Below are 142,367 nucleotides of genomic sequence, written 5' to 3'. Positions count from 1 at the left end.
TGGCAAATTGCTGCAGGGGACTTTTTACTCTTTCCTCACCTGGATGGAGCCTTTGGGAAAATCCAAGGAGAAAGCTGATATAAGCATTGAGGAGTTCTTGGGACCTCCAGGTATGGTGGCATTAAGGAGTTACTTTCACTGGTATTTGGAAGCAGATCAGACAGGTTTCGGTAGGATGTGAGGAGCTGCATTCTCAGCAGGCTGGCACAAATCCATCCCAAAAACCTTGCTCCCTCCAGGGCTGTGAAGGTGACTCTGAATTCCAGGAAGAGGCTGCCTTCCTGACAGAGTCATTTGGGTAGAATTTTCATTTAGGTATAATCATTCCTGCAAACAATATCACCACATCCTTGGGAATGTGCTGGCAGCTAGTAACACTACAGACAGTGTGGATTCCTCATGGCTTATGCTCAGTAATACTGAAATGCTGCAAATCCACTCAGGAAATGTCTGGCTTTGCCTCTCAGAGTGTCTGGAGCTTTGATACAGAACACTGGCCACAAACAGTCCTCTCATTTATTAGCTGCCTTTGGCATCTGGCAATTTGAAAAGATGAAGGAAGGGATTCACAGCAATATTTTGAACAAATACAGCTGTTATTGGTACATGGAGACAGAAGGGTCTTGTGTTTGTTCTAGTGCCAACCTTGAGAGGCTAATTACTGACTGTTACATATGAATAGCATTCTCAGCCTTGTTCCAGCACATTTAGTTGTGCTCTGTATCATACCTGCCCAGTGAGCAAAGTTGTCCACTGGGTTACTCAGCCATAAAAGTGGAAATATGGAGGAACTGGAATTCAGAACGTCATGTTTACTGAATCCAACTTTAATTTTTACCAAGCAGCTCTGGGGCCACACCTTTGTCTGTGTCTGTAAGGAAACGTCAGGAGTTACAGCTGAACAAGATGCTATTTGCTTCTGGGCATGTTTCTATTGACCCAGCAAGATTTTCAGCTGATAAGTTGTTTGAGATTGTATTTTGAAGCCCATATAAAAATCAGCTTAGTCACAGGAAATGGTAGATACTGCCACAAATTTCCTGAGTTTCTTGGCATTTATTTGACTACCTGTTAGCATTTAATTGACTACCTGCTCTCCTCCTTTTCATTTGTTTGGCTACAGCTGTGACATCAAATTCTTGAACAAGAGAAAGGCACCTCTGTTTTCTGAAAGATCTATGAGAAGCACGATCTTGTAAAGTTTAGCCTCTTCCCTGGAAGGGCATCCAACTCTCACCTGACTTCTAAGAGAGCCAAAGTCAGTATGCCAGCATGTCCAGGCTGTGTCCTTGTCCTGTATCTTGGTTGTCCTGTATCCTAGAATTCTCTTATGAGAGAATACTGCCAAAGATAATGTATTTCTTATGTTCTTATGTACCTCTTCTGGTACTCCCTCTACAGACCACTGGAGGCTGTGTGGCCTCCCTGAGAAAATACATATTTAGCATCTTACAGGTTTGTTATTTCTAGCACTTCCCCCAACATTTTATTTCTTAAACTGATACTGGGATTTTCATGGAATAAAGTCATACACACCAGAGAAAGGAACACCTGGGGTAGCCTAAGCTACTGATTTACTGCCTTCTTTTGTTGTGACCACAAATGGAAGTGTCTTCCCCTTCATATGAGCAACTGATACTTGTGCCATGTCTTGGTGTGGTGGTCCTTGGCTCCTTTGCTTTGAGTTCCCCAGCAAAGCACCAGTGCCACTCAGATCCATTCAGCTGCTGTGAGTGCCTCAGGCACTTGTCACTGAAAGCAAGATGTGACACACATTTGCCTTACAGCAGCCTTCATTCAGGCATGTGCAGGCATCTGCTCAACTTTTTCAAGGAAATTCAAAATTAAGTGTAAGAGATGCAATTTGAGGTTAATGTGATGGTGCCTGGGCTTTTTGAAAGTGGGGTGCTGAGTGAAAATACAACCTCCCTTTGTGCAAGTTACTGATATTTGAGGTTAAGTCTTCATGGCAGCTTCTTACTGGAATTCCTGCTGCGTTTGGCAGATGATGGATGAAGCAGGAGATACCATAAAGGATGAAACAAGGCCTTAACTTGTTTCTGTGATTGTACAGCTTTTGTTTGCTTCAGAACAGGTATTAGTGACTGTCAGCTGAACAAATTGTATCTGTGTTCTAAAGACACTTGCTTGGAGTTTGTTTTCTTTCCCAGTCTCCATAAAGACACAAACAGATCTGTCTCTATTTTAGCACTTCCTCGGGGAGTCAGATGGACCCTGCTAGCCTACATCTGACAGAATCCCTTAGCCACGCTCTGCACATCGAGTGACACAGGTTTACTCACTTGCAAGTGTCTAGTTACACACAAAATCTGCAATTACTGCTGCTGGAGTTAATAAGTGCTTCATGGTGTCCTTGCAAACCAACCTTACATTATTAATATGTCCAAATAAAATCTCATGGAAGGTTTTACTGCATTTTGCCAGCCAACGCAGCCTTGACCAATTCACTCAGCACAACCAGGTGAGTTAATTTTGTGTACCTGTTTCCCAGTGCTCTGAGCTCTCTCCTGGGAACTCAGAGCGGTGCCTTTGGCCTCTGCTTTGCTAGGAGAGGATCTGCAGTCCCCAGAAACAGCCCTTCACAGTTGTAAGCAGCTGTTTTGAATACTCAGAGGGATTTGAACTGGCAGAAACCAGGAATCTGGCAGCTGATAAAACACCTTCCTCTGAGGTCACACCTGATAAAACACACCTTCCTCCTGGAGATGCCCTGGTTGAGGATCAGCCATCCAGCCCCTGACCCCTGGGCTGGCAGTGAGTGGTGAAGGGAGAGGGCAACTCTTCCTCTAACTTTTCACACAGAAAATGTTTTCCCTCCTGCCAACAGGGTTTGGGTTTGGGGTTTTTTTCCCTAACCCTGCCATTGCTTTGCCATGTGCAGGTGCCAGTGGTAGGGGAGCACCCAAGGCAGGCAGAGGATACTGTGAGGGTGGTGAGGCCCTGGCAGAGAATGCCCAGAGAAGCTGTGGCTGCCCCATCCCTGGAAGTGCCCAAGGCCAGGTTGGACAGGGCTCTCAGAAACCTGTCCTAGTGGAAGATGTTCCTGCCCATGGCAGGAGGCTGGAAATAGGTGATTTTTATGGTCTCTTCCAACACAAATCATTTTATGATTCTAAGTCCTAAAACTAATCTCCTATGTTTAATTCTTGCCCTGTTGTGTGACATTGCAAAGTCAATTTCCTCCTTTTCTTTCACAGATTTCATAATCACAAAACCAGGGGCAGGCAGCTGTACTACACATGCCAAGGTGAGCCAGCACTGAGTTACACATGGACAAAGTGCTTTTGTCACATTTCTTCCTTGTCACATGATTTGGCACTGATGGACTTTCCTTCCCAGCAGAAGGTGGAAGCTGCTCAGCATCTGAAACGAAACTGTTGTTTCATTCTCAGTACAGTATTTCATTCTGCAGTGAGAACTCTTTAGCAATCTGGCAAATTATTCCTGTTTATCTACCAAGCAGAAGAAGACATATAAATAACTGTTCAAAGTAGTTTGAAAGCATGTCCCAAGAATACCACAGGTTCCTACATTTTTTTACAGGCAAGCAATAAAAGGTTTGGGTTTCGGTAGGGTTACTTTTTCCTGTTGTGACCATACTTATATTTCACATTCAAACGTCTCAAAATATTATAATTTCTGCCGTATTTTAAAGCTCAATGACTGTTGATGTCTTGGCAGAATGCATTTATTACTGCACACTGTATGTCATATTCTTTTGTACCACAGATATATGTAAATTCTCAATGTGTGGTTTTAGCTGACAAAGAGAGTTATGGAGTCGTGCACAAGAAATGCACGTGTGATCAAGAGATCACACACAAAACATATAAAGAGCATTCTTCCAGAGATGCCTGACCTGTAACTCCCTCTCAAGTCTGTGCAGGTGGTTCTGACCACAGCACAGAATTTTTTTACTCATTCCTCCACACCTTTCTCAAGTGCTCCCTTTAAAACAGCAACATATACAATAATTCAGTTTTTCACAGTTTGTTGCTACTCGCTGTGTATTTTTATCTGGTTAACACACATTGCCTGTGGTTTTCTCTTTCTTTGCCCAGTGGAAAATGACACATTCCCATAGAGATCAAAAGCCATATCACTTTCTTTATAGAACTGGATACTCAGTTATTTCTATGTTTCTTCACGTGGAAATGGCTTTTGTAATACAGATCCTGTTCTGTGGCTTGAGTCACTCAACTGAGCAAATAGACTTTATATAGGAGCATGTAGTGATAGGACAAGGGGGAATGGCTTCAAAGGGAAGGAAAGTTGGTTTAGATTGGATATTAGGAAGAAATTCTTCCCTGTGAGGGTGGTGAGTCCCTGCCACAGGTTTCCCAGAGAAGCTGTGGATGCCTCATCCCTGGAAGTATTCAAGATGAGGTTGGAGGGGGCTCTGACCAATCTGGGATAGTGGAAGGTGTCCCAGCCCATGGCAGGGAGTTGGAACAAAATGATCTTTAAGGTCCCTTCCAACCAAACCATTCTATGATTCCATGAAATAACTCATCTCTAATTGCAGCCAGTGGCATGATCTGAGAATTCGTGGTCAGATGGGTTGAACTCAAAGAGGAAATGCAGCCCTCTGTAACTCACAGGATGACCTCTGGTAGCAGTGAAGGCCCAAAGCTTGGAGAGAAAGGGTAGTGCAAGTCTTCCTTCCTGTAGCTTTTTCTCTGCTGTGCACTTGAATCTACTCTCAGGAATATACCTGAGTACACTCTCAGGAGACATTCCTGCTCATCTGTCCATGACCTCTCTGGAATGCATCCCATGGCCTAACAAGGATTTGAGACCTGATGCATGTGGGCAATATTTTAGCTCTTCCAACTACTGCATTCACAGAGGTGCATGAGCTTGCACTTTGTACTTTCCCTTATTTATATGCAATGATGAATTTATTTGTAACTGATCCTTAGAGATGACGTAATTACTCTTTTTATAGTTCCAGTTTCTGTTGATAACCATCTGGTGAAGCTGTTGGCTCTCTCCTCACATTGCTGCAGGGAATTTCCCCAGGTTGGCGGGACAAGTCAAGGACAGGCATAAATGAGGTGTGTCATTATTTCTGTCCTTCCCCTCCGCATTTTTTACCCAGTTTTGACCAGCTAGAAGGGCAACAGAAACTTTCTTAATTAGAACTGCATTATAGGTGTGCCTTTTTGAGGTATCTTACTGTGCGATTGCATCACTACTGAAAACTGCTTTTTCATTTCTGCTCATTCAAAACTCTTCCTGTTCACCTCTTTCCCCCTTTCACCTGGGGTAGACTCCTCTCCCTCTTCAGCCAACAATTGTTTGGCTGAAAATACTTCGAAAAACTGTAATACTGGGTTGTCACAAGGCTGAAGTGTAGCTGGTAAATTCACTATCCCAGCAAGATGAACCCACTCATGGTGTCAAGAAGCCAGAGTTTGGGTGGTAAATTTAAACAAAACCAGAACTCTCCTTGGTTTTATTATTTTATATACAGAAAATCAAAGGTATTCTTTACTTGGAGAAAGGAGGAAAAGCTTTGGGATTTTAAGGGAGTTTGAAGAGCCAGCCACGAAGAGCCAGATCTCAGCCTTCATGGGATAAGAGTGAGTCCTTTCTGGAATCCTGCAAGAATATCTTTGCATCAATTGCTTAGTGGAGAGAAGACCAGCCTAGGATAGAAAATATGTTTTTCCAGTCAGATAATGAACCCCTAACTGCTTCTCCCTCCACCCCCTCTATTTCTGTATTGGCAGCAATAACAATAACTATTAATTTCAAGTGTCATGAGTTTGGGAAAGTGTTGCTTTCCAGTGCTATTATGCAGGAAACAAGCAAAACCACAAGCCTGTCTATAGACAGATAATGAGACTCTTTTTCCAGCCTGACCTCATGGAGACCTGCTGTGCTGTGTACTTTAGCCTGGAGATTGTTTTGTCCTGCTTACGAAGAGATCTGCCACTCCTGGCAGCTGATCTGGTTACCTGTCCCCAGGTGACCCAAAACACAGCATCTTGCCTGCATATGAAGCAGTGAGGTGAGGGGTTTTACAAAACCACATTTGGGACAGGGAGAAAAAAGCTTTTAAGTGTCTGCACATCACAGTACAAACCCAAGTGCTTATAAAGTGACTAGAGCAAAGACAAATTTTAGCACATCACCTGGACATGCCAGTGGGACGTGCTCTGTTTCTAGCTGGGATCGACCTTCTGGTGTTTGGAGAGTTGGGCTGTGACTGAGCCATGGTTTCTTTCCAAACCTTCTCTCAGGCAGTGCAGTCCTGGTCCCCTCCTTCATCCCTCACGTTTACCTTACAGTCAGCCACAACGTGCCACCACAGTAATGGACAACGGGAAAAGCCCTTAACAATCCTGCTCTCAAGCTGGGCCATGAGGCACTTACACCCAGGAGCAAGGAGAAAAGAATGTGCTGAAGAAAAAGCAAACACAGATCTGCAGTGATAAGATCAGAAATGGCAACGGCGGTTTTTGTTCTCAAATGAATGGAGGTTCTGACCTTTGTGGGTTAATTTTGGAGACTTGACATTGAATTCCAGGTAGTGTTGCTTGTTTGGAGAGCACCTGTAGTGAAAATTGGTGTCAGGTTTATGAAAATACTTTCACTTCAGCCAACAAATCCCACAGTTGAATAAGAAATCTATAGGGAAATATACTTGAAGAGTATTTGAATAATTGCTTTTCATTAAATATCCAGGGTGTGCCCTTTTCTTTTACATGTGTATGCAAATCTGTCCCCATAAATGTTTTTTTCACCTGCTGTTTGAGGCACTCAGGTTAGAAGGTAGTTCTCACCTGACTATTAACATTGCAAAGTGATGTGTGGATTCAGGATTGCACTATAAAGGAGGGGCTCCTTCCTTGGCTTATCTCCCCCTTCCCTTTCACCTCACCCACCAGTGTAATTTCCCCCATCCCTGTTACATAGCAGAGCAGAGCAGAAAGTTGTCATGGAATCAGAGAATCACTGGATGGTTTGGGTTGGAAGGGACCTTAAAGATCATCTCGTTCCAACGCCTGCCATGGGCAGGGATACCTTCCACTATTCCAGGTTGCTCAGAACCTCATCCTACCTGGCCTTGGACACATCCAGGGATGGGGTAGCCCCACCTTCTCTGGGAAACCTGTGCCAGAGCCTCACCACCCTCAAAATAAAGAATTTCTTTTAAATATCTAATTTAAACCTACCCTCTTCCACTCTGAAGCCATTTCCCCTTGCCCCATCACCACCTGCCCTCACAAAGTCTCTCTCCATCTTTCTTGTAAGCTGAATTGTCAGCAGCTTCTTACAAGACTAATTTAGAATTTGTAGCCAGTTTTCACTTCTTGAGACTGAGTTTATGGCTGCTTTTGTGTCTTCAACAGTAACTGGAAGACAAAGGCAGTAGAAATGCCAAGCAAGTGGGTTTAATCATTTGTGTCACAGTAGAGCAGGGGAGGCAGATTGGCAGTGGAGTCACTGTGCTTGGTGCTGACACTTTGTAGGACATGACTGTCCCTTCTCCAAGGAGACCACAGTGCAGTAAGTGACAGTGGAAGAAATAAGCTGTATGCAAAACACCCAGCTACTGATCTAAGAAATATTTATGGGGCTTTTTATGCCATGCAGCAACACGTCTCCCATGCAGTGATATACGTGGCATCACAGAAAAGGAAATTACTTACCAACAGCTAGAGGACTTGGTGGTTTATATTTCACATGTGCATATATTTATGTCTTTTCTCTATGCTATACCTGTAAGGACACACATGTCACGAAGACCTCAGCACTGAGGCTTTTTCATTTCAGAGACTTCTGGACCCACCTCCCCTTATGTTCCACACAAAAGGGCCCTTACCACCCTCCACACCCAATCTATTTTGCACACTGGTTTTCATTCCCCTTCAGAAACCTGTTGATCAGACAGACACGTGGTGGAGAATGAGCAATAAATGTGCACATGGACAATGTATCTCAAAGTACTCTAGTTAGCAGCAGATAACCATTTCTTCCCTCCTTGAGGAAATACATTTACATCTTCTCTATTTCTGTCCACCTACATCTCTCCACAACTTACCTTGCTATCATAAAAGTAAATAAATAAAATACATATCCTCACATTGTTTAGTCACTTAAATTTATTTGGATTTTAAGCTTTCTTCAGGGAAATAGAAAGTTTTCCAAGTGCTTGCAATTTCAACACACCAGTTCTTCACCTCTTGTGGTACCAACTGATCTGCTGCACTAATTCATGTGAAAGCTTTCCGTGCCAGATGTGGGCAGATTTTTAGTCTCTGAGGAGTGGTATCCGTAGTCTGCAGGAAATCTTTGTGGAAGTACTTGAGCCAGCTACTAACCACTAAATTTCTCTGTTAATAAAACCAGGGAAATCCATCTCAGAGAAACCCTTGGGGAAGATGAATTATGAAGTGTAGCCAGATCATGTTTCCAGAAGATTCTGAACATCTCAAATGGCAGCTGCTGTAGAGATGCAAACTTTAAGGTTGTTTCATAATCCTTTGGCCTTGAAATAAAATGACTGCCAATGTCAACACAAGCTTGGAGGACTTGAGTGGATATTTTAAATTATTTTAATATTGTTTTATTTGCTAGTGATCATAGATCCTCTCATTACCCTATGCACTCTGTACTTGAGATACAGAATCACAGAATATCCTAAGGTGAAAAGGACCCACAGGGATCATCCAGTCCAACTCCTGGCCCTGCACGGACACCCCAACAATCCCACCCTGTGCCTGAGAGTGTTGTCCAAACTCCTGGAGCTATGGCAGCCTTTGGGCCGTAACCATTCTCTGGGGAGCCTCTTCAGTGCTCAATCACCCTCTGGAGGAAGAACTTTTTTCTAATATCCAGCCCAAACCTCTCCTGACACCACTTCATGCCATTCCCTCAAGCCCTGTCACTGATCAGAGAGAGCAGAGATTGGTGCTGCCCCTCCACTGCCGTGGTTTGCACTTTGTCACATTTATTTTCTTTGCAGGGCTCATACAGGAATTTGAAGATTTGTTTTGTGGTGATTCATTTAAAGAACTGGTGCTTTAGAGAAAGATCATTAGTTTAATTGCTTGGGATAAGATCCCTTTGTTTCTGGGTATATTCTTGCTAGATGAATGTGCCAGTTTATCATATGTTTATTTTGAAAGCTATGGACAGATCAGGCTGGTGGAGGAGAAAGTCTCCAAAGTCAGAGTCTAGGCTAGAAAATTATTGAATTAATATCCCTCTGGAAAGCAAACCAGACCAAATTATGGCAAGGAAAGAAAAGAGCATTCTAAGGAACTGAGACAGAAAAAAATAACAGCAGAGGACAAGTCTTAGTCATTGATCTCCAGCTGGAGACCTCAAAGGAAGACAGCAACAGGGAAACAGAGCCTTCCATTATATTCAGTCCTGAAATGAAACAAAACAAGAATATGGGTCCCACCCTCCTCCCATGAATGCTGGCAGGCCCCAGAAGAATAATTTGCATTCCAGCTAAGGCCTTGTTCTCATGTCTGACTTGCAAAATGGTTTCTCACAAATAATGCTGGAACAGGCACAGAGAGCTGAGCCCACCTGGCACTTGGATTGACTCAGAAAGGAGCTTGATGTCTTTGAGATGCCCCAGAGCTGCCCCAAATCACAGGCAAATCCAAAGTCATCTTAAGCTAAAACACCTTTCACAAACTTATGGGGTGGTTGCAAACAAGGCTGTTTAAACTCTCTGTACCCTTTTCACAAATGTCACCAACTTCTTGTTCCCAAAACTGTGTTGTGTAGGGACAATTTTGTGAGGCTTTGGAGCACAAAAAGGGATTGTGCTGCCATGCCAGGTATTCTGAGCGCTCATTACAGGTAATTAGTTTTTTTTTTTAAGCACACAGAGGTTGGGACTGTTTTTCATCGGGAGAAAAAAGCAGCTAGAAGCATTTGATAATCCACATATTCATGGAATTAACTTTGTCACTAATTGTAGTAATTGGCACTGACATTCTGTTGTGATGCTGAGGATAGGCAGAGAGTGGGAGAGTCATGCTGTGTATTTTTAGAGATGGAAATTTCTGTAACTCTATATCCAGGTTGGATGGGGCTCTGAGCAACCTGGTCTAGTGGAAGGTGTCCCTGCCCATGCTAGGGAGTTGGAATGAGATGATCTTTAAGGTCCTTCCCAGCCCAAATCATTCCATGATTCTATGTTGTGCACACCTTCAGGGTAATGTGTGTTATAATGCATGCAATATTCATATTTTTATAATTATATGAGTCACCTATTATCTCATTTTTGTATTTGCTCACTGCTTTGAAATGTTCATTGTGTTGTCATTTACCTGATCCACACCATTTATTTACTGTTTTTAAGGACAAATACCAAGATTTAAAGATATTTGAGTGTTTAAGGATAAATCCCAGGTTTTCCCTGGGACAATTCTACGTAAGGGATACGTGCCTAGAAAAACAGGTTGCAACTGCCTTGCTGCTAGTGAGCAAAAGTCATAATTCTTTGTCTCGGTTTTGAAAGACAGGTGTCTGCTAAGGAAGGCAGAGGCCCCCCTTGAAGTGGCAGATATAACCCCTTTTCCCTCCAAGTTATTATATTTTGAAATCAAGAGCCTTTAGGCGAAGATGTGGGAAATAGGAATAACAGTTCTTTACTATATATATATATGTATATAACCAGTCAAACAAAACAACAACAACTATGGCAGTAACAGCAATCACAAACCCAGTCCCAGCCTTCTCGGCTGTCGGGCCCTTTCCCCTCGGGTGCAGTTCCGCTCGCAGCCGGCAGGGGCGCTGGCGGCTCCCGGTGAGCAGGGCAGGTGCAATGGTTCCCCCGCGGCTGCAGGGGGCGCTCCGGAGCGAGCTCGGGAAACCCGCGGCACCGGTGCCCCGGGATCCCGGGAAGGATGGAACAAAGGCTTCACAAACCCCTGGGCAGCCGATCCCGGACTCTCAGGAACAGCAGGCTGGAATGGCAGGGACGAACGCAAATCCCGGGTGGCAGACGAGATGTATCCAGATGGGAAAAAAACCACGGAGGCCCAGGCAGGCAGGGTGAGCAGGGCTACAGCGTAGCGAAAGCTCGAAGCAGCAGCGGAGCAGGACAGCCACAGCTCGGTCTCCAGCAGGGCAGGGAAAAGCGGCTTTTGGGGTCCCGGCGTTGCTTCCAGCAGGAAGAAAGAACGGCCAAAAAGAAAGCAGCAGCAGCTCCTTTCTCTGCAGCTTCTCTCTCCGGACGCTCAGAGCGAACTGTCCCCACACCCAGGTGTAGACAAAAGAGTAGCCAGGCCCGCCCCACTCCCCTTTTTGTCTTTCTTAAGTACAGCTATTTGTCCCCTAGCAACATGCATATGGGAGAAAATTCCTTTAACAGGAAAACCTAAGACTAAACTAAAACCCCAACATTATCCACCCCGAATTTTTTCCCATACTAACATGTTACATGAAACTTAACTTTTTTTAACCATATAAATCTATGCATTACCCAAATTATATACAAATATACATGCTGATATTGATACAAGTGCAGAGCCATGGGTAGTTCACCCTAAAACAAGGTCCTCTTGAGGTAAGCATCGGGTCTCTCCATCCTTTTGCATCACCCACCAGGTGCAACCTGGTCCCTGAGCAAAAACAACCCCACGGATGGGTTTGTCTTTGCTCAAGGCAGACTTTACCCAAACAGTTTTTCCAAGCATACCTCTCATGTGCACCACTGGAACCTTATCTCCATCTGTTGTTTGTAGGGGTTCGGATTGGGCAGGGCCTGCTCGGCTGGTGGAACCTCGAGTGTTAACTAACCAGGTGGCTCTTGCTAAATGCATCTCCCAGTTTTTGAAAGTCCCCCCACCCAGTGCCTTCAAGGTGGTTTTAAGCAGTCCATTACACCGCTCAACCTTCCCAGCTGCTGGTGCATGGTAAGGGATGTGGTACACCCACTCTATGCCATGTTCTCTAGCCCAGGTGTTTATAAGGCTGTTCTTGAAATGAGTCCCATTGTCAGACTCGATTCTCTCAGGGGTGCCATGCCTCCAAAGGACTTGCTTTTCCAGGCCCAGGATGGTGTTCCGGGCAGTAGCATGAGGCACAGGGTAGGTCTCCAGCCACCCAGTGGTGGCTTCTACCATTGTGAGCACATAGCGCTTGCCTTGGCGGGTTTGAGGCAGTGTGATGTAATCAATCTGCCAGGCCTCCCCATACTTGTATTTGGACCATCGCCCGCCATACCACAGAGGCTTCACCCGCTTGGCCTGCTTGATCGCAGCGCATGTCTCACAGTCATGGATAACCTGGGAGATACTGTCCATGGTTAGATCCACCCCTCGGTCTCGTGCCCACTTATAGGTGGCATCTCTGCCCTGATGACCTGAGGCATCATGGGCCCATCGAGCTAGGAACAGTTCTCCTTTATGTTGCCAATCCAAGTCTATCTGGGACACCTCTATTTTCGCAGCCTGATCTACCTGTTTGTTGTTACGATGTTCTTCATTAGCCCGGCTTTTGGGGATGTGAGCATCTACATGACGGACCTTCACGGATAGCTTCTCTACCCGAGTGGCAATGTCTTTCCACTCTTCAGCAGCCCAGATTGGTTTTCCTCTGCGCTGCCAGTTTGCCTTCTTCCACCTTTCCAGCCAACCCCACAGAGCATTGGCTACCATCCATGAATCGGTGTAGAGGTAGAGCTTTGGCCACTTCTCTCTTTCAGCTATGTCCAGAGCTAATTGGACAGCTTTGAGCTCAGCAAATTGGCTCGATCCACCTTCTCCTTCAGTGGCCTGTGCAACTTGTCGTGTGGGGCTCCATACAGCGGCTTTCCATTTCCGGCTAGCGCCTACAATTCGGCAGGAACCATCAGTGAAGAGGGCGTATTGTCTTTCACTCTCTGGTAGCTCGTTATATGGTGGGGCTTCTTCGGCACGTGTCACCTGCTCCTCTTCTTCTTCAGAAGATAACCCAAAAGTCTCACCTTCTGGCCAGTTTGTAATTATTTCCAAGATCCCAGGGCGACTTGGGTTTCCAATTCGGGCGCGCTGCGTGATGAGGGCAATCCATTTGCTCCAAGTAGCGTCGGTGGCGTGATGCGTGGAGGGAACCTTTCCTTTGAACATCCACCCCAGCACCGGTAGTCGGGGTGCCAGGAGGAGTTGTGCCTCAGTGCCGATTACTTCTGAGGCAGCCTGGACTCCTTCATAAGCTGCCAGGATTTCCTTCTCGGTGGGAGTGTAGTTGGCTTCAGATCCTCTGTAGCTTCGGCTCCAGAATCCCAGTGGTCGGCCCCGAGTCTCACCAGGCACCTTCTGCCAGAGGCTCCAGGACAGACCATTGTTCCCGGCTGCAGAGTAGAGCACGTTCTTCACCTCTGGTCCTGTCCTGACTGGGCCAAGGGCTACGGCGTGAGCAATTTCCTGTTTGATCTGGGCGAAGGCTTGCTGCTGTTCAGGGCCCCAGTGGAAATCATTCTTCTTGCGGGTAACCAGGTAGAGAGGACTCACGATCTGGCTGTACTCGGGAATGTGCATCCTCCAGAAACCTATAGCACCTAGGAAAGCTTGTGTTTCCTTCTTGTTGGTCGGCGGAGACATTGCTGTGATCTTATTGATGACCTCAGTGGGAATCTGACGTCGTCCATCTTGCCACTTTACTCCCAGGAACTGGATCTCTCGGGCAGGTCCCTTGACCTTGCTCTTCTTGATGGCAAAACCAGCTTGCAGGAGAATTTGAATTATTCTCTCTCCTTTCTCAAACACTTCGGTTGCAGTGTTCCCCCACACAATGATGTCATCAATGTACTGCAGATGTTCTGGAGCCTCACTCTTTTCTAGTGCAGTCTGGATCAGTCCATGACAGATGGTGGGACTGTGCTTCCACCCCTGGGGCAGTCGGTTCCAGGTGTACTGCACGCCCCTCCAGGTGAAGGCAAACTGAGGCCTGCACTCTGCTGCCAGAGGAATGGAGAAGAATGCATTGGCAATGTCAATAGTGGCGTACCACTTTGCTGCTTTGGACTCCAGCTCGTACTGGAGCTCCAACATGTCTGGCACGGCAGCGCTCAGCGGTGGAGTCACTTCATTCAGGGCACGATAGTCCACAGTCAATCTCCATTCCCCGTCAGACTTGCGCACAGGCCAGATGGGGCTGTTGAAGGGTGAGTGGGTCTTGCTGACCACCCCTTGACTCTCCAGCTCGCGGATCATCTTGTGGATGGGGATCACAGCATCTCGATTTGTCCGATACTGCCGGCGGTGCACTGTCGAGGTGGCAATTGGCACTCGTTGCTCTTCCACTTTCAGGAGCCCAACTGCAGAAGGATTCTCAGATAGTCCAGGCAGGGTGTTCAATTGCCTAATGCCCTCTGCCTCCACAGCAGCAATCCCAAATGCCCACCTGAGTCCTTTTGGGTCTTTGTAGTAGCCATTCCGGAGGAAGTCTATGCCCAGAATACACGGGGCCTCTGGGCCGGTCACAATCGGATGCTTTTGCCACTCCTTCCCAGTCAGGCTCACCTCAGCTTCCAAAAGGGTCAACTGCTGTGATCCCCCGGTCACCCCAGCGATGGATACAGGTTCTGCCCCCACATGTCCCGATGGCATTAAAGTACACTGTGCCCCAGTATCAACCAACGCATCATATTTTTGTGGCTCTGATGTGCCAGGCCATCGGACCCACACCGTCCAGAAAACTCGGTTCTCCCGTGCCTCTTCCTGGCTAGAGGCAGGGCCCCTCTAGCCCTGGTTATCATTCTTTCCCTGGGCGTACATGCTCGAGGTACCTTCAAGGGGATCCGACATATCATCCTCCCTTCTGTAATACCTGGCAGCTCGGTCACGGGAGGCTGAGGCTACCTTCACCTTAGCGGAACCCCCTCGGTTAGTGCCTCCCTCCTTGAGTTCACGCACCCGCGCTGCCAGGGCAGAGGTGGGTTTCCCATCCCACCTTCTCATGTCTTCCCCATGCTCACACAGGAAAAACCACAGCTCAGCTCGTGGGGTGTACCCTCTCTCTCTAGCAGGGGGACGACGGGCTCTGACTTGGGGGCCTGTGACTCGCACTGGTGCCACACTGACCCTCCTCATCTCCTCCCTCATCTCCTCCATCTTCTCCTTCATCTCCTCTTTGAGGTCCTGGACCACAGCGAGACATGAGCTTTCAGCGGGCCATTGATCATGCTGTCATAATGCCTGAGCCTGTTGGCAACAGAGCCCACTGTTTCTCGGGTATTGTCAGCATCAATCGTTGCAATGAAGGTGGTGTATTGCGATGGCCCTAGCCTTGCCAGGTTCCACATCATCTGTCCTGTGCACCTGACCTTATCGGGGTCATTATCATGCTGTCCATCCTTCCCAAAGAGTACCTCTAATATTGCCACCTCTCTTAGCTGTTGGATCCCTTGCTCGAGTGTCTTCCACTGCATTCTATGATGATACTCCCGCATTCTTTCTTTGTGAATGAACCTTTCTCTCACACTCATTAAGAGCCGCTCCCAAAGAGAGAGAGGCCCTGGCTCCCTCACAAATATCTGGTCCACACCTGGGTCCTGGGTCAACGATCCCAGATACCTTGCCTCACCACTATCCAGTTGCACACTTGTGCCCATAAGGTCCCAAACGCGAAGCAGCCAGGTGGTATAAGGCTCACGCCCCCTTCGCACAATGTCGTTTCGCATAGCACGGAGACTGTCGTGCGACAGGGACTCAGTAATGATTTCTGGCTCTGGCTCTCCTGCTGGTTGTGAGGGCCCTGGTTGCCCATCATCATTAACTGGTCGTACTGATTTGGTCTTATACTTCCTCCTTTGCACAGGGGCGACTGCTGCTGGCTGTGGTTGTCCTTGTGGTTCAGCTGAAGCCTGGACGGTTGTAACATCCGTGGGTTCCACTGCTGCACCATCGGACTCACCCTCTTTGGGGCAGGGAGAGGGTTTTTCACTAGCTGAGGAGGTGTATTCCCTTAGCAATTGGCATATCTCCTGGCGCACCTGGCCCATCTCCTGGCACATCTCCTTGCGCACCTGGCCCATCTCCTGGCATATCTCCTGGCGCACCTGACCCATCTCCTGGCACATCTCCTTGCGCACCTGGCCCATCTCCTGGCATATCTCCTGGCGCACCTGGCCCATCTCCTGGCACATCTCCTTGCGCACCTGGCCCATCTCCTGGCATATCCCCTGGCGCACCTGACCCATCTCCTGGCATATCCCCTGGCGCACCTGACCCATCTCTTGGCACATCTCCTGCATCCCTTTTGCCAGTACCCCCACCCAGTTTGGGTAGTCCATTTCTGAGGTGGACTGTTGGGCAGTATCAGTCTGTGGGGCGGGATCTCTAGTGTCTGGGGCTGTGGCAGGCTCTGGCTCTGGGGTAGGATCTCTAGTGTCTGGGGCCGTGTCAGGTTCTGGGGTAGGATCTCTAGTGTCTGGGGCCGTGTCAGGCTCTGGAGCAGGATCAGGCTCTGGGGTAGGAACTCTACTCTCTGGGGCCATGTCACGTTCTGGGGCAGGATCTCTAGTCTCTGGGGCTGGTGTCCGGGTAGATATCCAAGCCAATCTCAACTTATCCTTGAATGCTAAATAGAGTAGGCCTATCAGCAGCAGATGGTTAGTATTCAGAGGGAATTTAAACCCTTCGAAAATTGATGGGGTGGGCCCAAAGAACTGGTTGAGGGGTTGGGAGAAAACTTCCCCTGGTGTCATTTCCTCACAGAAGGTACCATTGTTAACATAACCCCAAAAACATGTGCTCAGTGTGTGATAGCTGTTTATCCATGAGCCCACATTCCGGAGGAAGTTAAAAACCCATGAATTCCTCACCTTCTCGACCCATAACGCAAGCTGGATAACAGCAATGGTAGCCTTAGTCAGAGGACCCATATTCAAGTAAGGAGCTGCAAAGGGGAAGAATATAGCCACGGCCACATGCCACCCGAACCAGGGTAAACTAGACCACATAGTGCTGCCTAACAAGGTTCCAATATCCAGCACACAAAATAAAGTTATCGAGGAACTGTTATTCCTTTTTCACCTCTATCTCTTAATGCCCTCAGGCCCCCACGTTGGGCGCCAAGATCTGTCTCGGTTTTGAAAGACAGGTGTCTGCTAAGGAAGGCAGAGGCCCCCCTTGAAGTGGCAGATATAACCCCTTTTCCCTCCAAGTTATTATATTTTGAAATCAAGAGCCTTTAGGCGAAGATGTGGGAAATAGGAATAACAGTTCTTTACTATATATATATATGTATATAACCAGTCAAACAAAACAACAACAACTATGGCAGTAACAGCAATCACAAACCCAGTGCCAGCCTTCTCGGCTGTCAGGCCCTTTCCCCTCGGGTGCAGTTCCGCTCGCAGCCGGCAGGGGCGCTGGCGGCTCCCGGTGAGCAGGGCAGGTGCGATGGTTCCCCCGCGGCTGCAGGGGGCGCTCCGGAGCGAGCTCGGGAAACCCGCGGCTCTGGTGCCCTGGGATCCCGGGAAGGATGGAACAAAGGCTTCACAAACCGCTGGGCAGCCGATCCCGGGCTCTCAGGAACAGCAGGCTGGAATGGCAGGGACGAACGCAAATCCCGGGTGGCAGACGAGATGTATCCAGATGGGAAAAAAACCACGGAGGCCCAGGCAGGCAGGGTGAGCAGGGCTACAGCGTAGCGAAAGCTCGAAGCAGCAGCGGAGCAGGACAGCCACAGCTCGGTCTCCAGCAGGGCAGGGAAAAGCGGCTTTTGGGGTCCCGGCGTTGCTTCCAGCAGGAAGAAAGAACGGCCAAAAAGAAAGCAGCAGCAGCTCCTTTCTCTGCAGCTTCTCTCTCCGGACGCTCAGAGCGAACTGTCCCCACACCCAGGTGTAGACAAAAGAGTAGCCAGGCCCGCCCCACTCCCCTTTTTGTCTTTCTTAAGTACAGCTATTTGTCCCCTAGCAACATGCATATGGGAGAAAATTCCTTTAACAGGAAAACCTAAGACTAAACTAAAACCCCAACATTATTTGTGAAAGAAAAACTGAACTAGTGGAAGAAAATTTAAAGTAACTCCCAGTGTGTTCTTCTGCAGGCTGGGCTAGTGAGTGTCAGTCCCTCTGCCAGCTCCATTGCCCTTGTGCTATTTGTGCAGAGGGATTCAACCCAGACTGGATTCCAAGGCTGTTCAAACAGGGAATATTTGGCTACTACACACAGTTGGTTAACTCAAATGTACAGAGTGAATTCTTGGAAGGAAATCACTTATTTAGCACAGCAGTTATGATCAGCATTCAGTCCTCATCCAAAAGAGATCCCCACATACCCTTAGCACAAATACATTTTATTCATGGTGGTCTCACCTCCTAATTCTGATCCTGAACCTTTTAGATCTTGCACCGGTCAGTGAGACAATGGAAAATTTGTGACTGGAGCCTTTCCTTGCAAAAAAACCAGAGAAAAGCTTCCACAAATGTCTTTTCTGAGCAAAAAGAGATAACACATTCTCCCCAGTGACATCTGTTCTTCTAAAAAAACACGGGCCAGGGAGCGAGTTGATGCACAGAACCTCTGATCTCTCACAGTGCTTAACTCTAAGCTCACTCCCTGGTTCTCCCCAAGATAAACCTGCTTTAGAAGCATGAGCTCTAAGAAGTGTAACTTTAGCCAGTTTTTGTCTCTGGCCTGGGGGCCCAGGAGCAGTCCAGAGCTTCTGTTTGGTGATGTTCATGCTGAGAGCGATCTTTTGGCACCTCCTTTCCTTCTTCACTTCCCATTTCTAGAAAAAAACACTTTGTTGTTTTTTTTTTTTAAAACCTCAACCCTTTGAAAAAGGTGGTGGAAGTCTGGAATCCTGATCCTGGCTGTGGAGGTATTTGTTGTGCTGTAGCAAAACCAATGATTTACAATGAAAAGGGTTCAGGGATGAAAAAGGCAACATGAGATGGAGCAAATTTTCTTGCACAGTCATTGCCTAAATCACATCAAAGAAAATGGTCAGCACAGAGGAGTCACTGGCAAAAAATTGCTCCATTGAAAGGTCTTTAATTACTTTTTTTTTTCCTGAGAGAACAGACTATTGAAAAAACAAAACCTGTTTACACGAAAAGAAAATCTCCTTCAGAAGTAGACTGATTTCACTGGAATTATCACGGAAAACTTATCACAACACTTTATCCCAAAATACTGTCAAATAAGTTTTACTTTGCCCTTATAATTGGGTATTTTAGATAAAATTGCCATTTTACATGATTGGGAAATCAAAGTGTTTAAATTAAAGACTTTGGCTGTTTAAACCAAACTGTTCAGCCTTAATGCAACCAGAACTTTCCTTCTGACTGAATTTTTTTTTCAGAACACTTCATTTCAGTGGCTCTTTGGAGAGCAGTGACATTTTGAGTCTTGAGGTTAAGGTTCAGAGTTTTGAAACAACACAGTGATTCCCGTGGCTCTCACACCTACTACTACTTTTGTTAACGCTGAGCCCAAATAATTTTCAAAATTTTGTGGCTCACTTCTGTGGACTAAGGCTGGGAAGAAGAAAAAGTGAATTATAACATACCCTTCATAAAAACATACCGAAACACCCATAGCAAAAAGGTGCTTATTGAATGAATTCCAATATCTATAGGTGAAATATAAAAACTGACCACAAGGGTTGATACAGAGCATCAGAGTTGTGGTTATTGAAGTTACACTGTTACTGTTGGCAACAATCCCTGGCTCGGTGCTCTTGAATTCTACCCTGGAACCCACAGCTAATTTCTTTTTTTTCATCTGTGGTCTATGATTAACATGGGTATTTGTTCTCTGCCAGTGGGGTATTTTAATATGTTCCTGCAGCAGATGTTGTGTCAGTGATGCTGCTTCATGGAGAGCTGGAATTCCTTCTCTGGAGAAGAATTGTCTCTTCATTTTCCTGTCCAGACTTAGGGGGACTACACAGCTTTATTCCCTGATAGAGCAAACTACTGCAAATGCACAGGACAAATGCACAGAAGAAAGTTGTAGCGGGTTGAGTTCGAAACCAGGCAGAAACACCAATTGAATGTAGTGGTTTTGGTTCAAAATATTCATTACTTACTTATTTTCCTTCTGTGAGATAAGAATTAGGAGAAAAGCAAAGCAGGCACAAACCTTAAACAGTTGCAGTACAATGAAAGAGTTTTATTACTAATAGAATTAAAAGTAAAGAGAAAATAACAAAACAAAAATAAAGCAAATCCCCCCCCTCCAGCACTTCTCTCCTTTTACCCAGCTCACACAAGGGATAACAGAACATGGGATGTTAGTCAGTGTTTCAGTTCTTGAAAAGTCTCTCTCTTATGCTTAAGGAAAAGGTTTTCCTTCAGTTGCACGTGGTTCCCAAACTGCCACCAATAGCAGACCCGCCCGGGAACAAACAGTCTGCTGTGTGTAGAACATCTCTCCCATGAAAAATCTCACAGTTCCTTCACACTACAAAACATGGGCCATCACATGGCGTTATTCATCTTTTTAAGGATAAGTTATTTTGGCCTGCACACAAGGGCTTTTCTTCGCCACAAGTCTCTAACAGCCTCTTACTACTTCTATATAGCCTGGCACAGGCATTCTTCACAATCTTCACAGGCACACGAAGATACTCCATCCCCCCATGTTCTTCAAATGGATTAAAGAGACAAACAGTTTGCGGTATTACAGTTCCTTACCACGGCATGCAAGAAGGTTTCTTTTAAGCTGCGCGCCAGAATCGCGGCACCGCCCTCTTTTCTCCCGTCGCCATGCTCAGCTCCGTCCCACGGGACTCACTTCTCTTTCTCTCTGACTCTGAAGCCGCCATGTTGAAGAGTGTTCTTGTTCAGGCTTTACGGTGGGGAACGCCTCGCTCCCTCTGTGCTGCTGGCTGCGTGGTGTCCTCTTCAGTTCAGCACGAAGTGTGCTGGCTGCAGACAGGAGGCTCTGCCGGCTCCCGTTGACTCCGCCGGCTCTGCATGGAGAGGAGAGGGACCCGCCTGTCCCCAGAAGCCGCGCTGGATGGGTTTAGCTGTGAGCAGTCCATGGCTGGTTTTAGCTGCCTGCGGCTCTGGGACAGTCCCCCTCAGTGACCCAGGGTCCGTGCCGCAGCGATGGGAAAGGGGGAAAGGGGCAGTGGCCCCGGCCCGGCAGGGCCGGGAGGCTCGGAGCCCCCCCACCTTCCAGCAGGCGAGCTCCGACAAAAAGGGGCAGCCCCGCCTTTCTGTGCGGTTTAAATATGTAAATTGTGAGAAGCGTAATTGGTCTTAAAGACTGTCCATCAACTCAGGGTCAACCCAATACAAAAGTAAAGAAAAGTGGCTAATGAAGTCACAGAAACAGCATGGTGTAATTAGTATAGATCAGGATTACCAGGGTAATTTCTATTCTGGTTCTAGGGCCACCTTGGCTGCTCTTACCTGAGTTATCTCTCTGTGCAGTGCTGCTGGGTGAGGTAGCAACATCCTCTGATGATGTTGTGCTTTTGGTTTGGTGCCCTGCCCAAATGCTGAACACACCTCCCCTCTTCAAAACTCCTCTCCTGCACAGAAAGCTTCTCCCTATTTTTGCTACCCTTATTTCCAGAGCATTCTTACAAATCCATGAGATGCTTGTTTGGAAGCCTCAGGGATTCCAAGCTAGACTGTGACCTGTGGGCATTGATTTATTTCAGCTGCATCTCTGATTCTTTACCTGTTCTGTTTGTCCTGGTATTTTGTACTTGATTCCTCTTCCATTTGCTCTTTTCAGGATAATCCAGTGCAAGGCTGGGAAGGAAAATGTGGGTTTTGTTTAATCAGAGCTCGTTAGAGCCCGCTCATCACCTTTGTGGCTCAGCACCATGACTCGTCAGTCCTCCACAAAGGGAACTATGCTTTGCCAACTGTAAACAGCAATGGTTTCTAGGAAACCCACTGTGCCAGCCTGGAGCTTCTTGTTTGATGACACATCGAAGACTTAAACGTATTTAAATCTTTAAGCTCCTGTCTTCAGCATTCCCTGTTCTTCTCTCCAAATTTTCAAGCGATACAACACATCAAAAGGTTTCTCGACATGAACTTCCAGTTCACTAAATCTAGGAGGCAAATAGAGATACCTTTGGACCTTGTTTCTTTCCTTTTTATTTCTCCTTCCCCCCCCCCATGAAAAAATAATGACTTTTCTAGCCTGGTTGGGCTGAGCTTTGGATCTTCTTTTAACCAGATCTTCAGTATGGATGATACGGGAGCAGGGACACTGCTGGAACATGATGTGCTGTTTAGGTCTCCAGTCAAGAAAATTTATACTCTTTGAACACCCAGTGCCAATACCATCTGATTTCCTTATATCTGATTAAATTTGAATCAGAAGTACTTTTGTTTCCTCTGAAACATTTTAAACCCTCATGACCAATAAGTTTTGAGTGCACATTTAAAGCCAAACACTTTGTATGTTTCGGGGCTTCTGGGATTTATCATATCTGTGCTGTTTGAAATCACACCAAATTAGAAATGCATGAATTGGTTGAAAATAGGAGAGTTGTTGGGAAAAAACCCCACATTCTCTCTGGCACTGAAATTACAAAAGGTAGCTCTTCTGGAAGCAGTTTTGGACAAGGGATAATCTTGTGATTTCTTTTGATTTATTTTGATTATTAATTTATTTATTTATATATAATATTATTTAATATGATTGATGAGAGAGCAAACATAAAAACCTAAGAGACAGTCCTGAGTTACTATATAATAGGCTGATACAGAAACAAACCCAGTGATTTCTGCTGAATAATGCAGCTGTGCATTGCTCAGGGGGGCTGAGCCCTCTGAAATCAGGATCACACAATGAGGAACTGAAGGGAAAATTCAGTGGCAGGGCACTACTTACACAAGTGTGGTTGTAAATAATGCAGAATGGCAGCTGGAAATGTCACTGACTCACAGCTAGTATTAAAATTATGACAACAATAATAGTAGTACTACTAATAATAGTAATGAAAATAGAGAAAATAACAACAACAACAATAATCTTGAGCAATTTTAGAAGGCAGGAGGGTTTGAGTGTCTGAAATCCATATTGTGACCACACTTTGTGACAGTGCAGGTACATCCTGCTTCTAAGTGAGGCTGTTTCATTCACCAGCATTTCCTTATGGGACCAGGTTGGTTACAGAACCCTTTTGGGTTATTCTGAGATGAAACACATTTTGATTTTTACCAATGACAGTTGTGTGAATTTACAGACATCCTTACACACATGGGAAACACAGTTCCTACCTAAAAACCCCTTTTTCTTTCACTCCCAGCGTCCACAGAACAATGAGCATCCTCACTGACAACACTGACACACTTTTGGAAGTTCTTGGATATTGAAGTTTGGTACTACAGCATGATAAAAGAAGTTAAAACCAGCATTATTCTCTTCCCCCAAACTGTGATTTTTCCAAGAAATTCCATCTCTGACTTACAAAAGGACAAGTGAGAATCTGGAAGTGTTTGGGGATGGCTGGCAGGAGGGAAAATAAGAAAACTGAGTACCTCAGAATGGGTTGTTTATTTTTCAGCTGTCACTAGCTTATCTCCCCAACATTTGATGCTTCTGATTCAAGTTGGCAGAGCGGCTTAGAAGGCCAGAAGAATTTTGTTTTTCTCCACATTGTATTCTTTGATTTAATAAAAGATACTGCCTTCACCAATTCACCTGACCTCTGTATTTCTTTTAGCTTCATCTTTTTTTTTTTTTTTGGTTTGTTTCAGGAAGTTAAACAGAGGCTTTTAAAAATGTATTCTTAAGCAGATGGAAATTAGTATCTAAAGAGTGGTTTTTTTTTAAAGTCCTGAGTCTTTGATCCTCCCAAAAGAATGCCAAGGTTTTTGCAAATGAACTTTATGTCATTTAATCTGGTTATTTCCTTGTGTACCTTCACCTTCTAACTCCAGGTGAAATCCGAATTTCTTCAGCATCTTTCAAAAATAAATGTAAGAAGTAAGTGATCACTTAAATCTTGAGTTTATAGATTGGTGAGGTGAGTCACAAGGCACTTAAAATATTTGAGAAGGGTCACCAGTTTCATACTGGGACGTTTCCTAGCTGTAAGGCATGTGGCAAAACTTGTTCTGTGTTTACCAGAAAGCAAGTTTTACTGTGAAGTATATGACAAGCTGAATTAAAAGTTAGTTTGGTTTTGGGGCATTGTCAAGGTGAAAGAGGAAAAACTGTAGAATTGAGGCTGCTTAACAGAGGAGCTTATCTGAACCTCAGCCCTGGTGACAGGCTCTAATGCAACATCCAGCCCCTCTGCTGTATCTATTTCCTGAAAAAAAAAGAAGAATTTGGGGTTTTTTCTAATGCTATATGTCATTTGCTGTATGTTAGTAAAAATGGGTTTATACTGCTAAATTTAAACTTGATTTCTTCTTTTGCTTCCTAAGAGACTTCTCCCTTTACACAAGTTAAGTGTCATTGCACATTAAAAACCAGTGGTGCTTCTAAGATACTAAAAATTTGACTTAATAGACCTTGCAGACAATTTTCCATGGCTGTCATTTCATAGAAAATCCTGGTTAAGAAAGTAGGGAGTGGCATATCCCACCCTGTCCTCCATAGTTTGCAAGAGCATCAAAGGTTATTTGCACGTGAGTAGGACCTGCAGAGGTCAGGGAAGGGGTTTAGGGTCAAAAACTACTCTGGTATGTGGAATTATACCACCACAATTCCCAGCTGAGTATGAATTAGAAACTGGTTTTGGTCTTATGGCAGTCCAAGACAGAAAACTCTGAAGACACTGGCCTCCTAAGTAGAAGGAAAACATGATTTCCAATTATTTATGCGAGAAGAAATAGCTTGTGGTTATTCTTTAAGAATTCCAGTTAGATCTGTAAACAAGTGATTGCTAAGAAAAGATCTGACTGCATCAGGAGTTTCTACATCAAACAAGGCACAAAGCTGAAATTGCTGCCTCACACCAAATAACAATACCCTTAAGTTCATTTCAAGGAATATTTTTCTTTGTCTTACTTCCCTGTCAGAGTAAAACTGAAATGAAACAAATTTTACAGAACAACTGCTGAAGCAAAATCTGGAATTTATGTAGTTATAAATGGGCCAGGTCTTGCAGATCTATAAAAAAATTGAAAAAGAATTAGGTAAATAATGATCTTCCTTCTTCAGGCTTTACTCTGCCCCACTCCATCCTGCCCTACTCCAGACAACATTCCTCTCACACAGTATGACTGGAAAAAAAAACCTCACTGAAAATGAGTTAATGAAGACTTTTACCAGTATAAGCCTCAGGCAGGGCAGGGTATGAAAAAATATGACAAAATGTAAGTTGAAGTCATTGATGAGCCCCAGGCACACAGAGGCAGGTTTGACATCACTGAGTTAAAGTTGTGACCCAAATTTGGTGACCAGCAGGGACTGTTCATGGCAGCTGCCTACAGTTAGGAGGAGTTTACCTGCTATAGAAAATGGGGATAAACTCAGCTAAAAATGACAGGCCTGGTCACCCAGTATTTTCCACGTGCTTCAAAGAGGTGAAATAATGGAGGTTTACAACCACTCCAGTATCTTTACAGTATTGCAGAACCAATGACTGGCATCTGTTTGGGGCATTTCTAGCAATTTGTTGTTCCAATACAATAAAAATGCAAGTTAGGACTGAATACTTAAACATTTGCTCCTAAATAATTAATAATACAGGAAAATAAGGAGGAAAAAAAAGTGTATCTACTGATAAGGGCAAGGTTTTTGACCCAAGGCTCCTCAGTTCTGCATCTTAGTCACGCATTGCCCAGACCCAAGGTTGTTAAAATATTTCACTTATTGAATACCCTGAATAAAAGGGTGTTCAGATGTGTTGCACTGCTCACTAAATTCTTCCTGTCTTTGCCTCACCTTTGGATCACACTCAGACCTTGCTCCATTAAAGAAAAGCAAGCATGCTCCACCAGGAAACTTTGGAATTTATTAGGGGACGGGTCAGGTGTGAGATTTTCATTGCATTGGCTGCGCTCCCAGTGTGCAGGAGGGACTTGCAGGGGCTGGGACATAACACTTGCAGCCTCGCCCCTGTTTAAATTAGCAAAGTGTTCCATTCAAAATGTTACTCTCACGCACGGGAGGAGCACTGCGAGGAGGAGAAGACTCAACATGGGCACTGGGAATTACCTCTGGCATTTCATCCTCTCTGTTTTTCTCTGTAAGTAAAAATTTATTTGGTTATTCACCGTTGCTATACGTTTAGAGGATGTCCTTGAGAAACATTCGAAATTGTAATCAGGGCAGGGGGGCTGCTAAAAATAAATATAAAATCCAATAACATGAAATATTTACAGGGTTCTGGGTTTTTTCTTCATTTAGCCTGAATGCATAGGATTTCAGCAGGTATTTTAGTAGGGATATAAAGCTGTAAGTAGGTAAAAGAATGAGAGCAAAGTGTTTAGAAAACTCATCTAAAAGATTAAATATGCAGTGTCAGACCAAATTATATGACTTTTTTTACCCCTAAGCTTAGTTATGAATGATGCATTTTGCCAATTTTTCTCCTCTGAAAGACTGTTTAGGAAAAAACACATAAAACCCATGGATTAGGTTGTATTGATTGTGCTGTGTTCTCACTGCACCTCAAGAGTTTTTTAAAACAACATGTAGAAATTCAGAGGGCTGCTTTATTTTATTCTTAATGTCTGGTTTCATGCTGTTCAGTGCAGATGAACACAAGTTTCTTGACTGATCAATACCTGCTGTTAAAAAGCTGAGAGATACAAGTACAGGGTCTTAAAATTTAAGCTGTCTTTGGAAGAAAAAAGATATCAGTATGTGAGAAAAATTTTGCAAAATATGTATTGTTACATTACAAGTTTTTATGTAGACACCAAACGATACGAAAATACCACCTTCATTTTACAGATGAGTAGAGTCAAAAGTAGTTAATAAATGTGGTTCTTAAGAATTTGATAGAGCTACTCCAGTACACCTTGTCTGAGAATCCTCTAAATTTCCTACAGTAAAACCCAAAGATCCAGGATAATAATTAAGAGTTGTTAAGGAGTAAAACTGACATAAGACAGAAGCATATGTCTGTGTTTTTAGCAGGTACAAAGCCACTTCTCAAAATCAAAGTTGAATTACCTGATCAAGTGTATTAAATAAGCCCAAATTAGCCTGACTATTTAATCACAATGGAAAATGGGTTTGATTTTCCTTTTAAAGAAACTTTGGGAGTGTTAGAAATGTTGTCACCTTCACACTTGGGAACTTGTACAGGAGTTACAATTTATTTGTAGTTAGAAATAGAGGTAAACATGGAAGGCAATGAATTTTCGCCCACGATTATTATGATTTAGAATATCAACAGAAAGATATCCCCAGAAAAATTGTTCTCTCCTGCTTGACAGAAAGTAATTAGGAAAGGAATAAATGCCTTGCTAAATAAAGAAACTGAAACAATTAAATATATGCAAACAGGTAAGGAGAAAATTATGCTGAAAAATGCATTCTGTTAATCTTTAATTTTCCTGTTAATTCTCTAGGAATTTTAGTTTAGAGCAATCATAGGATCATAGAATCATTTAGGACGGAAAAGACCTTTAGGATGATGTAGTCCAACCTTAAACCTAACACTGCTGAGTTCACAACTAAACCCTTTCCTAACTGTAAATGAAATAATATTTACAAGAAGAAAAGAACATAAAAAGTTGAAAAAATATGTAGACTAGGAATAGAAAGGTAAATCTCTACATTTATACAGAAAAGAAGTATCACCAGGAAATCAGTAAGATCTGCTCAAATTTATGCAAATGAAAAAGGAAGTATCAGGGATTCAATGGTAGTTAAGGAATAGCTACAAAAGCGTGAAACTGGAAATGAGGAAGGAAAGGAAAAACAATGAAGATGAGAACATTAAGTGAATGTTTCACACAAGAACCAAGTTACACTTGGTAGACAATTAAAGTACTTCACAGAATTACAGGGCAGCAATCCATAATCCACATTTCTGAAATTCTGACAGGTACCAGGACTGGAATGGCATTAGAGGGAAGAGGCACAACGACTACCACCCCTGAGAGCCACATAAATGTCTTGAGGAGCACAGACAACAGAGAACAGAGAACTGGCCCAGATGCAAACAGCTCAGATGCCTCTATGGCAGAGCCCAACACTCAGACAACCTATTCCCTCCTGGGCACAAGCTCGCGGTCTCCCCTCACGATGAGGATGGTGGGTGGAGATGAGAGGATGAACACTACACCCATGACACCAGCACGGAAGGAGGGCTCATCAGGGATGTCTGCCAGGAGCCCAGCACTTACAGCAGGGCCTGGCACCACTGCCTCCAGCCTGGGCACAGAGAGTGGCACTGCTTCCTCCCTGCCTCTCAGCTCAGCAGTGACGAGCCACTCCTCCTCCTCCTCCTCTTCTCCCGAGGGCTCCTCAGCTGTGACTCCCAGCCCCCAGCAAAGCAGCACCAGTGGCACCACTGAGACGCCCTTGGCCGCCACATCCCACCCACCCACAGCACTGGTGTTCTCCTCTCTGTCCTCCACTGCTGGCTCTGCTGTGACAGCAGAGCCCACCATGACACAGGGACCAACTACCCCCAGGCCTGTGGCTTCTACCTCCAGCACCTCTCCTGCCTCAGGTACCATCGAGGACAGGCTTTCATCCACTCTGGGCAGAAGCACAGAGACATGGACAGCTGAGCTCACCTCCACACCCCTCACACATGGACAAGCCATGGTGGAGGTGACGGCCACTTCATCTCCCATGGGGAGCCCCTTACCTTCTGTGAATACAGCCCCTGTAGGCAGCAGTGCCACGATTCCTCCTGGAGAAGGGGAAAGTTCCACCATGAATCAGGGGAGCGGAACGACAACTGACCCCAATGTCCAGACCTCCCATTCCCTCCCAGCCACATCCCTGGTGTCCCCTTCCACGATGAGGACGGTGAGTGAAGAAGGGAGGACGGACACTGCACTCACCACACCAGCACGGGAAGGGAGCTCACTCAGGACATCGCCTGGGAGTGGTGCAGTGAGCCCAGCGCTCCCAACAGCAGGGCCTGGCACCACTGCCTCCAGCCTGGGCACAGAGAGTGGCACTGCTTCCTCCCTGCCTCTCAGCTCAACAGTGACGAGCCACTCCTCCTCCTCCTCCTCTTCTCCCGAGGGCTCCTCAGCTGTGACTCCCAGCCCCCAGCAAAGCAGCACCAGTGGCACCACTGAGACGCCCTTGGCCGCCACATCCCACCCACCCACAGCACTGGTGTTCTCCTCTGTGTCCTCCACTGCTGGCTCTGCTGTGACAGCAGAGCCCACCATGACACAGGGACCAACTACCCCCAGGCCTGTGGCTTCTACCTCCAGCACCTCTCCTGCCTCAGGTACCATCGAGGACAGGCTTTCATCCACGCTGGGCGGAAGCACAGAGACATGGACAGCTGAGCTCACCTCCACACCCCTCACACATGGACAAGCCATGGTGGAGGTGACGGCCACTTCATCTCCCATGGGGAGCCCCTTACCTTCTGTGAACACAGCCCCTGTAGGCAGCAGTGCCACGATTCCTCCTGGAGAAGGGGAAAGTTCCACCATGAATCAGGGGAGCGGAACGACAACTGACCCCAATGTCCAGACCTCCCATTCCCTCCCCGCCACATCCCTGGTGTCCCCTTCCACAATGAGGACGGTGAGTGAAGAAGGGAGGACGGACACTGCACTCACCACACCAGCACGGGAAGGGAGCTCACTCAGGACATCGCCTGGGAGTGGTGCAGTGAGCCCAGCGCTCCCAACAGCAGGGCCTGGCACCACTGCCTCCAGCCTGGGCACAGAGAGTGGCACTGCTTCCTCCCTGCCTCTCAGCTCAACAGTGACGAGCCACTCCTCCTCCTCCTCCTCTTCTCCCGAGGGCTCCTCAGCTGTGACTCCCAGCCCCCAGCAAAGCAGCACCAGTGGCACCACTGAGACGCCCTTGGCCGCCACATCCCACCCACCCACAGCACTGGTGTTCTCCTCTGTGTCCTCCCCTGCTGGCATTACAGGCACTGAGTCGGATACCGTGACAGCAGAGCCCATCATGAGCAGCCCAGCTCCCAGCACACCCAGCACCAACCCAGTGGCTTCCACCTCTGGCACCCCTTCTGAGGGCTCCTCAGCTGTGACTCCCAGCCCACAGCAAAGCAGCACCAGTGGCACCACTGAGACCCCCTTGGCTGCCTCATCCCACCCACCCACAGCATTTGTGTTCTCCAGTGCTGGTGTTACAGGCGTGGAGTCAGGTGCTGTGACAGCAGAGGAGGTGACACCCAGCCCCGCTCTCAGCACAGCCAGCACTAATCCAGTGGCTTCTGCCCCCATCACCTCTCCTGCCTCAGGTATCACTGAGTCCATCCATTCACCCACGCTGAGCAGCAGCACAGAGACACCGGCACCTCGACACACCTCCACGCTCCTCACACAGGGACACACCACAGTGGAGGTGACGGCCACTTCATCTCCCATGGGGAGCCCTTTGTCTTCCATAACCACAGCCCCTGGAGGCAGCAGTGCCACGACTCCTCCTGGAGAAGGGGAAAGTTCCACCATGAACCAGGGGAACAGAACAACAGCTGAGCCCACTGCCAAGACCTCCCATTCCCTCTCTTCCACGACCTTGGGAAGCCCATCCACAACAAACCACAGTATATCAACATCTGTTAATCCTTCTTTCACTGGAACTTGCTGTGAGTATTTTAACATGTTATACTAAATTTATTTTGCTCTATGTTTGGAAGAATTGAGTATAATTTTCTTTTATTATTGTTATATTTGGTTGGAATTTGAGCTTTTTACAATGTCTTTTTTAAGATGGGAATTTAATCTAGGAATATGAATCCCTGCATCTACATACTTTTCTCAAAAGCTGCAGCTCCTGTCTGCAGTTCTTTTTGAAATGACACACCTTGTCTTAGGCAGTGCCACAGGGGCAAAATGCTATGTAGTTATGCTGCATAGGCCAAGTTATGCCAGTGGAAAGTTTAACTGATTTTTATTTAAGTCTTGAAATTTCCTTTTATGAAATAGTAGAGGCAGTTCCTTCATTGGGACAATCGGGTTGAATTTATTTTTGCTAACTCGATTCTTATTTGTTTCAATACTAATTATTTTCTAGCGTATATTTAAGTTTTTGCCAAAGGGCTGTCTGCCCATATTCAAAGAATATGCAGTAATGAATCTTTCATCATTTTCTAATGGATAAAAAGGTAAAGCAAAGATGGAAAAGAGGAGAATGCAGTCTTTTTGTACTCTGCACCCAAAAAAAAAAGGCAGCATGACTTCCATTTTTAGTGCATAATAGTATTCTTCAAGATCTACAAGTCCAAGGGATTAATCCTTTCCCTGATCTGGAGTCACAGTGTTCATGGAATGCAGTAGGAGATGTGCCCATGCACAATAAGGTGCAACTCGGTCTTTGACAATGGCTCAATGGCCAAGGACAGCCTGGTGACGAGTGGTTCCTCAGGGGTCACTACTGGGACCGGCGCTGTTTAATGTCTTTGTGGGTGACATGGACAGCGGGATTGAGGGTGCCCTCAGCAAATTGGCTGATGGCACCACACTGTGTGGTGCAGTTGGCATTCTGGAGGGAAGGGATGGCATCCAGAGGGACCTGGACAGGCTTCAGAGGCGGCCCTGTGTGAACCTCATGGAGTCCAACGAGGCCAAGTGCACGGTCCTGCACATGGATCAGGGCAGTGCCAAGCACAAACACAGGCTGGGCACGAATGGACTGAGAGCAGCTCTGAGGAGAAAGACTTGGGGGTGTTGGTGGGTGAGAAGGGGCATCACTTGGCCATGTGCCCTCACAGCCCAGAAAGCCAAAAGCACCGTGGTCAGCAGGGAAGGGGGCATTCTGCCTCTCTGCCCCACTCAGGTGAGGCCCCACCTGGAGAGCTGCCTCCAGCCCTGGGGTCCCCAACATGAGAAGGATGTGGAGCTGCTGGAGGAGGTCCAGAGGAGGTCACAAAGGTGCTTTCACCTCTGCAGTGGAGACAGGCTGAAAGTTGGTGTTGTTCAGCCTGGAAAAGGCTCTGGGGAGACCTTAGAACCCCTTCCAGTACCTAGAGAGAACCTACAAGAGGGACTTTGTACAAGGACACGTAGTGACAGGACAAAGGAGAATGGCTTCCAATTGAAAGAGTGTAGGGTTAGAGTAAATAGTAGGAAGAAGTTCTTCCCTGTGAGGGTGGGGAGGCCCTGGCACAGGTTGCCCAGAGAGGCTGTGGATGCCCCATCTCTGGAAGTGATCAAGGCCAGGTAGGATGAGGCTCTGAGCAACCTGAAGGTGTCCCTCCCATGGCAAGGGTTGGAACTGGATGATTTTTTATGTTCCTTCCAACCTCTTCTGTGACTCACTGATATGGTTCTGTGTTGCATATCTTTAAAAAACATTGCAGAGACTTAATTCTTCCTTAGGCAGTCACTTTTTCATTAATACTTTATTCCTTAAAGACACAGACTGTAACTACATGTTTCACAAGAATTTCCTTTTTGCTTTTCAGCTCCTATCACTTTGTCCATCCAGCTGCAGGAAGTGACCAGTACAATGATACAGTTCAGCTGGGAACCTCAAGGTGGCACAGGAGACAGTCCTTACACAGTGCGACTGCTGGGAAAATCGGGAGAGATGAAGAAGAAAATCCTAAATGGAACAAGTACTGTATTTGAAAATCTGCTTTCTGGTCATCAATACCAAATATCCGTGGATGTTTCAACTTGCTCTAAGAATGTCAGCACCTCCTTGACAGTTCAGACAGGTATTTCCTCTGGAATTTTTTCTTTTTCTGTTAGCAAACTAACACATTCATGGCCTGAACATGAAGCCCTTTTACACTGAGCACCTACCTGGACATGAATAAGCCATATACTGAAATGAGTAAGCAAAAGGAGGCCAAACTTTCAGAAATTTAAAGACAGCCTGCAAATTTTCATGGGGCTAAGGTCCAGAGCCCCGCTAGTCCTCCTGCCAAATTCAAAGCTTTACTGAGCTAGAACCACAGCAGTTCAATGTTCTAGCCTCTCCCAGCTCCATACACTTTATTTCCCAAGCCTTACTTAGCTGAAATATAATTTTTAAACAATAACTTCGTTTTTTCTGGTTATTCTATCTTTCATATCTCCACAGCTGCTGAAGTCTACAGTGGAACCACCAGGATTACCAGTGAAGATTTCAAGCCTGCATATCAGAACAAATCAAGTAGAGAATTTATGGAGTTTGAAAATAAGTTCATTACGGAGGTACTTTGCTTAGAAATTCTAAACTAAAATTTTATTTTGTGCTGAGCTCTTCCTAGTGTAAATAATCATGAGGATCTGGATATGAATAGCTTAAATGTGGGTGGGAAAGATTGTGTGATGGTTAGAAATGAAGAAGTGCTTACTTTTCATTTATGTTGCTGTCCTCTGAGGCCCTGATTTAAAGGAAATTCTGTCTGGAAGTTATACATATTCCCCTATTATGAGAGTGGCTTTTAATTGAATTATGGCCAGCATGTTGCTATATATTAAAGAAAAAAAAAAGATAATAACTTAAACCTTTTACTTTGCAGATAACAAAACATCTGCCACAGAAGCTACAAGAATTAAAAAATGGAACAAAAATGCGTATTGTAATTAACAGCATCACGGAAGGAAGTGTGATTGTGCTCTTTGACATTGTGTTGGATGTTGAACAAAATATAACAAAACCAGAGGTTTCAGATGCTTTTACAGAGGCCCTTAACAGGAGTACAGAATTTGAAGTTGATCTTAGAAAGACTGTTGTAGAAGGTATGAATTTGTTCATCCCTGTGAATTCAAGTGTGTTTTTCACTGATGGTAACATCCAGTGAAATGAGATTTGGTTGGGAAAGGCAAATGGTATTTGGTTTATCTCTTTTTCCGATACTGACTTAAATCTTTGTTCTCCTCCTGTTTTGTTTAACTCCACTGTAGCAAGGAATAGCTGTCAGCCAGGTTTAAATGACTGTGACCAAAATGCAACCTGCACTGCTGAAGGAGCCACTTACTCCTGTGGATGCAACAAAGGATTCACTGATAAGAGTCCCCAGGTTCCAGGGAGAGTTTGTCAGCAGGATCTACCTTCACGTAATTGCTTTATATAAGTTTAAAAACCCAATCCAAACCCAAGCCCAAGCTGAATCTTAAAAAATTTGCATGTTCGGTCTTTTCCCTCCCCTGGCCCTCTTTAGGTAATATCTAATTATGATTATGTACACTGGGCTTGGAGGGATTTGATGTCATGTGGTACCACAGTTAAATATTTCAGCAAACAATAGAAGAATGTTTCCTGGGCTTGTTTTTTGAAAGTTGTTTACAAAAATAAAAAGCATAAACTTGGTGAACTTTCAAATAAATTCTACTCACTGCCTCCAAATTTCTGTTTCACAGAACAGACAACTCCAGTCCCTCCAGACACCAACACCACCAAGACAACTGGATTTACAGGATCTACATCTAATTCCATTTTCACTACCACATTTACGTCAGCACCTTGCAGTAAGTAAATATTTGATACTGAATAGTAGAATGAAAATTATCCAATCAGACACAGTATTCTTCTTCATTGGTCATATCAGCTGTGAGGTAAAATCCCTCAGCATAATTTCAGAAAGGGAAGACTGATAAAATCACTGGAAATACATAATTATGTAAATATCAATCGAGGCAGTTTCTACACCTTGGTAAAGCTCTCCTGGACCCAGTAAATGTTCACTGGGTGCCTGCCTGCAGGCATAAACCACTGTGATAGGTGATTTTTCTTAACCCTATTATGAAGCACATTTAATAAATGCCTCTCTACTGCTCTGAATTTAGGATTTCCTGGTGGTATTTTAATAATACATCCTCCTGAGGATATCAGGATGAGTCAAATCTCAGTCCACCTCAGAATGCTCATGTTTTTCTCAACCAGCCACATCAATTCTCCATTGTCTTAAAGCAACATTGTACAATTCTGACCATTTACCACACCTTGCCTGCAATTAGAAAGGCTAGAAGCAAGTAGAATGTCACCCATTTGTGTTTTGGAGCCATCAAACAAATGGCTCCAAACCATTAATGTATGGTTTCTGTCTATAGAGCAAAGGGTTCACCTCTGCTCTGGTGGGAGAATGAGGTGAAAAACTGAAATCAGCTCCAACAAAACACACAAGAGTTTATATTGCTTTCATTTGTATTTTTTCTTCAGTATTAAATGTGTAGAATTGCAGAAGTGAAATGAACTGCTCTTAGCTGTATGAAACTTTCTCATTTTGCAGTGCCAGTGTCCGTCGAAGTTCAGAACGTCACTGCAGAAGAAATACAACTCAGCTGGACCAGTGGCAGCAAAGGCAGCCTTTACAACATCTCTGTCAGGGATGGAAGCCAGGAAATATACAAAACAACTACAGAAGAGACAAAAGCTGTGTTTAAGCACCTGCTTCCTGGCCATGTGTACATCATTTCTGTGGCAGTGTCATCTTGTGCTGAGAAGAATCAGACTTCAGTCACTGTCCAAACAGGTACCTCCTCCATCACCCTGGCATTTCTTTTCAATTACTATAAACTCACAGAGTCTTGTTGCAATATGATCTGGATTGGATCTCACAGACTCTTATTCCTGCAAGTCATTTTTATTTATTTGACTCATCCCCTTACTTGGATAGGACTGCGTGGATTAAAGAGGAGTTTGCAAGAGTAAGAACTCACTCTGTAAAGTTTCTGATCATGTTTTATTATTGAGCCAGATAATTCTGTACAGAAGTCAGGATATTTTGGTTGTAAATTTACCAGAAAATATTCTGGTAGTGTGAAGTTTAGGTTCTACGTGCTCTTGTGATTGCAAGCAGTCCTTAATTGTCATTGTTGCCTTTTTAATTTCATCCTAGGTTACAGACATTAAAACAAATTGTTTAATTGTGTGTCTGTACTAAAACTGATTCTCAAGGGACATGACACATAATATCCCTCTACAGCAAAGTTTCTCCTTTAAAGCTCCCCATTGGCATCTCCCCCTTAGCCAATTCCTTTAGACAAAACTTTTTCCACTAAAAGAATTGCCACTTGGCACAGTATAATATTGCTTTTCTATCATTGGAAGAGATCAAACATCAGCCTGTCAAAGGAAACCACTGGGTTATTTTGGCCTGATCCACGTTTCATAAAACTGTGCTGCACTTTATCGTTCTTTCCCAGTGGCTGAGAAAGTGTTCACGATTTCTTTTTATATAACTTAAAAGATCTAACTTGACTTTTGGCAATTGTAACTTTCTTCCAGCATTTCTTGACCTCTAAAACATTTGCAATCCTTTCTTGAGTTCTCTAGTGGATTGTCTGATTATTCTCAAAACCCTTCTAGGGCAATTATTCTGGCAGTTGACTGTGGGGGTTCCTTCTAATGGACTTATCCTCTGTCTTAGTCTTTAGGACCACAAAGCCAAGGAATTCTCATCATAATTTCCATTGAAATCTTTTAATTCTTCAGTCCACTGGCTTTCATTTATTAGTTTCTCTATTTAAAAAAAAAAAAAAAAAAGGTTTCCTTTTGTAACCTGGAGCCATCTGCCCTACCAGAAAAGTGTTTGTAATCTAATTAAAAAGAGCAATAAAGACCAAGTCATCCATATTTCATGTGAAGTTAAAGATTATGTTCAATTCTATGAGGAGAACTGGAGACATAACCACATAAAACCTGCTATACCACCCTTTAATGGGTTTTGACCCATTATAAATAATTCAGATTAGCCAGTCCAGGCAAGCATACTGAGGTTTTGAGACTCCAGGATGCATATTTTTTCCAAAAGAAATTGCAGGTGACTTTTACTTCTGAAAGCTCCATCTATCTTACCTGAGTTGTACGAGCATGTAGCAGCACAACCTATATCTTTAGCTCTCATAAGAAATCAGAGTTCTCAATGCTACTTCAGTGAGTTCTCACATACCACCTACCCACCCACCACCTGCCTCTCTTTTGATATGCTCCAATTTTATAACTTGCAGTTCTAAGTTCTCACTGGGCCAAAGGAACTTCTGCTTAGGTGACTCCTTGGCCATAATTAAAGACTTCCACTTATTCCATAATTTTCTTATTAGCAGCAATAATGCATGCACAGAAGTGATTATCTTGACTTTTAAATTTATTTTACAGATTCTGCTTCCTGTTTCGAAATGACTGAGTTTTGTTTAGCAGAAAGTACTGGCTGCTCTGAGTTAAAAGGCATGGCATGCTCCAGTAAGTTTATAGAACCTTAACATTTGTTTATCCATAACTACGGGGTATTATTTCACAATATAGTATCTTCCATGAGTATTTTGCCATCTGCTTTATGATGTCAGTTCACACAGCATCTGAAGTTCACACTGCTTTGGTGAAGAAGCTGCCTCCATCAAACTTCAGTGTCAGCTTCCAGCTCTATTTTAGTCTGGACTTTTCTATGTAAAGCCTTCTTCTTTTGGCTCAGGGCTCATCCACCTACTCGGGAGGATTTAAACACACTCAGAGCCTTGCAGATTCTAACAGACTGATGTTGCTCCTGCTGGAATCAATGGGAGAGTGGCTGTTGAATTAGTGGAGTGGGATGCACCTTGAATAATACAGGAATGGTGAGCAAGTTGTGAGCATTGTGATGGCTGACAAACTTGGAGAGATTCAGCTCTGAAGGTTCCAAAGCCAGGGCATTAGACACATATGACACACTCTATTATCATTATTTGATTAGTTTCTGGTTTTATCAATTCTTATTATAAATACATGAGATAACAAAGTCCAAAGACCAATTATGGAGTGACATCCTGGGAACCATCTCATTGTTTCTTCTTTTTAAATTTTTTTCTAGAAAACCAAGCATTTGCCTGCAGCGTTGTTTTAAAAAGCCAGATATTTAATAATACACTTTACAACTCTGAGAGTGAACACTACAAAACATTGTCTGGAAAGATCACAACAGATGTAAGTTGATGCAATCTTCTTTGTCAACTTGAATGAACCACAGAAAGGCTTGTGATTAGCAGCCTCAGACTCCTACATTCATTGTTAAATCAAGACTGGGACAGGTGAAAAAGAAAAGACAATATAGGGAGCACAAAATCTGCCAAGGACAGACAGTTTGTTGTTCAATGAGGAGGGTTATATTCCCTAAGCCATCCTCAAATATAAGTTATGTAGTGAAAGGCACTTTAAAATTCTATTTTTGTAAGTTCAAGGAACATCCTGTTCTGCTTACTTTCTCCCACTTCGCTAAACTGATGCCTGTGGAGGCAAAAAAAGAATATTCCTCAAAAACAGCATTTCAACACAGACTTGGAAACATGAAAACTTTGCAAGTGTGTACTGTGAGTCCAGATCATTGGCAATTCACTTCATGGAAGTGGCTGCAGGACTGGACAAAGTATCAAGGGGGTCATCTCAGGGGGAAAATGAGGAGAGAAAGTGGAAGCTTTGAGCTAGCAAAGCTGACAGGCAGAAGCAGCAGTCTGGCACTTCTTTAACAGCATGTTCAAGAAAAGCACTAATAATTTCAACACCTCTCAGGAATCCTGATGTATATAAGTCTGTTGGAAAGGTAAAATTACTGGGAGATTGGGGTAGACTGCTTTAAATAACTAACACAGCTATTTTTAGTGTGATGATCATACCCTTTAGCTAAGAAACCACAGATTTCAAAAGCAGTAATTAATTTGTTCTCACCACGCCAACTCGGAGGTAACCTTGTCTTATGACTGCTAACGTCTCCACTTCATGGATAAAAAATTTACTTTAGTAAATTTAGAAGGTTTCATCCAACCTGACTGAATGCAACAGGAATCCCTTTACTGGCTTTTAAGAAGCTTTTACCTCGTGCAAAGTGTCACCTTTTCTTCAAAAAATGACAAAATCAAAGAGAGGCTGTACTAAAATGATTGGAAATATAGACAATTTATGTACTGGATTTATTTTTTCAATCTGAATGTTGAACTACTTCTTTTATATTCCACAGTACTACCACTTTGTAGTAGTAGCTTTGAAATTTTACAGTTTTACCTGCATAAGTCAGGTTTCCTATCCAGACTACTCATCAAGGTGAGGAAAAGAAAAGCATTTTTGAAGTCTCTGGCCAAAGAGCTTAATGTGATGTAAAGTCTGACATGGGGATATATCTCACAGAAAAGATGGAGGCAGAAAACTGAGCAGTGACTCAGAACAAGGTCTGTTATCATCTATGAAAAATAGCAATCTTTCAGACTTTTCAGGTAAAATACCATATTTATCCACAGTGAGAAGATAACTTCTCTTAGTGGGTTGAATCAAACACTTAATTTTCTGAAAAGAACAGTCCTGACAAAAACATATCAACCAGTCTTATCTAAAAAAGGGGACTGCTTGTTCTTGCTCTATATCCTTATGGAAACACTAAGCAAGACTCTACTTTTGGAGATATCAGTGCAATTGATTTGATTTTGATTGGTGTCATGGGATTACACTCGGTTTATGCCAGAATGATTGAGAGGCAAATCACACCCCTGTTTCTCTTTGCATAGGTATTCTCTAGGCACATGACTTTGAAAATCTGGTGGCAAAAAAAACTTTTAGACCTCTAACATCAAGTTCTGTGCAGTTAGTGTGTGCTGGTAGTTCAAGGACCATGCTTGAAGTTTAGTTGCACATGTTAAAAAAAGTTAGGGGACACTGAACATAACTTTAGAAATATTGGGTGCTCTTTGTAGATTCCAGGTTTCGTACAGTCGGGGTCCCATATGGGTTTGTGGAGGAGGACAACTTGTTTTAATGCATTATTCATTGATAACTAGCTAAACAGATTGGAGCTTTGGAAGTCAAACTTAGATTTCACATTTTCAACCACCGACAATGCGTTGCTCCGGAATCCTCTTTCAATAAGTTTTTTATTTGTTGTTTCAAACCAATTACCTTGGAAGAATAGTAAGTGAAGAAAATTAATATCCTGATGTGTGCAGGATGTGTGCATTCCTGCTCTGCCTCAGCTGAGTGACAAGTGGAATAAATATCAATTTCACCTTGCACAGGTTGTTAGAGACATGCGCGCTGAACTGAACAATGACCGCTTCAATATCGTCGTGCTTGGGTTCAGACCTGGCAGTGTGGTTGTTGATTTTCTCTCCCTGTTGCCAAAAGAAGAGCCTGTGGATGTTTATTTTATATGGACCAGCCTGACTAAAATTATAAGGAACGAGTTTGGGAACCAAACTAAAGTAATGGTGCAACGTAAGTGATGCTGAAACAGCTTCTCTGTAATGGTGTGGGGACTAAAGGGTCAGATCTACTGCTTTTAAGATGATAAATTAACTTCTTTCTTTTAAGAAGTTCAAATAGTTCAAGTAACCTACTTAAACATTCACTGAACACACAGTGATTTCATACAGATTATGGATCTATTTTAAAGAGTGATTACGTATACCCAATTCCAGATTCAAAGGATGGGTCCTCTTCACACTAAAGGATCTAAAGACTCTCAGATTCCATCAAGAAAATCCTCAGAGCAGCTGTTATGGGTGTCACCAAGAGATCACAAGAACCCTCAGAAAAGATTTCTAGTTAACAAATCTTCACTACATACAAAAACATTTTCAATATTATTCAAAAGTTTCAAAGCTGCCAAGCAGTAAAACACAGCTGTCACTTAGGGCTCCAGGATTTCTTACACCCACTTTTTACTGTTTCTAGCTAACATTTCTAAAATGTGTTTTGAATTTTCAGCTCTGTCTGTTCAGCCATCAACTGACAACTATTCCTCCTGGAGAGTAGCAGTGATTGTCCTTGGAGTTTTACTTGGAGTTGCATTAGTGCTGATTCTCTTGGCAATACTGTTTTACATCTATGTGAGGAGAAGATCAGGTAAATACTTGGTTGAACCCTCAGGACTCATGGGAATGTTTGTCTACAAGCACTTCTAGGACAAGCCATCAGTTTCACTTAAGTATTTTGGGTAAGGCAGAAGATTAATATATTTGTCTTAAAATTCAATGTTAATTGTTTATATTAACTTAGGATAGTTCTACCCTCTCCTTCACAATGTCCATCATCAAACTCCTCAGCTTCTAACAACACCTAATGGATCTTCCTTTAAACAGGTACGGAATTTTTCACATTGTACACGTGGTAGAGTGAGAAACAGAGAAACTTCTCTTCAGCCTATCCCCTATAGGTACTGCAATGCCTCCTAACACTGGAAATCTAAGAGAGACACGATCCAAACTACTCAATACTGTCTTGTATTTAGGTGACACTGAAAACAGGGTGGCTGAGCCTGGTAGCTGTGTCAGGTCACCTGAATGCCCAGCTGAGCCCAGAGTCATCCTGTTGGGCTTTGTGTACTTGGCCAAGGGTGATTCACCTCCCCTGAGACTTTTAGCACCAAATAAAGATGCCTCTTTCTCTCCTGTGACTGCAGAATGGGCCCAGGATAACTAGTGTTCTAGCATATACATCTTGGTTAGGAGCTTGGAGAAAAATGGGATACATCTCAGTTATGTGGGCTAGCTATAGAAGTCCAGTGGACCAGAAATATGATTTGGAGGCTTCTGAATTTGGAGTTTCCTTTAATTGTTGGGCTATGAAGAAATAACTGCTTATAGGTCAAAAGCATAGCATGCTAAACACAGATGTGGCTTCACAGCATAGCCTTAATGTATTATGGGATGGGGGAAGGGAAACAATAGGTTAATTTGAGCCAAAAGTATTTTTCTCACCTGTTTTTGCCTGTTAAAAATGGTTGGCTGAGCAAGGACGTGCCATATAGTGCAATTTTGTCCTGCCCTTGGTAATTCTAAAGTAGAGTCCAGTAGAAGCAGCTCCTGTGGCATTGGAGCAGACCTTGCTTTAGATATCTTAAGCAATTAGAAGAAACGACCTTTACCTTTTCCCACCACTCTTAGCTGCAGTCCTGGTGAAGTTGCAGTCTGTTTCTCCTAGGGTGTAGTTTTTCCTGCTTGGAATGTGCTGAACAGATGACAAAGGGCAGTTTACTGCTGTACATACTTGCAGCAGGATTTATGGGTTTCATTTCAAACCAGCTCTCCCTGTATCTGTGTATTTTGTCAGTCTGCCTGCACTCGGAGTTCCTGTTGAGACACTGAGTACCCCATGATGCTGAGGCCCTGGCTCATGCCCCCTGAGCAGCCCTGGGTTTTGGGGATTATGTTATGGTTATTTGGCACAGGTTAGAGTAAGATGGTGCCAGAACTGCAGCACAGGGTGGGAGCTCAGCAGAGTGGTGGTGCACAAGCAGCTCTGCTCTGCTCCGTGTGCAGCCAGTGTTCATTCTTTTTATCCCTCCTTCCTTGTGCTATAGCACAGCTCCCTGCCAAGGACCCTGTCTGGAGTATTAATTTTAGTAGCAGGGACCTATGAAACAGGGTCTTGCATGCCTTGCTCTCCCTTTGCTTCCATGTAGTGTCAATTTGTCTGTCCTGCTTAGGTCTGAGGTGGGGAGTCACGGCCACCTCACTGATGGAAAGAGAGCGTGATTAGTATTTGGTAAACATATATTATGTGGCTTTTAAATATAGCTAGCTCTGGTGTTCCATTCACTGAGTAGTCACTCAACAATGTATTCTGTCAGTCAATACAAGTTCCCCAGGGAGCTCTGTTGAAAATACAAATGAGTGCTCTTGCTTATGTTAATACTCTTTTATTTGTTCTTTGAGGGATCTACTTTGAATAGCAAATCCTCATTGCCAGTAAAGCTTTCTGATGTCCTTGTAAATAGTGTTAAATAAAGACCATGTACAGCAGGCTTGTACTATAGAATCCTGGGATTGTTCATGCAAAATGTACTTAACATACCTGGAAAAAAAAAAAAGTGGTATTTTAAACTATTTTCTCAAAGATGCTTTCCAAATAAAATCTTTATTTTTACAATTGTGCATTCTGAAGGAATCTGCTGTTCTTGTTTTGTCATGTAAATTGGAGCCTCTTCTACCTGTGGGGGGGGAGGGTGGCCAGTGCAGTCCACAACAGAGCTAACCTTGGTATGATTAAACAGAGGATGATGTCTTTGAGCTAGATTAAACAAGAGAGAAGATCTACTGAATCTAGTTTTTTTACCTTCTACTTCATTAAAAATCCCCCCTACCACCAGAGTGTGGAGTCTAGACTCTGCCAACTCCCTGAAAATGAGAGCAAGAGAAGCCAGATCTGCCCTTTCCACAGAGGATCCCTTCCTCCCTTCCAAACAGCATTGATGGGCTCCTCATGCATATTCCCTTCTCAGAGAGAGGCAGCAAGTGGGACAGAGAAATATATGGCTGAGGATAAGACACTCAAAAGTATCTAGTTATCCCACTCTGAATCTTGATATCAGTGGGATTTAAGCAATTCCTCCATTTTTGTGTGTCAGGATGTCTGTGACTGAGAAAGGGCATTTTGCCTGTATCAAACTCACTTTTTTCCCCCTGGAACTGACTGACACTATGATCCAGAAAAACTTGAGCTACCTACCAATCCCTCCATGCACACTGTGATCAAGGCCAAGGTCTTAGGAAACAGTGTTCTGTTCCTATTGGAACTGAGGAGATGAGACCCAAGTCTTCAGCTGATTTTTTTTAACAATTGCACCTTTCCACAGTTTATTATTCCAGCTTCTGTCAATAACCAAAAGCTTTTGCTTCATGAGTATGAGAAAATCGTGGTGCTCTGGAGCCAGAACCACACACAGCTGTTGAATGCATTCCCAAGGGCACAGGCAGTTTAAGACTGGATAAAGCCAAGCCTTGGTTGTGCAGTTGCCATCTCCTATCTAATTGGGATTATTTAGGTTATGCTAGGGATTTCCCTTAGTGCCCTAGTCATTGGAGATTTGTGATGGAACAACACCTGGAAAGGAAGGAGAAAGCAATAGGACATGATCTCAGTCTTAACAAAACAGGCCTGGGAAACACTGGGAATGCCATGTCTGCCCTGCTGTCCCCCAGCCTGTGACAAGCCAGGTGCCAAAGGAACAGAAGGAACTGGGGATGAATACAGGAGCAGAAGTTCCCTCTGCAGGGAGCTGGCTCTGCCATGTGCTGGAATAAAGACTGGAGTGAGAGACTAAAGGGTCTAGAGACACTCAAGTTACACAAATCAGCAACAAGAGGGGTCAGAGTCACAAATAACATAGCAATGTGCCTTCCCCAAACTTAGCTGCTTGCTTTCCTCTTCTCAAACAGCAAGAAAATGCTGTAGGACTTCAGGTCATCCTAAGTTACACGTTGCCCTATAGCCTAAGGAGTGCATGGGTGCCCTCAGCATGGCCTGGAAAAAGGAACTGTGGGATTTGGGTCAGGCAGCTGGTGCCAGGAAATGGGCACGAGCTGCTGAGACATCAGCCAGCCCCCTCCCCAGGCCCACATTCCCTGCACAGGATATTGCAGGGCTCTACCACTGGCTGTGGTTAGTCCTCATCATTGACTTGGTAATAAAAAACCTGCTGGCATCAGCTTCCAAGTGTCCTAATGTGGAAAAAATCCAGGAATAGAAATATTACTGTTGGTAATCCAACAATTTTGGACACTTTTATGGGAGCTGAGCTGTCCAATGACATCACATTCTGGGGACCCAAATCAATAACATCCCTGTTTAGCTACCATCAAATGCATCAAGCTGGTGTAGCTGCCTGCTGCAAACCCAGTTTCTCCTTTCTGAGCAGATGCAGGCTGTGCTGCTGCTGAAAAGGAGTAGGATTTAAACATTTTTGGTGTATAAACACACCAATCAGCCATTTGTTTCCAGAGTTAACTGGTTCTTTTAAGGACTCAGTTTCCAAAGAGTCAAAAAATGTAGGGCTGTGTGCAACTTCTGGTCAGAAAGCTTGCAGTGAAAAACTGGGATCTGTCCAGCTCACATCCACTTTGCTGTCACATGGCCCCAGTTAAGAGTCTGCCCTGAGGAAATGAAGTTCTTTTTGTGCTGTAGGTCACATCTCTCTCCAGTTGTCTTGATGTGGGGGACACCTGAACTTTGCATGGTCAAATATATGTGAAATTGGGCTAGAAACTGTAGCAATAATTGATGTTTTAATTCAGGGAAATAGAAGCTGTTGTTGCTGGTGTTGTACACGCCCTGTTCTAAGCCCACCACTAAGATCCTGTACTGGCAGCAACACAACACAGGTTAGGCAGGATTAGAAACGACTCAAAATGATTTTAGGATGGCTTGGTCCTGTCCGGTGTTTGAGGCATTTCCTATACCACCATTTGACTCACAGAAGACAAGTTCAGCTTCTTTTTCTGCACTTCAGGGCTCTCCCGGTTTGGGTGAGTTGTTGCACAGTCAGCACAGCTGTGGGGTCCCACAGCAGATGTGCACAGTCAACCAAAAAATATTTAATGGATTAATTAGAAAAGGGGATGCATGTGTGTGGGCTGACTTCAAAGCCACTTCACTGCCTATTATTCCTTCTTCTCAGCTTCCAGCTTCATAAGCAAACCTTTTTTTCTTTGAAATTATTTTTAAATGTGAGGCTGAATGAATATAACACTACATCTGAGCCTCCATAAATCTTGCCAACACCTTGATTAGACATGGAAAACTCTCCATCCAGGAAGGTGTGGGGTCAGAAAGTCCTGCACTGTGCAGCTGGAGCCACCAGATAGCGCTCCCTGTACCGGCATCAGCTGCTCCAAGACCTGTTTGAACCAAAATCTTCAGTCATTCCCGAATTTTTAGCTCAGAACAGGGCAGCCTGGAAACTCACTTCCTTCCAATGGATTTTACAATGCTTACGTGCACTTCAGTTCTCTCTTCAAGCCGTGCATTCTTTCCCAGCACATAAGATAGCCTGAGAGTTGGGAAATCATTAAGTTTTACTTCTCTGGAGAGGTGACACGGAGCAAGGAGAGGCTGGGCAGACAAGGGGAGCTGCACATCCTGCAGGTCACCTTGGCTGTGCCCTGGCAGCAGCTCTGGGGCCGTGCTGTCACAGGCATGAGGAGCCATGCAGCTCTCTAGTTACACATGCACTTAAGCTCCTGGGGGAATCACAGCCAAAAAAGGCAGGGATAAAGATGTCTGTGGGAATGATCCTACCTGTCTCTCTGAGCACCTAAATACCAGCCCAAAGCAGAGCCCTGAACCCTCCGAAAATACTCAAAAAAAGGGTTTTTTTTGCTCCACAAACTTCTCTTCCACTTGCTTTTTTACATTCTGTGTTGGTACACGGTGAAATGAGGACATCACAACTCAGGGAGTCAGGGAGCCAGGAGCAGTCACCTGCCTGCCCCTGAGGCTCTGATGTGTTTGTTGGACACTGCCAAAGCCACCTCGTTGTCACTGTGGTCAGGTATTGACAGCATTTCCTAAACTTTTATTTGTCTCATTGCTACAATAAACTACTCAACTCAGTAAAAGGCTAATTGTCTATCAAATACATTTGAAATCTTTATTTGATTTCTCTTCTCATAATCAGAAAGCTTAAGCAGCCTACAGAGTCTTTACTTTTTCAGTTGTTCCTTGTGAAGATTTTCACATTGGATTCAGGGAATCAGAAATTTAAGTAAATTAATATTTTTTTAAAAATATAATTTCATGAGCCAAATGGCCAAATTATCTGTGTAAAAAACACCCAATGAATCAAAAGCATAATTAAATGTTAGCTTTTGGCTAATTAAAAAATGTGATATTCCAGCTGTCACTTTCCTTCTCTGTCAGTAAGGTAATTTCCCATGTCTAATCATTCCCCTTGTCTAAGGACAGGCATAGCTGCAGAGAGAAGCTATCAGTGAGCTTCCTCTTGAGTATCACATACAAGAGACTGATTATTGTGCCATTAGTTATTAAATCCTAATTTACGGAAAAGATCCTTTTTTTCTTCACTTCTGCTGGACAGTGCCTAAATCCGTGCCTGGTACTTGCTGAATTCATGCCTGGAACAAGGAAATAAGAAGATGGGTTGGCAACAGATGGCAACGGGAGGTCATCAAGAACTGCTGTGCTGCTCAGCTTATAGGGCAAGTGATGTGCCATAACCCTACAGCCATGGGCTAGTGAACAGCCCTAAAGTGCCAAAGGGATGAGCAGAATAATCTCTCATCTTTCTTTTCTGTCTTTCCAGAAGAAATGGACTTGGGAATAGCAGCTCATCCTTGGCCTGGGGACTGCCACCAGCAGGGCTGCCCGGGAGGAAGGAACTCCTTCTTGCAGGAATCAGAGCTTTGTCCCTTCCAGGGATGCAGCTGTGTTTGCTGTGTGATGCTGTGACAGGGGTGAGGCATCTGTCTCGCCTCGGGCTGGCCTCTGCTGTCAATAGAGAAAAATGAGCACCACCAGGACATGATTCATGTGCTCTGTGCTGTGTGTCTACTTCAGATGAGATGAAATCACCCAGAAATGGCTGTTTCTCTCCCCTGACTCTGAAGGGAACATAGAGCAACACGAATTCATAGACACCTCCATTATAACACAGGTGTAGGGACTCAGGAAAAGACCGCCCTTCCCAAATTCCATCAGTTGGAAGAAGGTACCAGCCTTGTCTGTCATGCCAACACCTGATGAGGTGGGTCCTCAAATCTGTGGCATTACAGGCCTGGGCAGGGCATTATTTTGGGTCATGAAGAAAGAGCAGGAGTGTAGCAAGCGTGAGGAGTTGAGCAGCAGCAGCAGTACCTGGCAGGGACAAAGCTGGCACTAGAATCTTTCTCTGTTTTCCAGGATTTTGCCATAAGAGTCTATTTACCACAGCTCCTTTTATGAGTGGTGTTTCTCCTCTCCTCTTTGCTTTGAGTATCACAGAATCATAGAACCATTTAGGTTGGAAAAGACTTCTAAGGTCATTGAGTCCAATCTGTGCCCAATCCCCACCTTGTCACCCAGCCCAGAACACTGAGTGCCATGTCCAGTTGTTCCTTGAACACTTCCAGGGATGTTGACTCAACCACCTCCCTGGGCAGCTCATTCCAGTGCTTAACAATCCTTTCCATGAACAAATTGTGAGCAGCCTGAACCTCCCTTGCTACAGCTTGAGGCAATGTCCTCTAGTTCTGAATAACTGCATAAATGAGATGCTAACAAGATTTTGGTCCTGTGTGGGATAGGACATAGATCCTTCATGTCTTTCCATCCCATATCCCTCTAACCATGCCTATTGAATTCATCTTTACCTCAAGACACACACATATTACAGAAAATGCACGCCTGCACGTGCCCTTGTCCCCCCTGCACACAGAGCTGCAGCCCGATCCTGTGTTTTGGCAAAGACTGGGCAACCCAGGAGCTAACAAAGGGAAAGGTGTGTGCAGATTATGCAGGAGAAGAGGGGAAGACAGAAAAAAAGGATTAAAGCAAGGATAAGCTGAAAAATTCTTTAATGCTAAATTAGTGCATGCTGGTCGAGCTAAGAAAACTGAGGAGAGTTGTGAGGGCTTCCATCTTCATGGCAGGTCACTGCCCAGGCTCCTGCACGGAACCCTCGGAGCAGAGAGGAAGCAGGGGTGTGTTCTGAGTGTGAAAGCCTGACAGGAGACACCTGCTCTGGTTCCCACTGCCAGCAACCTGCCTGCCTCAGACAAGCAGCTGGCAGCAGCAGGTGGCTCAGCTGATACTGAGATGGAAACCAGATAAACCCCTCCTCCTCCTCCTTTTTTTTTTTTTTTTTTTTTTTAATATATTTTGTCTAGGTACAAAGGTTTGTGGTTGGCCTGTTGGTTACGATGAGCGTGCTCATACTGCTCTGTGAAAAATTTCCTCACTTCTAGCAAAAAGTGCTGAAAAACCTAGTTAGAAAAGAGAATGAATTTGCAGGTTTATGCCATGCTTGAAAATTCCCTTTTCTTTGAGTTGTTCAGTCTCATGCTAGGAACTGGTTCCTCCTTTGCTGTAACACCTCTGTACTCGGGTTGTCCTTAATGCCTTTTGCAACACGAGGGTGCAAAGGCATGTGAGGTATTTACAGTTCTCTCAAAGGAAAATATGGTCTAGGCTGTCACTGCCAAAACAAAAACCCTAGCAAAGGAAGCTCTTGGGTCACTGTAAAGAGGAATCTGATTTTGTTCAGCTTGTGCAATGGTCAGAAGTGACTGATATGCTAAATATGAGGAAACAGCGTTTTCTGCTTTGTCCTACAGCTTGTATTGCAATTGTCTCTGTCTCCTTCTCTTTTATTAAAAGACCTTTCCAAGGGTAGCCAGGAACAGTCGCCCTTTTCATTCTCTACATTGCACAATGCAGTCTGTAATTATTTCATTATGACTTTAATTAGTCTTTCTTTCATTAAAGTTACAATCACCACATATCATGATTGACTTATTTATTTAGTTGACTACTCAGCTCTTAAAAGAGCTGAGAGATTTGAGGGGCTTAAAAGAGAGTGAAATGGCTATTCAGTTTTGGAATTACCTCTGACACAGACTCAAGAGTACAAAACTAGTTCTCATTTTTTTTCAGGCCAAAAACTTTACATTGGAAAACTGCCAAATTCAAAGGGCCCTGTAGGATCCTGCTTGATTTCCTGTCAGTTCAGACTGGCCAGGGAGGCTGCAGGTGCCAGCCTTCAATCTGCTCCAAATAGGCTGGTGGGGAGCTCGACAGTGAAAACTTCCAGCCATGACTTCCCTGAAGGCTCCTTCCTTCCCTATCCACCTTCTCTTCTTCCCCTTCGCTTCCCAACAAAAGGCTCTGCAAAAGTGGAAGAGTAACTTGAATAAAATGAAGATGTTTCCATCAGTCAGTGGGGTTGTCATAGTCATCTGGCCTGTCCTCTTCTACTCAAAAAAGTTATCTCAGCCAAGTCTGAGGAATTGCTGTGTAAGGTTGGGATGCTCAGTGTGTGCTCCTGCCCTTAACAACACACCCTGCTGTCATGGAGCATTTGTTACACCATGAGCACGTACATGACTGGTTGCAAGGAGCTTCTCACCACGGGTGCTACATCTGGAAACTCCAGATGTCCACAGAGCATGCACAGGTGAGGTGGAAAGTCGATCTAAATGGCTCAAAACAGAAAAGGGAAACAGCAGGATGCTTACTGTCCATGTGCTACACAGAGTGCACCTTGGTGGAAATAAAAGTAGAGAGATTTTAGCTGTATTCTGCAGCTGTCAGTGCTGAACCAGTGCTGGAATCTTTAAGAACTATTGACTTGGTAACTTGTAAAAACATTGTGATCAACACAGGGTAGCTGTGTATTTTCTGTCTCACTGGACCAGAAGCCAGTGGCTGCTGAGGGACCACTGATGCTAGTTCTGTTCAGGAAAGAATAGAATAGAATTCTATTTAAATTTATATTCTATTTATTTTATAATTCTCTTCTATATAGATGGAATGGAATGGAATAGAATAGAATAGAATAGAATAGGAATAGGAATAGAATAGAGTAGGTTGAAAGGGGCCTTAAAAATCATCCAGTTCCAACCCCTTGCCATGGGCAGAGATACTTTCCTGTAGACCAGGTTGCTCAGAGCCCCATCGAACCTGGCCTTGATCTCTTCCAGGGACGGGGCTTGCACAACTCAACACATGATACAGCTACATTCTTGTGAGGTTTGACTTAGTATCCTATCCTAATCTGTCCAACACTGTACAGTATCACAAAATAACATAAATAGTTTAGCAGCAGGTAAACTAACATCCCTCAAGGCATTTATCACTGGGAAAGCTGCTAATGGGCATGTTTTGATTAAGATTGCACTGGAAGTGGTGTTAGGCCTGAAGAGATTAAATATTTGAATCAGTGATTTGGAAGTAAATATAACTCCTCTGCTGATTAAGGTGTGTGACTTAAGCAGAATGGTAAACAAAGAGGCAAGAATGGCTGCAATGCAACGATCTTGACTTCTTGATAAGCTTGACTCACTTAAGGGAAAAGTATTAAAGCAGCTGACTGCCCAAATGCACTTTTAGGAATAAGGAATGAAGCCTCCAGAACAGGAGGCTGTATCCCAGCAGGAATGGATTCAGCAAAGGATTTGGCAGTGGAAGGATAAGCAGGTCAGCCTGAGCTCCCACAGTTACACCGTGGCCAAAAAAGGTTAATGGGATGCTTGGATTAACAGTGCACAAGCAGGGCAGGAGCAGGGTGATGTTAACTCCGAACATGGCATTAGTGGGATCAACACTGAAATGCTACATCAGGTTTTGGCATCAACTGCTCTAAAGAAAGGCTGGGAAGGTGCAAAAAAGGAGCCACAAATGATTGGATGGCAGCAGAAACTGCCACAAAGGGAGCCCTAAAGGGTTCAGTGCATTTAGTTTATACAAAAAAAAAAAGATTGGACAGAACTTTATTATGTCTTTGCTGTTGTTTTGAGGTATTTACCTTCTTGGGACTGGGAGAGGGAAAAGTACCAAGCTGCAAAGGGCTTTTACACCTGGTTAAATACACATGTAAACAAATGGTTGAAAATTGGGGTAGATATACAAATAATTTTACAGCAAATGACAAACTGGTGGGGAAAAACTATCAAAGGTAACCTTGCTCTCCTCTGATTTGATACCTTCAAATAAAGCCAGGAGAGCTGCCCAGAAGTGAGCTGACTCCCACAGAGAGGAACTGCTTGGCTGAAGGACTGGTGGGATTCCAGGGACCAGATTAGCAGATATGACCAGATATGATAGTGACATGTGCCAGCCTATCAGTGGTCAAACGTGCATGAATTAGGAACGGTTCATCATGAAAGGTTTTCATGTCAGGCCTGTGGACCGACTGAGGAAGTCAGACACTACTGAATTCTGGCTGTGAGGTTTGTAATGGTACCAAATAATTGGCAGGATTCCAAGCTCACCACTCTCAAGCCTGTTTGAGCTGTGCCAGGGACTCCAAGGAGCTCATCTCTCCAAACTGACAGACTGTCACTCTAATAACCATGACAAATCTGAGTGTAGTGCAGGGCCTGCAGTTTGGCTCCCTCGTGGGTAATGACAGCTCTGCCTCCTTGAGAACCTCCCTGGTGACCAAGCACCTTTTGCAGAGTGCATCACAGTCTAAAATCCCAAATTTTCTGTGCATCTGCTGCCAGTCATGTCCAAACCCACCTGGGGCAGACAGCTTGGGAAAAGGACTCTTTTTCCTCCTGACGTGGATGGTCAGAGTGCCCATCTGCCAGGCACAGTCACTGCTCCACCCAACCTGCAGCAGGTGGGGTTTTTCAGTGTCTCCTGCCCTTTGTAGAAGAGCTGAATATCCTGAGGTGAAACTGTGGATTTCACGAAGCTGTTCTGCTTCATACAGGAAAAAAGAGGAAGGTGGTATTCACATCCCTTCCCCAGCTGGCATCTAGTTGCATTTTCAAAGCAGAAAAACTGTGAGGGGAAAGACACACAAAACTTTCCCCACAGAATACTTAACAGCAGTGACTCAGGCCTTGTCCTGTCCCATCAGGCATGTTCAAAACCTTTCTCGAAACAGAGCAGTGACTGAATTTGAAATTTACTTTTTTCAGCTCTGGGATGAGTGCTCAGGGGCAGGGCTGTTGGGTGCTGTGGGATAGGTGCTGTGGGATAGGTGCTGCTTGCAGCTTTCAGTGAGAAAAACATGAGTTTGGGTCATGGCTGAATCATGTTTGGGTCATGTTTCCCTTTGGAAACAGCTTTCAGGTACTAAGTCCAAGCCAAATCCTCCAGGCATGAATCTTTCCCTGGCATTTGCTTCTGCCTAACTTTTCCTGGTGATGCCTGTGTCCCCCTTTCCCAGGTGCTTGACTCTATCCCTTGGCACTGCACAGGGAAGCTGAGCTAAAGAATTTCAGGAGATCGGTGCCATGGCTTATTTTCACGTTGCCCTGCGAATTGAGACCGCAGCCTTTTCATCAGACTGCGAGAATATTTTCTTCACCTCATCTGCTCACAACAGGTTTGCTGAAGGTTTTCCCCTTGGCTATCACTGCATGAGTGCTATCACTTGCTTTCCTGTGCCCAGACCCTGAGGCTACACTCTGGGAAGGTGCAGTTTAGGGAGATATGATGCCTAAAACCCATCTGTAGTTTCCAGTCATTAGTCTGAGCAATGCATACATGTCTGGTTATAACCAGGGCAGTATGATTTGAGGGGGACTGCACTGGAGGAATGCAGAAATATGCCCAAAATAGCCTCTGTGCTGAGCACCTTTTCCCTAAAGCCCTTGTCTTCTTCCAGCATGAAGAAAAAATTGCTCTTTCTTCCTTCATGGTAACTGAGGGAAGGTAAATTCGGTGCGAGCGTGCTCTGTTTACACCAACTGGAAGCAGTGAGTTCATATAAATTATGCCAAATCTCTGACAAAATAACTCTATTTGCTCGAGCAGGAAGCCTGGCAATGTTGTTTTCTTGCTCTCTCCTAGCACACCTTGGGATCAGCTGGCTACTGAGTGCTACTTAGATCCAGACTAATGAACCTCTGCTCTTGCAGAGCTGAGCTAAGCCATTGCACCTATGATTTGTTCTTCCCGGTGCTACACCTCTTCAGTTTGCTTGATCCAAAAAAAATATAACCCCCTGTACACCTACTGATTGCCATGAGTGCCACAGGGAGCAGCCACAGAAATGAACTGCAGCTAAACTGGTCAGAAAAAGGTTGATGTTGTGCCCTTGAATTTCTTGCCTGTGCATCTCGGGAGAGGGACATTCCAGTACCCAGATGTAAAAATACAGATAAAATCTGGTGAGAAATGAGCATGTGAAACCTCTTGTGTTATTCCTGGAAATGGCAGTTGAAGACAAATGTGGTTTAAGACACAGCTCAGATGGCATCCATCTCTGTAGCACTGGCCATGGCTGTTCCAAGTGAAGTGTCTGGAGCCCTCCCCACCTGACAGAGATGCTGAGATGGACCCAGAATCCCTCCCAAATCAAGGTCAATATTTAAGAAGGAAAGCCTGAATTTTCTTTCGTGGGTGCCCATTTCTCTCCAATTTCTCCAAGATTCTCACTCTTTTGAAAGAGAATCCACATGACTAGCTCAGATACCAATTTTCCAGGCAGCTAAAATTAGACATGAATCCCACCCATTACACAGAGTATACCTAACCTGAAAGGAATGACTGATTATGTTCTTCAATATTAAATAGATCTGAAGGCAGATCTGTTTAAACTGACTGATCGCATTCTTCTCAAATAGAATTATGTGAATGTTTCCAATATGGATAGGGAAGTATTAATGTCATGTACAGAAAGACATGACAAAATTCAGAGGGGTTATGACTGTTGTTCCAATAAATAGGGAAGGGAAGCAACAGGAAGGACCACAGCTGTGAAATCAAACCTTCTGGGGAGGGTAACTTTGAAGTCAGAACCGAAGCATTCTCAGGGTAGACAGTGTCTTTGAGCCATTAGAAGATTTTATGAAAAATATGTGAAATTATACTTTCCCCTCCCTTTTTTTTTATACCCTAAAAATCTATAATTTGGCCAAACTGCGTTATTTGGCAAGAGCTGCAAGAGCCACACCCCAGATTATGCCTTAGACAGTTACTCAAATGATGGTTATAAAATATGGGGGGGAAAAATTACGGCTCTCCTTATATTTTGGTCTCCAATATGATTTTACCTTTTTTGCACATTCTTTCCCTGCAAAACCCGAGAGAGAAAACTTCAGGTCTAGTGGCTGAAGTCGAGCAGGATCCAGGGAGTTTGGATCAGATACAACACAAACCCTGAGCTTCCATGGGGTCCTGTCTGGATGCCAGGCACCCACCAAAGCCACTCTGTCACTGCCCTCCACAGCAGACAGAGGAGAGAAAATACAATGTTCATGAGTTAAGGGCAGAGAGAAACCACTCACTAAATATCATATCCGTAAAACAGACTCATCTTGGGAATATTAATTGAATTTATTACCAACAAGATCAGAGCAGGATAACGAGAAGTAAAAACAGATCTTAAAAACCCATCCTCCCACCCCTCCCTCCTTCCCAGCTCTGCCTCCTCCCCCAGCGCTGCGGGGAGAGGGGAATGGGGGTTATGGTCAGTCCATCACACGCTGTTCCTGCCCCTCCTCAGGCAGGGGAGTCCTTCCCACGGGACAGGGTTCTCCACGAACTTCTCCAATACGAGTCCCTCCCACGGGAGACAGTTCTCCAGGAATTCCTCCAGCCCGAGTCCATCCCACGGGCAACAGTTCTCCACAAACTGCTGCAGTGTGGGTCACTCTTCCGCGGGGTGCAGTCTCTCAAGGCCAGGCTGCTCCAACCCCGGTCCCCCACGGGGTCACAAGTCCCACCAGGAAACCTGCTCCAGCCTGGGCTCCTCTCTCCACGGGTCCTCTCGGAGCTGCCTGGGGGCCGTGCCACGGCAGCGACCTCCATCTGATGCCTTTTCCTGGTCTTAAAATCAAGAGTCATACACGGTTAGAAGGGGAAAAGGGATTTTACCTTGGGATTTATTTTAAGGATCCTTAGGTGCACACGTCCAGGTCATGTGCATCGAGATGCACCCCGCCGAGTCTATCTCCCCAACATCGGGTATAACATTATGGGTTTTACTAATTAGCAGATCTATCAAAGATTCCCCAGTGAGAGGCTCGAGTGAGCCCCCCTCCCCAAGGAACCTTCCCCTGGATGGTTCTCTCTTGGTTTACAGAATGTGTTCTGGAGAGGACCTTGGGCTCTGGGGCACACTGATCCCTGGCTACCAAGCTTCTAAAATGTTGAGTCTCTCAGCTTGACAAACAAGTCCAAGAATGTAGGGGAAAAGCACTAGGAGTACAGAAGTTGTAAAAAGGTACAACAGGGGTATAAAAGAAAAGGCGAAAAATCTCCATGGCATCACATCGCACACTTCCTTCGTCCCACAGGTGAAGCCGGGCACGGCTGCCCCGCCCGGAGAGCTGGCGGGACACCGGGGAACATCACACGAACGCACGAATCACGGCAGAGACAGCACACTGGGACACATCCCCCAAACGCAGGGCCGCCGGGAGAGGCGGGGCCGCGGGAATCACCACGCGAACGCAGCGCAGAGAAGCGGAGCAGAACGTTTGGCTCAGCGCGTTAGAGCGCTGTGCTGGCAGCGGCTGCAGCGCGGGTTCGATCCCCGCCACCCGCGGCTTCACCGGCCGGTTCATCTCAGCAGCTCGGCCCTGCGGCCTCGCCGGGCAGCAGCGGCAGTGCTGGCCCGTGGCAGGGCGCGGTGCGGCTCCGGTCCGGGGTGCCCAGCCTCGGGGAGCGCACGAGCGCGGACCGGACCCTCCGTCGTGTCGTGCAGCTGCCGTGGTGCTCCTTGCTCCGTCCCGCCCAGCGCAAGACTCCGCGTACGGAGCTCCCCAAGCGGCGAACCCGCGGCCCCCCCCGGCACGGGGGCTCAGTAGAAGTAGTAGGATTAGAAGTAGTTAGTGAGCAAGGCAAGACTGCGAAGGAAAAATGAGTTTCTGCCGGAGGTGGAGGAAGAGAAGGAAAAAAAAGCCGATCATCTCCTGCTTCGGAAGCACACCTAACTGCGATACTGGGAGAAAAAAAATCTCCCTTTTCGTGAAAATTAATTATTCTCTTCCACTAAAGCGCTGAATTGTTTTCCCCTTCCCTGTTCTCTCCTTTCCTCTTGTCCCTTTTTCTCCAGTGGAGACTCACAGCTGCCAGAAAGCCAGGGGCTCAGAATCAAACCGTATTTTTTTTCTCAGTCTCACCTTTCAGCTGTTCAAACTTGTATTCTTTCCACTTTTATTTCCCTAAACCTACAGAAATAACTGGGGCAGGGACTAAGAAGACAGGAAACATACTCCAGAAGCGATCCAAACCAGTATGTGTTTTCAAATGGCAAAATGATGCTCTGTCCACAGCAAACTGTTGTTGGGGTTTAATTCCAGCAAATAATTGCATGAGCGTTTCACAGTGGGCAGTTTGGTTTTGCTCTCAGCTTGACTCTTTAGGAAGATTTATCCTGAAATATTTTCCAGAAAACTCCTTAAACTCTGCCCTGAGCAGCTTAAATTAACGGCAAACTGCAAATTACTAAAGCTGAGGTATGGTTTTAATGACAATTCCATCTAAAATATTTTGCCTTTTCCCGTTCTAACTTTCCCTTTCTCATCTATCTCCTCCACACTTCTCGCTGGGCTTTTCCCACATGTTGTATCCCAGCAGTGAAGTCCACAGTGGCCTTTGCATTTCCCGAGGCTGCAGCACTTCTGTAGAGGAACTCGTTCTCGCAGAGACACCAGAGCTGCCAGTGCTGCACTGAAATGCCTCCCGTGCCTCTGCTGTTCCTCTGCCCTCTCTTGCCGTTGGTGCATTTCCACTTTTCCCTGCCTTTCCCAGTGCATTTCTGCTTGCAGTGTTCTTTTTCCTTCCTGTGGGCTGCACCAGTCTACTGTCTGTAATGCTTATCCTGCTGTAAAGCCTGGAAGCTACTACTATTTCCTCATCTATTTTAGGAGTCAGATTTTTGTCCCTGCCTGCCTGTCCTCACCTTCACTTGTAACTTCCCTTTTTTTTTTTTGTCCTCGATTTTTTTTTAACACGGTTTTATATCTCTTTTTTTTTTTTTTTTTTTCCCTTCACACACAGTTGTGTTCTTGATCTCTTTTGTCTGCAGGGACCAGGGGATCACCTGTAAAGTTAATGGAAGAGTTAATGAGGGAATGTAGGAATGCAGGAGACGGCTATTTTTAGCGTGCTTCATCTTATGTAATCTTTTTTTTTTCTCCCCTGTGTGGTATCAAAATAGATACCAAAATACCAAATAGAACTCGGTTTCTGATAAACCTGTTTTATGTCTCAGTGTTTTACAAGAAGCCCCTGTAGATACTGATACTGCAGCCACCATGATAAAAATAAATGCTGTGGATCTGGTCATGTACACTTGCTCAGGAAAAACTCTCGTGGAAGGCAGCACCTTGGTACCACAAACTTGTTACGGACAGAGCTGAAACTTTGGTTTGTGCAGCAGATTTCAGTTTTTGTACATTTCAGTTTCGCTCCAGCCTTTATGTTGCTTTCCTTGCTTCTCTCTGAGCCTTTAGGAAGTTAAAACAGAGGATAGCAAACATCGTGCTGGGTCTGTGTCACACATTCACTAGGATCAGGGTATGGCTTCCTCTCTCTCTGTGTCTAGTTCCCCTTCAGAGTTAAAATAATGATGTTTTTAAGTATTTTGGTTTACGCTGTAAGTGCCTTAAACATATACATCAGTATTTCACAGCCCTTTTCATGTCCTGTATGGAGATGATGCAGCTTTCACAATGTTCTAAGTGTAAATACAAGAGACAAGCTTGAATAAATTTTGGGTGCTACAGACACATGCTCCAAATCAAGTTAGCTAAAACCCTGGGATCCTCACTGGAAGAATGTGTCATAATTTCTCTTTATTCCTAATATTACGAGGTAATTGTCTTTAAAATGTCTACTCAAACACAGTTTTAGCCTTCAGTGAGGACTTCTGGATGGGCCCATCCAAGTTTGGTGTGGTATTCTCCAGCAGGTAGCTATTTCTTCCCCAATAAATGAGTTATGAGTAAATAACTTCCTGCAACATCTAAGGACTGAATCCAAGACTGAGCTTAGAGAGTCTCCACACTATTCCTTGACAATGGGTTGCAGTGCATGATAAATTTTGCATGTTTCCAAGGGGGAATCTTTCCTCATGGAAGAGATTCCTACTGAGGGTTGTTATTAGCACATTCAGGAGAGACAATCACATGAGGAAATCCTTGAGCCAAGAACAGCTGTGGGCTGGGAGAGCATCGGGCAGACATTTGGTAGAAGCCAACCCTGTGCTTAAGCGCTTGTTTGCACATGTAGCATGCATCTCCCTCTTGTCAGGAGGGAGGATACTGCAGGGCAGGGACCCCATCTGACCTGGCACAGATGTTCTGTGCAGCAGTTCCCTCCCTGCAGCGCTGCGCTGCCTGTGGTAAACACCCCTCCACAGCTCTGCAGGGATAAAATACTTACTTGCCTCCCAGGGGCTTTGTGAAGCTTATCCCGTGTCTGTACAATGCTACATGAGTTCCAGCCACGGTGGGAAGCTCCCTGATTAGAAGATTCCGCTCAGATTATGAACTCCTGTATAAATGTTTGGTAGTTGCTTTGAATCCAGTTCTCAGATTCCTGCTATATTTTATCCCCTCTTTCTGCTGCTTCCAGAGGAATTGAGAGGGAGCCTCAGCACACACCTAAAACAGTCCCAGCAGGTATGGGAACGCTCAGATGGCTGGTGGGTTTTTCAGCATCTGGCTTCTTGGCAAACTGGTCAGGCAGAGCTTTCTGTCCCTAGGTAGCACAGGGAATAAATCTAACTCAAAGGCTAGACATGGATCAAGATTGAAGCCAGCAGTGCAGCACAGCCCCAATGCCATGTGAACACCACCCACTGCCTTTCATGTGCAGGACCTCAGTGTCAGCAGGGAGGTGTCAGAGGATGAACCAAGCTCTGCTCCATGGCGCCCAGCAACAGGACAAGAGGAATGGGCAGAAGCTGATGCCCAGGAAGTTCCACCTGAACATGAGGAAGAGCTTCTGTCCTGTGCAGTGACCGAGCACTGAACAGATTGTCCAGAGAGGCTGTGGAGTCTCCCTCACTGGAGATATTCCAGAACCATCTGGACACAATCCTGTGCCGTGTGCTCTGGGATGGCCCTGCTGGAGCAGGGAGGTGGGACCAGGTGATCCACTGTGGTCTCTTCCAGCCTGACCATTCCGCGATTTAGTGATTGTGTGACCTCGCTGAAATTCAGGTCTTTGCTGTGAGGAGTAAATGAATGGAGAATGTAACTCAGTGACAAGTTTTCTTTCTCTCCATTCCTGACTACAATGGCTTGCTCATAAATCGGTGGGTAGCAGTCCCAGGGCCAGAAGAGCCGTCTCGTCCTCGTGAAGGCGGGATGGCAAGAGGCGAGATTAGATGGTGCTTCTACTCTCCGTTTCCTCAGGGAATGCCTCCGGAAGCCCATCAGGAAGCCCATCCCTGCCCGGAGCGTGGGGACAGTGCTGGCAGCCCCTCTCATGATGTCCCGGCGAGCGACCTTCGGTGCCCCAGTCCCCGGGACAAGCATCTGCCGCGTGTTTCGGCAGAGCCACAGCCACGGCCACCGGCGGGTTGGGGACACGCTGCCCACCTTCCCCAGTGCCGAGGGGTGCCCCAACCCCGCCGCTCCCCCTATCCCCGGAGGGGTGGGCCGGGGCGGGGGCGGCCCCAGCTGCATCCCTGCCCGCCCGCCTCCCGCAGCCAGTCGGGGCGGAGAGGCGGCACTCGAGGGCTTCTCCGCCAGCAGCCGGGCGGGCAGCGGTGCACATGGCATGTCTGATGGCGGCTTTCTCCCTGGGCAGCGCTTTGGTAAGGAGCGCCCTGCCTTCCCTCCCTGGGGCCGCGGCGAGCGCCGGGCGGGGGGCGAGGTGCGGGGCTGGGGGATGGAGATGGAGATGGAGCGAGGGCTCCGCGGGGAGCTCCCGAGACGCTTCCCGAGGGAAAAGCAGGGTCGGAGGGTGCGTCCGGGGCTACGTCCCGCCGCGGGGTGCAGGATGGAGGATGAGGGATGCGAGATGCGGGGTGCAGGATGCGGGGTGAAGGATGCGAGTGTGCGAGCGGCCGGCGGCGCACGGCGGGACTTGACCGCTAGTTACCTCTGTCTGTAGCTAAGGCGGGGGGATTATCGCCGAGCATGCTCCCTGCGCCGCTGCGCCCCGCCGGCTTCCCAGCGGATTTGCGGAGGGACCGTAACCTTTGCATAACACCCGGGGCCGGCGGGGGACGGAGCGGGCAGAGCCCGCAGGACCCTCCTGCTGCTGCGACCGCGCGGGCGCTGCCGTCCCCGCCGGGCGCCGGGAGCGGCCCGGCTCCTCAGCGGCTCCATCAAACTACATGGGAAATACCCCAAACTGTCCAAAAGCAGCCGAGAGGTGAGCGCGGTGCTGCGGAGCGGCCGCTCGCGGTGCCCGGCGCGCAGGGCTCGGTGCGGGCACAGCTCGGCGTGCGGGGCTGGGCATCACTGCGGGGCGGCAGCGGAGAAGAGAGGGGGCCGCGGGTGTTGGGGCCTACGGAGGGGGTTCAGGTGTGTCTGTGCCTTACGCACGGCTTGGGTAAGTCCGTGGCTGTCGTAGCCACGTGGTTGCCCGGCTTTTTCCAAGCGAAGGTGATCCCAAGACCGGGAGGCGTTTGGAGCGTGCCAGGTGCTCCGGGGGGATCCTCACCCGTAGCAGGTGGTCCCTGGAGGAGGCAGGTGTGTGAACAGGCAGCTCGGTGCACAGAGTGACTGAAATTGTTTAATGTCCCGATAACAAAAGTCGTTGGCTTCATGCTTTCAGATAATTGAGTAGTCAGAGGCAAGGATCTTGTCCAAAGGGTATTTCTTTTTGAATCGATCTAAACTGGAGAAGCTCTGACTGTCACCTGAATAATCAAGGTGACCTGCTCATTGAGAGTTAGAGTTTGGATATTCCCTCCGATGTGTGAAGGTGCTCAGTGGTTCCTCGGAACAAAACAGATTATGAGTGCCATAGTAAGCCTTGGAAACATTCAGGGAAGAATATTGTTAACTCACCTTCTCTTAGGTTTTAGGGAAGTTCCCCTGCCTTAATTGTTGAGTTCTAAGATGTTTCACATTACTCTTGTTATGTTCAAATTACATACCATGGCAGTCAACTATTTAAGAATTTGACAGTAAGTGTTACTGGATACCAGACCTCTAAGTAAGTTGAGAGCACGATTAAAATCTCTTCCCTGAGAAAATGTGGTGAGCAGAGCTGCTTTTTTTCCCAGAACTTGGGGCTTGTGCACGAAGAATGTGAAGACACCAGCTATGGAGTGGTTATGCAGGAGTACTTTTTTTTCATCAGTGATTATGTAGGACTGTGGTTTTCTTTAATGTTTTTGCCAGCATTCATGACAAATGACTGATCTGAGCTGTGCTGCTGTTACAGCAAAGATAGGAAGACCAGGAACCATGAGAGAGAGGATGGAAGTGGCACAGGGAAGAGGGGGCAATGTCACTTCTTATCTGAATTGGACAAATGGAGGGAAACAGTGGCAGGACCCGCAGCTCTGTTTGCATTCATGCATTGAAAAGTAGTGCAGCACATCTGCTTTCCAAGAGATAACTTTGTATATCCTTGGGCAGATGTGTTAGCATGGAAAGCCTGGCACTTAAGCCATCTACAGAAGTCCTTTCCTATACGAATCTGCATTAAAAATACAAAATTTCCTAATAGACAACTGTGCAGATGTTCAGCTCTGCTTATGACATCTACCAAACAGATGACAGCCAACAGCCTCTGAACTGTTCAAAATTCTGTTTAGCTGAAGAAAATTCATTACTGTTTTTTCTTTTGAGCTTACACACATCCTGTTCATATTGGTGCAAGGCACTTGTGCTGGTAAAAGGAGTGGAAAAAAATCCAGATTTTGTATGCATAATTTAAAAAAAGAAGAGGAAGGCTGTTGTCATGGTCAGGGGAGAAGGGGAAGGAGATGTAGTCCAAAAAGTGCCAAGTGGAATTGCACCGAATGCTGTGATAGGCAAATATAGCAAGAGGTATGGCTGTGAGCACAGAACTTTGACCTTACAGTGTCAGTGGTGCAAGAACTGGAGCAGGGTTTGTATGTTTATGTAGCTGATAAGATTGCCATTAGTTACCACTATTGAGCATGGAAAGAACTCAAGAATTTTGGGTGCAAAGCATTGTGCTTTCCTAAAAGACCTCCAGAAAAACCTTTTTTTTACTTTTACTGTTGTCCCAGGTTGCAAAGTCTCCAGAACAGTCAGTGCAAAAGAAAGGGAGGCAGGAAACAGTATATTTCAAAATTCTCAGAAATATCATTTCACCTTTACAGAAGCATAGGCTGATCCAGAGGAACGAGAGCTTTTGGACATTTTGAGTGGCTGTCTTTTGAAATGTCTGCACAAGTAATTGTTCAGCCAGCTCCCTTCCCCCTTCAGCTCTGTCCCCAGCTCTGGAATCAGAGTAACGAGAACCAAATTCCTTAAGTGCATGAGAAACCAAATACAATGGGGACTAAACTTATAAATGTATTAATCTGGTGCAAGATCTGAAAGGAAAACTAGTGCTAAAGGGACTGTATGTGCTGCAAGAGCTCTTTAACCTCTTCTGTCAAGGCAGAATGAACAGAAGATTGCTTTATTTTACTCCTCTTCCACCTTTCAGCACATTACGGTGCCAGATTCTTGCATTGTCTACAGAATAATTCCTCTGATGCAGAAGGCTTTGCAACATGTTCCTAAACAAAAGTCTGTGAACTTTTCTGCACTTCCCCTGCAGGGTGGCAGCAGTTCTGGTTGCACCATGGCCGAGCCAAAGTCCGTGTGTGTTTCAGTGGACGAGGTGGTCTCCAATGGCACAGACACCCAGGACATTCGACTCATGAATGGACACCTAAAAAAAGTGGACAATGCTCTGACAGAAGCTCACAGGTTCTCCTACCTGCCCCGTAGGCCAGCTGTGAACATCGAGTTTAAAGAACTGTCCTACTCTATCCAGGAAGGGCCGTGGTGGAGAAAGAAAGGTGAGGAAAACAAGGTTTCATCCACGAGAAGCTGTAGATGCAGTAGTTCATACAACTGCTTATTTCTGCCTCCCAATTCTTAAGTATTTGATGTAAATATAGTATTGCTGTGCTGCCAAATATCTGTCCTGTGATCCTGCCTGTCTACAATTTATTGTTGAGGGTGGGTAGAGCATGCAGGAGTTTAAAGATGGGGGTGGGGGAAATGAGGAGGCTTTGTTTTTTACTCCTGCAGTTGGCTGTTTTGTGAAATGGTTGTTTTTTCAGTACTCTTTCAGAACAGCGAGTATCTCAGAATTTCAGAAGGCATTAGACACCAGGATAAAAAATTCTTTTCTTTAAAGGCTATGTTTGGAAAGAAGTGCTGTGAGCTACAGGTCTCTCTGCAGCTTGGATGGGTCTCTCTAAGCTTCTAATTTCTTTGATGAAATTACTGGCTCTTGCCAGTGGTGTGGTTTAGTCATCCTGTGGTTTAGTCAAGGACCAGGATGCTCTTTGGGTAGCTCCTTTGCTGATACACACTGCAAAGAGTTTGCAGCCTGCAACACAGGCCATACCAAAAGGTATTGGGCACTTCTTAAGGAAAGAGAAGTGTTGGGAGTAAGAACTCTCAACTCTCTTTTTTATATATTCTTGGCTGATTCCAGTTCTGAAAGGTGGCTCTGTCCTTTCTCCTCTGCTTGGCAACCATTCCTTTAATACCTTCATTTGCTTTGTGTAACCGTGTGTTTCCTAGAGAGTTTTGGGGGGTTTTTTGGGTGTGTGTGACTAGTCCTCTCTGAAAGGAAAACTAGGTCGTGCAGTAAATTCCTGCCAGCGAAAAGAAGTATGCCCAAGGGAAAATATTGAAATCTTCAGGAGGATTCTGTGTACTAAATGATATAATTGCTCTTCCTTGAGGAATTCTCTCTCAGTAATGTAAATTTGTATGGTTGTGTGCTTTAGATCTTTTATGAGATAAGGCCCTGCCAGTGCAGCGCTCACCTGAGCCGTACTTGATACCTGCACTGGCTCTGAAACTGTAAGTCCACTGGCTTAAAGGTTCCACTTGAAATTGTTTCACCAAGTAGTTGGCTGCTGTCTGTAAATTGTGTTATTATCACAACACCAAGGCTTCAGTAGTCTAAAAATGTGTGGTATGAAAAGAACTGGAGCTGTTGCCATGAAAGTGCTACTGTATGTGGACAGGCTGTGCATACAATTGAAAGATCTGCAGATTTCATGCTTTAATGGGCTTTTCAACATCACAACTGAATGTGGACACACTGGCCTTCTTTTAATTATTTGCTAGAATTGCATGGAGCCACATTGTCCATAGGAGAACAACTTGGTTTGGCAGCAACTTTGGTACATTCAAAATTATTCTTTATCTTACCAGAACAAACACAAAACATTGAAGGTTTTTTGTCCTCCAAGAAATGGAGCTATGCCAAAATGTCTCATTTAAGATTTAGAAGCTTGAGATTTCTAACTGGATCTCTTTCTCACTGGCCAGAAGTGATTGAGGGGTTCTATACCAAAAACCTCTGTTCACATTTACTGACGTGCTTGGGTGACTTGGCTTGAACAAAACAATGTCCTGGCAAAAATGTCCTGCAGCTGAAAATGACCTGTGGAGGGATTTAGCTCTGGGGTATGGCTATGACTGGCTGTGACATTTGGATTTGAACGAGGAGATTGAACTTTCCTGGCTGCCTGTTTGCAGGGGTTCAGATCCTCCTCACCTGGTCCCACACCTTGTGTCATTCCTGGGACCACCAAGGACAGCCTTGGAGTGGCTGAGCTGCTGTCTGCCAGCAGCACTTGGCTCTCTTCTGCTTGCCAAGGACCTAAAACAGACCTGGGAGGTCTGCACTCAGTGCCAAGTGAGTGTGAGCCAAAGAGTGCTCTCACAGTCAGGAAGGTGAATCACACCCTGTGATTGAGGCCATGGCCAGCTGGAGGCAAGTCATTATCCTTCTCTTCATCACTAAGAGCACAGCTGGAATATTAGATCAGTTTTGGGTGCCTCATACCAACAGAGATACTAGGAAGCTGGAAAGGGTCTGACAAAGGGATAAAAAATTGTTCAAGGGACCTACAAAGAGCAGCTGAGGAGTCTGGGCTCGTTCAGTGTAGTGAGGGGGAAGCTGGGGGATGGTCTCACTCTGGCATACAGCTGCCTAGAGGGTAGTTACCCTCTAGTAGAGGAGCCGAACTCCTGCCAGTGGTGCCAGATGATACCTAACGAGAGCCCATGGCCACACACTGCAGTTTGGGTGGCTTATGGTGGACCCCAGGAAATAAATACCTGTTCCCCAGGTGCAGCTCTGGGATGTGTCACCCAGGGACAGTGGGGCTTTCTGCATGACCAGGGAGTGTGGGAGATCTGGCTGAGCAGCTGATCTGATCTGGAGTTGGTGATTGTCTTGCTTTGAGTGGAAGGCTGGCCCAGGTGACCTCTGAAGGTCTTTTGCTTCAGTGTTTCAGTGAGTTGCTGGTCAGATTACGGAAACCAAACTTTCCTCACAGCCACATTCCCTGCCCCAGAGACTGGCTCAATATATTGGTTTTAACAGAAAAGATTTTCCATTAGAGAAATGAAAAACCAAATAGCCTGAATAGTCTCCAATGAAGGCAGGAACCAAACAGTTCAGATTCTTTGAATGTTTTAGCGGTTCTGCAAGTAGAATTTCATTTTGTGTGTAATTTGGGGTATCTCTGTTTAAACCTGATGGATTTGTAGCTGAGTGCATTACATGTAAAACTATTCTGACTGCCTTATACTGGTTTCTGCTCCAGTGGGAAACTGGGACTTTGCAGTGCCCAAGAGAAGGGCAATGTTGTGCCTCCAAACACTGGTGGTGGCTGCAGTTCAGCACTCCTTGTGGATACCCTGTGCTAAAAGTCTCTTTCATTGCTGTAATATGAAATATTTGAATTCACTTTTTATGAGAAGAGTAGCAGAAAACATGCTGGGGAAAAAAAAGAAAGGAGATGTCTCTCAGTTCACGTTGTTCTTGGGTGCTGGTTGTGGTAAGAAGCGATAAGGGATGCTGTTTCAAAAATATGCCTTTTAAATTAATGGTGTTTCTATTCTGAAATGGAGCTTGAAAAAGAAAATCTACTATTTCTACATCATTCTCTACGACTGTAATGAATTAGTTAAAACCTTTCAAGACTGTTGGATCACAAAGGCAGAAAGTATAGTTTCCTTGCAAAGACAATTTGTGCCAGCATGTTGGAGAGGAATTCAACTGAAGAGCAATTCCCTTCAGTTAAAATGGCATTGCAAAGTAATGTTAAGGTTAGGTTGTAAATTAGCAGAAGGAGGAATAATTAGTAGTGCTGCCATTGTGTTCTGTACTTAGCTTGATTGTTCAGACAATGCAACTCATGGTATGTCATGTCTTTTACTTTTCATTAAAAGCCCAAAGAAAGGTGAATTTGTATTGCTTGTCAACAACAAAGAAGCTAAATAAGACATAGTAGACTTCAAATTGGAATTTTTCATTGATTTTTGTCTCAGCCTTGAACTGCCTAATTAAACTATTAAATATAATTTTCTCTTTAAATATAAGGAGGGGCATTTTGATTCTAAGTTTTATATGATAAATGCTTCTCTCCTTATGAGGCTTTATCAAATTTGTAGCAGAGATTGGTGTGACTCTGGATCTGATTAATTCCTGGTGTAATTTCCCCTGAGGTCAGTGGGATTAACAGGGAATGAATATGGCAGGTCAGTCCTTGATCAAAGCAGCTGTATCTGACCCATTCCATTCCGTGGGAGTTGTTGCCAAAATGGGAATTTTGAAGAGGTTAAAGAGATACAAGTTTCAGAAGGTCTCAGTCGACTTTGGCCTTTTCCCCATAAAGCTTCTAGGGAATTGGTCAACAGGTAGAAACAACTGTTCCTTCAGTTTTGAAGTAAGGAGATTTTTGAGTGACTTGTGAGGTTAAGGATCTTCCAGAACTGAAAATGTGTCTCGGTCTTTGAATCCAGTCTATGTTTGAGCATGGCCTGGGGGTTTTCTGTGGGTCAGCGAGGTTCAAGATTTCAGAAAGCCCCGGGACTCCTGGAGGAACTGTTGTGAGGTTAACATGGACTGGCAAAGCTGGAAAAAGGGAACTTCAGCACGCATAGAAATAATAGGGCTGCTTAGCCCCAGGATAGTTCCCCTTTCTTTTAGGATGAAGGACCCAGCTAGCTTGGAGGGAAAGAGAAAGAGGAGAGTCCTGTGTTAGATCCAGCGTGGATCCTTAAATGTAAAAAAGCAAGATCTGCAGAGCTTAGAACAGAGCGTGGCCGAAGTTTCACTGCCTTGTTACAAAGCCATTTATCTAAGGTTAGAGAAAGAGATGAAAGTGGGTCTTATCTTGGCTTCTGAGCTGTGTGTTTAAACTGCAGTTTGAAATGTAAATCACAGAAACACAGAGATTGGTTTTACCAGTTCATAGAAAGATTATAGATGTGTAGGTTTTCGTACTAGGACTGCCTGAAAACTGTTTGCAAGAGGATTTGTTAGAAAAGTCAGTGCCTCAGGATTCTGCCATTTCTGTTAAAAGCACCATGAAATAATCTGAATTGTGGTTTGGGGATGAATTATGTATAGTCTCCTATACAAAGGGGGCATGAAAAGTGCTTTGGAGCTTTCTGTCTAGGTCAAAGTCATTCAGCTTTACTTTATAAAGATATATATACATTCTATATATCCATGAAAAGACATTAGCTCTATTCTTTCTAGGTGGCTTTGCTATAATATAGGATGGAAATAGAAATATTCTGCCTATTTGATGGAGTGCATCCAGCAAGAAAGCAGTGATAAATTTGCTTTCAAAACACAACAACTCAGGGATTGCTTTTGCTTTTTTTTTTTTCTTTCCTCTCACACTTCTCAGTATTCATGGTTAATTAGGCAGCGTTTTAGTTGGAAATTTCTCCGTTGTTATTTTTAGGACTGTAATGAGTCATTTGTGCTGCGTTCGAGTGTGAGTTCTGGTAGGATTTGGTCTCTAGTAACCTCTGAGGGAACGTGCTCCGGCCGGGCAGAATGCAGCCGGGGATTTTCGTGGAGTGGCTTAGGAGCAGTACAGAAATTCATGCTCAGCAGAAAACGCGGTATTTCTTGCTATTTTGGGTTTGTTCTGATGGCTCAGACATTTGGAAACAAACCGGAGAGGTGCTGTCTTTGCTGTCAAGGTTGTTGCTCCGCAGCTTTGAGCGGCAGCAGCGGGAGGAGAGGAAGGACCGGGCTCATTCCGGGGGGCTCCGAGGTGTCCGATGGGGAACATGGAGTCTTTGGCAGGTTCTTTGGTATTCATGAAAGGCGAAAAGTGGCCGTCACAGCCCGAGATAGTGTCATCAGAACAGCGCGATCTCTGCCTTCCAGCTCCGAGGGCTGTATATTATGTTAATACCGTTCTCTGCATAAGATGGAAACTTCAGCCGCTGTCAAACCATCAGCAGAGATTTAAACAGGCTGGGCTTTGCTCATTTGCCTCGGTGCTGTCTTAGGAATTAGTTCTGGTACACACGCTCGCACCGACCCGTTTCCTTTATTTAGTTGGGCGCCCTTTCTTTCTTCCTTTTTTTTTTTTTTGCAGCATCCTTTCTATGACTTCATTTAAAAGATCCCCCCCCTCCCCCTTCTCCCATCCCTTCCAGAGACATCCAGATGAAACAGAGGAGGGGAGGATTTGGCCTGAACGCTGTGCTGATCCGTGCTGGGAGCCGGGGCAGGTGCAGTGCGGTGGAGGTGCCGCATGCCCGCCCGGCGCGGTTACTCGCGGCCGATGCACTGCAGTAACCCGGCGGGATGCGCTCCTGCCTGGTTGGCTGCTCCAGGCTCTGTTGCTAAGATGGGAAGGAGGGAGGGAAAGATGCCGAGCAGGAATGAGCAAAACCCACTTTCCGAGAGTTTGCTTTTTTTTTTTTTTTTTTTTTTTTTTCCCCCCCCCCCTTCGCCTCTCTCTGACAGATGGGTTGTATTGTTCTCGACCATTTTTTGCCTGCTTTGTCTGAGAGCGTGTTTTCATCTCGGAGAGGAGGATGTGTGCAAATTAAGATCCATATGTTAGGAAGAATAAACAAGTTAGGCCGGTTGCAACCAACTGCGATGCTGGTAAAAGGTTCTTTTTAGGCAAATATGGTAAAAGGTTCTTTTTAGGCAAATACTGTGTAGATTCGTTGGCAGCAGCTTAAGATGTTGGCAAAATCAATAAAAATGAGACATGATTTTTTAGCAGAGGGCTTCTGAGCACATGTTTTAACCTTGATAAAATCCGTGCAGTTTTTCTTTCAACACTTCGGCTGTGTCAAGATGGTAAAAATATACTGAGTAGTCACTGTTTCTGGAATAGTTCACAGTGTTTCATTAAGTGATAAATAACTCCCAGTGTCCTTTTGCATGTGTTCCATAAAACAGAGGTTATTGGGTACAGGTCTTGGTCAGCCCCTTTGTCTGATCCTTCTACTGTTTTCCAGCTGAGTATGACCTTGCTTCAGCATTACTTGTTTTTCTTCAAGCAGATCCCATTGTTACTGTGGGTTTGGTTTTGTTGGGGTTTGATTTTTGTTTGCTTGTTTGTTTGTTTGGGGGGTTTTTTTGACCTGGAGCTTTTTTAGAAATGAGCCTTGAGTTTGACTCAGTGAGTTTTGGTCACTGAGTCTTTGTGTGAGCAGAACATCATCTTCTTCTTTCTCTTTGCTGTATTGTTTATTAAACCTAAACATTATGATCTCCTCACTATTTTTCATGCTAGCTAATGTTTTGATACAATACATTTTATTAACTGCTGCTGTGAAAACTTGTGACTGAGGAAGGAAGTTTTAGAGAGATACCAATTAAAACATTTTTGAATTTATGTGCCAAGAAGTGGTCACAGTGAGTTGTTGGGAGTCTGAGCTCTGGTCTGTGTTGTTCCATCTCTCAGAGAACGTGTTGGGGTCTGGCTGCAATTCACCCTGACACCCTTCACTAGAACTTTCTGTATGCTGAGTGGGATTTGATGAAATGATTTATCCTCTGCACATACATGGTCATGTCCTGCTTGAGGTGTTGAAGACGTAGAGACAACGTGCACCATCATCTGGGTGTACTTCTGTCACATTTCAAAGTAGCTTTGGTTTCAGTGGTCTGAAGATCTGTCTGAAGGCTGAGGGAAGATGAAGCAAGAGGCATTTTGCAACTGGAGGCTTCAGACATCACATGGTTGGTCAGGGTTTTCCACAACTTCACTAAAAGGAAAGAGAAATCACAAGAGCAGCCAAAAGTAGAAGCTAACTCGAGTAAAAGTGCTGTTAAAGTTCATTTTTTTTTTTGTGCACTTACATGCCACTTTGGAGAGTGCCTTCTGGAATTCCATGGGGTCTGAGCTTACCAGCTCACTCGGGCAGATTTTTGTTATCAGGGGTTTTAGTATCTCAGAGTTCGGCTTTGTATTCTCTAAAAAATTATTTGCTTCACTCTTCCCTTTAGCATTGTTCTTGTAGGTAAACTGGGGAGACAGAACATGGTACTACTGAGAATGTGGCAGGCCCTGCCTCAATTGCTTTATAATTCACATCTGCACTGCTTTATGATTTACATCTGCACCCTTTTAACTTTTGTCTTCTTCTAGAAAACAGTGTTCGGTCTTATTATTAAAATTAACATGTCAAGACTTACAAGAAACAACATGCAAGGAGAACCCCAGCAAGATTTACATGGTAGCTTAGCACGTGGGAATGAACTGATTTGAATTTAAAATTAAAGCGATGCAAACTGAAAGGTGGGTGTTCATTCTCAAAGTGAATGTCCTTGAGGCAAAACCTAAATGCAGCAGCCATGCTTTACCCCTAGAACCTCTGTGACTTGCAGAAGGATATGTGTCTTACATAAGACTGAGTTTTTGTCAGAAGTAAATTGGGAGTTTGGGTCACTGTGCCCAGAGTCCCTTCCTTTGCAGCAGGCAGCTGAGAGAACTGGCCACCTACCTTCTTGTGGGATTATTTTATTTTGGAACTTCAATAAAAGACCCTGCTGAAACATGACATCCATGCCAGATGACAAAATGCCCCTCTTTTCTTTTAGGTATTCCTTCCAAAAGACATCACATACAATTAATGTTGCCAAATCTTTTATCAGAAACTTCTGGACAAGATCTTATCTCTCTTACCAAAAGCCTTGGGACAGTAAGAAGCTGAGGTGTTGGTGGTTCAGATTGCCTGACCACTGTGCCAGCTTTGAACCCAGCAGCCACCAATTTTTGGTTAACACCACTGGTACAGGGGACAACAAATCCACAAGCTCTTACTTACCATGTAGAAAATTTAGTTTTCTTCTGTGAAAGAAATTTATAGTCAGAACTTCAGTCCCTAGGACTGGCAGAGTGTTCCTTCTCAAGCCCAGGACCAAGCTTTAACAGCAGTCTTCTTCCTGATATCAAAGCCTATGTTAATCAGGAGATAGAAAGACTGAGGGTCCCCAGATTGTCCAAATGTAGTCACTTTTTCACCAACTTCGTGAGAAGAACACATAATAAAATATGTATGGGAGAATTACTGCCCTCTTCAACCAGTTCTTGAAATTGTTCATCCCCAAGTGTGATGGAAAAGGGCAACAGCACAGACAGAGAAGGCCAAACAGTTTTGGTTGTTTTCAGTAACTTTGAACCTCAGTAGCTTCCTACAAGTAACTAAGGAGGCCTGCTGAAATATCCCCATGAATGATTGTTTTGAAAGTGTCTCCCTTGTGAATTCTGTGCTTTAGTGCAGACGTTTTGAGTTTAATTTGGCCTTTGGACACTTTGTCTCTTAGAAAAGTAGACTTTGGAGTGAATATTTGATCAGATGTGAGTGGTGGCATAAAATACAGCAGGACTGGTCCTGTGTAGGTGTCTCTGGAACGAGGACAAAGCAATTCTGTCTAGGAAGTGGTGTGGCTGGGGATGTGTGCTGCAGTATGGCTCGAGTCATGCCGTGGGAACCCGTGGGACTGCGTTTCCTTATTGGACCTTCTTGTCACTGCTGGGCTTCTATTCCCATTTACAGCTCATTTAGACTTTGCTGATTTGTGAGGGAAACAGGTGCATTCTGAGGACTTAATTTTCTTCAGAAGGTACAGGGATAAAGCCATCCAGATTCTCACCAGGCAGAACTATGTGGAATTACATAATAGCCAAAGAGATGACCGCTTGTTTGTTCAGGTTGTTTTGTTATGTATCTGTTCCAGATAAAAATAAATGGCAGAGACCTTGGCTTTACAAGCTAATTTCACATCCACCTCTCATCTGGTACGTACAGCCTGCATCTTTTGTGTAAGAATCATATTTCTTCCAGCTTCACATGTTTAGGGTAATGACAAATGTTTATAATTGCAGCTCTTCTGCTGCAAAAGAGAGGAGAAGATAGAATATACAGTGATCAGGTTCCTGGGTGAATGAGAATGGACCCATGCTCTGTCTCTTGCTGAGCTTTAGAGGGTAAGCTTTTATGCCAGACAGAACAGAGAAGTTTCAAATGAAGTGGTGCACCTGGTTAATATGAAATTTAAAGGAAAAGAACCCCAGAAACTGAAGCTTTTAATACTCTTGTTAAGCGATGGAGTTAAATTCTGCCCTGTTGCATCTGTTCTGTGCTTTTGAAGCAGTCAAGTGGATGGGGCTGCACCAGCAGAGCATGGCCACTGTAATTTTTTTTAGTCATGATGTTATTACCTCAAGTGCTTTGAATATTAAGCACTCTAATAACACCAGCATGGCAGGGCTAGAATGGGTAAATGAGTACCCAATTAAAAGAAAGGGGATTGAAGCTAAATATTTGCAATTAGAGGAAGAGCATCTTCTTTTTCTGGGTCAAAAAGCCACAAACTGCAGCCAGCTTATTGCATATGAATATCAAGGCCTGACTGCCTAAAATGCTGTTTGAGTCTCATAAAGCTGAAGCCTGTGAGTGGCTGTCTGGGACTGAGTTCCTCTTCCTTCTCCACTTGGAGAGGTGACGGTCTTATGCTGTCACCAGAGAAACGTGAGTCAGAAAGGCGAGGACAGTGCAGAGGGGCACATCTGTGCACAGCTGGCAGTGAAAAGTTACTCCCCTGGGTTTTCATTTTGACCCTGAGTCTTGAAGAATTACTTGAAGAAGAATTTGCCCCAGAGGAACAAATTGACAGTACATAGATACAAAGATGATTGATGGGAGACTTTTTGGAAAACGAGTTGGGTCAGTCTGTTTTGTAACCAGAACTGCTGTGTCCTTCACAAGGAGTGTGCAAGAGTGTCCAATGATAATGATTGTAAAAATCACACTGTTAGTAGCGGCTGGAGCTGGTGGGGCTTTGAGACATAAGGGGATTCCTCCTGCCCTGGTGTGTGGCAGCCTCGCTTCTGTAACTCCAAGCCCAGTTAGTGGTGAGGCAGGGCACCCAGCCAGCTCTATGGACCAGCAGGAGGACAGAGGGCTTTTCCAGCACCCTCCTAAACACAGATGGGCAAACCTGAGCAGCCCTGGTGTCTCGCTGACATTCCTCCTGGCTGGGTGATTGTGGATTCCACACACAAGCACACACAAAAGGTCTCTGCCCCAGTGGGTTTTGGACACTGTCCATCCAATCAGGTCCTCAGACTCTGGTCTCCTTCAGTTGTTGTTGGCACCTGGACCTACAACCCCTCAGATTTGCAGCCTCTTGCTCCAGCAGCTGAAAAACTTCTGCTGCTCATGCTGAGACCATCTCTGCACATGAACTCACAGTGGTGAGGGCATTCCCACGTGAGAAATCTGGGAACAGTGCTTATCAGGAGTCCCATTAGGATCCCTGTCAGACAGCTGTAGTTGCCTCCTTACATGCTTCTGGCCCCTTTAATCCCCATTTCCATCTACTTTCTCAGGCCTGTTCCTCCTCAGTCCTTGATCCATTCCTTTCCCTGCCTTTTGCAATTCTCCTAAATGTCCTGTGATGGGTAGTTCTCACTCTATAATTCCCATAGCCACCCCTTTGGCTGGTTTTACACCATCCCAAATTTCTGTTCCCCCTGCATGACATGGTAAAGTACAGCATTCCAGGGAGAGAATTTCCCTGTGGACACATCTTGGTGGGCTTTCCTCCAGGAACAGTAGTCCTGGCCCTTTCATCTTAACATCTTCAGAGTGGCCAATTCAGGGAGGGGGCTGCGTCCTCTGAGCCTCAGCTCAGTCTCTGTGCTCACTCTGACTGGCCTTTTATCACATAACTGAGCACAGACCATTTTTAGACCTTCTTGGCTGGTTTGATTTTTCTAAGCTTTGTATTTAAAAATAAATGAAATAATATGGCTGGCCAGTTGTTTGTTTAAGCCCATGGAAAGTTTCCCTGTGGTGTAAATCATCACTGAAGTGGAACTCACATTAGGCACATTTTTACCCTCTCATGTGAAAGTTTCAGGAAAGTTGTGACTGCAGATAGGGAATGGAGTGATTATAATAAATTGTGCACTTGTGATTATAATAAATCAGGTTCTGCTGTCTTAAAGGCTGAGTTATGACAATATGTGTGAGCTGCTATATCACAAACAGTCAGAGGAGCTTGACAGACATCCCTGAAGGAGGTTGACTATTTGATTTCTTGCCTGGGAGAATGATGATGTAAACCTGAAGGAGAAATACATAACCTGAAGTACTCACAAGTCCATAAACCCTGGGGTTACTGTAAGACTTGGTGTTCATGGAGCATGATTGTGTCTTGTGCAGTAGTGTGACATCTGGGGACACCAAAAGAAAGATGAAACTTCAGAATATGCATGATAATACTTAACAGATTTACTCTTTAGTCTCCAAGCAGAGGTATGGGCATCAGTCTCCTGAGTCCCATATATTCTATTCACATTATAAAATCAACCAAATACATAAAAATAAAGCAGGCTTTTCCATATAGGGCATGGCTGTGACATTTCAGCACTCATCTTTTGATTCTTATTGACAGGAAGTAAAAATAAACTCCCCAAGCAAACTGAATTGGGACAAAAGGTGGCACATATTTTACAGTAAACAAAAATAACTTCAAAGTCAACCTACAATTCTTCTCAGATGTTCATACTGTTCTGCTCTAAAAGTACAGGCCCAAATGAACCTTGGAATCACTGCAATGACAAATTGGACAGAGTTTAGCCAAGAACAGGTATCAGCATTCTGCCAGGGCTGCTGTCTTAGGATAGAACGTTCTGGACCAAATTAACAGAAATTAATAAAGTCTGATGAAGGAAGGGTATGGCCTAATACCCAGAAGAAACTTTTCAACTTATTTGTATGTTTCACTGCTAAAACTGCATTCTAAAAAATACAGGAGCCCATGTAATTAATTTTAAATGTCAGTGTTGAATGTCACCAATATTCAAGGCCTGTTTGTATGGTGGTGGAATGTGTCAGCAGACACCATGCAATATAGGTGTGTCTGAAAGCATCAGAGGATCTCCTTTCAGAGTGCTAAGAGAAATGTGTTACAAGTATATTGTATGTGCATTGTCTTTTTATATATAAATATGTTCAATATATATCCATTTAATATATCTATATAGATACCTGTAAATATTAGTGAGTATATATATACCCAGGCTATATATATATATATAGGTTATATGTAGATATTTATAGGTTATCTCTGTTTCCTTATTTAGATGTATGTATGCACATACACTCAGGTATATTTATTTATGTACAAAAACTGCCTGTGTATCACTGCAACAAACACTTTGAAGATAACATTTTTATCGAGGTGTATATTCCTCCTCCTCCTTTGTAGTGACAAGATGATGTAATTATGGGAAAGCAGCAGCAGCCTGATTTTTTTTTTTTTAAATGAAAAGCAAGAGAGTATCAGTTGCTTAGAAGTGGTTCAGGTCTGTTGCTATTGGATTAACTGCATAACAGGCTAAAATAGCAGGAAAAATGAGTGTAAAATGGAAGCTGTTTTATCTGAGTGCCAGTGGTGTAAAGAATAGCAGGAAGAAAAGGCAGCATTTTGCAGATGCTTTTCAATAGGGACTTATTACTTTGCATAAGTTGAGTAATTTTCTGCTCCCAGTCATTTCTCTTGTAATCAGATTGTTTGTGCTTTGTTCTTGTTTCCTTTAGAAGTTGTAAGAATTGGTTGGAGCTCTCATGTGTAGCAGTGGTGGGTCCAATTCAGACCTGTTTGGGCAATTTTGCTGTTTACAGCTGCCGACGTCATTGTCTGAATTTCCTCATTAGCTGAACATTTTTGCAGCTTGTTTTCCTGCTGGGTGTAAAGGAGAGTATGTTTACGTGCCAGATAAATGTCTGCTACTTCTGTTTGTTTGAACAGTGGTTTGCTGGTGAAAACTGGGGGGAATTGTGTATCTTGGAGTGCAGAAGGAAAATACGGAGGTTTTAAGTAGAATAATGTGCTTCGATTTGCAAGAGCCACTGAGAGAGGGGTGCAGAGAACAGGGATATGGTAGAGATGTTCTTCTGACTGATTTTTTTGGGGACTAGAAACGTTCCTTAACTGCACCAGGAAGGCAAATAAGAGCACTGCAGGTCCACAGCTGGAGGGCACTTCCCAGGAAGAGCTCTCTGCACATGGTGGGTGTCCACGTTCCCTTGTGGCTGCATTTGCCTTCCCTGAGCACCTCCGATGTGGGAAAGGGAGTGGGCTAGGGAGGCTATTGCCTGCTTGTGGTCAGCCTGGAGGGGATCCACACTGTGTACCCCTTACACATCTCCGAGCTGTGAGCAGGAGTGCTCGGTGGTCTCTTCATCACAGGGGTGAGGCAAGTGAGATAAAGGTGACAAGAGCTGTACTGAGTTGTCTTTTCTGCTGGCCACCTTGGCACTCCCACAGCTCAGGATTTGTGTGAATTGCCCAGTGTCTTTTAAAAGACGGTCCCACCTATCTCCCCTCCTCCAGCTCCCCCATCCCCAGTGGCAGCCATTCTGTGCGGGTGCTGACACTAAAACCAGAGGAAGAAGTGGCTCCGAATGCTTCCAGGGTGTTTACAACTGTACACGAGGAAAGGAGATTGGGGATATAGTCAAGATTAACCCCTCCTTTTGTATTGCAGTATTATTATCTAATGAGATCAGAAGCAAAGCCCAGCAGCTTAGTCAGTATTAGAGCGTAGGCACCCATTTCAGGAAGAAGCCTTTGAGAAGAGCAATCTTGAGCCGTCCACCTACACCATTTTCTTTGCGGCTTTGCAAGATGGAAAAAGTGACAGATGTAAACCTCCCCAAAGGCAGTGGCATGTTCTCCTTATGCTCATTGCCTCCAGACACTCCTGCCCCCCCCTGCACCCCCGGCTCATGGGCGATCTCCGTGGGTGACTCCTGCCTTTGCTGTCCCTGGACTGCTGGGACAGAAAGCAACAGCTCTGTTGGATTCATGAGGAGACTGGTTTTGAGTCATCCATCAGCTATTTCCACCAGACCAGGTCCCATTCTTGGGGTTTAAGTACTTTGGGAGTCAAGCCCTATTCTCTGCCCTTGCTTCTTCCTCAGTTCTAAAAGCACTTTCTGGTTTAAGTTCAGCAAACACCCCTCCACAAGAGCATGCCTTGTGCAGTTTGCCCAGGCATTATTCTAACATAACAGACAGTGGGATTTTTGTGGGAAAAGCCCGATTTTAATTTTTATTATGTTTTGAATAAACCACTCTGTGTGAAACTAATCCTGGTGTGACCTTCGCTTTACTGACATATGAGGGTCTTAAGAGCAGTGCTGTAGGAACTGTAGCAAACCCTTCAGTTGTATAAGGACAATTTATCAACAGCAAACAAATGGAGAGTGTGGGAGACAGGAATTGAGTGGGTAAGATGCTGTCCCTGCTCCAAGATCTTGAGCTTAATATTTGATGTCAGTAGACTAAGAATATGGGACCAGGGCATGTGGAGGCTGCTGTGCTAACAGTAATACCAGCTGTAAATACACAAGAACTGTTACAAATATTACAAGTACAGAAGTAGAAACTCATCCGCTGGGGGCAGATAGCAGAGCTTAAAAGCAGCGTGTTGGGTTTCACTCAGGTCGTCCTTGGAAGTGGAGCAGTGACTCAGTTTTAACACATACACACAGGAATTTAAAAACATGGCAATATTTTGAAAATGTTGTGATCTGGTAACAGAGCAATGTTCTGTACTTGTGCCATTACCCAGATTGCTGCAGCCCCTGTCAGAATAAGGTAATCTCACCTGTTGGCACAAGGACAAAAAAAGACACAGGTGGTGCATTCATCACTTGCACATAATGATCAAAAGCATTTAGCCAGCACTGAAATGAAAACCAACAATATTAGAGGTGCTTATTTTTCCATTTGCACACAGGCTACGGCTGCTATTACTGTGCCTTGTTCTGTCACATACACTTAGAAAAAATTGCTTCAAAACTTTGAACTTGTGCATTGCCCATATGGCACTGAACACGCTGCCCTGAGAACTGTCTGTAGCCTGGCAGACCACAATTGTTTTATCACTGTGTGTAATTCATGTCACAATGAGATTTTAAAATGTTTTAAGATACTACTTATTTTTATGGTATTTTTAAAAACATGGATTGCATGAGCTGTTGTACCTAATAGGCAGTAGACCAAATTTTTCCTCAGGTGTTTCACAGCAGTGAGAAACAGGGCTGGACACATTCCTAGAATCATAGAATGGTTTGGGTTGGAAGGGAACTGAGAGATCATCTTGCTCCAATCCCCTGCCATGGGCAGGGACACCTTCCACCAGACCAGGCTGCTCCAAACCCCATCCAGCCTGGCCTTGGACACTTCCAGGGATCCAGGGGCAGCCACAGTTTTTCTGGGCAACCTGTGCCAGGGCCTCCCCACCCTCACAGGGAAGAATTTCTTTCTGGTATCTAATCTGAATCTACTCAGTTTGAAGCCATTCCCCCTTGTCCTGTCACTCCATCCCTTGTAAATAGTCCCTCTCCATCTTTCTTGTCAGCTCCCTTCAGGCACTGGAAGGCCACAGTTAGGTGGCTAAAAGCTTCTCCTTTCCAGGCTGAATAATCCCAATTCTCCAGTCCTTTCCTCATAGCAGAGGTGCTACTCCTTTGAATCCATGTAGGTTCCTACTGTGTAAGAGCATGTGTACAAATTAGTCAGCAACCTCGGCTCCCTTTATTGACAGAAGATTTCACTGATGGTCAGTGGACTGTAAGTTACTATGAATTTCATCAAAAGATGCCAGAAAAGTGCATCTCCACATTCCCACGGGGAAATAGCTGTGGTGGGGTGGCCCTGGCCAGTGGCTGAGCATCCACACAGCCACTCCCTCAGTGTCTCCTCCACGCCCCCAGAACAGGAGAGAGAAGAGCAAAAGCTGAAAACTCATGGATGAAGATCAGGGCAGTTTAATTAGTGAAGCCAAGCTGCCTGTGCCCCCTCCCAGCTTCTGGCACACCCAGGGCTACTCTAAAAAAAGCAAACCTTGACTTTGTGCAAGCCCTGCCCAGCGTGTTATCAATAGTGCCCCAGAGCTGCTCCATGGGGGCTGCTCGGCAGGAAAATCCTCTCTGTCCCTGCCAGGCCCAGTAGAACAGCTCACATTTAATGTTTACATTATAGATGTTGGCAGCTGGTTAAAATAAGCCCCATATTGAGATTCTGAGTTCCCGATACATCGGTGTTCCGACGTGGAAGGTTTCTGTCTTCCACTCTTTGGCGTCCTGCAGTATTGCCTTGTGTCTAGGCTGTCATGAATCCCTGCTTTTGATCCCTGAGTCTATGGCAGCTTCTGAACCAACACAAGCCTGTGCCACTGTATTGATTTTAGTGGTGCTGCGTTGTTTGGCGGGAGCTGGGTGTGTTGAGTGCCTGTGAATTTTAGGATCAAAGCATGGTTTGAGGTGACATGGATATTCTTCTAACTGTGTCCCTTCATTATTTCATTTAAAGTGACAGTATTTATGGAGAAAACAGTGTGTAACACCCTGGACTCTTTATCTCCTCTTTATTTCCTGTGTGTACTGGTGTGTTAATAGGTAGCAGAGATAAATGACTTACAGAAGTAATAAAGTTTAGGTAGACCAGTGATATAAAGTCCTATAATAAGGGAATAAAGAAACCTCACGTGACAGGTCAAGTTGAATTTTCGGGTAATGTATCCAAACAACTTGTTTTTGAAATGTTCTTGTCAGTTTAGTTGGTGGACAAGAAGAAATGGAAACGTGTTGTCTTGACTTTGGGAGAAAAGATGTGTTGTGGAATATGGTTTACAGAGACATCTAATTAGAAAGTTATGAGAAGACCAACATTTTTTATGTGTGTCTCTCTTACTAATGATATACATGAGTCTTCAGGCCATTAAAATAGCTCATTTCTTTTGATGGACTTCCAGTTTGTGGAGGAAGCAGCTGCTTTTACTACCAAATTTCTCCTGTCTAATTAGACCAGTTGAACCAGCCAGCTTAAATCAGTCCATAGCTTACCCTTTGCCTTTTCATTGAAGAGCTGAATAACCTAATTGTAAAGAAGGACAGAAAACGTCAAAAGAAGTTACAGTTGTTACTGGGAAATGAACCAATGCAGAGTAAAAAATACAAGGGAAAAGGCTGTTAGCACAGAGGGCCTCCTGAAGAGCCTGTAACAAAAATCCCTCTGAAAATCCTTAATATCCTCTCTTTGTTGAAAAATGACAGTGCATCAGAGTAGAAACATGTTGTTTCTTCACTATATTTTCTTCTGACTATATTTTAATGCAGGAGATTTGTTAGGTCGAGGACTTTATAGTTAGGAAGAGGAAAAACCCAGCCAAGTGGATGACCAGGGCTCTTGAAACTCTAAGAGACCCAAGCTGGAGTTCTTGATCTGACTCAAGGACTTAAGACTTGGATCATCCTCACCTCAGGAGTTCCACTGGCCTCTGGAGCGACTTGCTGCTGGTTTGCCAAGAACATAACCAAGCAAAAAAATCCACCTCCAAAACTCAAAGTTGAATTTTCTCTCAGAATAAAGTGGAAAACCTGTAGTGGAAGTCATGCTTTTGTGATACGAGTTACTGCTTCCCACCTTGCTTCAAAAATAATTCTGCAGATAATTCCAAAAAGACAGGATTTCCAAAATGCAGAGTGACTCTGATGCCTTATTTTAGTATGTCCTGAAAATGTGAATCAAGGTTCATCCTTTTTTTAAAACTTCAAATCATTTTAATGTGTACATTTGAATTTTTTTAGTCTGTGAAATCAAAATTAATCAAATTGATGATATTTATACTGCAATTAAAATGCGTATATCAAATGATTTTTTTTCTGTTTTGTGTGCGAAATGTTGAAGAGTTTTGCTCTTGAAAACTTGATTTTTACGTGGGACGTATTATTGATGAAACGTTTAATTGCTTAGGATATGTGGTTAGCAGCAAGACTCCTGCTTTGCTGATGCTACTCTATAAGCTTCAACTAATCCATAACATAAAATGTAGGTCAGCTGGAGCTTTCAAAAACAGATGGAAATTTAGGAATTTACGGTAGTGCAATGGATATATGTCCCTGTGAGGCTGCCAACTTCTCCAAATGCAAAAAAAAAGCAGAAATCAGAGTCCTGAAAGGTGCTTGTTCTACCTCATTTCCATTCCAGAAGCAGCAATGCCCTGTGCAGTGGCTTTTGTTTGTAACATATTCAGCACTGACATGCTGCAGAAGATGATAATTATTTCAGTGGTGTTTAGAGGATTGTGTATTTAGTTTGCTGACAAGGAAAAGTATTTTAATTTGGGCAACTTCATTAGTGTAAATATTCTAGAAGGGAGAGATAAAAACACAGTTGTTCTAAGTAAAATGAGAGAAGTGGAGGTACTGGAGGGTTTATTTCTGCACACGCTTCAGGTTTTCCTTTAATTTTGCATTCAGGATCATAGGTTGTATCTTTTACTCGATTACTGCTGAAATAAATACATTATCCCATGTTTCTACTTCATTAAAGTCTTGACAGTTTGGAGGAGAAGTGATCAGAATCAGCGTGGCTATTTCTGAAAATAGAAGTCTCCCAGGACACGTGCTCCAGCTGTCCATATGGCAGGGAGCAGGGATGTCCTGCTGCCATCGGAGCTGCTTCAGCCCCAGCAGCTCTCCTGAACACAACTCCTGTTCCCTCTGACAGCTTTTCCAGGTTTGAAGGCCCATCAGGAAGTTTCTGTCCATGTCTCTGCTCCTGGGTGTGTATAGTAGGGTTAAAGACTCAGTGCATGAGCTTAAAATTGACTTTTTAAAACACCTATTTGCCTCCGAGCGTGTTTCAAAGGGTCCTCCGGGCTCCAAGGGTTCTTCACCTTCTTGTGGGAGAGAATGGGGCAGGAGCAGTGGGAATGTGAGGGGATGGAAGTGTGTCTTGCAGTTTGCAGTGCAGAATTGCTTTGAGAGGGTGGGCACAGACAGGGCAGGGATGTGCAGGAGTTGTTCAGAGGGTCGGATGGCCGAGATTGCCTGTTCCTCAGGGAAACTTCCTGTCATCACTAATGCGGCTGAGTTAGACTGATGTGAAGAAATGGAATTTGTTTGGAGTCAAATGTAACATTTGGAGTTTCCAAAGCTGACTAATGAGCTGTGATTTTTCTTCTTGACATCAGACACCCTGGCAGCTTTTAAATTGCAGTGGCCACGACTGGAAACATTTTTCAAAATCCAAGAAATGTCTCTCCTCATGTCTGTAAGGGCTGGGGACAAAGTGTTGTCTTGTGAGCATGTGAACCATGGCAGAAGTCTGTTTTAGACAAAACTCTGTTTCTAGGAGTCTGAGAAAAGGGTTTTTTCCAATGCAGTTTACAGGAGACATGTCATCACATTCCAGTTTAACCTGGAGTTTGGGATGAAGATCACAGAAGGCTTTTCTTTGTGCACCAAGCTCTTCGGACCAGATATTGCCACGAGGCCAAATTTGGAGTAAAGAGATGCTAAATAACTTCAGCTGCTTCTGCTGTAACTCTAGAAAGCCCCAGGGCTCCCTTCTAACCCTCACACAGCTGGGTAGGAGGAAAGAGCCAAAGTTTTACTTTTGCTTTTTTCCCTGCCCACCTTCTTGCTCTGGGTGCGCGTGAGTGGGGAGGCTGGGAGGAGGGAGGGGGAGATTCACAGTGAAGGGGGACTCTGAACATCAGCACAGGAGAGCCAGAGCAGTGTTCTCTGAGGGAGGAAGGCTTTTTCTTTCACTCTGCTGCAGAATGACCCAGCTGGATCCATGCTTGGCAGGGAAGGCAGATGGGGCAGTTCAGTTCAGAACAGCTGCTGGGATATTTCAGAGTATCTCCTACTTGAAGGGTTTTTTTTGTTTTTTTTGGTTTTTTTTTGTTTTTTTTTTTTTTGAAAGAAAGGGGCTGTTGGGAAGGGTTCTGGTTTTATTTGTTTGGAAGACTGTGAATTACACTATTTGTACCTTGATGTATGAAGGTACTGCAATTATAAGAAATTGCTTTCTGCCTGATTGTCACACGTAAACAGCTTTCATCTCACAGTGTATCAGGCTCGTGACTTCGGTTTGTCATTCGAGGGAATGTGTCAGCCTTTCATTTCGAATTGGGCTGGCTCTTCTTTTGTCAGGAAAGACCTTTCCTGTGGGCTTAAGTAACAGAAACAAAAGCAATTAAAAAAAAAAAAAAGGCAGCAAAAGCAATTATCAAACAAAGATGAGGCTATGGATATTACTTGGAAAGGACAATTCTACTAGATTCGGAAGAAGGATGAAGCTGTGCGTCATTCATATTTTTTTTCCTCCTTTCATATTTCCTAAGGGTTGAAGATAAATTAGGGTAGCTATTTTCTGTGCAGGCAAAGTACAAGCTATGCCCCAGATCTCCAAAATGCTTCAACATGTAAATACTGCTTCTGGAGGCATCAGGTCCTGCTGCAAGTAGAGATTTATTTGCATTCATGTTTGAAGGTTACTTTCGTTCATTGACCTATTTAATTGTCGTTCTCTATCCCCGGCTGCAGGCATATGGCTCCATGTGCCTGTGGAAGGAAGAGGAGCAGCAGCTTTAACTCTCTCAGGCAGAAACATTCAACAGAAAAAACAACAAGAACTGAATCTTAACATGGATGGAACATGATAATAATAAAATAATAGCAATAATAAAAATAATAACAAGAATGACAACAACAAGAATAAAAATAATACCCCTGGACCCCCATGTAATGGTAATCACGCTGTAAACCCCAGCGGAAGGCTGGAACTGTGCTGCAGGACCAAATAAAGGGAGACACAAAAGGTGAATACAAGGAAACACAGGTTACTTAGATGCTTCTGCTCTGGTCATAACCATAAAAACCACAGAATTAAATGGGGCTGGCACAAACCCAGCATGGCTGGGAGGTGTGACCAGTAGTAGCAGGAGCACGGAGGTTTGCCACAGTATTGGTGACACTCTGTTCCTCTCTTCTGTTGGAGGAACATGTCTCAAGAAAATCTGTGAATTCTGTGTCCACCTGCAGACACTTCAGTTTTCTGTCCCTTGGAGGTGTGGGTTCTCCAAACAAGGGGAGCGGGGTTGTGTAGTCTGTTAAACCTTCAAACTCAAAATCAGGGGGTTGCAGAGCTTGCAAGCCTAACAGGGTGTCGCATCTAATTAGTTATTCTGAGGAAGAGCAGCATTCAGATACTAAAATAATGTGATGAGCAGCCAGGATAATAGAGAAAGAGCAAGGTGCACATAACTCTTATTGCAGAGTTTCAAAGGAGTGGAATCTCTACTTAGTCAGGGCTTTTTTTGTTTGACTGCACAATGTGAACTGTCACATCCAGTGTCTTGCATAAGTTTAATATCTAGTCCAGGGATCTGAGGGAACAATGAAATTAAAGGACTTTTCAGATTCTGTATAACCTACAGCTTGGTGTAAGATTCTCCCTGTGCTAGAACTCAGTATCTTGCCTGGTGTGCCATCTTCTCATCCTTCTCTTTTATTATACAACATGACCTACAGTTGCTGGGGATTTTGTGTCATGAATCTTGGCTTGGGGGTTTACAGTTGCCCTTTAGGCTCCAATTTGCTGTGTCTTTTTCTGACTTGCCACAGAAGGAAGTTACTGCTCAGCACAAATGAAGTATACTGGTGTCAAACGTTAGGCATTCACACAAACAAAATTCAAAATCTGCTTTTAAGTTTGTCCTCAAACGTTTAGTTTTGATTAACATCTCATCTTCCAAAGCACATTTGGATTTTTCAGGCTCTGAGATGGGTTAAGTTTGAACCCAGTGCTACCAGTACTGCACTGTGTACTGGAGCTAGTGGATAGCTTGAAGAAAAAATGTGTGAACTGTCCCCAGTTATCAGAGTGCAAAGTAAGGCATTAAAGACAGAGTTAAAACACAGTATCTGATACCTTTGAACAGCCTGAACATGGCCAGGCTGCTCTTCTTGATGAGTTCCCAGGGAGCATCTGAAGGTGTGGAGTTCCAACCCAGCCTGAAGATTGGGAGTGTGCAGTTGCTGTGCTTAGTTGCTGCAATTGTGCAAGCAAATGAGGGACCATGATCAAACTGACATTTAAACCCACAGAAAAGATCCTAAAGTCAGCCATCATTTCTTTGGCAGTGGATGGGATTTCTCACAGCATCGAGAGGCTGGGTGTCTCAACTAAGCTAATTGTCCTAAACTCCCACTGTAGTTAAGAGAGAGGCTCTTCCAGAGGGTTTTTTATCCCTTCCCAGAACAGGAATTCCAAATGAATGGAATTAATCACCAGTTTGGTGTGCCAGTTCCTATCCACTGATAATTTATGGGCCCTAGAAATGAATTTAGGTTAAGCATCAAACATTTAGATGTGTCAAATTAGGTAGATTGAACACTCCAAGCCTTGCTGTGAGCACGGGCTAAGCCCTGCATCTGAGTTACGACTAATCCACCCCATGACCACTAAGTGGGAAATCGGCTGTGGATCAAGAGCAAAATGTTTAAGAAGGCCTGCCTGTGGGCTATATTAAGAAATGCCATTTAGTCCACTACAAAGAAAGAGCTTTGCTGCCCACAGGGGGTTTTCTTTTTGGTTTTTTTTTTCATAAATCTTGAAACACTTATTATTTTAGGTTGTGAGGAATGAATTCCTCATTTCTGAATTGGATTGAACTGTGAGGCAGAGGAACTCGATTTGGTTATTTCAAGTACTCACTTGGCTTTTCTGCCCTTTCTGTCCTGATGTTTTGGTGCCTGGCATGCTGTTTTATAGACATTTACATAACGAAGGTCGTTTCTCTGAGGCAAGGTACAAGAATACATTACAATTGCAAATTCCCTTAATTGTCCTAAAGCAGGGCTCAGAGCTTAAACAATGGAAAATCCTATTGTTCAGTGTCCCTGAGAGACTGTGAACAGAACAGAAATATGTGGATGTGTTGATTCTAAAACTAGAGTGAGAAAATGACTGGTAAAAAGGCTTATTCACTTGTGATGCACAAGGGATGGCAGAAGTCATGAGCCAATGACATATGAGTTCACATGTAGGTTTTATTTGGTAGGCTTAAACATGTTTATTATTTCTCGTGTGAGTTTGCCCCTCCAGGCTTTACAGAGGTACAGTTCAAGCCAGTATAAAATTAGGAAGGTGCCTGTTATTAAAGCAATATATTTTTTCACTCTGTTTGTCAGGAAGGCTGTTTCTGTCCCCCAGATTTTCTGGGAATTAAAAGATGCCATTTTTCTTCCCAAGTACCTGTACCTGTAATTCACTTTAACTAAAGCTTGTTTGAACTCAGTGTGGAGCTTGGGAAAGAAACCTCCATTTAAATAATCCCCATCAAGAGGGTTTTTAAAATTCAAATTATTTAAATAATCATCAGCTGATACAGATAATCCCTTTCACCTGAGAATTTACAAACTGAAACATCTACAAACCCTGTTGATAGCAGGGAGAGGAAAGTGTTCTGTACTCAAGTAGTGGGTGGGGAACAGGGTGCTCTGGTTGGTTAAAGCAGAATTAGAAATATATGGGAAACATCTCCCATACTGAGATATCTCTGACTGTATTCCAGTTTAAGGAAACACCCTGCCTTTGATCCAACACTGGTTTAGGTGAAAAGCCCCAAATTATTTCATTTTATCATGGGATGAAGCAGATTGGTGTAGTCCGTTCTAGTAAACACGAATATGCTTTTCTGTGAAAATGGCTTCATAGGAGTGAAAAAAGGGCTGAGATGCAGAAAGTGAGTAATAGATTGAGAAGGAGCAGGCAAGAGAATTTTTTTCTGGCGTATTTACGCCTGGGTGTATGGAAAAGGATGATGTAGCAATGATAAAGAAAAATGTTTACTAGCTAATGTTTTATTACATCTCCAAATGTAAATCTGGCCTTGAGCTGTTTCCTCTTTGTGAGTGTGTTTCTCATCTTGTGCCCCTCTCTAGAGTTTCTGCCAGTATTCCCAGCTGTTCAGTTTTGTGATAGAAATCTAAAGAGTCTACAAATGAAATGTCTGACAGGTCACATGAGGATGTTTTCAACATCTGGGTGGACTTCTGCAAGGTCTTTGTCTCAGCCAGAAGTCACTAACTCTCCCTTCAGTATGATACGGGACCAAGTTACCCTGTTCTTCCCTTACTTGTGCAGTTGTTGTCCAGTTCATAATCTAGGGAATGGCCTTTGGCCATCGAGGTGTGACTCCGGTGAATCTCAGAGGCAGAAGCAAAGTCATTAATTTTCGAGGAGCATTTTTCCTTACTCCTGCCTCAAGGGGAAAGATGTAGATGTCACACCTTTATTCCACTTTCCCTTATTTCAGTTTTGGGTTGGAGAATTCCCCTGGACTTCTGCATAAGTTTGGGGATTTCTTAATTGATACAAGAGGAGGTGAGATGAGGGCTGAGCCTATAAACTTTAGAATAGGAAAGTACAATGGGGATTCTTTAATGGGTCAATATACAGTGCCACGAAATTGCTGCAGTTTCTCGCCGTGATTTAAGAAACAATTTGGCTGATGGTACAGCAAGAGAACAAATTTGTGTGTTGAAATTTAAACTGCTGTTTAAAAAGTATGTTTCTTGTTGAAAGCATTAAAGTAAGGCATGGTAGCAATACAGTACTTGCCAGAGATGTCTTCTGTATTTCCAACAGGATACTTCTCAGAAGGAATATATCCGATCTTAAAACAGCACCACAAAAAGATGCAGAAATATAGTCCTTGTATAATTATTTTATTTTTGATAAAGGAATGCTTCATTTCTGCCTGGCTGGGAGTGTGGAAAGAGCAGGTTATGATGTCTCTGGTTTTGATTTTTAAGTGCCAAATGCTGATTTCTTTGTGGCTCAGTTTCCAGTTGTTTATAGTTTTGCCAAACTCGTGCTGTTTGAGTTGAAATTTCCTGTGTTACCTTTTACTTCAGTAAATGTTCTGAGAAACCTTTGAGCCATTTCAGACCAGTGGTGCTTGCAGGGCACCAGCAGCGATTTCTTGCCACCAGAAGAGCTTGTGATGAAAGAGAAACAGTTCAAATACATTGGGAAGGGCAAATCTTGCTCTAATTGCCTGCTGTACTCACCCGGGACCCGAGACGGGGTCTGGGTGCCTATTGATGGGAGGCAGAAGTAGGTTACAACACCTAGAAACTTCCAGGAGTCTGTGTGACATTTCTCTGAGTAACAAATGAGTATTACTGACAACGGAATGCAAATGAATGAAGCATTTCAGTCAAAAACCTAGAGGTGGTATTTACCTGAGGAAATTCACTGTGAGGTAGGAGTGAGTTTTGGTTATGTTTTTATTGGTGCTGATTCAGACACATCCTGAAGCGTGTACTCTTACCCTGAGGATAAGGAGGGGATAGCTTGCTTCTTTCCAGATTAATCGTGATTTCTGTGGGAATGGTAAAACCAGATCACTCCATAAATCTCTATAAAATCCATGAGGAAGCAGGTAAAACCATCAACACATTTCTCCCATGCTCATTCCAGTAGTAAAAATTTTGTTGGCTTGAGCAAGTAGAGCTCCCTTAGAATCTTCATCAGAGACACAAGGTCACCTCTGTCCACTCACTGGAAAAGGGGCTGCCATGGGCTCTGTGCTGCTTCCAGGCAAGGAGGGAATTCCAGTTCTGGAACGGGGTCTGGTCAGCCCAGGCAGGTGGTTCAGCTGTGAAACTGATCAAGTACCACTGTGCCTCATGTTTGATTGAATGGGAAATCCTAACATGGAAAAACAGAACACGTTCTGCTTCTCTGGAGAAGCATTTGTGCTCTGGAATGTAATGTGAGGCGAAATTAAGACCAAGAAGTTTCGTACCGCTAGAATTTTCTGTTTCAGTTTTGATTTCTTTCTGCTGCGTTCTGTTTTTAGGGGGTTGGGCTGAGAAATCTGCTGAGGGGTTGTTCTGGTTCGTTACGGCGTGTTAATGTCAAAGCCGTATTTTAAGTAGTTCTTGAAAACTGATGTTAAGATTCCCACGGGTATCAGCCCTTAAATACATACTTTTAAAGGTTATGTCACGGTAACTTCAGGAGGGGACATTGGAAAACTGAAAGATCCATGCTGATGAAATTGAAACAGTTTCAGGAGAAGTGAAAAATGAGAAAGTCACAATGCTGAACTTGTTCTTGGTGTAAGTCCGGTCCGAAGGGAGAGTGCTGCTGTGGTGCTGGCACTGAATGGCTCATGATGTGCCTCCACCTTGGGGTGAGTTGGCCTTGAGATCCAGTCTTCCATTAAACTCTGCTGTATCCAAACTCATTGCTGCAGGGACTGAGGAAAACGAGGTGGGCTGGGATTGAAAGTAGTGAGAAATTCCTGATATATGGCAGATGGACGTGAAACAGTCCCTGTACTGTGAGAATACAATCCCCTCCAAATGCATAATATGTTCCTTGTGAAAGACATGTGGCCCAATATAGAAGTTTTAGGTCAACTGATTCAGTTGAAGATTAGCCTCAATATTCTGAAAGAGAAGACTGTGGTTACTTAGGGACTTTAATTCCTCATAAAGGATTATACTGGGGCACCACACTACTGCTGCGGTGTCAAATCTTTTTGTGGGTTTGCTAAATTAACCTTTGTAATAGAAAAACTTATTATGCACTTCCAGTCAAAGGAAGAGACGGGTTTGAGTTTGTAGCAACTTAAAATGCCAGTGATTGGGATCCTAATCTAAAATTCGTAAGTTTGGGGCTTTTATTTCTTCTTAAAGCTATTTCTCTACTGTATTGCAAATGACTTGCTGAGAATTTTAGGAAGAATTTTTTCATGGAAAGGGTGGTCAAGCATTGGAACAGGCTGCCCAGGGAGGTGGTAGAGTCCCCATCCCTGGAGGTGTTCAAGGAACGACTGGATGTGGCACTCAGTGCTCTGTGCTGGTTGACAGGGTGGTGATCAGTCAAAGCTTGGACTTGACGATCTTGGAGGTCTTTTTCAAGCTGATTCTGTCTCTTTGTGAGGATCCCTGCTCTGGTTTAACACAGTGTGCGGGATACACAAAATGGAATCCTCCATCAGAGAGGCTGAAACACGTGCAGGTCATGAGGGGGAAGGTACTGCACTTAAAGGTAAACTGATCATCATTCGTGAAACTCTGTTTGGAAAAGTGGCTTTAATGTGTGTAGTGTTAAATCTCGCAGTCATACATAGGGAGGTTTCAGTTTTAGGTAATGATACCTATGTTACCATGTGTTTGCAGCTGCTGAGTTTGTGTTTTAGGTTGCATGTCCCTCGTGGATGGCAGTACACATTTTTTTATCCTCCCTCGAGAGTTCGTGCAACATTTACTGCCTGGGTGCATAATGCAAGTAATTGGTGTTACATTCTAGTATTGGAGTCCCTTCCAGGTTTAACAGGCTTGGGAGGGAGCTGGTTCTCATTACACCGAAGGGGTAGAATAAAGGACTTTGTCCCTACAGATCCTGTTTGTTAAAATATTGCTGTGTCTGAAGGATCTGATTGTTCCTTGCACTTTCCCTTCAGATGCTGATGTGGGTGGTGGCTTTGGTGTGAAGGACAAGCCAGCTGACCTTGTGGGGGTGCCATGGATTTCTCTCTCCGAAGTCGCTGTTGCTTTTGATGGATTGTCCTTGCTTTTGTTTTCAGGACTTGTGCCATAAACAGGCAACGTGGATACTCTGCTATTTTCATACCCATGTTGCCTCGTGGCTTCAAAACCTGTTGTTTCCTTTAGATCCAGGGCAAGATTTAGAGTGAAAAATTATTGGCCTGTTTAGAAAAAGGTGCTCGAGAAATTGGCTATTTTGATACATTTAGTCAATTCCATTTTCTTGGACATTTGCCACGAAAACAGTAGGATCAGATAATTCTAGAGAGTTTTTGTGGCTACTGCATTCCCCCTGGGCTGGGGTGTGCTCAGGGAAGAGGGTTTGCTGTGGATTTGGGAGGTCCCACAGCAGCGTGACAATGGTTTTTGGTGCAAAGTTTGCTCTCTTGTGGCATAGGAGGAGTGTGAACCGAGAATGGAGACAAGAAGAAAATTTAAAGAGAGTAAGTGGAGACGAAAACAAATTATCAAGTTAGGAAGAAATAGAAATCAGAAGAAGATAACCCACAATTTTTTTTTTTTTCTAGGAGCTTGCAGACGGTGTGATTTTTTTAGAGCATTTCCATGTTCCAGTTACAGCCTGTGCTGATGATCAGAGGTCTGGCATAGTTTACATGTGGAATGTACATTCTGCCTGCACTTCCCCCAGTGTGGCAAAATGGATTGCCAAATCCTGACTCAGCATGTAAATGGATTTTCTACCCTTCTGTTTTGGTTTTAATTGAACTACATAAACATTGTCAATATATGAGATTGTTTTTTTGGCACCCTACTTAGCATTTTTTATTATTAAATGCTTTAATTAGAAGCACCGATAATTAAAATAAAGTAAGCGAGCAAAAAAACCAAAAGGGAACGATCCTGAAAATTTTAAATGCTGGTCAGGCCTCTCTCCACCTTCCCCACACAGTTTTCATGCCTTTATGTGGAAATCCTGCAGGGCAAGGTGGATGCAACTGGTGCAAGTCTGTAATTCTCATTGGAGCCCAGTTTGCTTACACCTAGAGTAACATGGAGTTTAGGCTTTTAATAAAGGTTTACTGGCAAAGATAATTAACTCAGAAATATGTTGAAATACTTGAAGGAGATGATGATGTCACTCTAGAATATCCTTACCTGAGGATGTAATTACAGTGGCATGATATTTTGAAATGGATTAATCTAAAAAGAGAAAAAAGAAAACCCTGCATGTTCTTAATCTGGAATAAGTATTTCCCTAGAAATTGTTTTTACAGAGTTACTGCGGTCAGTCTCCCTGTCTAGGCAAGCCTTTAGAGTTCGCTTGGTAAGAGAGTCCTTGTGGTAAGAGAATGAAGTAGTTTGTGTGTCTCCTTTGCTGTCTTTCTTGTCAAACCTCTTTTAGTGGGGAATGGACAAAGGAAAGGGGATTTGAGATCTCAGCTATTGCTCTCTCTATAAGAAGTTGTTATTTTGGTGAGAGGGTGAATTTTGGCACTTTTAAGTGCAGTGATTGGAGGGCAGCCTGCTCCAGGACTGTGGAGTCATGTTTGCTGTGGAGTATTGGGTATTTTAACAGCATCCTAGTAAAATACTTTGAGAGGACACTTAGAGAATGGTAGCAAGACTTCATAGCCCTGTTCAAAAATCATCCTGCTGTGAAACAAAAGTGTGAGACCCTGTCATCCCACTGTACCATTTGTGTCATGGGAGGAAGCTGCTGTTTCCACTCACAATTTGGCTTCTGATAGTTATTGCATTATTGCAGAGTGCTGATGTTGGCATCAGCCTCCCAGGAGGCTCCTGTTAATGCCTGCTTGTCATCAATGTTCGGTGGAAATGAACTCCCATTGCTCCCCAGATGTGATTGTTAAGAGTTCAGTGAACTTTTCTTTTTTCTTCCAGGCTATAAGACCCTTTTGAAAGGAATTTCAGGGAAGTTCAGCAGTGGAGAACTCGTTGCAATTATGGGTCCTTCAGGAGCTGGGAAGTCAACGCTTATGAATATTCTGGCAGGATACAGGTCAGTACCAATGAAAATCCCAGGTTGAGATAAGATCACCGAGCCTGAGGGCTCCTTGGAGACAACACCAGAAGAAAGTGTAGCCTAGAGTTTGGTGAAAACAGGCACTTCAGAGATTTTGAATTATTCTTATTGCTTTTACTTTTTTTCTCTGTGTCATGTTTTGGTCACTTGGGATTTATCTCTTAACAGGTCTGATCCAAAAATAAGCAATTTAAAATCCAAAAAACACACATAAAGAAAATCTCCTTTTTTGGCTGTGTAACAAATCTGACTCAGTGTCTTCTGTTTGTGATATTTTTTAAATCACATAAACACTTGAAAAATCTACTCACCACTTCATAATGTTGATGTCTTCTTGACCAAACTGCAATGACTGAAGTAACTGTGCTTCATCTTTCTAAATCCCCTCTTGTATGGCCAAATACAAAGTGTCTCTGTCTTGCTGTCACTTGGGGCATAAGGAACAGGATAGAGAAACCTAAAAAAACCCCTACTTCAATGTCTTGATATTTTTTCAGATATTTCTACGCGACAGCACACATTTTGAGTAAAAATTTCAGCCACATGGCACGAAGCTTTGTATGAAGGAGAACATAATCATGAAATAAGTTAATTTCTGTCCAGTCTACCAAATCCATTTCATAGTGGCAATAACAACCTAAGACTTCCACATGCTCAGTCACGTGGCAGCACAAGGGAAGGCAGGGTTCGCCTCTGGTTATTTTGTTGTTTGGTTTCAGAGAGACGGGAATGAAAGGAGAAATCCTCATCAATGGGCAGCCCCGTGACCTGCGCTCTTTCCGCAAAGTCTCCTGCTACATCATGCAGGATGACATGCTCCTTCCTCACCTCACTGTCCAGGAAGCCATGATGGTGAGCTTTGTTTCTTGCTCTAATTTATCTGAGCAGGGGAAAATGGAAAATGGTTTGTGTTGTGCCCTCGTTCTTAACTCCTGGCAGTGCCACAAGCTGTTATCTCTGTCTGATCCCGCTCAACGAAAGTTCTTGGAATTTGTTGATGCCTTGAATTCCATTTCTGGCTCATCCTTCTAGGGATTCTTTAGCTCTATAATTTCCAATTTGTGCCCAGCATTATGATTTGGAAGGAGATCTAAGTGTCTGCTCCTTAGATCTCCTAGAGAATGGAACCTGAAATTCTTCACAAACAAGCCTTTGTAGGGACCATCTGTTTGCTTGGGTGGTGGATGAGTAACCTCATCCCTCTCTCTCTTTCTCCCCATCTTTCATGTTCTGACTGAAAACTGTTATTTACGCTTCAATGTGATCTCTCTGCCACTTCTACTCTTTTGTGCCTTTTTTAAAATAAAGTCATTTTATAAAATCTCTTTCATTTCTTCAGGGAAAAAAAGCCAGGAACAGAATAAGTGCAAGATGTACAGGGAATGTAAATTGTTCTCACTGGTTTTCATAGCATCAAGAGGTTTATGAATTGCCAACTTGACCAGTTAGTCTGGAAGTGTCTGTAGCTCAGCTTGAGAAATGAGCCAGTTTTTCTCAGAGGTTATTATCAAAATAAGGCTTAGGTTGCTCACACTGTGCCAGCTAAATTCACAAATTTCATGGCAAGAAGAAATCACAGTGTTTATATGGCTAATTTTCTGCAAAGATTCCTTTCTGTGAGGAAGTTTTTCTTCTCTTTTGTTTACTTGAGTGTTTTCGTCAGAATCCCACGGGACCACTTTTGCAGAATTGGGCCCAGATTATAGTTGCTGTCTAAAATTAATCAATCGAGGCTCTGACAAAAAATAACTACTTAACAGTTTAATTGCTTTTAATAAAGGTTAATCATGATGTTTTGTGGAGCCGCCTCTCAGGATAGCAGATGACATCTTTCACAAGATTATTTATTTCTGTGCTCACTTGTTTGCATCCTGGAGAATGGCAGAGCTCAGTTATCCTTATAGTGGGAATGAAGCACAGATAAACTGTGTTTCTAGCATTGCCTGGGAAGTTCTTGGGTGTGCAAATTCTGTTACTGTCCCATCTTCCTCTCAAGCTCTTTGACTTTCATAATGGCCTTTTTTTCTAATACACTTTTTGTCAGGTGCTTTGCCTAAGTCAAATTTGAGTCAGTTATGTACTGTACAGAAAAATGTGATGCTTGTGACTGGAACATTATAGGTCTACTTCAGATTTTCTGACTGGCTTGAAAGAAGCTGTTTAAATGGTGCCTTGGAGTGTTGTGCCTGAGACATCTGCTGTAACTGGTGGTTGTGCTTCAGACCAGATTAAAATCAAATTCCGTTGTTCTGCATTCCAGGTATCTGCTCATCTGAAACTTCAAGAGAAAGATGAAGGGAGGAGAGAAATGGTATGTACACTGCCCATCAAACTAGAATTTTGGGGGATGCCAAAGAGCTGTGGAGTGAGCTCTGTAAAGCAGACGTATTTTATCTAATACTGAATTGCACTGGACCTGTAATGACAGAATAAATCATAACCTCAAGGTTGACGTGTGTCACTAGGAGGGAATGTTCACTGCAGTCTCCATGAAAGCTGCTTTCACTACGAGACTGCAAAATTGTGAAAGATTTACTGAAATAAACTCACAGGTTTTGCAGGATTCCTGTTAATGCACCTTAGCATCTTGAATTCTCTTCCGTGCGTGTCTGAGGGCTCAGGCATCTCATGTGGGGTGAGATAAATCACCCAGCTGGACCTGCATGAGGAACTGTGCTCCTCTCATCCATCCATGGGGAAAAGTACAACTTCTCCTAAAAGGTGAAAACTATGGCAACTTCCTAGGTAGAGCAGCTGGTTTTGTGATTATCCTTTGTGTTTATTTTGAAATTGAAGCAACTGGCATTTCTTCAGACTCAAAAGAATCCTTGAAAATCAGAAGGGAAGCTTACAGGAATCAACTTGTGTTTGGTAAACACAGGTTGTTTTTTAATTGGAAAATAAATTTATATAGAAACAGCTGTTGATTTAGTTGTACTTTGGAAGCCTTGGTTCATTTACACATTGGTGAAGTTAGGCCAAGCAAGTTAATTCCTTTGTTCACACTGTCACTGTAATTACAAGCAGCTCTTTGAGGAAAATACTGTGCTGTGTTTATTCAACACATGTTAGAAGGATTTTCTGGTTAGTGTTAGAGGCCTGTGCAGGAGAAGATAATTCATTTTATTGTTGTAAATTGCAGTGTAAATGTTTATCACAGATAAATGTTATGAATTTATACACTCATGCTAGCAGGATTACAGACTCTTGTTTAAAGCAGGGGCAAGTGAAAATCCTCCAGTGAACCACAGTTTGTGTTTCTAGTTGACCTTGCTTGTGCTGCCTGGGCCCTGTTTACCCTTCCTAGAGATCAAGGGAATGAGGGAGTCAGGCTCTTTTCTCTGAGAACAAGGGTTAGTGCGTTTTTTTTTTTTTTTACTCCCTCTTAGTGGGAGAGGGAACTGCTGGAAATCAAAATCAGGACAAGCAAAGAGTCAGGCCCTGGTTGGTCTCACCAGTTTTCACCAGCTTAGACACTCTTTCTGGAAAACTTCCTCCATCCAAGCAGTTGGTACTTTGAGAAATGGTGGGCTCTGTTTCCTGAACTTAGGTGAAGTATTAAATGTCTGGGCTGCTTTCTGCCTTTGAAGTGGTAGATTTTGTTACTTGCATGAGCAGCGTAGCTCATGGATTCACTCATTTTTGTGTCCATGATTTTACTGATGCCAAAAAGCTATTCCCCTTATATAGGGCTACCAGACCAGATCTACAGTCGCTGAAACAGAAAAAATCATAGTGCCTGGGATGGTTCTGCTTTTGCTCCAAAAACCCAGGGACGAGCTGTGCCCTTCCTGAGGCTGTGCCTTGAGGAAATCCCGAACATCTGAGAATACCTGTGACAAATGAACTGACTCTGAGGGGAATGAAAACACTTGAAATCAATGACTGCACTTTAAAGAGGAGACTGTGGAGAACAGATGAGATAAAGGAGGTCACTGCTCTATAGAAACCACCGGTTTTTGTTATAGAGTCCCTTATAGAGACAACCCCAGAGTTTTGTTGAAAGAAGCTTCTTGGTTTCACTGTGCAATTACCCCTCAAATCCTGCAAAGCTCTTCTGATGTCAGTGTCATATCCATAAATATACAGCTATTGAAGAACCCATTTCCACTTCTTTTTCACCTCTTTACTGAGTGAGGTCATGTAGGACAAACAAGCAGAATTTGGGTCGAAACAGTAAGTGGTGGACTCTTAACACTGAGTCTAATAAATGCTACATTAGATGGAAAAAGGCTTTAAGTGTGTGAGTGATGAAACAAAGTCATGAGCTGGTTCACAATCTCCATGAAAATCAGTGAAGAGGCTGGAGGTTTTTTATGTTCTAACAACGTGGAATGTTCTGTTCCCTGCAGGTAAAGGAAATCCTGACAGCCCTTGGTTTGCTGACATGTGCTAACACGAGGACTGGGAGTCTTTCTGGAGGCCAGAGAAAGCGTCTTGCCATTGCTTTGGAGCTGGTGAACAACCCTCCTGTCATGTTCTTCGATGAGCCAACCAGGTACTTCAAGGCCAAAAATTAAAGATAGACAAATATGGTTTTACAGAGTAGAACAGCACTGCAGAAAAGTTATTCACCTCTAACTCCTTGGAAAAGGCTCATTTTGTGTTGCCTGCAAGCACTGAATAAGGCCAAGAAATAATTTGCTTTGGGTACTTAGTGCCTTGGGTCACTGCTGCAACTGCTGGACTGTGGGGCTATAAATAATATTTAAAGCAGACACAAACTGCAGCAGGAAGGAAGAGAGAGAGGAAAATATTGTGGCATGGATTTCTTTTTCAAGCAAAGACAGCTTGAATATAAACATTTTAAAATGTGACTTTTGGTAATGAATGTGATCAGTCTGGGAGGAGGCTGGGAAAGCTATGAATATGTATCTATTCATTAAAGTTGGGAGCATTTACATCTGCAGCCCTAAGATGTAGAAGTCCCTTAAGGCAGCTTTGAGAATATTCTTTTTCATTCTCAGGCATGCTTCCAACATAATTAAAAGCCTGATGGAGAAATACAAGCATAAGGTTGGCATATGATAAAATTAAACTGCTACAGAGAAAAGTTGTAAAAGGACAATAATGAGAGACCAAGTAGCAAATACATGTGCCAGTTTTGAGTGGTGCCTGTGGATAACAAACTTCTCTTTGGTTTTTTTTTCTCAGTGGCTTGGATAGTGCATCATGTTTTCAGGTGGTGTCTCTGATGAAAGCTTTGGCCCAGGGTGGCAGGTCCATCATCTGCACCATTCACCAGCCCAGTGCAAAACTGTTTGAGCTCTTTGACCAGGTATTGCTCTCAAACTTCCTCTTGATGTGTAGTTTAGGTAGGTTGTGCTTTCAAGGCTACGCTCTTTGATCAAAAACATGAATAATTCCAGTTGGTGGCTACAAATCAGATAAAGAAGTTAGAGAAATAAGAGCAGAACATACTTTTTGATTATGTTTTTCTCCTTCTTATCTGCATGTTTCCTTTATTTACATGTCGTCTTTGTGAAGAATCTGGCTGTTAGGTTTGTGAAATCGTGATTTTTGCACTGCTGATTATCATGCCTTCACCCAGCACTGCTCCTGTGCACAGGGCTGTCACTGAAGTACCTTAGAGCAATAGAAAAGCAGGAGAGCTGCAGTGTCAATGTCTGCAATGTTGCAAGTACATGTTCTCAGCCTAGATACACAGGTGTAGATTGAGAAGAGGTAGTTCACATGAAATAATAATAATAATCAAATTTAGTATTGAAAATTAATTGAAATTAAGTCAGTTGGAGAACTTTTCTCCAACCTAACAATGGGATGTGGACTGTGTGTGTTTAGATTAGATAAAAATGTACTTCAGTCGTGTTGGAGGATTTAGATTAATCCTGTGAGAGCTGAGAGAAAACCTCCACCACCACAGGTGAACAAACTCTTGCAGATTGCCAGTCTGGCAGGGAGGTTTATTTAAAGTCAACAGTGTGGCTAAAAATGAGAGTGATCGAGCTGTTTGCTGTTGCTGTGCTGTCCCAGCTCTCCTTCCATTCCTGCAGTTACCAGCCTCGTCTCCCAGCCCAAAATATCCATAATGTGTGGAAATTAGATGGCTTGGCTCTCCAGCTCCTTGCCTATTTTCAGCGTGTGCCAAAGGCTGGAATTAGTGTGTTTCTGTGCTAATGTGCTCCACGTCCTGGAGGCAACGTGTGCAGAATTCAAACCTCAGGCATTCAGTTTTCCGTTAGTCGTGATTCCATGCAGAGTTAATTTCAAGTGGTGACAGATCTTCCCAAGGTGTTCTTCCCACAGGGACAAGGAGATGTTATTAGGCAACAGGTTCAAATATTTTGGTACTATTTCAGTTTTTTTCTTATTTCTTTTCTTTTTTTTCTTTTCTTCTCGTTTCCCAGCTCTATGTTCTAAGTCAAGGTCAATGCATTTACCGTGGGAAGGTAACAAACCTCGTCCCTTACTTGAGAGATTTGGGATTGAATTGCCCAACCTACCACAACCCAGCAGATTTTGGTAAGGACAACGTGAATAGTTTATTTCATTTATTTTGTATTTTGTCAGCACCCTCAGGGTAATGGGGACCATGGTGTGATTTATACTTCTGTACATATATTCTTTTGTGTGTGTGTTCATATATGTACCAAAATTCAAAATAAAATTAATCAGATTTTTTTTTTTCCTAAGTAATTTGAATGCCATCTAGTGGTACAGTTCAGTGAATATTTCTGTGTGATGGAAGTCAAAGTTCAGGAAATGAAAGATAAAGCATATTCCTTAGTGCTTCATAGTAACTAATGTTAATGGCTTTTTTAAGTGGGCCCAGTATTCTGCTTGGTTTTTTTTTATCTTGAGCAGTACCACTGTGGTATTGTACAGATAACAGCATTGAGGGGTTTTCAGTGCTGTTTCTTAATTCCAAAAAAAGCGGAAAGTGCCACAAAAATAGGCTTTTGTCATTTTTTGTTACCTGTATTCACTGCCTTTCCTCTGAAATGCTTCCTTTAACTTCCAGGATGAAGAGACCTCCCTGAAGATTTGTGGAAAGATGCATTTAAATGTTGTTTGTATAGATAAGAATTTGCACGTGGCATTTTTAAAGCCTGTACTGAAAAAACTCTTGTTTTTTTCAGTGCTGCAGCATCAGTGGGATTTAATAACAAGGCTTGTACCTGGTGAGCAGTGCAAAGCAGTAACTTAAACCCTCTGTTTTTGTAGTTATGGAAGTGGCCTCGGGTGAGTACGGGGACCAGAACAGCCGCCTGGTCAGGGCCGTGAGGGAGAGGATTTGTGACACGGACTACAAGAGAGACGTGGGTGGGGAGAACGAGCTGAACCCCTTCCTCTGGCACCGGCCCTCTGAAGAGGTATTTTGTGCATCACAGCTCTGGGGCAAGGCTTGGGGCTGCAGGGGGAGGGAGGGAATTCAAATCCCCGGTCAGTGGAGGAGTCTCTGGGCACACTCAGCTGATGTGAGTGGGCTTTTGTGAATGAAAACCAAACGAGATATGCGAAGGAAGGAGTTTATTCTGTGATGTGTCTCTGCAGGACTCCTCCTCCACAGAAGGCTGCCACAGCTTCTCTGCCAGCTGCCTAACCCAGTTCTGCATCCTCTTCAAAAGAACTTTCCTCACCATCATGAGGGACTCGGTAAGAATGGCTTTATAATAACTTTTGTAGCCAAAAGGTCTGTTCAGCTGGGTGTGAGGCAGTGTAATACACTTCAAAGGTCCTGTCCAGCAGCCCATCCGTGAACATTATCACAGAATTTCAAAGGGAAGAGACTGATCTTCCAGTCTTGCTGTTAACTGTATCACCTTCATTGTGAACTACACCTTTCTACACAGCACTCAGAAGCAGCTGGCCTAAAAACCTAAAGTTTAAATCCCCTCTGTGCTGGCAGGTCCCTTATACAGTTATTAATCCTACTGAAAAGTGACTGAGAAGTTGTACTGCTGTGTCACAAAACTAGGTTTTCCAGAAAATTCAGGATGGCGGAGATAATAATTTCAGTGTGGTGGAAAGTTACTACTTAAAGTCTTCATTTTTGGAAATAGAAAACTGGTGGATAAAAAGTTTGCTTCTTTGCCATAACTTGTTCTCCCTTGCTGCTTTTTGTAAGTGCATTTGTCAACAAGGACTAATTAAGTTAATGAGTTAAGATCAGGGGAAACTGTAACTGATTTGCTGTTACACAGATTGAAGGCCAATGTTGTTTTCAAGGTATTTTTTTCCTGCTCGGCTCTAAAGGCTTGCAGTTGTTCCCAATGTTATTATTTCTTCTGTTCTTCCAAGCCTCTTGTGGGAATACTGTGTTGTAGAGAAGGCACAGAAAGCTAATTTATTCCTGATGAAGTTACTTTGGTCTATAGAAGCCTGAAATGCCTTTTCTGCTTCTCTTCTGCTCTGGGGAAATTTCTCTTTTAGTCAGGAAGTCTCTTTCCCCTGATGAATAAGAGCCAGCGGCTCCATGATATTGTCAGACAGTGAGATTTCAGGTTGCAGCATTGCAGTTCCTGCCTGTATTTACTGGAAGAAATTTTCGTGGGAAGCTCATAATTTTTCTTAGCCAGTAGGAAATTAACATTTCTCACGGCAGGGGGTTGGAACTAGATGATCTTTAAGGTCCCTTCCAACCCAAACCATTCAATGATTTCTATGTAAGATTTTCTGGGCATAAGTGCTCCTTTCCTGCATTCTTTCCATCTGATTTCAGCCACGCTGTCATGGTTTTTGAGCCCAGACTTTCTGATAAATGCTGCTCTTTGCTTGTCACAGGTCCTGACACACTTGCGGATCACCTCACACATTGGCATTGGGCTGCTCATTGGATTGCTCTACCTGGGCATTGGCAATGAGGCCAAGAAAGTGCTCAGCAACTCGGGATTCCTCTTTTTTTCCATGTTGTTCCTCATGTTTGCTGCGCTCATGCCGACTGTCCTCACCTGTGAGTATGGGGCACTGTGTCACAGCACAGGGGAGGGCATTGCAGGGAGGTGGGAGGGTGTTGGGATGTCTCTGGTTTGTATAAGATAACATTTGACTTGTGATTCTACTTCTAAGAGAGGTGGGGGGATGAATCTTGCACCCACAGAAGCACTGCTGTGCAAGCAGAAACAGGCTTGGCCAGAGGCACTTCTCCCTCCCCTCTTTTGCCAGGGTTTTTCAGCACAGACAGTTCAGTGTTACAGTCCTGGACTGGAATTTCTCTTTATCCCAGAGCATCTGAACCATGCCCTGAACTCATGGTTGGACTTAAGGAGGATGTAATAATTTCTCTGGAGCTTCCAAGTCATGACTCCTGCATAAAATCAGCTTATTCATGTGGTATCAGAAGCAAATGCCTGTGGAATAGACTGTTTTGTACTTCCTTTGGGAGTGCTGCTACCTTGAAGTCCCTGTTGGACCAAAAGGAAGAACCAATTTCTTTAAGTTTTCACATCACTTTTAATTGAAAAATCCTCTTCAAGGGAGGTTCATACCATCTGAGTAGACTAGTCCATAGTCTCAACAGTGAGCAGCTCTTGGGGCTGACTTTTTATATTTCATTACAAATCACTGAAACTTTTGCTGCTCTGTCAAAGACCTGAGAGTTCCAGTCCCACCCTGGGACTGCAGCAGTGCAGGATTAGGTATGGACAAACTGTGTTGTTATTATGTGAAGCAACACTGCACCCTGCCAATCTAACTGAACAATCTGTGTTCTCTGCAGTTCCCCTTGAGATGGGAGTGTTTCTCAGAGAGCATCTGAACTACTGGTACAGCCTCAAAGCCTATTACCTCGCCAAAACCATGGCTGATGTTCCTTTTCAGGTAAATGCTCTACTCTTCAATAAAAGAGAATCCTTAAATTCATGAGTGACAAGCCCACTTGCCCAGAAGATAAGTACTGGTATTTTGTCCATTGGAATAGTGGGGAAAATGTCCATATGTGTCTGCTGAAGTTTCAGGGCTGAATCAGCAGCACCCTGAAGAGTGCAGGACTTGACAAAAGCAGAGACCTGACCCAACATTCTTTTAACAAACAGATGACAAGCTTTGCTTATTTGCAGAAGGGGAACTGTGAAGGGCTGTGAGTGGAATCTGTTTTGAAATGCCCAAGCAGAAAGGCAGGTATCACACCTGTCCTGTAATGGAAAGGCTGAGAGCTGTGGATTAATTAGACCCCCATCATGTTTTTGTCTTACTCAGAGTAACAGTCAATGTTCAGCTGTAAGGGATAACCCCCAGTGCCTGTCCTTGCAGATCATGTTCCCTGTGGCTTACTGCAGCATCGTGTACTGGATGACTTCCCAGCCCTCCGACGCTCTCCGCTTCGTCCTCTTCGCAGCCTTGGGGACCATGACATCCCTGGTGGCTCAGTCGCTGGGCCTGCTCATAGGTGCAGCCTCCACATCCCTCCAGGTACTGATGGTGTTTCGTGGTCTCACAGGAGCTCTGCTGTCTCCTAACTCTGCTCCCTGTCACTGCTGCTGTGTCCCCAGGATGTTTGTTGAGAGGTGACAGGCAGAAAGTTGTCCTGCTGTGATAGAGCTCCTGATGCTCCCCACTCACATCAGTGTAAGGGGCACAGACCTGCCCTGGATGTGAGGCTCTGAAGTTCCTGCCTCACCTGAAGGGGCTGTGCCTGCCCTTGCTTGGGTGGATTGTCACTTGCTGTTCATCCCAGACTGAGCAGGTCCTGTGGACTGCAGGACTGATGCGTTTCTGTGTCCCTACAAACTGGAAATTTTCCACAGTAGCTCAGGAGAAGGTTTTTTTTGGTTTAATAAAGCTGTAGAAGGAAAGGTAGGAAAAGGCTTGTCCAAAAACCGGACTTCTAGAAATGGAGGGAGAGAGGCAGCTGTTGGCATGACTGGAAGCTGGTCAGGTAATTCCTGGCAGGAGATGTGCTGAGGTGACCATTGCACAGCAGAACTGCTCTGTGGTGCTGGTGGTAACTGATGATTCTGACCTCAGTATGCATTGATGCTGTCAAGATTTCTGCAGTAGAACACTTGATTCCCTCTCTGTGCCACCCTGTGGAGACCAGCATAACCTTACTGCGTGATCCCTGTGCTTCTGCTCTTCCCCTCACAAGAAATCTCACCAAAAAGGAAAAAAAAAACAAAAAGCCAGCAATTTTCTAGTATTTCAAAATGTGATAACTTTCGGGAGTAGAATTACTCTGAAGAGTAACAGAAAAGTAAGTCAGTTTTTATTTTTTCTCTGTCTTTCTGACAAGAGACTGTCTATTCCTTGTCTTCACAGGTGGCAACATTTGTGGGCCCAGTTACTGCCATCCCAGTCCTTCTGTTCTCTGGGTTTTTTGTCAGCTTTGATACCATCCCAACATACCTTCAGTGGATGTCCTACATTTCCTATGTCAGGTACTGCTGTGAAAGCCTTCAGCCTCCCATCTGGAAATGCTGTTTGTTTGCCTTTGCTTGCTTGGTTATTTTAGGTGCCAAAGAGACTGTTCACAGCATGTTCTTTTGTAATATAAACATATGTGTGATGTAAACCACATTATCTCACTGCATTTTAAGTTGTTATGTGTTGTGAAATAAACAGGAACAGGTTACAGGCCACAAGACCATGCCAGTCCCTTTGAATTCAGTGGGATTGCACAGCATGAAAATCCTCCTGGATTTTGCAATATAAATAGGGATTTCTGAAATAACAGTGACATCCCCAGCTGAGAAATTGATGCCAGCACCTCATTTTGGAAGAAAAAGTAGTGTAATTCACTGCTGTATGCTAGATAGGTTTGTTGGATAAAGGCCTGTTTTTAAGTTTTCCAGGCGCACTGCCACAAGAGGCACAGGATTTGTGTCACCTCTAATTTAAACTGCTGCTTTAAGATCCATAGGCACCTTATATGCTGTCTGTGTCTGACACAGCTGTCTTAAGATGGGACAACTCCCATCAGGAAATCTCTGGAGGGATAGTTTAGACTAGACACTGAAATGTTTATAGCTGAAATTAGGAGAGGTGAATTTTCCCGTTCCCCATTTCCCTACCCTGCCCAAGCTGCACTGTTACTGAGAAACCCCAGGCAAAAAAAATCCTCTTTGCTTCCAAGTGAGGTCTTACACAGATTCCTATCAAAGATAACGAGACTGCACCCTCTGAATTAATACCTGGAATTCAAGGTGAGGCCTTAAACCATTGGCAGGCCCGTGTGGGGTCTCCTGAAGCCAGAGAAAGCTGTCCTATGCATGGGATATCCCGTGTGCATGGGACCCATGATGTTTATCTGCTTGCAAAATCAAATGCCTGGGAGCATTGTCAGTGAAACCATTAGTACACAGAGGGAAGGAGAAGGGATGTTCTAGATTGATGCTGGTTTTAATATATTTCTGACTTCAAGCCATAATTGCATCCCTGCTGCTTATTGAAAAAAAAAAAAAAGCAAAATTATGTTGTCACTTTTAAATGGGGAATTCCTGCATATGAGCTGAAATGATGCTGCTTTCTGATTTAATGTTTTTCTGTGCACTAACTGGAAGCAGTCAAAGGCAGAACTCCTGCCCTTGTTCCCTCTTACGCAAAATGCCCGTGACATGTGATGAGCCTGATTGTAACAGGGACAGAACTGTGCCCCGAGACAGATGTGTCAGAACAATATTGAACCCCTCAGAGTTTCAGCTGAGCTCTCACAGGGATTGTATTGCACTTCTGACCAGATCATCAGGATTTTCCTTGTAATCCCTCCTTCTTCTTCCCAGGTATGGGTTCGAAGGGGTCATCCTCTCCATCTATGGACTGGATCGAGAAGATCTGCATTGTGACAAAGACGACACCTGCCATTTTCAAAAATCAGAGGCCATCCTGAGAGAACTGGATGTAGAAAATGCCAAACTTTACCTGGACTTCATTGTTCTTGGGATTTTCTTCTTCTCTCTGCGCCTGATTGCCTATTTTGTCCTCAGATACAAAATCCGAGCGGAGAGGTAAAGGAAGAGCAGCTAAACCAATGCAGTAGGAGAACTTTAGACATGCAATAGAGGGCACTTGACATTGTCTCACTGTGGCAGGCTGGTCCCCAGTGCCCAGCCCGATGCTGTCCTGACCGAGCCCATGGAGAGCCACAATGGGATAGTGGACATACAGTGTTAAGCCAATCAGTCCAGTTGGGTTGGGTCATGTTTTCATTACACTTTCTAGCTTTAACTAGGAAGAAGAACTAGAAGGGAATTTTGCACCACAGAATATCAATACCGAGGCAGTGTAGCTGTAACAAGAAACCTGGCTGCAGGAGCTTTCCTTTTGAAAACCAATTTTGGGATAAGGTCACCAGGATCAGTTCTGGTAGCCAGAACAGTGTAATGTCATCTCTAGTTGACAAGGTAATGAGATGCAAAATGAGGAATGCAAAGAAAATAGGATTCTCTCATATTTTTAAATTCAGAATTTCATCTTTGCAGTTTTCTATGTATTATTTTGCAATTCTTTTCCACAGAATTACCCCTTCTGGCTAAAAGCCTGTAAATGTATTAACAAGGTAAAGACATCTTTTTAATATGGATACTTTTTACAAAGAAACCTGAAGTGATTCAAGTAATTATTTTTGTTTCTGTCTGAATTTAGAATTCTGGTGCTTTACTTGTCGAGCTGGTCTCATATCTGAAAACTGTAATGATAGGAGGAAAAGGCAGATTCTGAATCTGCACTAAACCTCTGATCCTATTTGGAAGCAGCACTGGATAGCACATGCAGTTAGACATGGTCAAGCTGTCACTGAATGGTTGAAAAAAATATTCTTTTGCAGTGTCTTTAAATCCTTAGTATTTGTAATATTTTGAGGTACTAACTCTGCTCATTATCTGTTTGATCTACCTCCTGCGAATGAAAAAAATCAAGGCACTCCAAGGCTCATTTTTAATTAAATTGTGAAAGCAGGATCTATCCCTAAAGTGGTTGTTAAAGGAGTGCAAGAGCTGTCCACAGATCAAAGCTTGGGCTACTGTGTTAAAACACCTGTGACTGCCTCATCCAGAGGTGTTCATTCTATCTGCAACACACTCTGTGTAGGACTCCCCTCCAAATACACAAATGACCTTGTAAGGCTGCAGGTCTAATTATGCCAGGCAGTTTTGTTCTCATCCCTAAGTCTACATGCACAACATGGGAATCAATTGATCTGAACATCAATGAAACTGTTATTTTGAGTTACTTTGTAAATTTGGCAGGGGGAATTTGGGTTCCAAGTTGATGTGAATTTTGTCACTGATTTTCATGGGTTTGGATTTTCAACCCAAAATGAATCCACCATACTCACGCTGGACGCCTTGGCGAGCTTTGGTGCAAACTGCACAACCTTCTGCCATGGCTGTGAATTTATCTTGGTGTCCCAGACCCCCTGAGTGAGGCCTGCAGGTTCTGTAAATGCATTATTCCCATCAGGATGCTGAAGTCTTGTAGGTTGGAAGCAGCTCAATGTCAGCAGACCCTTGAGGAGCCCAACAGCTCATGGCAGCAGAGCAGATAAGAGAGACCTGGTGCATCTGCTGGCCCCCAGCAGTCAAAAATTCACAAACTTCCGAGACTCATTTATTTCCTAGTGAAATAAATAGTGCCAGGGCCAGCTCTGTTAGTCCTCAGACACCTGGGGCTATTAGGAATGGCCCCTGTACTGACTTCTAAACAGCCCAAACACTGTCTGGAAAAGCTCTGGCTGTGCTGGGATGAAGGTCTGCCATTTAGCAGGGAAGACAATTCTTTCCCAGTTTTCCTGGCCCGTGCCCAGGCTCTGTTTGATTTACCAATACAGACATAGACTGTGTGTATCTGTTAAACTCAGGACATTTGAACTAAGCCTGTGGTCTGGAAGGCTTTAAATCAAGTCACATATTTTAGGAAAGCTAGCTGAACTTTCCCTGAAAATAAGGTTGACCTGTGAAAGTAAAAAATCAATCTTTACTGTAGAAGAAAAAACAAATTCCTTGGATAGCCTCTTTGCATAATTTTTGTTGCTGTTTTTTCTCAAAAAGCTTTTGTACATCTCTGCAGCTTTTCCAGGCATAATCACGAGCAGGTACAAACCCATATGGCTGTCAGATTTGAGAAATTAAGAATTTGAGCTATTCTAAATAATACTTGCGGCTATGAACAGTTTTTAAATAAGGCACAAGCTGAAATCCCTTTGGCACAACGTGCCTTGATTATTTCATGACTCTCAAAGTATTTGTGAATATTACAGGCAGTTTAAACACGTTTTGCAAGCAGACAAAGGACTACACTTGCCAAATTACTCTTGGGTTGCAGACATCTGCTCCAAGCTGAGGTCGAAGAGTGTGACATCCCTGGCATTGAATACCTTCAGGGTTCATGTTTTGTGTTTACCAACACCATTTACCAAATACCACCCTGACAATCCCTTGCAGAGTTCCAGATGAGGTGACTTTGCTGGCACTTCAACACTGGTAACTTACAGGATGCTGTTCTCTCCCATCTAGACCAGTTTTGCAGTGTGAGTTCCTTGGATACTGTCTTGTTATCTGTGCCTGCTCCTCTGTTTTTAGACTTTCTCATTTTATGTTTTCAGCCTGCAGCATGTCCTCCTGTACTGTAACTTTGTGTTGTGTTATAGAAGCCAAAAATCTGGTCCTCTACGGGTGTTCCTGAGAAAATTCCTGCTCTGGGATAATTTTTGTCACTCTTTTTTTAAGATATGCTTTTTCCAGCCTTCTGCTGGCAGCATTTAGCTGGAAGTTACTATTCTAAGGAATGCTTCCAGACTGTAGTATCCCAGTAAAGAAGTAATTCTCTGGAAACTCAGTGATACACATAGATGAGATAATAATATTTTCCCTCCCTAGCTCACAAATTAACTAATGATCTCTCTTTTGTCACTGCTCTGGGACAGAAGCATTTAAAATCCATCCCAGTTATGTTTTCATGTACTGCAAAGATTTTTAATGTAGTCTCAGGTTGGCTTTTTTTCTCTTTATGATAAATTCTAACAGGCTGGTATAAATCACATTCCCAGGTTAATGGGCTGAGCATTCATGTGCTGTTGTGTTGAGGAGCACTTTGTGAAGCTTTGGAGGCTTCACTTGGAAGAATAACAAGGCCAGCAAGATTCTGAAGACTTCAAATCCCCAATTTTCAAATCCTCAATTTTATAGCCATATATGAAGAGCCATAACCTGTTTGAAATCAATGCCACTGTTACCATTTGAACCACTCACAGTCTGGCTAAAAGTTGTGTAAGAGGCTAGAGGTTTCTAAAGGTCACTTTAAAACTGAATGTATGATTTTTGTTGGGATTGTAGGAAGACTTTAGTGTCCTGTTGGCCTCCTTGTTATATTTTGACTTGTTTTGACACTTTGCTTTGGTTACTGTGTGCATTAGTTAAGACTGTAGGTCCTTCACCCTTCTTTTGCTGTTTTTCTTCGTGGAAACTTGCCTATAATCTGAAAAACCCTGAAGGTTGTTAAAAATAACTTGAAGCATCATTATTTACAATTAAATAAAAGATTTGGAAAGCAGATTCTACTCACAGGAAATTGAGAAGATTCCATTGTTACAGGCCAAAGGGAGTAATAGAAGACTGACTGGTGCTGAGATGCTCTTCAGCTCTTAGCATTTAGAGCACAAAGTCCCTATTTTCATTAAAAGAGAGGAATATGTGCACATGTAACAGGGAGAGCTGGTTATGTAAGTGGGAGATAATGAACTTGAGTCCAAGTACTGGATGTCTCAGGTGATTGACAGTTCCATCCACACTTTTGTGTCAAAGTCTGTGTTCTCAGCAGAAAGGAATGTTTTATTAAACCCTTGTTCCTGCGAGGACGTGTGGTACATACTGACCTGTGCCACCCCAGTGATCCTCACAGAGGATCTTACCTGTCCTAATTACACAATGCTGGGTGGATTTTTGGGTTCTAAGAATCAGGGGGAAGGCCAGCAAAGCAGCTATCCTGGTGAGAGTCTGTTACAGACCACCCAACCAGGATGAAGAGGCAGATGAAATATTCCATGGGAAGTCTTGTGATCAATCCCCCTTGTTCCTGTGGGAGAGTTTAACTTGCCAAATGTCTGCTGGAGATACAACACAGCAGTGAGGAAACAGTCCAAGAGGTTCCTTGGGTGTGTGGGAGGTAATTCCTGACACAGCTGGTGAGGGAACCAACCAGGGGTGGTGCCCACTGGACCTGTTGGGGACAGAGGGCTGGTGGGTGATGTGATAGTTGGAGATCCTCTTGGGCACAGTGGTCATGAAATGGTGGAGTTTTTGGTTCTCAGGCACATGGAGGAGTGGCAGCAGAACTGCTGCCTTGGACTTCCAGAGGGCAGACTGTGTTTGGGAGCTGGGTTGGCAGAGTCCCTTGGGAGGCAGCCCTGAAGGGCTGAGAAGTCCAGGAAGGCTGGGGTTCCTTGAGAAGGAAATCCTAAAGGCACAGCAGGAGCAGCCCATCCATCCCCATGTGCCAAAGGATGAGCCACGGGGGGAAGAAGGACCAACTTGGTTAAGCAGAGAGCTTTGGCTGGAACTCAGGGAACAAAACAGGGTGTATGACCTTTGGAAGAAGGGGCAGGCAACCCAGCAGGACTACAAGGATGTTGTGAGGTTATGTAAGGAGAAATTAGAAGGTCCAAAGCCCAACTAGAACCTAATCTGGCTAGTGCTATAAGAGACAATAAAAAATAGCTCTGTAAATACAGCGCTAAGGAGAGTATCCATCCTTCATTGGATACCATCCTTTATTTCCTACCAGAACAGCCCCATAGGGTGCAATTGCTCAGGAATTTGTGTGTGGAGATCCATTTATAAAGTATGATCATGTGAAAAGCTGTTGGGAACTAGAAGCAGGCAGAAAATGACACCTTGTCATGTCCTCTATGACAGCTTGTGGCAGGCTGATCACTGCAGTGCCACACAGCACTGGTGAGTGCATAAATTAAGTGCTGAGTGCCACTGGAGTTAATCAGGAGCTCTGCCATTAATGAGCAGGGGCAGTAGCATTTTCAGGGATCGACTCCTACTGCCCTCCTCTTGAATACCTGTTTCCATAATACACCAAGAGGTGGTTGTGGTGTATCCCACTGAGTGACTTCTAGAAACCCACATATCACTCTTCATATTACATGTCTAAAAGTTTCAGGCTGAGCCTGCATGCATAGCAAGTTTCATTTTAATTCTGTTTAATGCTTTATTTCTGTTACTGTACTTATTTCACGTGGAGTTTCTGAAGGAGTAATTGTACCACAGAGCACAAATCCAGCTTCAGTCTTTTTGTTATTTTGAAATCTTACAATGAATGATAACTTTATGCAGTTGTCATCTGTAGAACCTTCTTTTAAGAGATTTAGATTTCTGTTGAGACCTGTTGCCAGCACAGTAAAACAGAGGGTGACCACTCAAGGTGTGTCTCCTTTGGCACAAAACATGTTCACAGCCCAGCCTGCATTCTCTGCACTGGTTATGCCTCCAAGACACATCCAGCTTTTGCTGATCCATTTTTTTTTTCTGGGGGCTTCCATGCAGCTCAGCCCATGCTTGTGTCCCTTTTTTCTGGGTATTTGTGGCTGCTGTCCCCGTGAGCTGTGAAAATGAACTGCTTGGGAGCAGTGCAGGATGGTTGAAGTTGGAGGGATGACTTTGAGACTCCTTTGAGCTACCAAAAGCCCAAAGTGCTGGATCTCTGAGTGTGCTTTAGTCTTTCAAGAAGAAAAAAACCTCAAAAATGTCTTTTTAAGCAGATTGCAAGGCAACATGGAAGCTTCTGCTTTTAAAGGTTGAAGAGGTTTTCTACTTCAGTGGCATCTGTGATGTCTTTTTTTCTGATCCCATGGTAGTTTATTTTAGTGGCCCATTTAGGGTAATCATTATACAAATTCCTTTCTGTTACTTCCAGAAACCAGCTTTCCTGGCCTCAGTGATCATTATACCAACCTTTACAAATGTGAATGAGTTGCTGAGCAATTTTTTTTTTTTTTAATTGAGAAAATTCTTTTAAATTATGTCAAAAGAAAATTAAATTTGAGAAGATTACACTGATACATCTTTTAAAAAGAAGATAGCAAGCCCTGCAGTGGAGCCAAGCCTTTACCTGTGTCAGTATGGATTTATCAAATACCTTATCTGAGTCAGCTGACCTTATTGTGAGATACTGCCCTTGAACCTGTTTCTGAATTACTTAACATTCGGTTCTTTTGTTTTTCAAAGCAAGAGTCAATGCAAGGTATGATTTTAAATCAGCGTGCTCAAGTGTGCATATTCTGTGTATCTAATCTGTCATTGTTGTTTCTGTAATGCATTTGCATTACTAGGAATCAGTTCTATTCTGCTTCTCTAGAGACCCTCGCTGCCTGCACGCTGTGATATATTTGCACTGTTGTAGATATATATACATATAATGTAATTATATTATACAAACCATGTCTTTTTCAGGTTGCTTGTTACCTTTGTAGTTTATGCTTCCTGGTACAGTGGACCTGAGTAAAAATGTGGGATGTGGGGCATTCTGATGATATATTACAGTAATAGAGAAATCTTTGTATATTTCTGTATACTTAATACCTGTAAGAAAAGATTTGTGTGTGCATTATTTTCCAAACTTAGGGCTTTGTTTTCTGAGACTAGAGAACATTTATGATAATGTAACACACACACACACAAAAAAAAAAAAAAAATCAAATAAAGTGTTATTATTTTCAGACATTTGCCTTTGTCTCTGTTCTCACTCCGAGGGAGGTGGGAGGTGTGTTGGTAGTGATAAAGTTTCACTGCCCGCTCCTTGGTTCTGGCAGCCAGCAAGGACACAGAATTGCCCACTTATGATTGTGGTGGTTTCAGAACTCCCACTACAGGTGGGTTACAGAAATATCCAGTAAAAGTCCGTAAAAACATCAACTGGGGGTTGGAACCAGATGCTGTTTAAGGTTCCTTCCAACCCAAACAGAGCAAGTATCAGGGAGTGCTTCTCTGAGAAACCCTACACAACTGAAGGACTTCCTGAGCCAGTGGAATGAGTTACCTTTGTATTTCCATCCAGTTTGGGTGGATTTTTCTTCCACAGACTGATCTTCTGTTCATCTTGTCCTTGCTACCTGCAAGTGGTAGCAGATGTTCCCCTGTGCTGTTTCATGGCAAGAGGTGGGAAAGGATCATTCCCTGTTTGTCTTTGCTTGGCACTCTGGAATGTGTGGCTTCCTTCCTCCCTTCTCCCCAGCTGAAGAGCAGCTCTGTTTTATCCTGCCAGTCAGCCCTGTCCATTTCCCATTTTACCAAACACCTTTCTCCCTCATTCTGCCTCAGCACCTGTGCAATGTTCTACAGCCCTCTGTGCATTTCTGTCACCAGGAAATCCTTCAGCTGGTTTAGGAGACAGTATTTTAATTTCTTGTGTTTCTCCTGAAGATGCACATTGGCCAAGAACAATATGCTTACTGTTTCTGCTGGACTGCTGCTTCCTGCTGCACTGGCAGGGAAACTCCTGGGCAGAAATCCTGACCCATGGGAGGCCCCAAGAACAGTGTCAGTGCCAGGAGGAGGGTTCAGTGTTGGTGTCCTGTGCTTTGGCAAATACTCACTTGCCTGGGTGGCTTTTCATGCAGCTTTAAGGCTGTTTCATGGTGTTTGTGTGTTGGACTTAAGGCCAAGCCTAAAAAACATCACTGTCCTTGTGCCATCCCTCCTGACCTCCACAGCAACAAAATTACCTGCCTTGCTCACCACAGTTCAAAGAAAACTGCCCTAACTTTTACAAGTACCCACTCAGAAATAACACGAGCAGCGATGCTTAAAGCATGAATTGCCCTAAGGAGGCAATAGGATTGCATTTTCAAGACAGTTTTCTCATGATGACAGAGATCATACTTTATGTTATGATTTATAGCCCTGGATATAATACTAGATTGAAGGAATTATGTTCCCAAAAACTAAATGCCTCCCTGTGCCAACTGGTGTCCATAAATCAGGAAGGGAAGAGGAGGAACAAGAGTCTTTCATAGCCTGAGTGGCAACAGAAATTACTTTAAGCATTTTATATGGCAGTTAATGCTATTAAATAACTCAACCATAAACTTCTCATTAGCAACACTGCAAAAATTAATACACCTCACATGCAATTACCATCCACTGTGCACTGGAAATGGATTCATAAAATAAAGAGCATTTGAAAATAAAGGAAACTTTATTTTCCAGTAACTATCCATTTAAAGCCTGCTTTGAAATGCAGGTTGAAAGGCACAGGAAGCCAAGGAAGTGGGTAGAGTAAGAGACATGGGCTTGTTGAGCATGGGAGGGTGCAGGGATCTGAGCAGTGCCCAGGTGAGCAGGTGCTGTGCTGTCAGCCACCAGCACTGACATCTTCCCTTGGGACAGCCTTCATGAAGGGCTTGGTGGGAAGTGTTGCCAGCCCCATTTAGGGCAGAAAACTGTCAAAGGCTGGATTAGTCAAACTGATACTAAGTGCATCCATTTCTATTGTTTAGCGCATTTTAAATTTCACAGCCTTGTTTGGTTTTGTGTCCTTTTTTTTTTTTTTTCCCCCCTGTGCCTTGTAGACTTTTTCAAGATCTGTGAATTTTATTATGCACTGTTAACTCTGTGTGATGGCTTTGCTGGATTCCTGACATTCCCATTCTGAGCCTGTGCCTGCACACACATGGGAAGGCTGAGAAAAAAGTCAGTGCTATCTCTTCCACAAACAGAAGACGTTATCAAAACATGAAGCTGATCCATTGTCAGCCTCTGACAGCAAGAACACCCCTCAGAGTTGCACTGTTTCCCCCAGTTATTTCTAGCAGAGTCATTCTCTTGTCCTACTGCCTGTTTTGCTGTGCTGGGCAGGTGAAATAAAGCTCCACCTGTTCCTAGGATCTTCTTGCTCATCCCCATGGCACTTGTGGAGTCAAATATGAAGTAGATTTTATGGCTTTATCAAGAGTCTTCCAGGTGCTTGTTGTCTTTCTCCTGTGTAAGAATCAGACAGTAACCCCAAAGTCCTTAGAACAGGAACAAAAGGGACAGTAAACCTTTTTACTTTGCTCCTTCTGTTTGTTGAAGCTCATATTCTGTGTCTTGGTGCAGCATCCCTTAGATGGAGCATATTGCCAAGTCTCAAAAAGTGTAAGAAGCAGGGGAAATCTCATTTTGTGGCAGGAAGGGGCTGGATTTTACTCACCAAATTTACTTTTCATGAATCTTTCTGGGAACGCCACAGGCTGGAGTGTCAGTCTGCTCTGGTGGTAAGTCAGACCCCTGGGAATTTCATAGAATTTCTGCAATATTTTTAGCAGTTAAGATATTTGGCTCAGCTGCAGTGATATATTTTGATTCAAGACTTCCAGATTCTCATACAATTGTGGTGTTTTAGTATTGAATCCCTAAAAAATTGCTGTTTACCAAAACAACCTTCTGTTATGCTCTGAGACAGAGGCACATGTTGAAGGAAGCCTGAGAGACCTAACTCAGAGACAGATGGGAACAGCACCCTACAGGGGCCTCTCTTTGTCCAGTGGCTTCTCCAAGGGAGATTTCTGGGTGCCACAGTGGGTGTGCAAAGGGAGACCACAAAGCAGAAGAAGTTATCATAGCTGGGTGAATAGAAACACTGGTCTCCAGCAGAAAAGTACTTTGTTTTCTTACCCTGCCCACCTCTGGTAAGGGTAAGTTATATGAAATGGAACTTCATGAAGTGAAAAATGGAAATTTTACCATTCACTGGTGGGGGAAGGAGCACCCAAGGACAGCAAACTGTAACAAAGCTGCATCCTCTTCTACAGCACCTGTGAGTGCTACCCAGCTGGTTCTAGAACATGAGTGCATTCTGCATTGCAGCACAAATATTTTACAGCAAAGTCTGTTTGTCTGGCTGTTTTCATCTAGTACTGAGAACATGTTTGTTGTCCCACTGTGCACCTGGTGGAGTGCAGGAACTCATGCCTTCTGATCAACAAATCACTATGATTCTTATTGTTTAAAATACACTCCACTCACATATCTCACAACTTTGACATCATACCCTATTTACACACTTTGCTTACTTATACATTCTACCTACTTATATATTTTACAACTTTTACATAATACTCTACTTATACATTTCACTTATTTATACATTTTATAACTTATAACTTCTACATATCACACTACTTATACATAATACACTAGTTATACATTTTACTTGCTTATACATACTTACACGTGTTACTTTACTTATACATCTTAAAACCTTTACTTGATATTCTACTTACACATTTTACAACTCATCCATAATACAGTACATACACATTTTGCAACTGCTGTGTATGAGATCTCACATTGCTTGATTGGTCTCTCTATTTTGTCCAACGAGCTCTGCACACCCTTTTCTGACAATATGATTGGTTTTAATCCAGTGCAGCACAGCCCTTTTTTATCTATTCCTTGCTTTCTTGGTATTTAGTTTTTCAGCTTATTCTTTCCCAATTTAGCACAGTTTACCTTTCAGCCCTTGATGAATTCCTGAGGGCTCTAACAGGTGGGGCTCCTAATCCAGAGTCAAGATGATGACAGCAGCAAAATCCACCCAGTGATCAGCAGCCAAGTTAGTCCAGGAAATCCAAACAGCAAAAGACAAGAAACATATAGAAACCTGTCCCACCTCTCTCCTCAAACCTTCAGACTGGAGCTTAAAAACCTTCTTGGGGCTGATGTGCTGCAGCTGAAAGTGGAAAGGCCAGGTGAAGCCAGTGAGGGTAATTCCAGCCTGGTCCCACTCTGAGGGCACTGGTAAAAATCACTAAAAATGGTTTGGCTGGGGCTCACAATCAAGGTTCAAATACTTTACAACAGTGGGGTGTGCTGGGACAGGGGCCATCCATGCTCTCTAAGATAGCTGGGCAGTTCACGTTCATATACCAACACTGGCAGCTTTTAAATGCTTTAGAAGAAGGTTCAGATGAGGAAAAAGAAACCTGAAGAGTAATAATGGACTCTTCTGCCCAAAGAGGACTTTTGTTTCTGACAGAGTGCTGCTTGGAAAACTCACCTGAGAGCTTCTGAAACTCTCACCTGAACTTTGCTCCTAAGGAAGGTTTAGCAGCCTGCACCTCAGAGTAAGATTTCCTTCTTGGACTCAGTCTGGCAGTGAGTGCAACCTCTTGGAAACTGAGTCTGGGTCCGGAGATCATCATTCTGCCTGGGTTTAACACAGGGAGCCAGGTTTGGTTGTTGTGTTTTATTTTCAGTTCTCTGAGCTGTTTAATGGCATCGTGGTCGAGTTTTCAAGCTTTAGTAAAGCAGAGACCTGTGGCAGCACTGTGTGATTTAGCTGCTCTCAAGAGAGGAAGATTTCAGTTTCCATATTCTTTTTCACTTCAGTTTAGCACCTTGTCTGAAATCTTTCTTTTGAACGCAAGCTTTGCCAGAGGAGGTGTGTGACACTGTAGCAGGATCCATACCCTTTCCAGAGTCATTTGGGAACGGCACCTGAAGGAAGTGACACATTAAAAAACCCACTTTTTTGGAAGTGTTTGCAGTTAAATCCCTTGTTCACATGGCTACAGGTTTGTTCTTCGTTGCTAGCACCCATCTGCTCTGAGCTCCTTGTCTGTCCTAGTTTTCTCCCATTACTTCTCCATGTCAGCCAAACACAGCTTTCCTGCATTGCTTCAAAATGAACAATTTCTGAGACCTTTTCCTTGGTGACAATTGCTTTAAAAGCCGGTAGAACATCTTCACTCACTGAAGAACCACTGCAATCAATCTGCAATGTCAAACATGCTCTATTCAGCCCTTATTAGAAGCTGGAGCTTTGGTGACACTCAGCTGCCATGGTTGCAGTTTAGGACTATTGGGTGTTTGGGATTTTAAATGTCATTCACTGTGTAATGGCCTCATCAGCACAAAGCCTTTGTGTCACAAATTGACACAAATGAGTTCCTGTAGCACCTTTGCTGACGAAAATCACATCGCTGACCTACTTTTTTTCCCCTTTGTGTTGGTTTGACACAGCCTGGTTTTTGGTGGGAGAAAAGCTGCTCAAAACTTCTATGTCGGGCACAGAGCCAGTTGCTGAAGGCTCTGACAATGGGCAGGTTACTAGCCCAATTGGACAAGTTGGTAACGCCTCTGTGATGACAAACTGAAGAAAGGAAAAACCGCGGGAAGTTCTCTTTCTTCTCCCAAGGGGTGGTGAGGCAGCTGTGGGGGTCCATCCCCACAGGGGCCACATGGCCAGAGCCCTCCCGAGGCCAGGACTGTGTGGCCAGGGCCCTCCCGAGGCCAGAGCCACCCGTGAGGTGCCGGTGAGGACAACGTGGCCAGCAGCGAGAGACAGAGCGAGCGATTCCCTGAAGCAGAGCCCAGACGAGATCAACCTCTCAATTGCATCTTACAGACACCAACTTTCTTCCAAGTCAGAGGAAAAGGAAAAGTGAGGACACGTGAGGAGAACCAACATGGCAGCACCGAGGTCAGTGAAGAAATAGGAGAGGGAGGAGGTGCTCCAAGCGCTGGAGCTGAGATTCTCCTGCAAGCCGTGGTGAGGACTGCAATACAACAAACCCTTTCATGAGGTGCATGGGGGGGTGCAGAGATCCACGCACAGCCCGTGAAGAAATGCATTCATGCTGGAGCATGTGGATGCTGAAAAGCTGTAATCTAGCAAGGAACTCGAACAGAGAGAGAAGACCCTTGCTTTTAGAGAGAGAGGAAGAGAGCCTTCGCTTCCAGACTAGAGCAGCTCATCCTTAAAAGATGAAACCCCATGAACTACAGTGACCCACGCTAGGCAGTTGTGGGAAGACTGCTTGGCCCCTGGGAGGGGCTCACATTGCAACAGGTTCAGGTGGGACTGCTGCTTGTGGAAGTTAAAACCACGCTAGAAAAGTTCGCAGAGAACTATCTCCCGTGGGAAGGATCCCATGGCACAGCAAAAGAAACTCTTTTCCTTAAGCATACTGAAGAAAGATTTTTAAGAAGTGAAATACTGACCAAAACCCCATGTTTTGTTTCCTTGCGTGGTCGGTGGAAAGAGGGAGGGACTGGGGAAGAGAGGTGTTCTGAAGGTTTGCTTTGGTTCTTGTTACCCTTTTTACTTTTAATTCTGTTAATAATAAATTTCCTTTATACTGTTTAAGCTTGAACCTGTTTTGCCTTAAAGCATTTTTTCTTTCAATAATCCTTATCTCAACTCATGGAAATGAAGTTTTCAATTTCCCCTCCTCTGCCCAGCTATAGCAGAGGAAAAGAAGTAGATGGTTTTTTCATGGGTGCCTGGCACTTAGCCAGCATCAGGCCACAACACCCTTCCAGAAAAAATATACAGAACTTTGTTTACTTATTTAGCACTCACTGCATGGCAACGCAGGTGTGCAGAGCTGCAGATACAAAGGGTGAGTCTTCATTCAAGTCTTTTTCTCTCTGAGGCTGTAAATGAGGCCCATGAACACTGCCTCAGGTGAGGAAAGCCTTCAGAGTGACCCTGAAGGGGAGGAGAGGAAGGTCCCTCATTTTGTAGCCACATCTCTGCAGGTCTTGCACACTTCTCTTTGGTGTGCACTCCTGTTTTGGGATCTCACTTTACTCTGCCATGCCTCTTCCTGTCATCTTCAAATCCTCAGCAGCTGTGGCTTTCACTCTGTTTCTGCCAGCTTTATTTTGTCACCAAAAATGTTAATTTTTAGAATTCTAGGCAGTTTTTTCTGGTTCATTTGAGTAGGTGTGGATAACAGTCTACCTAGAAAGATCTCGAGCACTTACCTACTGTAAATTCACAGAAATTCATCCCCTTGGACTTAGTGATGATGGCAGATCCTTAGGTAATAATTATTTGTGATGTGAGCAACTAACTCTGATTTATAACCCCAAATGTCTGGAGCAGCTGCGTGACCCTGTGGTGGCTTAGCTCTTGGGAATACTTGGCCTCAGCACAGCAGTTCATGGTGTTTGCAGGTGACATCATGCCCAGGGATGATGCAGAGGGCACTTGGTCTGTTCAGCCTGGAGAAGGGGAGACTGAGGGGAGACCTCACTGCAGTCACAACTTCCTCATGAGGGGAAGAGGAGGGGCAGGCACTGATCTCTGCTCTGTGGTGACAGTGACAGGATCTGAATGATTGGCCTGAGGTTGTGTCAGGGCAGGTTTAGGTTGGATACCAGGAAAAGGTTCTTCCCCTGGAGGGTGGCTGGGCACTGAACAGCTCCCCAGGGCAGTGGTCACAGCATCAGCCTGACAGAGCTCAAAGAATGTTTGAACAACCCCCTCAGGCACAGGAATTCTTGGGGTTGTGCAGGGCCAGGAGTTGGACTTGATGATTCTTATGGGTCCCCCCAACTCAGCATTTTCTGTGATTCTGTGAAACACCTCCAAAGACCTGCAGTACACTGCTCAGTTTATTTCTCATACTACAACCAGTCTCCAACCATATTCAAATCACATTATTGAGCCTGTTGGAAGTGGTTCATGAATGACTACTTTTTTACCTGCCTGGATAAACTTACTCATCACTAAAGTGTACTGGGGTAAAACAAACCACCAAGGAGACATGTTAAGGAGGAAGTTTTTTACAATGAGGGTGGAGAAAGGCTGCAACAGATTGCTCAGAGAGGTGAAAAGTCCCTGGAAATCCCTGGAAAAGTTCAAGGAGAGATTGGACAGGGTTTGGAACAACCTGATCGAGTTGAAAATGTCCCTGTTCATTGCAGGGTGGTTGGACTGGATGACCTTTAAATGTCCCTCCAAAACATTCTGTGATTCTGTGTCTCCATCCCTCTCTCTCCTTGCAGTACAGCCTTGCACAACAGTTCTCCCCTGCTGAGCCCTGAGCACAGTTTGCTGCTGCAGCAGTCTCAGGTCACCCATTTTATTCCCAACAGGGACTCAGAGGCTCTTTACTGGGCTCTTTACCGAGCTGGCACTCAGCTGAAGCAGGGAAGCATTCGAGCTGCTGTGCTGAGCATTCAAGACTCCCAGGAGACAGCAGCCACACTCGACACCAGAAGATTCTCCTGTGTCTGGTGAGACACAGCAGCTCCATTTCAGGTTTAGGCCAGGGCTGGGAGAGCCCATGTGCTGCTTTTAGTGTTGCAGAGACATTTTCTGAGTGTGATCCATGGGACCGACTTGTGGTGAGCACCAGAGACAGGGTGATGCAGAGAGCAGGAGGTGTTTGAGTGAGACCAGCTCGGTGATCAGCTAACAAAGGTACCCTTCCCTATGTCTCAAGGGAAAAAAAAAGCCCAAACCCACAGCTATATCTATATAAAGGCAAACACTGAATATTTCCAGCACTCAGAAGGACGAGTGGCCCATGTGATGCCAGCTAACAAATTCAAGCAGTCACTTGCAAGTGTGAAGTGTAACTAACACAAAAAGCTGAGTGCTGTGTTCCTTTTGGAAGCACTGGTGGCTGCTCCCTCATCAGCAGGTTGCTGACATGCCAAATTTCCTGAGAAACAGAGAAATACACAGCTTTAAAATAAAGACAGCCAAAAAAACCTGACAAGTTGTGGCGTACTTCTTTTATTACAGTGAAAACCTGTGCAGTGCTAGGCTACGGAGAGAATAAAAGCTACCAGTAACTTTTCATCAGAAAGGAGTCAATCCCAGATAAAAAACAGTCTAGAAATCATGACTGTTGCAAAATATAAAGTCTGAGTTGGGAGCTCCGTCTGTTGTTCCATTGGAGTAGATCCAAAGATTGCAAAGTTCTCGATGGAAGTTTCTCCTTTAACATGCTGGGGAGGTAAAGAGGAGAAGCAGATTAAGGGACATGTTTTTCTCCATAAATCACACAAGATGCTAGGAAGTGTTTTGCCTAGATATAGGACAACCAAAAGGCAATTTTTTAGTGATTTCAACCAACCCCCCTATGTAGATGTTTTTCCTAACTATGACTCAGATCAGTAAAACCAAATTATGGTGAATTGCATGTAGTACAAATCACAATGTGGCTGAGGGTATTGGTTATTAAATAGGCTGAAATGTCAATCCTAACTAAAACAAAGTTAGCAGGGGATCAGAAATTTCTGTAACTTTCATTCCACATTTCTAAAGCAAAGCCTTTTATCTCTCATGCTGATAAGGTGGATGTGAACTGGGTGGCTGCACTCTGCTGTGGCATTAGCTGAGGGCTTGAGCTCACACCTGAGCCCAGACTACCACACTGCCCACAAATCCTCAGATGCACCAGCAACACCGCACTCTCTGTACAAGAAGCTGTTTTTTTAGAGTTTGGCCACCTTTTCCTGCTCCCACCCTTAGGAATCTCTGGCTGGCACAGCACACCAAGCCTGGGCAGAGCAGGGACCCTACCAGGAGCATCCACAGGGACACAGGAGACATCTCCTGCAGGACATTACCTTCCTCCATGACGCGGTGGTAGAAGCACCAGGGGACACCAGCGGGGTGTGCCCTGAAGCAGCAGCCCTTCTTTGTGCACTCCCAGGGCTTGATGCCGGGGTGGCCGCAGTTTATCCTGGTGTAAGGATTGTTGGGACACATTTTCTTCACTGTGTAAAGCAAAAAAGAACAACAAAGGAAGGAAGGAGAATGTGTTACTTCATGCTCCGTCTGCCTGGTGATGTAATTCACAAATAAAGGCAGGACACAAAGGTGAGGTCCCTGAGTACGTCCCTGATGACCTCTGAACCAATTTCAGGCACCAGATTCACCCAAATCCTCACCCAGCCTCCTAGGCAAAACTAAATACCAAAGGGTGATGAACTGCTGCTGTGGCCCAGGGACCACAGGAGGCAAAATTCACCCCTGGAAGTGTCTGGCAGCAACACATCTTTACCTATCCTAAATCCAGCAATGGGGTGAGAAGTCCTGTGCCTCCCACAGTGGTAACACATGCACTGGCCTCACACCAGGGTTTTATTCATGACCTGACCCCTTGCTCACCCCAGAGCAGCCTGGCTAACATAGGGAGAGGACCACCCAACCCTCTCTGCCAGCTTAAGTTACAGAAAGGAAATAAGGAAATAAGTCTTTTAGGAGGAAATCACAGCTCTGCCAGGCACTTAAAACTGAAATCCCAAGGAAAGAGATTATACCACCCAGCTTGACTACTTCAGTTTTCCTCTGATGGAACAGTTCTGTCCTATGAAAATGGCCCTGTAAGTTCCTGCTGCTCATTTTTCAAGGTTTACAAGAATGAGCAAAATTGCTCAAAAGCAAAACTGTTTTTTCCTACGCTAATTCTGATCCCTGTTGACTAATCTCGATTTATATCAGGTTCTCCTGTTGGGTAACATTGCCTTTGCACCTTCACTTCCTTTCATGTTGCCTGTGCAGCTGCTGAGGCTGCCCTGAAGTTCTCCTAAGGAGGAGTTGTGCTGTCAGCCCAGCAAACGTAGCTTACACTGAGTTAATTAACACAGGTAATTACAGTCAGTTACTTAACACAGTTATGTAAAATATACTGCTAATCCTTGTAAGACTGGGAGAGCAGCTGTTATCCTCTCTGAGAAAATAATGGTAAAAAATAGAAGCAAGATGCTGACAGATGTCAAACAAGTAGCCACACAGCAAACCCACTTTGATAAGTGCTGAGGATCCCTTGCTCTACCCATGGACAAGACCACAAATGAAATTGAAATGTCTCTAAACAATCAGCACAGGTTGTTTGATAACTAGAAGCCTAAAGGAAGAGGAAAGGCTTGACTTTGCGTTTTTCTACCACCAGTCTCCTAACAGAGGTTTGTGCCCACTTTCCTTGCCTAAGGAGAAAAGCAGAACTGCTCCCTGGTTGTAGACATTTCTGGATAATCAAACACAAGGTAAAGCAGTGTTTCTGGCAGAGATATTACCTTTCTTTGGTTTAGGACTGTAGCACCAGGGGACACTGGGGACTGAAGCGTTGAAGCAGCACCCGATTTTCTTGCATTCTGCTGCTGAGATCCCCGGGTAGCCACAGTTTGTCCTCTCCCTGGCAACCACTTTACACTGGCATTTTGCTGTTCAGGACAGAAAGAGCAAGTTACAGGGTGCCAGTTTGCACACTTGTTAGAGGGGTGTTTATCAGATGCTCACTGGGAATGATGCTCTTTCCCTAGATGCTTTCCATCTTTTCTGTTCCCTGCCAAGACCACAACCTGAGTGGTTTAAAAGCTGCTTTTAAACTCCTACTGGTTTTGGTCAGGGCTGTACATCACCCTTTGAGAGTCTGTGGTCCCACTTGCAGCCCAGCCAGCCCAGCACAGTGTGGTTTGTGGGCTTCGAATCAACCACACCGAATGGGAATTCCCAAGAACTTCAAATATTATGCTATTAAATGTTTGCTGCTTTGCCCATCTCATGTGAAGAGAAAAAGAGTTAAGGGTCCAGTGGATATTCAAACAGGTGTAAAGATACAAAATCTTTGCATTCTTGTCAGGTGATTATAAAATATAGGATGGGGTGAAAATACCTGCAGCTATGCTTCTAACATTTTAAGTCTATTGCACAGTCAACCACAACCAAGAATTTCTGGAGCTGTCCTCCAGCTGTCATTGCTTTCCACTCCTGGAGCTGTCTAAATTACTTTTCTTTTAATGAGGAGGCAGATAGGCTCCTTTAAAACTGTATTCACGTGGCAAAGCAGCATAAACCAAATGCCAGAAGACAATTTAGACAAAGCTGGCTCCTGTTCCAGCCCTGGTCCTGTTCTAGCAACCTCCTCTGCCTTTGCAGTGGGTTCCTGGTTATTCCACCAACACAAGAGTTCACCTGCAGTCTTTCACATTTTGCTATAGATCTCTCTGAAAAACATTTAAAAGTAGGTTCCACTTTGGGAATAAAGAGCAGCACAGAAAGCCATTTGCTGTCTGGTCTGTTAAAGCTGCCAGGCTCTGGCTGCAGTCGGTGGGATGAGGGTCCCACACGTACCTGGAAGGCAGCAGGAGGTGGATGTACTTACTTGGAGGTGCAATTCCCTCTGCCAGGGTGCTGAGGGCTATGACGAGGGTGATGGAGAGTGCACAGACCACCTTGAGATCCATGGCTCTTGGAAGAGGAGCGCTGCTGCTTCCCCTGGAAGCCGTGAGTTTTATGCGCTCCTTGTGTTTGCCCAGCGAGGTCTGATAACATTGTTCCATCTGGTGCTTCACCCAGAAGGTTGGGTTTTCTTTTGTTTGGTTAGGAAGTGTTGCCATGCATATTTTGATACCCCGGAGACAAATTTCTGGGCTCCCGTGAGCCATTGATCACATATCTATTAGGTACCTATAGATACATATCTGTTACGTGATCCCACAGTCTATCAAATGCATGCTGCTGGGTGCCTCTGGGTGCCAGAGGAACCTCTGGGTGCTCTGATTTCATTAGAGTATTTCAGACCTCTGGGCAGTTTTTATTTTCCAGTCACTACTGAAAAATAAGTGAAATATTTCCTATCCAGGTGTATCTTTTCTGCCTTAATTTTTCCCTGGCCTTAAGATTTTGGTTATGCTTACTCTGAAACAGGTAAGGGAGGAGGGCTGGAGCAATGACACCTCCAAGCTTCAGGAGACCACTGTGCACCTGAAAAAATACATAAACACAGAAAGTGGCAGGTGTGACTGTGAAATACTGAGCCCAGCTAAGGCCACTGCTGGTTTCCACACAAGAGGATTTAGCAAAAGAAGGTAAGATCAGGAAAAAAAAAGCCCAAGAGGATCAACAGCATAGAGACACAAGAGAAGAAATGAGAGTTTCTGTATGATCTCATCCTGCCCCACAGATGCTGTGCTTGTTCAGGCATCAGTCCTGAGGGTCCCGGTGTTATTTTGGAGTTGCTGCCCTGTGCAAGGTCCTGTTCCAGGGGTGCCACAGCAGGAGCTGTCCCCACTCCCTCTGCCTGATCCCCAAAGCAGAGCAGCACTTCCCAACCCATCCAACACCACCTGCATGTGTTTTGCCAAAACCAAACTTCTGAAGCACCATGTTTGACCAATTAATTCCCTGAGTGGTTTTCTCCTGGTTTAAAGGTGGCCTCCAAGGCAGCCTTTGGGCTGTTTTGGGACAACAGGCCTTGGGACTTGGACTGCTGAAGGCTTTATTCTTCCTCCTGGACAATTTTCTACCATTTACTGTAACATTTCTTCTAGCTACTTCTCAACTCTTAAACACAACCAGAGCAGTACTAGGGAGTGGGGGAGAAGCAGTGGGCTGGTGGGACCATCTCTGCACCCTCCCCACAGGAGGCATCTGCAGAGCAGGCAGGGCTGGCTGCAGCCCCTTGGGTGCTCTGCTGCATCACTTTTCCGATGGGAAATCCACCAGGTAACTCTTCCTGTTCATCAGCAAAATAAAGAGATTCAATGCACCTTGTTGGTCTTTGACAGAATTGTGTCTCCTTGCTTTTGAATATTACATATGAGTTTGTTTTGTGCATCTTTCCATTACAAAGTTTAAAGTGAGAACTTTCAGCTTCTACAGCTGTGTTTTGGAGGAAGTTTATTTGTTGCAAGGTATTTCCAACAAAGTGGAGGGATTTTGTTCTAGAAGGGAAAAAAATAATAGGGTTCTTTTTCCTAAAGGTTAACTTATTTAATGCTTTATGGGCTTTTTTAATATCCATCCCTATTTAAGACATGGGTGGCATTTCTCACAGAAAGTCACAATTCATAAATTAGACATTCTGTGTATCCTCCATTTCACAAGATACCAGGCTGCAGGCAGACAAGGGCTGTGCTCCATCACTCAGCAGCTCATATCACATTTTTTACCTCCATCACTTAGAGAAAATGTTGGACTAAAAACTTTAAAATCCAGTTTTCCCCTTATGTACAAAGGTCCACCATGATGCCTGTCCAGAGTAGTTTTTCCACCAGCTTTCTCCTCAGAAAGGAGGTGAGGTTGGCTGAAACACTGCCCGTGCACGAGGGGAAAGCAGCGATCCCGAGGTGGACCGCGCTGCTTTCGGACTTCCACGGAATTCTCAATAGATTATCAGCCCATCGTGTGAGTCAGCTGAAACTGCAGATAACATTTGTCACTCCTGCTCCTTTCTGGACATTAATTTAGCCCTTATCTGCTGGCTGTCACCTCTTGGGCCCGATCCCAGTTGCGGGCACAAAGGCAAATCTACCCCCGAGCTCTCGCTGCGGAAAGAGCGTTTGATTGGCATCGTAAAGCAAACACAGGGCAATAAATGAGCTGCCTGCTTTCTGCCAGGGGATTACTTAAAGATCTTTAATATGTTTATATAGCAAAGCCTTTAAAATTATCTGGGGTTTCCCTGTAAATGTGTTTCCTTCTGTGAGGCCGGTGCCTACCTAAACCTTTTGGTAGCTCTGTAAAGGATCTCAGGCTCTGCAAGTGCCCATGGCCAGAAGGGGCTTGGAGGGCTCCTTCCTCCTCTCCAGGCTCCGTGTCCTCCCTCACCACCCTCCCCTGGTCCCTTTTAGCTGCACTGTGGTGCTCTCATTTCCTCCCCAGCAAGCACATGGAGAAATCACCACGTCTGGTATTGGATCTTGCTGTGGATCAGTGCCAGGCTGCAACTCTTTATTTTGCTAATCCAGAACTTTTGAAGGATAAGGGTAATTTTTTTCTATCTCTTTTCACTTAAAATAACCAGCAAACAGAACAACTTTGATTTTCATCCTAAGGGGAGTGTTTTGTCCTGAAGGGAATTTCCTTTTTGTGGTAACTGGTGGCTTGAATGCTGACATGAAGAAATCTGTCACTGGGCCAACAGGCACTGCATGTGAGCCCACAGAGTAAATCCCAAGTTTTGAGTGCTCTCTAAAGTAAATCATCATAACAGAGAAAAAAAAAAACAGTGGCAAAGGAGAGGGATGTCTACAATTTGCTCCTTCCAGCCCTGCAGGGCACACAAAGGCTTGAGCTGGCACATAAAATTCCTTAAACCAGGACAATATCTGTCTGTCCACCAGATAACACCGAGGGGTCAAAATACAAACAGAGAAACCCCTGCATCTTAATTCTGGGAGTGGACAGCTCAAAATAACCCCTGACATCCATGGCTTTGATAAAGATCCTTACCAGAGATGTCTAACGCAGTTGTCAAAATCAACTTGAACTTTGTGAGTTCAAACTCCTTCAGGGGAATTTTGTCAAAGAATATGTCATTTTTACAAACCACAGACAGTGCTGGAATGGGACTTTTGTTACATTTCTGTGGCAAACATCCTTGCCCAAGGTGAAAAGAAAGATTTAATTACTGAAATTAATCAAATATGTAACTCAGAGCTGAGTCAGATCTAAAAGCCTGAATTTCAGCATCCAATACACTACAAAAATGTTTGGTTGTGATGCAAAGCCCAGTGCCAGTTTAGAAATACAGATCTGAGCCTGTAATTTTCCCTAATGCTTCTGGGATCTCCAAGCAGTCCATGATCTCAGCATTGCCATCATTTTTTGTAAGCACCAAAATAACACCAGAAAATCCTTGCTGTTCCTGAAATGAGGTGGGGACCAGCCTGTGGAGAAGAGGACGCGCTGGCTGGAGCCAGCAAAGCAGGGAAATATGTATTTTGTTTCTCTTCTAGACCCCATCAGATTTGTAGTGACCCAGAGAGGGGAAGAAACTCCTGAGAAATGCAGAGGATCTGATTCCAGACGTGACCATTGAAAGGTCTTGTTATGAAAATGGTTGTGATGCATTCCAGTTTACCATGCCCCAGGCAATGAGGGAGTCCAAATCCTGACCTATTACCTTCTAAAAAGGGAAACATAAACCAAGAAGACTTATTAAATTGAGCTTAAAGGAAGAGTAAAGTGTGTGAAATGTTGGCAAACAGCAGGATGCTATTGAAAGACACAATATGAAAAACTCAGTAAATATTTACCATCGAACAAAAAATATGAAAAGGATGTCCTCAGGCACACATATAGACCCAGAATAATTAAATGAAGGAGTAAAGGAAGCCACTAGAAGAAAAAAGACCTTTATTTCCAAAGTCAAATAAAGAAAATAGAAAAAAAAGTACTGCAGGAAAATAAAATCACAAAGAGATAAACAAATAACTTCAGACAGGAGACAAAGGTCAGCAATCAGAAGGGAGAGGAGAGGATTTTTGTTCAACATCCTCATAAATGATCAGGAAAGCTCGGTGAACAATGAGGTGATGAATATGCTTATGACTCAGAATTATTTTTCATATTTTTTAAAAAGTGCTGCTAGCTCAACAATCTTACAAGATTGACTGGGTGATAAATGGCAAATGAAGTACAAGGTAAAGTGCACGGAGGAAGAGTAACCTAAGTATATCATCACCAAGATGGGCTGCAAATTAGCTGCTGTCACTCACACAGCTTCCCATCACTGTGGATGTGCCAGCTGACTATTCAAAGTGACAAAAAGGCAAATTGGTTTCAGTAGTTAATAGGAAAGGAGTACAAAGGAGAAAACATAATTCTGGTAAGGCCCCAGTCCCTGCTGCTCCCATGCCCATGTCCCTTTGTGACGTTCTGGCTGCCCCGAGTTAAAAAGGAGACTTGTAATTAGAAGAGATGCTGAGAAAAGCCCTCTGGCTCATGAGAGCAATGAGCTATGGAAAAATGTTTTGAAGAGTGTAGGGATCTTAGAAACTAAGTCGTCACAGGACAGACGGGGAAATTTTCTCCCGGCTAAAAACAGGGCAAAAAGCAGAGGGCAGGATGGTGCTCACTGTGGGGAGGGGTCATAAGGGGGCTCCTGCAGAGAGTTATGCTGGGACCTTTGCAGCTTAACAGGCTCATAAACAGTCTGAAAGAGGAGGTGAGAGGATAAAATCTGTTGGCAACACAGAATTTCTGTGGTAGTGAAAATATGAAGCAGTTGCTCCAGTGGGTTGTGCAAAATGGAATGACTGCCGAGTTGGATGGCACGTGAGGCTCCATGCCTGGAAATATGGAGTGATGCACACCTGGGAAAGGAGCAATCCTACCTTTCCAATTGCAATAAAGGACCCTGAGCTGACTGTGATCACTCAGGTTACTGTGAGTGCAGTGTGAGGATGACAGGAGCATATGGAGGACAACAGTTTTGTGAAAACACCAGCTCAGTACTTAGCAACCGTGAGAAAAGAGAGTGACAGATTAAAAATTCTTAGGCAAGGAATAGAGAATCACAGATTTACAAAGTTTTTCCATTTTATAAATCCACCCTCTGTCTACATTTTCATGCCGTGTTCTCAGTCTCCAGCCTGTAAAAGGTCCTGTGGTGGAGATGGTGGTGTGGGACAGCATCCACACCAGGAATATTTATGTACACCAGGTCTCTCCAGATCCATACAGGTCACAGGAGGCACAGCTCGTGGTCTTATCTAACACAAAAATCTCAATGGTAGGTTAGAAGCACATGAAGGAAGATGGTTCATCACCAAGCAAAGGGATATGATGCAATTCAGCTGTGGATGCTAAAATTTCCCACAGGTCTGAAAAGCAACTGGATGAACTCATTGAAGAAAAATTGTTTGGGGCTGTTGAATCCCCAAACCACACATCTATCTCAGGAAATGTCTAAGCTGCAAATCCTTGGAGGTTGGAAGGGTATTCTGTGAAAGTATCAGTGTCTGTGGCTGGATGGACTTGAGCAAAAGTTACTCATCATTTCTCAGAATAGAACAACCAGAAAGCATTCAATAAAGTGATGGGGAAGGAGTGGGAAATGAGAATAATGTAGGGTATGAGTGGATTATCTTTGCTCCTTGTTGAAGTTTTTCTGTAAGCACCTGTAACTGGCACAGAGAACTGGGCTGGGGATGGATTAACTTAGTCTGGCTGATCCCACAATTTTATCATTGCATCTTTTGATTTTCATCATTTCTCAGGGACATCTTTTCAAATCATCTAGTGCAAGTTTCAAGCTCAAAACCAAGATAATCTAGTTTGGGGTTAATACTGAATCTGGTAAATATGTCCTGGTCTGGAGAATGGAAAATGCTGTGATGGGTGGAGCTTCTGAAACTCACCAAAACCTGAAGCAAACTCACGCCAGTGGATTGATTGTGATTCCCAGAAGGAAGAGCCAAATCCAGCACCACTCATGATGCAGGGAGGGTTTTTGGGTCTGTTCCCTTCCACAGTGACTGGTGGGAGGGAGGGATTCTTGCAGGTGCAGTGAAAGAGCATCACCTGCAAGGGGTATGAGCCAACATCTCTCACCTGCACACAGGGACAGGGAGTCACTGAGATCACCCAGCAGCTCCAAACACTGATGTTCTGAGGGCAATGGCATGGAACAGCTGATATACACTGCCCGTATTGTATCACTTCAGCATAATTCATTCATTAATGTCAGAGCAATTGGCAATGTAAATAGGAGCAGGCAGGGGTCAGAAGCCATTTCCCCTGCAAGCTAAAAGGAAATGTTCCCCCTTTAGTTTTCTGGTGGTTTCTTAGAGCAGATTGAGAGCTCTGGGTTTCACCTCATGTGTCGAGGACTATTATTTGGCACATGAGATATGAAAAAAAAAATCAATGGTTCTCATTTGCTGCTATGGGAACAGTGATCAAAACTTTGAAAACCAGGCAATGCAGGCAAAGGGCTGCAAGGTTATTTCTGACACAAATAGCTAAAGAGATAAATACAAATGAGAAATGCCTGAAATAGGAGAAGCAGGAGTCCTAGGAAATGATAAGTGAACCTAAGACCTTGTGTGGGAGGAAAAGGTCATTTCAGAGAAGTTTTGCCCTAGTGCTTTCAAAAGTGGGGAGTGAAAAAATATTGCCTGAACTGTCTCCAGCTGATGGTGAGGACTGGAAAGGCTCAGAGAGATGTACAGTGTGACAGGGTCTGTAAAAGAATTGAGGTTAGAAAGTGACCTGGGCTGGCTCAGCTGAGCTGATAGCAAAAATCACCTACAGAGCTGGCAGAGTGGAGTCAAGATTGTTGCTGTTTCTAGCAAGTTTCAGTTATTGCTCTTTTCACTGATGACTGTGAGGGGAGGAAATGTTGGCCAGGAAGTGTTTCTTCTGCACCAATTAAATGTGGTTAAAAACAGAGGGAGAAATACTAAGCTCCAATGTTAGCAAGAGTTGATATATGGGGATTAGTGGGAGAGCTACTTCAGGGGACAACTGTGTCTCTGTAGAGTTCAATTCTTCAAGGGATTTAATAAAATAATGGTAGAAAAATGTAGAAAGAAAAGAAGTAGACATTTCAACAGAATAAAAAAAAAGACTAGCTATGAAATTCCTTTGAAATCTTCCCTTTAAAAATTTTAAAGAGACTGGACATAGAAAGTGAACTATAAAGTTCTGCCAAGAATTGGAGAAGAAAAAAAATTCTCTTGAGATAGGAAAATCTTAACAAGAATGTCTTATTTTACTGTGTTTTTTTATAATAAGTTACTGCAGGTGAGAGCTTTGCAGAAGCCAGAGCTCAGGCCTAGAGGAGCATGTTGGAGGCTTCCAGCTGGGATGAAGGATGCCATGGCAGAGGAAATGACACCTGAGGCTGCCCTTGCTGTGTCCTGCTTACCTGGGGTAACCCCACAGAAAAGGATGCAACCACTCACTGATCTACAGCTGAGGTGCAAGAACTGGATCAAATGCACCCAGCAGGATTAAAATAAGGCTGTGAGAGCTGGCTGGGATCTCTCCATCATAGAGTTTTGTCAGGATGAGTAGATTGGAACAGAAACTTGATGCCTGCAAGGATTGCACTGGCACAACAGTGCTGTGACAGCTCTTCCCGACCTGAAGGTGTTCTGGGATGGGGCAGACAGCAAGGAAGGGGGGTCCCTGTCACCTCAACAAAAAGCCATTTGCAACAGTTCCTGGACGGGAAATCCATCTGGGCTTTTAAAAACACCAAAAATATCACACTTGGCTCATGAATTCCCTGAGTCTGGAACACCCAGCAGCTGGGAGAACACTTGAAGTGGACACTTGCCCTCTTGTTGTGGTCAAGTGTGTCCAGGGCCCAAGGCAGCACAAATTTGCCCTTCCACCCTGCCAAGGAGGTGGCACTGGCTCAATCTACCCCACTTTCATCTGAAGTCCTATCTCGGATCTTCAGGGCAAAGTGAGAGCTGAAGCCAGAAAACCCCTTTGATAGTGGGAACATGAAGCCAGTTTGGAGCAAATAGCAAAGCAATCAAATTGTGATGATGAAAGATTTTGTTCACATATTCTGTGTATGTCACACAGACAGTGCTGTAGCCCAAGAGGGTTCTCACATTGGATCACTGGTTTAAATCTGTCATTTGTAGCACAATAAAGTGAATTGTCAAACATATTTCTGTCCACAGTAGCAAAACAGCAATTAATCCATGCCCATAAATACAGGGGGGGAAATGCTAATACTGCAGTAAATTAAGCAGCTTCCCTCTCTAACATATTTTGCTTTTCATAAATGAGACCTGAATTCTCAACGTCTCTCTGCTAATGGGAAAATTCTTAAAACCTAATTAAAAAGTCTCTATTCAATGGGCTGTGGAGAATTTATAGCAGTGAAACTGCCTGTGTCAGACTGATATGCTACTGATAGTCCTGTGGGAGCTAATGATGAAGGGACTGCAAATAAGAGTGGAGAGGAAAAGGAACTAGGAGAGAAGAAAGAACTGGGCAGCAGGCTGGGCATTGTTTCAGACAGCTGTGGTGGTGTGCAGGGAGGCAGGGGAAGGGACAGGGCCGGGGACATGCTGGTGTCAGCCCTAAAAAAGTGCTGGTGCGATCCAGTGACTGTGGTAAAAGCCACTGGGGCTTCTGGAAGGGCAACAGGAACAGCATCTGTGAGGAAAAACGTGTGCTGAGAGCAGGCTTTGCCATTGATGAACTTCATGCAAACCTGATGGATTCAGGGGGAGTTCACAGCATTTCTCATTTCACCACCCACAGAACAAACACTGCTTTTCTCCCAAAGTAAAACCAGTTTGCCCAAAGCAGGAACAGGCTCTTGCCCAGCATTACAGGCATGTTCATGCCAGGCAGATAAATAAAGGAAAGCAGCCCAGCTCTCCCACCAGCCCTGCCCCCAGAAAATGCTTAATTGGGGGCTAATGTCCCCCTCCTGCACCTTTAGAGACCACTGTGTTATAACCTGAGCTGGTCACCAGTGCAGAGCACAGGCACACAGCACTTTGCAGCCAAGGATCTCTCACTGGAGGTATTCCAGAGCCATCTGGACACAATCCTGCACCATGTGCTGTGGGATGCCCCTGCTTGAGCAGGGAGGTGGGACCAGATGAGCCACTGTGGTCCCTTCCAGCCTGACCCATCCTGGGATTCTGTGAAGGGCTTTGCAGTGGCAGCACCCGTTGCTGATGGGGGGCCAGTGGGGTTAAATTGCTTGTAAACCAAACTATGACTTTCTGGTTGTTGGAACCCGCAGTTCCTCTCTTCTACAAATGCTCTTTCTGGGTTTTAGTCCCAGCCTGGTTGGACTTTGTTTGGAGTGGTTCAAAATCTCTTTATTCACCTCCTTGATAACAAAGGAGAGGTTTGGAAATGTGGAGAACATGAGGCCCCTGTAAAAAAGGGGACTGATTCCTGAAGAACCCAGGCCCCCTCCCTGCCTGCCAAATGTCCTCCTCATTAGGCAATAGGAGCAGCCACTTTCACCTAATGCCCATTTAATTGTTTGCATTAAGAAGGGCCACCTGCAAGGGGAGAAGCTGAGAGGGGAATTATGTGAGTCAGAACGAAGCCTTGGAAGTTGAGAGCCCCAGCCAGCTGCTCTCATCTGAGGGCTTCAGGACTGGGGCTTTTCCCCTCATTCTCTCCTCTAGCCTGGACTGGAAGTAAACCTCTGGCTCAGTCCCTTTGCCCCCTTTTACTTAGTGAAATTGTGTCTGCCAATAATTTAATTTAAATTATTTGTTGCCACCTCTTCCAGCCCTGCTGTCTGTGCTGGGTTCTATTCAGAGTAACTGTTATTTAGTAAATGCTTTGTTTGCTATTCCTAAGAGTAGTTTTATACAAACTCTGATTAGACTGTTCCCTACCAGTTATGGGAGTGAACACACTGGTCAGGAATTTTCAGTCAGAGGTTTTCTTCCCATGCTGGAACTAAACTTGGCCATTGTAACTGCATGAGGCAACAAAATGATTGCTACTGCAAGGCCTAATTTGGTGAATTTTTTGGTATTACATTAATCTCAGAGATCTGCAATGTTCAAAGCAAATGATGCTTAATCCTGGCCTTTGGGAAACACAGACCTGCAGAGTGTATGAAATGATGAGATACCCTCAGCTGAAATACTCCTGAAAAACAGCTCCCAAACAGATTTCAGGTGAGAGCACAGCTGGGAAGTTCTTTAGAGGGCAACCTTGGCAATGAGGCTTTCTCCCTTTTTGAAGAAGCCAGTCCAGACACAGGAAGGTGAAATTCATTTGCTTTAGATGTCACCAGGGTCAGGGCTTCAGCCTGGCATGAGCATTTGGCTCCCATTCACACTAGGTGGCTCATCCTAGTGCCAACAGGACTTTCTGGGACTTTCCTGACCTCATTCACTTCACCAGGAAAATGAACAGCAACCCCAGACTGAGACGAGCAGTCCTCTTTTCACCTGCCTTCACACCCCAGGAGGCAGCAGGGCTGTCTTGAGCCCCTCCATTCATGCTGGGTCAGTGCTTGCTTCTGAAGGAACAGTGCTGGAAGTGCTGGATCAGCCTCTTTCCCAGGTTTTGGGAGCCAGCCTTTCACTCCAAGCTCTTGCCTACCTCATTTTCCTCACAGGACAGAGTCAGCAATCCCTCTTCTCAGGAAAGCAGCAGGATAAAAGCAGATTTTGGCAGGTTCTCTGCTTCACCCCCTTGCCATCCAGCTAAACTTAGAAGGTGTCTTTCCTCTCTGGTCCTCCATAACAAGCATCCTGGACCTAAAAGTTAGCAAAACTGGTTTTGAAATCATGAACTAATTAGGTTGGAAAAGACCTCTGAGATCATGGAGTCCAAAAAATTCTCTTCCACGTGCTGTGGGGTGTGGTTAATTATTCAGAGTTGAAGTCATGGGAGTAAAACCCATCTGAAATGCAAGATCCCTACAGGAGATGGGGAGGGATGAAGTCACAGCCCAGCACTTTTTGCTTCACTTTCCCTGAAACCACAAGTGTCCAGGGATAAAGCAACAAGAGTTCAGCTTTAACTGGGCCACAGGGAGGGCAGAAGCTGCACCAACCATGGCTGGACCCTGCCTGTACCTGGATCTGGGGCCATCTCTGACCTGAAGGAGATGCACCTCTGGAGCCAGTCCTGAGGGCTGCATGGGAAGGGCTGATAATTGCAAACTCCATGTTTTCCTCCAGCTTTTCTCTTCTTCTGCAATATCGGGACAGGAAATATGAAGGGATTAATTACTGGAGATGGCAGTCTTTATTTTTTCTTTACAGATTGAGCACGTTTGGGTATTCCCAAGTCCCTGAGTGCTCTCCCTCAGGGCTCGGTTTGGTTGTCTGCACCCTTAGTCCCACCTGCAATAGCCCATGGCATCTGCAGCACTCCGGGGAGCTGGGCAGCACCACACAGGACCTGTGGAATTTGCTTTGGGGCACTGAACCCCCCTGTGTGAGCATCCCAGTCCATCCCTCAGCCTCTCTTCCCTGTCATGGTTCCTGTGCACAAGGCTGCTTGTTTAAAAGATTCCCGTAATCCAGGAGTTCTGAGGGGTCCTGTTTCCCCCTTCCCCTCCCTCCCTTCACCAGCTGCTGAGCACATCCATGCCTGAGCTTGCTGCAGGAGAAAGGAATCAATTGTTTCTGGTTAATTTGTGTACTTAATGACCTCAAGATAAGAGTTGTTTTCCTCTGGCTTGGGCCAGCACCAGGATTACCCCGAGCTCCTCCTAGCCCTTGTTCTTGCTCCCCAGTCGAGCTCAGAGGAAGATCTCCGCTATCAGCACACAGTGGCACTTCCAAGTGCCTCCTGCCATGCCACAGCCCTGGAAGATCAGGCACCACACCACAGGCTGTCCCCTGAAGGCTGCGTGTCACAGAATCATAGATTGGTTTGGGTTGGAAAGGACCTTAAAGACCATCCATCTCCAACCCCCTCCCATGTCACAGGGTCCTGCTGTCAGCCTCTCCTTGGTCCCTCTATTCATGTCAGGGCCACACCTGCCCTTGCTGCCACTGGTGGGGAGCCAGCCACGCATCAAAAATAGCCATGAACTCAGGGCTGCACTGCCTTCCACTATAAATAGACCTGACACAGGTCAATCCTCTAAGCAAAGGGCTGCTTAGTGAAGTAGGTTATGGTCCTGGCCTGCTGGCAGAAGCAGAATATGTTAACCTTCACAGTTTATTGCGAAGCTGTTTATTGTGGAGCTTTTTCCACTCATATCAGTCCCTGGCCCCTCTCTGTGCCTGCAGCCAAAACGTTGCTGTGCAGGCTGGTGTGGCCCTGAACATCACCCTGAGGAACCTCTGAGGGGGTGACACTGCCTTTCCCTGTGGAAGCAGAGTGCTGGCAGTGCTGGAAGCTACAAACATGAGCTATTCAAAGGTGTAAACACAGGGGACGACCTCGGTGCGGTACGAGAGTGATGCCATGAGACTGTGGGCAGTGCCATGGCCCATGTGACAAGGGATGGTCCAAGTGACAAGGGATGGTCCAAGTGACAAGCAAAGGGCTTGAGCAAAACCCCTCAGCTCCAGTGGGGCAGCAATGATGGGTTTGGTCAGTGAAGTGGCTGCCTTCAGCCTGCTCTGAGGCAAAACCAGGCCTTTTCCCTCCATCCCCTGGGAATGCTGTGCCACAGCCAGCACACTGAGGATGCCCCAGGGGCCAGAGGTCCAGCCAGAAGGTCAGAGGCATCACAGCTTGTCCCACCCTGGCTGGGCACTAACAGCCCCAGCACAAATCCTTTTACCCTATTTTATCCCTTTTATCCAGAGAGTATTGCCCAAACAACACCTGAGAGGCCCTGTGTCTCTCCTACTCCTCCTTTTCCAGGGCAGTTAAAGGCACCTCCACAAGGAACCTTTCTGAGCTGTGTACAGCAAGGATTATACAGGATGATGCCACAGAAACTGATTCAAATAAATCTTACACTATTAGCAGATTAACTAAACATTCAGAAAATCTCTTTTCCCTTCTGAATATTCGCTTGTTTTTTGAGTTCATTCATCCTGGAGAATGAAAATTGATTTGATCTTTTGTAACACAGTCCTTGAGGTACTTTCTCAACATCACTTTATTTTTCCCGTTGTCACATACATAACAGAGTGAGAGGCACCCATACAAAATTTGAAAGCAGCAACACAGCTTTGCTCCCTGATTCTCTGCTGGTAGAATGGGACTGCTCCCTTTGAGCTGCTGAGTGGTTTAAGTCCAAAATTAAATCAGCTTTTCACCAACTCAAGAAGGAAAGAAAGAAGCTGCAATAATTCCTGATCTGATTCAGAAAAATGTTATTTTTGAACTGCTCAAAAAGCAGCACTGCTGGGAAAGCAGATCTGTGTGTGACTGTGCTACCACAGCTAGAAGAAACACAAATCATCAGTATCCCAACCTTTACCCTCAGTCCTTTTCACAGGAACAATACTGAAATTGGCTTCATTTGTTGTGTCCATCATGATCCTGATTTTACCTCTGCACGTAACTTTACAGCTATAAGCATAGTATTCACTTAATGTTTAGTATTTCTTGAAGGTGAAGCAAGCTCCCTGTGAAGTGTTACGTACCAGCCCAGGCTAATTTCAGATGCTGGACTTTACAGTTCCTGGTTGCTGATAGAGAAACCCCTGAGCTTTGTCTCTGGGTCACTGCTGCTCCACAGCCAGGGAGGTGGTGAGGACTCGGGATAATGCCCATCTGCAGGCTTTGGGCAGGATGTGTATCCAAAGGAAGCAGTCCCTTTTGAGGCTTTTATTTTACATTGGTTGTGTTTTTTCAAACACACTAATTTATATTGTGGAGCTTTTTTACAGTTTTAGTTATTTTAGTCCCTTTTGATTAACACGTTTTTAGCACATTTAAAGCAGGCAGGTGGCTGGTGCTGGGCAAAGGAAGTTCAACCATCAAACTGGGCATTCTCACCAGCCCGACTCTTGTTTATCACTGGATGTGTGTTCTGCCAGTTGCTAAATAAGTTATCTTCAACACGGTGAATCACCAAATCAATGCTTTTATATGTGTGTGGAGCAATATTTTCTATTTACTTCTTAAATTATGCGGGTAACAGGGAGCCTTCAAACAGTGCTCAGTCCAAGGGACAAAATGAAGAGGGGCTGCAAGTGCTGGAGAAAAAAGGAAAAAATGTTTTTTTTCTTTAGTGAAGCAAATAGGTGCAGACCCAAATGAGACAGGATTTGCAGAGGGGCTTGTTATTATTCCTCCTTTCTTTTATCAGTGTTTGGTAGGTCTGGTACCTGTGCTTCCAGGAAAAAGGCAGAGCAGTGGTTCAGTCCCTCCACTCCAGGCTCTCCCTGCCTTGCTGGATAATGTGCACAGGTTGTAGCACTGGGGAAATTGGGATTATGGGTCTGGTGGAGCTGCACTTCTTCCAGCTGCAAAACCACTGTTGGCAAAAAAAGTCTGGAAGAAGCCCCGTTCCCGTGTGCGTGCCTGTGGTTTCTGGTGCTTCCAAGGCACTTCCACAGGGCCTAAAGAGAGGTCATTAAATGCTACACTCACTTCAGTAATTGCTATCCGTGGGGACTGATAAAGGCTCAGTCAACATTGCAGAGCTGGTGACGTCAGTGGGGTAAAAAAGGTGACACTGCTGCCTGCCAAGCATTGGGGTGGAGGGGTCACCCCAGGCAGGCACCGGCTGGGCGCAGGCAGCCTTTGGGAACGGGCAGCCTTTGGGAAAAGGCAACCTTTGGGAAAAGGCAACCTTTGGGAAAGGGCAGCCTTTGGGAACGGGCAGCCTTTGGGAACGGGCAGCCTTTGGGAAAAGGCAGCCTTTGGGAACAGGCAGCCTTTGGGAACGGGCAGCCTTTGGGAAAGGGCAGCCTTCGGGAAAAGGCAGCCTTTGGGAAAGGGCAGCCTTTGGGAACGGGCAGCCTTTGGGAAAAGGCAACCTTTGGGAAAGGGCAGCCTTCGGGAAAAGGCAGCCTTTGGGAGTGGGCAACCTTTGGGAAAGGGCAGCCTTCGGGAAAAGGCAGCCTTTGGGAACGGGCAGCCTTTGGGAACGGGCAGCCTTTGGGAAAAGGCAGCCTTTGGGAAAAGGCAGCCTTTGGGAACGGGCAGCCTTTGGGAACGGGCAGCCTTTGGGAACGGGCAGCCTTTGGGAAAAGGCAGCCTTTGGGAACGGGCAGCCTTTGGGAGTGGGCAACCTTTGGGAGTGGGCAACCTTTGGGAAAAGGCAGCCTTTGGGAACGGGCAGCCTTTGGGAACGGGCGGCCCTTGGGAAAAGGCAGCCTTTGGGAATGGGCAGCCCTTGGGAACGGGCAGCCTTTGGGAAAAGGCAGCCTTTGGGAACGGGCACCCCTCGGGAACGGGCACCCTTTGGGAGTGGGCAGCCTTTGGGAAAGGGCAGCCTTTGGGAACGGGCAGCCTTTGGGAGTGGGCAGCCTTTGGGAAAGGGCAGCCTTTGGGAACGGGCAGCCCTTGGGAAAAGGCAGCCTTTGGGAACGGGCAGCCTTTGGGAACGGGCAGCCTTTGGGAACGGGCAGCCCTTGGGAAAAGGCAGCCTTTGGGAACGGGCAGCCCTTGGGAAAAGGCAGCCTTTGGGAGTGGGCAGCCTTTGGGAAAGGGCAGCCTTTGGGAACGGGCAGCCTTTGGGAGTGGGCAGCCTTTGGGAAAGGGCAGCCTTTGGGAACGGGCAGCCTTTGGGAACGGGCGGCCCTTGGGAAAAGGCAGCCTTTGGGAACGGGCAGCCTTTGGGAGTGGGCAACCTTTGGGAAAAGGCAGCCTTTGGGAACGGGCAGCCCTTGGGAACGGGCAGCCCTTGGGAAGAGGCAACCTTTGGGAAGAGGCAGCCCTTGGGAAAAGGCAGCCTTTGGGAAAAGGCAGCCCTCGGGAACGGGCAGCCCTTGGGAAGAGGCAGCCTTTGGGAAGAGGCAGCCTTTGGGAACGGGCAGCCCTCGGGAGCAGATCGCCCTTGCAGGACTGCAGGAGCCCTCCCTGGGCGAAGGATGCTCTGTGGGCTGGGAGGTCTCCCTGATAGTTCCCCTATCCCTGGGATGGCTCTGGCTCTGCCCCTGCTCTGCCGCTGTCCTCACAGCTCAGTTGTGTGTGTGATTTGTGTGATTTTCACGAGTGACAAATCCCCCCTGCCTTGCAGGTCCCTGTGAGGACGGGTGTCACAGTGACATCCCTGGTGTCTCACAAAGGGATGCTGGCAGCACTCAGGCGGCTGTCAGGAACAGCAGTCACTACCCTCCTCTCCAGCAAATCCATATCTCAGGCAGGGACTGGGATTTTTGGGTCCCAGAGTCAGCACTTGCAATGGGAAGGGGATTAATTAATCAGCTCAAGCAGCATTTCTGAATTTCCAGTCCCAATCTGTCAGTGACCAGAGCTGTTGCTGGCCAGCACAGCAACTGACAAAAATGGAAAGAAAAGAAAATAACTTTATAAATGTGAACACATGTCCATGCATACAGGTGGGTGAACAGGAAAAGGGAAGTCACATAAATAAAGAAGCATCTCCACTTGTAAATAAAAAATCATTTGGCTGCATGGTGCCAGATGGTCCCTGACTTTGTTTAAAATGACTGTGGCCCTTGGATTGAGAAAGCTGGGAAGGGCTGATCCCAGTGTAGCACACGTGCAACACATCTGGCACTGCACAGCAGACAGGGCTGCCAGAGGTAAAGACCTGGCACTTGTCAACACATCAACTGGGATGCTCCCACTTTGCTCTACCTGCTGCTGGCAGGGAGGGCAACAGCTCTGAGTCCTCGCAGCCCCCTGAGGCAGTGAGATGTGCTCTGCCTCTGCAGCCACTGACCTGGGCTTGAGTTTCTCTGTGGAGCTCCATCACCACCAAACACACCCTTCTTTCTGGGTGCTCCTGCACTGTGAAAGGGGGGAGCAGAAGGTCCTGGGTATAAACCACGAACATAAAGCTCTTTAACTTTTCCAAGGCATTTTTTTCTTTTTTGGTTTGCTGGCTTATGTGTATTTTCAAGCCTATCTGCATTTCGAGGCTTCATTCCTTTCTCTGCTTTACTCCTTTCTCTGCAAGCACCCAGGAGGCTCAGTTCCACAAGACTGAAGGATGAGGTGGCCAGTGGGGCTGTGGTTCCCTCAGGAAGGAGAAGTGCTCGGTGCCCAGACATCACTGGAGCAGGGGACCAGGATCTGCTGCAAGTGGCACCTGTGCAGGGACAGCAGGAAAGGTGCAGAGATGCTCAAGGACTGACTGGGCCTGTGAGAGGGGCACAGATGTGGTGTGACAAGAGGCTTCACCCCAGAGGGGTGAGAATTTGGGGAGGAGGAGAGGGTGCTGCCTTTGGAAGGGAATGAAGGCTTGAAGTTATCCTGTGC

The 142,367-nt window shown here is 44.6% G+C and overlaps 3 protein-coding genes and 2 long non-coding RNA genes across 9 annotated transcripts; 3 read left to right on the top strand and 2 right to left on the bottom strand.

Moving 5' to 3' along the window:
* The first annotated feature begins 29,893 nt into the window (after window positions 1-29,893).
* Window positions 29,894-42,806, top strand: LOC125319345 (mucin-5AC-like). 2 transcript variants are annotated; one of them, XM_048290459.1, is made up of 12 exons: window positions 29,894-30,636; window positions 32,455-32,709; window positions 33,078-33,190; window positions 33,502-33,721; window positions 33,887-34,039; window positions 34,343-34,450; window positions 35,212-35,454; window positions 37,080-37,163; window positions 37,768-37,880; window positions 39,953-40,151; window positions 40,644-40,781; window positions 41,018-42,806. In XM_048290459.1, exons 1-12 carry the CDS (start codon window positions 29,991-29,993, stop codon window positions 41,047-41,049), a joined length of 2,304 nt encoding a protein of 767 aa, XP_048146416.1. In that variant the 5' UTR covers window positions 29,894-29,990; the 3' UTR covers window positions 41,050-42,806. The 2 variants fall into 2 exon arrangements, with proteins under 2 accessions (XP_048146416.1, XP_048146412.1); XM_048290455.1 differs by having other exon boundaries at window positions 40,644-40,872.
* A 14,491-nt stretch (window positions 42,807-57,297) lies between these two features.
* On the bottom strand, window positions 57,298-59,279 carry LOC125319337. The gene is made up of 2 exons (XR_007200670.1): window positions 58,719-59,279; window positions 57,298-57,375 (listed from the first exon to the last, which is right to left on the bottom strand). It is a non-coding gene; the product is annotated as an uncharacterized LOC125319337 (long non-coding RNA).
* A 704-nt stretch (window positions 59,280-59,983) lies between these two features.
* On the top strand, window positions 59,984-112,804 carry ABCG1 (ATP binding cassette subfamily G member 1). 4 transcript variants are annotated; one of them, XM_048290436.1, is made up of 15 exons: window positions 59,994-60,099; window positions 63,039-63,282; window positions 93,044-93,161; window positions 93,905-94,037; window positions 95,446-95,496; window positions 97,538-97,683; window positions 98,340-98,463; window positions 99,554-99,668; window positions 100,371-100,519; window positions 100,701-100,802; window positions 101,931-102,099; window positions 102,865-102,965; window positions 103,398-103,556; window positions 104,403-104,521; window positions 105,863-112,804. In XM_048290436.1, the coding sequence occupies exons 1-15, from the start codon at window positions 60,058-60,060 to the stop codon at window positions 106,089-106,091; spliced, it is 2,001 nt and encodes a 666-aa protein (XP_048146393.1). In that variant the 5' UTR covers window positions 59,994-60,057; the 3' UTR covers window positions 106,092-112,804. The 4 variants fall into 4 exon arrangements, with proteins under 4 accessions (XP_048146396.1, XP_048146393.1, XP_048146394.1 ...); XM_048290437.1 differs by lacking the exon at window positions 59,994-60,099 and adding an exon at window positions 60,471-60,662; XM_048290439.1 differs by lacking the exon at window positions 63,039-63,282 and having other exon boundaries at window positions 59,984-60,099.
* Window positions 112,805-121,579: 8,775 nt separating this feature from the next.
* TFF2 (trefoil factor 2) lies at window positions 121,580-125,089 on the bottom strand. Its single transcript, XM_048290432.1, has 4 exons — window positions 124,975-125,089; window positions 123,887-124,033; window positions 122,435-122,584; window positions 121,580-121,810 (listed from the first exon to the last, which is right to left on the bottom strand). The coding sequence occupies exons 1-4, from the start codon at window positions 125,054-125,056 to the stop codon at window positions 121,803-121,805; spliced, it is 387 nt and encodes a 128-aa protein (XP_048146389.1). The 5' UTR covers window positions 125,057-125,089; the 3' UTR covers window positions 121,580-121,802.
* LOC125319328 lies at window positions 123,734-126,295 on the top strand. Its single transcript, XR_007200666.1, has 3 exons — window positions 123,734-123,856; window positions 125,520-125,680; window positions 126,143-126,295. It is a non-coding gene; the product is annotated as an uncharacterized LOC125319328 (long non-coding RNA).
* The last annotated feature ends 16,072 nt before the right edge of the window (window positions 126,296-142,367 follow it).

This window comes from Corvus hawaiiensis, chromosome 2 (assembly GCF_020740725.1).
Source record: "Corvus hawaiiensis isolate bCorHaw1 chromosome 2, bCorHaw1.pri.cur, whole genome shotgun sequence".
Lineage (NCBI taxonomy): Eukaryota > Metazoa > Chordata > Aves > Passeriformes > Corvidae > Corvus > Corvus hawaiiensis.
This window is presented reverse-complemented; position numbering and strand designations above follow the sequence as displayed.

Coding starts and splice junctions, on each gene's coding strand:
- LOC125319345 (XM_048290455.1), top strand. CDS start 29,991: ATGAGCAGCCCAGCTCCCAGCACACCCAGCACCAACCCAGTGGCTTCC. Junction 37,881..39,952: donor CTGGAAAGATCACAACAGAT/GTAAGTTGATGC, acceptor CACCTTGCACAG/GTTGTTAGAGACATGCGCGC. Junction 40,152..40,643: donor AACTAAAGTAATGGTGCAAC/GTAAGTGATGCT, acceptor TTGAATTTTCAG/CTCTGTCTGTTCAGCCATCA.
- TFF2 (XM_048290432.1), bottom strand. CDS start 125,056: ATGGATCTCAAGGTGGTCTGTGCACTCTCCATCACCCTCGTCATAGCC. Junction 124,034..124,974: donor AGAGGGAATTGCACCTCCAA/GTAAGTACATCC, acceptor TGTCCTGAACAG/CAAAATGCCAGTGTAAAGTG. Junction 122,585..123,886: donor CAGTCCTAAACCAAAGAAAG/GTAATATCTCTG, acceptor TGCTTTACACAG/TGAAGAAAATGTGTCCCAAC.
- ABCG1 (XM_048290436.1), top strand. CDS start 60,058: ATGGCATGTCTGATGGCGGCTTTCTCCCTGGGCAGCGCTTTG. Junction 93,162..93,904: donor AATATTCTGGCAGGATACAG/GTCAGTACCAAT, acceptor GTTTGGTTTCAG/AGAGACGGGAATGAAAGGAG. Junction 97,684..98,339: donor TTCTTCGATGAGCCAACCAG/GTACTTCAAGGC, acceptor TTTTTTTCTCAG/TGGCTTGGATAGTGCATCAT.